The sequence below is a fragment of the Oryx dammah genome, unplaced genomic scaffold, assembly GCF_014754425.2.
Source record: "Oryx dammah isolate SB20612 unplaced genomic scaffold, SCBI_Odam_1.1 HiC_scaffold_2, whole genome shotgun sequence".
In the NCBI taxonomy this organism is placed as follows: domain Eukaryota; kingdom Metazoa; phylum Chordata; class Mammalia; order Artiodactyla; family Bovidae; genus Oryx; species Oryx dammah.
In genome coordinates, this window is record NW_024070186.1 from 10,730,388 (window position 1) to 10,874,566 (window position 144,179).

Sequence of the window (144,179 nt, forward strand, 5' to 3'; positions counted from 1 at the left end):
TTTTTTTTTTTCTTTCCCCTCAGAGAAGTAAAATTACAAAACTTGAGAAAATGTTATAGAAGCCAATGATTCTGGATTTCTCAACTAATACACATTTGTTGTGAAAATACAAGCAATACTGAAGCATATCACATAAGTAAAAAGTTTCTCTGCGGGTGTTAATTTGCTGGGCAGAGGATTCGTGAGTTTAAATTGTAATAGATACTAACACAGGGTACATCCTTGCAAATGTTCACCATCTTGACAGGGGGGAAAAGGACCTCATGTTCATGAGCAGAAAAGGGTTCTTATGTTCATTTGCATTTCCCTGATTACAGTGGAGCCCAAAACTTTGTTTTGGGGCTCCAAAATCACTGCAGATGGTGACTGCAGCCATGAAATTAAAAGATGCTTACTCCTTGGAAGAAAAGCTATGACCAACCTAAACAGCTTATTAAAAAGCGGAGACATCACTTTGCCAACGAAGGTTCGTCTAGTCAAAACTTTGGTTTTTCCAGTAGTCATGTATGGATGTGAGAGTTGGACTATAAAGAAAGCTGAGCACGGAAGAATTGATGCTTTTGAACTGTGGTGTTGGAGAAGACTCTTGAGAGTCCCTTGGACTGCAAGGAGATCCAGCCAATCCATTCTAAAAGAAATCAGTCCTGAATATTCATTGGAAGGACTGATGCTGAAGCTGAAAGTCCAATACTTTGGCCACCTGATGTGAAGAACTGACTTGTTAGAAAAGACCCTGATGCTGAGAAAGACTGAAGGCGGGAGAAGGGAACGACAAAGGATGAGATGGTTGGATGGCATCACCAAGTCAATGGACATGAATTTGAGTAAACTCCTGGAGTTGGTGATGGACAGGGAGGCCTGGCGTGCTGCAGTCCATGGGGTCGCAAAGAGTCGGACACGACTGAGGAAGTGAACTGAACTGATTACACTGGAGTTGAATATCTTTTATATTTCATTGTATGGCTCCTTTATGAGACAGAAAGTAAAAGTTATCCTGTATTGTACTTGGGGTTTGGGTAAGAGGCCAGAGAGCCAGGTGGGCCAGTCCTCCTCTGCCACAGGTTGGGGTTCGCTCGCCATGACTGTGACTGTAAAACGCAATACTGAGAAAAAGTAACAAGTCTAGGTTGTCATAACTGACTGTCACTAAGTCCCCTCGACTGCCCGTGAACTATACCACGTGTGGGTCATCTTACTTGCTGGTCAACGTCAGGCTCCCGGAAAGCGAGCGTCCGGCGCGCAACACAGCGGCTTCCAAGGTGGTGTAGCCAGCGAGCTGCCCGCTTTCCCCGCGGGCCTTCCGCTCCGAACGCAGACATATTCCCGTCCCTCTCCCCGCACCCGCCTGCGCCGAGCCCACCGTCTGAGGCCCATCCCGGGGCTCGGCCGCACCCTCCCCTCGGTGGCAGGTCCGCATGCCCAGTGCCTCCACCCTCTGTGGTGCCGGCTAACATTCGCGCTGTTACCCACCGGAGCTCCAGGCGGGACGCCTGCGCACCCCGGGCACCACCAGGCACCGGGGCGGGCCGACCCAGCGGGAACCCGAGCAACCACCACCTCCAGCCCCACCCACCGCGCCCGAGCCGCGGACACTGTGGTGTGCGCATGCGCACCATGCCCGCTCCGCGTCCGGTGGCTGTCGCCATGGTGACCGGAGCCCCGGCCGCCCCGCCCCCCGCGCCGCCGCCCGGCGGGCCTGGCCGCGACCCAGTTCGGGGTGAAGGGTGAGGGGTGAAGGGGTCAGCTCGGGGTGGGGATGTGTTCGGGGTGAGGAGGTATCACGGGGTGAGGGGTGAGCAGGTCGGCCGGATTGCGGGGAGCTTGGGTCAAGGGGGGAGCGGAGAGGGTCCGAGATGAGTAGGGGCTAGGTGACGGGAGCTTGGGTGAGGGGCGAGGGGTGAGAGGGTCGGTTTGGGTGGGCGGCCTGCGGAAAGGACCTCGTGGGATTATGTTAGGAGGTGAGGACCTCTCAGAGGAGGAGGAGCCTCTGGGGGTGGGGGTCGGTCGGGAGCAGGGCCTGGCCGGGGGTGGGGCGGTGGTGACCTGAGAGGGGCGGCGAGCAGGGGAAGTGAAGGCCCGGGGGTGTGGCCCGGGTCTGGAGGTGGGCCCGGGCCCGGACGGACGCCGGGTCTGGTTGGGTGAGGGGACCGAGCCCTGTCCGGGAGGGGGCGGGGTGGGCTGGGGAGGGCCCGGTCCGGGGGTGGGCCCGCCCCACAGCCCGGCCCCGCCCGGCCCCACTGGCAGCGTCCGGTCCTCCAGGAGCCGCAGCCCGGGCGTCCGTGCTGCGGGCCGGCCGAGGAGGAGCACGCACGGACACCGGCGTCCGCCTGCCCGCCCGCCTGCAGTATGTGGAAGCTGGGCCGAAGCCGGGTGCTCCTGGACGAGCCCCCCGAGGAGGAGGACGGCCTGCGAGGTGGGGCGCCGCCCGCCACCGCCCCCGCCGCCGCTCAGGTGAGGGGGCGCGGGGAGGGCGGGGCGCGGGAGGCGGGGGTCGGGGAGGGTGACGCGGGTCGGGATGCGAGCGGCTGAGGCCTGGCCGCGCAGTGGGGGAAGCGCACAGGTGGGGCGCGCAGGTGAGGCCCGCGCCGCGCGGCCCTTTAATTTCCCGACGCTGGTCCGGGCCCGGCGGCTGTGCCCCGTGGTGAACCACCCCCCCTACCCACCGCCACGTTACGAGTGACTGAACCCAGCGCCCCGCCGCCCTTCGCGCGGGTTTGGGATGGCGGGCGCAGTTCCCGGAGGTGGGAACCTCGGGCCGTGGCCTTCCAGCGGCGCGGGGGGACCTGCCTGCCGAGTGGACGCGGCCCTGGCCCCGGCCCGGGCCCATCAGTCCAGCGCCGAGTCCGGGGCCGCGCGCCGCGCTGAGCTGGACTCACCGGCGAGGCCTGGATTGGAGCGGGGCACCGGCCCGTCGGCGAGGTCGGGAGCTTCTGGGGACTGCAGCGGGCGCGCCGAGTGCGCTAAATACTTCTTCAGATAACAAACAGACCTTCACCTCTGTTTAAACCCTCCGTTGGAGGAAGAAGGCAGATGGCCTTTATTTAGACAGACACTGCCGTTACAAGTTCGGAGATATGCCTGGAATGTTTAGAATTTTTTAATTAAAAAGGACCCCAGGTGGATACTGTGCGCGTTACGTACGCTCCCCTCCACCCCACCCCCAACGCAGCGTTCCTTTTCCTGTGCAGTGAAATTAGGTCAGAAATTGAGCTTTTTATGTTAACAATGACTGTGGTCATACAGCTTGTTTGTTAAATGTTTGGAAACCCTCTCCTGTTGCTGTTGGCGTAAGACGGAAGTTAATGGTGACCTATGTCTCTCTTCTCGGCACTTGGAAATAGTTCACGAGATTGTTTCTTTCCCAGTTGGTTCTAAATAACTTCCCTTGGAACTTAAGTTCCTTCATTTGGATATTTTTTTAGTGGGAGTTAAATACCATTGGATAAGCATTTAAATATGATCCCTGTCTGAAGGGTCTTTTAGAAACCACTTCTTGGTAGTTTTAGTGCTCACCCTTCTGTTTACTTTTTAAATCTCAAAATTTTATGGTTATTCTAAAAAACAGCTTTCTTAAATATAATGTTGAGAAGTTAAGTGCAGTTTAAATGTGGTTACAGAAAATTTAATTCTGTAAATAACTATTATTGGTCAAAGATAAGCAGTATTGTTTCTGAATGAACTTAAAATTTTATGATCTGTTTTATAATCTGTTCTTCTATGTTCCGCTTCTATTTCTCCTAATGAATCCAAAAACACGTTTTTTCCCCTTCTAAGTTAAATTCAGTTCAGTTCAGTTGGTCTGTCGTGTCCCACTCTTTGCGACCCCATGAACTGCAGCACACCAGGCCTCCCTGTCCATCACCAACTCCCAGAGTTTACTCAAACTCATGGCCACTGAGTTGGTGACGTCATCCAACCAACTCATCCTCTGTCCTCCCCTTCTCCTCCTGCCCTCAATCTTTCCCAGCATCAGGGTCTTTTCAAATGAGTCAACTCTTCCCATCAGGTGGCCAAGTATTGGAGTTTTAGCTTCAACATCAGTTCCTCCAATGAACACCCAGGACTAATTTCCTTGGGATGGACTGGTTGGATCTCCTTGCAGTCCAAGGGACTCTCAAGAGTCTTCTCCAACACTGCAGTTCAAAGGCATAAATTCTTCTGTGTTCAGCTTTCTTTATAGTCCAACTCTCACATCCATACATGACTACTGGAAAAACTATAGCCTTGACTAGACAGACCTTTGTTGGCAAAGTAATGTCTCTGCTTTTTAATATGCTCTCTAGGTTGGTCATAACTTTCCTTCCAAGGAGTAAGCGTCTTTTAATTTCATGGCTGCAATCACCATCTGCAGTGATTTTGGAGCCCAGAAGAATAAAGTCAGCCACTGTTTCCACTGTTTCCCCATCCATTTGCCATGAAGTGATGGGACCAGATGCCATGATCTTCGTTTTCTGAATGTTGAGCTTTAAGCCAACTTTTTCACTCTCCTCTTTCACTTTCATCAAGAGGCTCTTTAGTTCTTCTTCACTTTCTGCCATAAAGGTGGTGTCATCTGCATATCTGAGGTTATTGATATTTGTCGCGGCAATCTTGATTCCAGCTTGTGCTTCTTCCAGCCCAGCATTTCTCTTGTACTCTGCATAGAAGTTAAATAAGCAGGGTGACAGTATACAGCCTTGACGTACTCCTTTTCCTATTTGGAACCAGTCTGTTGTTCCATGTCCAGTTCTGACTGTTGCTTCCTGACCTGTATACAGGTTTCTCAAGAGGCAGGTCAGGTGGTCTGGTATTCCCATCTCTTTCAGAATGCTCCACAGTTTATTGTGATCCACACAGTCAAAGGCTTTGGCATAGTCAATAAAGCAGAAATAGATGTTTTTCTGGAACTCTCTTGCTTTTTCCATGATCCAGTGGATGTTGACAATTTGATCTCTGGTTCCTCTGCCTTTTTCTAAAACCGGCTTGACCATCTGGAGGTTCACAGTTCACATATTGCTGAAGCCTGGCTTGGAGAATTTTGAGCATTACTTAACTAGCGTGTGAGATGAGTGCGATTGTGCAGTAGTTTGAGCATTCTTTGGCATTGCCTTTCTTTGGGATTGAAATGAAAACTGACCTTTTCCAGTCCTGTGGTCACTGCTGAGTTTTCCAAATTTGCTGACATATTGAGTGCAGCACTTTCACAGCATCATCTTTTAGAATTTGAAATAGCTCAACTGGAATTCCATCGCCTCCTCGAGCTTTGTTCATAGTGATGCTTCCTAAGGCCCACCTGACTTCACATTCCAGGATGTCTGGCTCTAGATGAGTGGTCACACCATCATGATTATCTGGGTCGTGAAGATGTTTTTTGTACAGTTCTGCTGTGTATTCTTGCCACTGCTTCTTAATATCTTCTGCTTCTGTTAGGTCCATACTATTTCTGTCCTTTAACAGAGAAAAGTTGGAAGGATAGGAGATTAAGCACCCACGTATATACTACCTAGACATAACCATTGTTGTTTAGTCACTGAATCCTTTCCAACTCTTTGCTACCCCATGTACTCCAGTCTCCTCTGTCCATGGGATTTTCCAGGCAAGAATACTAGAGTAGGATACCGTCTTTCTCCAGGGCATCTTCCTGACCCAGGGATCGAACCTGTGTCTCTTCAAGTTTATAAAATTACAGTCTATACCGTTTTTTTTTTTTTTTCCTCTGTGTGTAGTTGTATGTGTGTTTTAATAGACTCTCTTTTTTTTTTAGGTACACAACAAAACTCAGTGGAAAACAGAGTTCCCATATACTCTCTGTCCCCACACATGTACAGCCTCCCCCATACTAGCAAAATCCCATTTGGTACAGCCAAGGAACCTCCACTGACACATCGTTATTGCCCAGAATCCACAGTTTACATTAAGGTTCCGTCTTGGTATTGTCTCTTCTGTGGATTAGACAAGTGTATAGTGACATGACTTCACCATTATAGTGCCATGTAGTATAGTTTCAGTGCCCTAAAAATCCCCTCTGCTCTGCCTATTCATCCCTCCCCTGCCCCCCGCAACCACTGATCTTTTTGCTGTCTCCATAGTTTTGCTTTTCCAGAATGTCAGAGTTAAATCATAAGATATGCAGCTTTTACAGATTGACTTCTCTTACTGGCTGAGCAGTGTGCATTTAAGGATCCTCCGTGTCTTTTCATGGCTTGATAGCTCATTTCTTTTTAATGCTGAATAATATCCCATTGTCTGGATGTACCAGTTTACCAGTTCACTGCAGAGTGGCATCTTGGTTGCTTCCAGGTTTTAGCAATTATAAATGAAGCTTCTATAAAACATCATATGCAGGGTTTTGTGTGGATGTTAGTTTTTAACTCGTTTGGATAGATACCAAGGACTGTGTGATTCCTGGATCATAGAGTAAGAGTATATTCTGTTTGTCAGAACCAGACTGTCTCCACAGTGGCTGCACCAATTTGCATGCCCACCAGCAATGAGTGAGACTTCCTGTTGCTTCCTGCGCTTGCCAGCATGTGATGTCAGTGTTCTGGATGTTGGTCATTCTGATAGATGTGTACTGGCATCTCACTGTTGCTTAATTTGCATTTCCCTGATAACATTTGATGCAGAGCATCTCTTCATCTTGATCATTTGCCATCCATACAGGCCACCCACTCCAGTATCCTTGGGCTTCTCTTGGCTCATCTGGTAAAAAATCCGCCTGCAATGCAGGAGACCTGGGTTTGAATCCTGGGTTGGGAAGATCCCTTGGAGAAGGGAAAGGCTACCCACTCCAGTATTCTGGCCTGGAGAATTCCATGAATTGTATAGTCCATGGGGTCACAAAGAGTCGGACACAACTGAGTGACTTTCACTCACTCCTGTCTCTTTCAGTGAGATGACTGTTCAGATTTTCTTGCCCCATTTTTTAATTGAGTTGCTTTTTTCCCCTTATTGTTGAGTTTTAAGAATTCTTTGTGTATTTTGGATAGCAGTCATTTATGAGACGGAGAAGGCAATGGCAACCCACTCCAGTACTCTTGCCTGGAAAATCCCATGGATGGAGGAGCCTGGTGGGCTGCCGTCTATGGGGTCGCACAGAGTCAGACACAACTGAAGCGACTTAGCAGCAGCAGCAGCAGGTTATCAGTTACCTCTTTCAGAGATTATGTCTTTGGTGGTGTTTCCCCAAAGGCGTCTGCATTTTATCCTGGGTTACCTTCTAGGAGTGAGATTTGACTGCAGTTTCTATCTTACTATATCAAGTGTATCTATAGTTTGATGTGTTGAAAAAACTTTGCTATAGAAAAACAAACACTTTTTGTGGCAAGTTAGTCATACTCTAAATTTAGTTCATTTCATCAGGTAGATTGATATTTATCCCAAAGCCAGCTTCTCTTAGAATTAAATTATAAAATTTATGACAAGTCTACCATAAAACTTCTGCCTACAAAATTTTATTTTAAAGTTGAAAGAAGTAGGAGTTAATACAGAAGGATTTAATGGATCTGTTAAATTGTGTCTCATTAGAAAGACATTCTCATTCCACTTCATTTTCAGTCTATACCTTCCCCCCACTCCTCCCTGTCCCCTCAAAAAAGTCAGTTCATATTAAAACATGTAGGCTGGGAGTGCCCTTTGTCTTATTCCAGAAAAGCATTTAATTTGTGTTCAAATCTGGTCAGTCGACTTACTTGAAAATCAGGTCACACAGCTATAATCTGTGTCATTTTTTAAAAAAAGAAAAAATAGCTTAATGTTAGGTTCTAGTAAGTTTGAAATGTGAGGCATTCAGTCATTCCTTGGATTTAAGGAACACTTAACTGTTACTAAAATAGCTTTAACATTATAGAAAGCAAATTTATCTGAGTCTCTCTGTAGGCGATTACCCTTTTTTGTCATGAATATTCATCTATTTTGTATTAAAGTATAACAGGTTTTTAAGGTGAAACATTTATTGTAATCATTTAAAAAAGAGAGATTTAGAAGTTTTAATGAATCTAATGTTTGTTTAAACAACATCTGCTATGCATATAGTAAAACATTTCTGGATGTTCAATATTGGGTCTTCCTCTTTCCAGTAGGAAGTACCATTACTTTTTTTAATATAGCTATCCATGAAGCATTTATGTACATACATAAATGTATGTTTAAAATCACATATTTGCTTTTCCACCGCAAACATTTTTGTGTACTTGGAATGGTTCCCTCAATAAATAATATATGTATCACGGGGCACTTCCTGTCTCAGGCCTACAGCTGGGAAAAAAACCATCCTTAAGGCTGGGTATTATTAAATGCTAGAATTTATCTGGTTGGGTGATGGATGTGGAGGCGGCTGTCTTTAGGCGCTGCTGCTGGGAGCTGTGTGAGTGGGGGAAAAGTTGGTCTGAGATGATCCGCATGAGGGAGGGTTCAGCTGGTTTTCACTTGCTTCAAGCTGCCCTGAACAGGGTCCTGAGTGTTATTTGCTCAGTCATGCCCAGCTCTTTGCAGCCCACCAGGCTCCTCTGTCCATGGAATTTTCCAGGCAAGAATACTGGAGTGGGTTGCCATTGCCTTCTCCACCTGCAGTTGAATGTCTTCAGAAACAAAACTCAGGGCATTTGGGGCATATTTTCATTTAAATATGAAAAAACTTTATTTAAAAATTTAAAAGACTTTATTTAAAAGTTTAAAAGGCTTAGACATACTCTGTAGGCATTCCACAAAAAGTCAGAGAACGTTTCAGGTGTTTTTTACTCTGCTTTGAGGATAGGAAAAACCAAGAGTCTTAGTTGAGATAACACAGAATCTTTCTTGTGTGGTGCTGGGAGGGGTCTGTTGAAGTCTGTTATGGTGAGTTAGTGTGTTGCCTATGAGGTCAACATTAATAACTATGCAGTATATGTTAAATAAAGTTTTATATACTTCCCAGGTGGCTCAGTGGGAAAGACTCTGCCTGCCATTGCAGGAGACCTCAGTCTCTTGAATTGAGAAGATCCCCTGCAGGAGAAAACGGCAACACACCCCAGTGTTCTTACCTGGGAAATCCTGTGGACAGAGGAACCTGGCGGGCTACAGTCCGTGGGGTCTCAAAAGTGTCAGACACGAATTAGCGACTAAACAGCAACAACAACGAGGTTTTATGCCGAAACATGCACAAAACAAGGATATATATTGAATGATTGAAAAAAATGTGACCAGAGGCTCACAGGAACTTGACTCCGTATTTCCTGTAAGAACAGCAATTCAGTATTTGCTGATTCATAGCTGTCTTGAATATTGAAAATCGACTGTATTTTACATTTGAGTAACTTAAGGAAGCTAAAGAACTTGTATAGTTATGTAGCTACAAACAGGAATTTGAATCCAGGTTTCACATTTTATATTTAAAGTACTAGGGCTTCAGTAATTAGTGCCTTAAAAAGCATTGATAAAATTATGTCTTGGCTCAAATTTCACTATAACAAACATCCTAATATACTTTTATTTTTTTTGCTGTGCTTAAGTATTGTAATAATGAGTATATTTAAGAAGTCTTACTGTGGAAGGTAACGGCTCTCTGGTGAATTAGCAGGTGAAATACAGAACTGTTGTGCACACACCCTTTTCTTTATGCACCTCCCTTTTAACTTCATTATTTGAAGAAGAGCAGGTAGAATTTAAGCTGATTCTTGAAGAAAGATAGGGAGGGAGGGAGGAAATGGCATAGCTTTGGACCCCAAATAGCTTGGGGAATAGAAAACAAACCAGTTTAATTGGTATAGAAGGTTTGTACAGGGAAACTGGGAAACTCCACTGAGGGGTTTAGACTTCACCTTGGAGGTAAATATTGAAGGCCTTTGAGTCATAGCTTCCTGCCACTTCACAGGGAATTCTTGTCTGGGGAGGAGGGCTTAGAGGCAAGGTGCAGGTGACACAGGTAGGATCCTGGTATCGGAGTTCAGGCTGAAATAAGAGCCTGAATTCTAGAGGGATTAGGTTCAGGACAAGCGGGAGGAAGCAAACTTGCCAAGCCAATGGAAAAGAGAGCTGGTGCCTTTTGAAGTGAAGGTCAGAGGCTGAAGGGCACCTGGAGTGATGAGGAAGATGGTGTTACCTCTGAGCAGCAGGGAATCCTGGGCGTGTTGACTGTGGACATGTGACTTAGAGGCAGCTTCTGCCAGACGCCCGCATGGCTGAGCCGCACAGGTAGAGTGCTGGGTAGGACCCAGAGGACTCATCATTTGTGAGAAACTGCAAGAGCTGGCTCACCGTTGATGAATGAACTGAGACCACTGGAAAGGGAGCTGGTAGCCTGGCGTCAGCAGACAGTCCTGGTTCCCCGCCCCCTCTCAGCAGTTGTGAGACCTGGGGCCAGTGAATGCATTATTCACTCTGCAGAGCCCCTGTTCTAAGCCAGAGGGTTAGAGCAGAAGTGGAGAAGCTGACTGTAAAGGGCCACAGGTGTCCGTCACAGATGCGCAACTCTGCGGCTGTCGTGTGCAGACAGCTGTGACCTGTGTTGGTGAACAAGCGTGGCTGTGCTCCAGTAAAACTGTATTTACACAGGCAGGGCTGGGCCATTCTTTGCTGACCCTGGTTTAGAATAAAGGATCTTTGAAGTCTATACTAATTATGAGGCAACCTAATTCATTAGAGTTTTGCAGTGTGGAATTTGTTGTGATTTAGGGTACAAGTAGGAAGTCTTAGTTGCTAAACTTGGAAATTAATGGCAGATGCTGGAGTTCATTTATATTCTTCCTGGGCTTTCATTTTGTTAATTGGCCAGTGAACATTTCTGTATCTTTCTGTGCTTTCACATAAATTGTCAACTACGGTCCTTTACTTCCCATTCCATGATGAATGAGTCATGCTTTATAGTCAAGGAGACAACATTAAAAACAGCACAGTGATCTTCTGCATCATCTCAACCCAAACAGCACGTGGAGGCTTAGGGAACCGGGACGTGTTTTGTCGACAATTAAGAACTGTATGGTGGTGCTCATCTTCATTCTGCAGAGCCTAGGGACTGGCAGGTGCCCTTCTGGGAGAGACTGCTGACTTCCCACTAACAGCACGTGTTCATCGTGTGTACAGCCCCCCAACTGGAGACTTCACTCCCAGCATGCCTTGCACCAGCAAGAGCTCTGTGTCCAGGTCTGGGCAGTCACGTGGGAGGAACCAAGTGTGCTTGCCCTCCTGCTTCCCATTCCCTGGGCATTTTGGTCAGTGATGGTGGGGTTGTCCTCTGCCCCCGAGGGGGTTGGGTAACGTGGGGTATGCTGTTGGTGTAGTGTTCTGTTCTGTTGTGCTGTATTCTTGCAGCAAATTTTATTATAACTAGAGGCTTTATGACATACATCTACCCAGTTCAGTTCAGTGACTCTTTTCCACCTTACGGACTGAAGCACACCAGGCTTCCCTGTCCATCACCAAATACCGGAGTTTTCTCAAACTCATGTCCATTGAGTTGGTGATAACATCCAACCATCTCATCCTCTGTCATCCCCTTCTCCTCCTGCCCTGAATCTTTCCCAGCATCAGGCTCTTTTTTAATGAGTCAGCTCTTCACATCAGGTGGCCAGAGTATTGGAGTTTCAGCTTCAGCATCAGTCCTTCCAGTGAATATTCAGGACTGATTTCCTTTAGGATGGACTGGTTGGATCTGCTTGCAGTCCACGGGACTCTCAAGAGTCTTCTGCAACATCACAGTTCAAAAGCATCAATTCTTTGGCACTCAGCTTTCTTTATGGTCTGACTCTTACATCCATACGTGACTACTGGAAAAACCATAGCTTTGACGAGTGGACCTTTGTTGCAAAGTAATCTCTCTGCAAAGTAATGTCTTTTAAACATGTTGTCTAGGTTGGTCATAACTTTTCTATCAAGAAGCAAGCGTTTTTTAATTTCATAGCTGCAGTTACCATCTGCAATGACTTTGGAGCTCAAAAAAACAAATCTGTCACTATTTCCACTGTTTCCCCATCTATTTGCCATGAAGTGATGGGACCGGATGCCATGATCTTAGTTTTCTGAATGTTGAGCTTTAAGCCAACTTTTTCGCTCTCCTCTTTCACTTTCATCAAGAGGCTTTTTAGTCCCTCTTCACTCTTTGCCATAAGGGTGGTGTCATCTGCATATCTGAGGTTATTGATATTTCTCCCTGCAGTCTTGATTCCAGCTTGTGCTTCTTCCAGCCCAGCATTTCTCATGATATACTCTGCATATAAGTTAAATAAGCAGGGTGACAGTGTACAGCCCTGATGTACTCCTTTCCTGTTTGGAACCAGTCTGTTGTTCCATGTCCAGTTCTAACTGTTGCTTCTTGAGCTGCATACAGGTTTCTCAGGAGGTAGGTCAGGTGGTCTGGTATTCCCATCTCTTTCAGAATTTCCCACAGTTTGTTGTGATCCACACAGTCAAAGGCTTTGGCATAGTCAATAAAGCAAAAGGAGATGTTTCTCTGGAACTCTCTTGCTTTTTCAATGATCCAACGGATGTTGGCAATTTGATCTCTGGTTTCTCTGCCTTTTCTGAATCCAGCTTCAACATTCACGTTTCACGTAATGTTGAAGCCTGGCTTGGAGAATTTTGAGCATTACTTTGCTAGCGTGTGAGATGAGTGCAATTCTGCGGTAGTTTGAACATTCTTTGGCATTGCCTTTCTTAGGGATTGGAATGAAAACTGACTTTTTCCAGTCCTATGGTTACTGCTGAGTTTTCCAAATTTGCTGGCATATTGAGTGCAGCACTTTTACAGCATCATCTTTTAGGATTTGAAATAGCTCATCTGGAATTGCATCACTTCCACTAGCTTTGTTGGTAGTGATGCTTCCTAAGGCCCACTTGACTTCGCATTCCAGGATGTCTGGCTCTAGGTGCGGGATCACACCATTGTGGTTATCTGGGTCATGAAGACCTTTTTTGTGTAATTCTGTGCATTCTTGCCATCTCTTCTTATATCTTCTGCTTCTGTTAGGTCCATGCCATTTCTGTCCTTTATTGTATCCATCTTTGCATGAAATGTTTCCTTGGTACCTTTGATTTTCTTGACGAGATCTCTAGTCTTTCCCATTCTGTTGTGTTCCTCTATTTCTTTGCATCTACCCAGTGGCCTGCTCTATGTCATGTACCAGTTACTCCATTCTCCCTCTTCTGTATCTATGAAACTTTAAAATAAAACTTTAGTATTTCCTTGCAACTATTATATCTCATTTTAGATTTTCTTTGCTAGGTATTTAGCTGTAGCTCATAGTAAGTTTATTGACTGAAGATAAATAATACTTCTTTAAAAGAAAGTTGTTTTATAGTGGTATTTTACACAATAAATGGAAAAGTTTTGTCCTAAGGTGTAATTATAGACATTGGTTGATGTGGGAAGAAAGTGTGCTAAGAAATTTTACAGAGAAAAAACAGTGTATAATTATACTTAAGAGTGGTCATCTTCATACATTTCCATTTTTATCATAAGAAGTATGTATATCCCCATGTTGTTTTTTTTCCTGATGCCAAGCAGTTCTCCAGTCCTCTGACACCAACTGGGTGTCATCCGATTCAGTTGCGTTCTGACACAGCCTCCAGTTAGCACAGACCCTCCAGGTTACGGGCTCAGTCACATACAACTGCCCTCACATCAGAAGTCAGCCGCTAGCAGGTGGCCAGGCAAACCTGAGAGGAGCGAAGGCAGCATGATGGTGCAAAGGGAACCCCAGATCTGTTAACCCGCAGACGCATTGCCGTAACAATCAATGGTCCAGAAAAGCTCTTATGACTCCAGTAACCAGTTAAGAAGTTGCAGTCACCCAGGCCAGCACAAAGCCAAGAGCAGCTGCACTGAAGTGGTGACAGGCTGCTTCACTTCCCTCACTCACAAGAGCCACGTCCACAAGTGCCCCTCAGCAGGACTCTCAGTGAACAGCTTCCTGGTTACATGCACAAGAGAAGCTCCTCACAGGTCGATTTCTCTCACCTGACTGGCATGATTGGCACCCCTGGGGCCACTGAGAACAAGGAGAGTTTAGCTGCTTGCGGCCAGAGAACCTGCAGCCCCACAGATGGATGCTGGAGGGAGAAGCAGCTTACAGCTCTGGGCAGTGAGAGGTGGAGAGAAGACACGTCCCCAGAGAAGGTTTGGAGGCTCCAGGATCTAGCCAGGCTGATTGGTGAAAGTCTTTCCCTGTATGAAGCCAGTTCAGAAAGACTGGGAGAGGTGGCAGTTTTTACAAATGCCCAAATCCCAGCCAAGAATAACGAGGCAGATGAAGAAACAGGGAAATGTAGCCCAATCATAGGATCAAAATACATATCCGGAAACTGACCCTAAAGAAGCTAAGGTGTGTGAATTAACGACGAATTCAAAATAATAGTCTTAAACTGTAGTATGTTACAAGAGAGCATAGTGAACTAACTGCAGTTGTGAAAATGAACAAAATGTAAATATCAACAGAAGAAAGAAAGAAAAGAAAATGTAGTCACTTAGTCATGTCCAGCTCTTTGTGACCCCATGGACTGTGTAGTCCACCAGGCTCCTCTGTCCATGGAATTGTCCTGGCAAGAATATTGGAGCGGGTTGCCATTCCCTTCTCCAGGGGATTTTCCCAATCCAGGGATCAAACCCAGTCTCCTGCATTGCAGGTGATTCTTTACAGTCTGAGCCACCAGGGAAGCAAATATCAAGAAAGAGAAAGTGTGAAAAAGAACCAAACAAATTCTGGAGCTGAAGAATACAATAACTAAATTGAAAAATTCTCTAGAGTGTTCAACAGCAGAATTAACCAAGCAGAAGAAAGAATCAGAATTTGAAGACAAGTCACTTGAAATTATCAAGTCAGGAGCAAAAAGGAAAAATGATGGAGAGTGTGGGAAGCCTCAGAGGCTTATGGCACACAAACAAGTAGACCAGTATGTGTCACGGGGGAGACCTAGGAGGAAGGTCATGAAGCTTCTGAAACTCACGGCAGGATATGGACGTCCGAATTCAAGATGCCCAAAAGAGGCCTGGACCAAAACACATTGTAATAAAACCCACAAGGCCGAGGCAAAGAGAGAATCTTGAAAACAGCAAGAAAAAGTGAGTTGTCACAGGGGAGCTCCCATAAGGTTCTCAGAGGTGTTTCAGCAGTGACATTATAGGCCAAGAGGGAGTGGGGCGATGTATTCAAAGTGCAAGAATAAAAGAAGAGTGCCAACCAAGGAAACTGGATCTGGCAAAACTGTCCTTCAAAGTGAAGGAGAAATAAGACTTCGCAAGAGAAGTAAAAGCTGAAGGAGTGCACATCACTAGACTTGCTTTGCCAGAAATGCTAATGACAGGGTGCAAGGTGTGACGTGAAAGTGCACGAAAACATAACACTCTGTTAAAGGTGGATATACAGACAGGTGTGGGTCATGCCCAGTTCTTCGCCACCTCATGAATTGCAGCCCATCAGGCTCCTCTGTCCACAGGATTTTCCAGGCAGGAATACTGATGTGGGTTGCCATTTCTGCCTCCAGGGGATCTTCCCAACCCAGGGATCGAACCCACATTTCCTGGGGCTCCTTTGTTGGCAAGCAGATTCTTTACCACTGAGCTACCTGGAAAGCCCATATGGAAAGGTCCAAAATCTGTAATACTGTCATGGTGGTACATAAATTAAAAAATAAAAACCGGTAACTACAGTAACTATAAAATATAAAGAGATGTAATTTGTGATGTTTATAACATAAGTGGGGGGAGATGTACAGGAGTAGAATTTTTTTATGTGATTCAAATTAAGCAGTAATTAGTTTAAAAGATTGTTGTAACTATAAAATGTGTTATGTAACCTCCCCACAAAGAAAATACCCATAGGATATAAATGGAAGATGAGAAAGGAATCAAAGCATGCCACTGCAGAACACCAAGGAAGCATGAAGGCAGGAAGCAAAAACAGAAAAGAGGAGCAAATAAACTGTAAGACAAAAAACAGTCAACAAAATGTAAGTAGTAAGTGCTTCCCTGGTGGCTCAAATGGAAAAGAATCTGCCTGCAATGCAAGAGATCTGGGTTCAATCCCTGGGTCAAGAAGAACCCCTGCAGAAGGGCATGGCAACCCACTCTGGTATTCTTGCCTGGAGAATCCCATGGACGGAGTAGCCAGATGGGTCATAAAGAGTCAAACACAACTGAGTGACTAACATTTTCACTTTCACTATCAGTAATTACTTTCAGTGTAAACGTCTTAAACTCCTCAATCAAAAGATACAGAGTAGCTGAATAAGTGTAAAAAATAAGTATGCAGGTACATCAAACAAAAATTTGAGTCAAAGATTCTCACAAGAGACAAAGAGGGACATCATATGATTATACATATTACATATATATGTATACACACACACACACATATATCCTATAAAGCTTTCAGTTTTCCAGCACTGAGCAGGAGAGGTTAAATGACTGGTCGGCCATCACTCACTGAGTCAGTTTAGCCCCCCCTCAGCCATCAGGGGAGGCATGGCGGTGGGACTGAAGGAGAATTGTGACTGTAGGAGTTGCTTTTCTGGTGGCCAGCCACCCCACCCCACCCCACCCCACCCCACCCCAGTCCTGAAGTTCTGAGGCCCCCAAGACCCCTGTGTCATCATATTAGCATTCAAAAGACTACAAATTCCCAGACTTTGGTGACTTTGTGCCAGGAAACAAAGATCAAGTATTATTTTTACTGTACTAGATCCCCAATATTTGATTTATTGTAAATGTATGTGGATTTTAAGTTAAACTTTTTATTAAAATATGTAAATGTTTTCTTAAAAATCTTTAAAAAAAAGATGAAGTCTCAATTTTTTCCTGTGTTTTTTTCCTGTTGCTTTTATGCTGAGAAAGGCATTTCCTTCCTTGAGATCAGATTCTCCTTAGTTCCTTTATGGCTTCAGTTAAAAGGAACAGCTCTTTCATCTGTGTGGAATTTATTTTCTGTGAAAATAAGGAATTAAGTTTTTCCTCTCAAAATAGATAACCAATTGTTGTAAGTCTGTTTTGTTTTTCTTTAAATAATTTTTCTTTTACCCTCTTTGTCACATCACTGTTACTAAAATTCTTCTCTGTTAGGCTTTGTAGGGTTTTCCCTTCTCTTCTCTTGAACTCTGTGTATTCTTGTTCCATTTCCACAGTTTACTTACTGAAGTTTTATAATGTATTTAATAACTGGTGGCACAAATTGTGTTTTCTTAGCCTTTTAAAAATGTTTTTGTGAATTAAAAACATTGCATGCCACATGGTTAAGAAACAGATTTTTGGAGCCATCAAACCACTACAGCTGCCCAGTGGTGAGCCCAGAGGGCACTCAGGCTGGCAAAGCACAGGATTCTGGCCCCAAAGAGTGAGATGCACAGCAGAGGCACGATTTCAGTGAGCCCAGACTCTTGCATCTTGCCATGCATAGAGAAGCACTAAATTCCTTAACTTGGTTTTCTTTGATTATCAGGAATCTTTGGATGTTCCCCTACCTGGTCTGTGTTGCAATATTCCTGTAGACCCAGCTACTGCTCTCTCACCCTTCAGAGCAGTCCCTCAGGGCTACCCGGGAGCTGCCCCTGGCTTGCGCCCTCAGGAAGCTCTTCAGATGAAACTCTTGTCAACTTTTAGGTTGTGTTTTTTTTCTCCCAGTTGACACTTTCCTGCTTACTTTTTGTATGTATGTGTCTTACTGAGCTAGATTATTATCTTCTTTTTTGTTTTTAATGCACCTTTTATTTCATTTAGAGCAGTTTTAGATTCACAGCAAAACTGAGGGTAAGGCACACACGACTGGGTAAACCCCAGTCCTCCACCTCCTGCCTCCACACATGCACAGCCTCCCTCTCTGTCACCATCCCCGCCAGATGGGACGTTTGTTACAATCAGATATATTGTCATCTCCCAGAGGCCATGGTTTACATCAGGGTTCACTCCTGGCCCATGTTGTGGGTTTGGACAAACATGAAGCAACACATATCCACCATTATGGTGTCACACAGAGGGGTTCATAACCCAAAGATCTCTGTGCTCCGCCTGTTCTTCCTCCTCCAAGTGAAGTCAAGTCACTCAGTCGTGTCCGACTCTTTGCAACCCCATGAACACCAGGCTCCTCCATCCATGGGATTTTCTAGGCAAGAGTACTGGAGTGGGTTGCCATTTCCTTCTCCAGGGAATCTTCCCGACCCAGGGATCGAACCCCAGTCTCCCACGTTGTAGACAGACGCTTTACCGTCTGAGCCACCAGGGAAGTTTCCCTCCTCCAAACCCTGGTGTTATTACCATCTCCACAGTTTTGCCTTTTCCACAGTGTCACACAGTTGGAATGTATAGTATGTGGTCTTTTTATATTGGCTTCTTTCACTCAATATGCATTTAACTTTCCTCCATGCCATGTCTTTTCATGCCTTGGTAGCTCATTTCTTTTCAGCTGAATAATGTCCCAGTTTCTGGAAATACTAAGTTTATTTATCCATTCACTTGCTGAAGGACGTCTTGGTTGCTTCCATGTTTTAGAAGTTAAGAATGAAGCTTCTGTAAACATCCATGTGCAGGTTTATGTGTGATCATAAGTTTTTGATTCCTTTAGTTAAGTACTAAAGCATGTGATTGCTGGACCTTACAGTTTGTTGTTGTTCAGTTGCTAAGTTGTGTCTGACTCTTTGCAACCACATGGACTGCAGCATGCCAGGCTTCTCTGTCCTTCACTGTCTCTTGGAGTTTGCTCAAATTCATGTCCATTGAGTCAGAAATGCCATCTAACCATCTCATCCTCTGTTGCCTCCTTCTTTTTCCTCAATCTTTTCCAGCATCAGGTTCTTTTCTGGTGAGCTGGCTCTTCACATCAGGTGGCCAAAGTATTGGAGCTCTAGCATTAGTCCGTACAATGAATATGCAGGGTTGATTTCCTTTATGATTGACTGGTTTGATCTCCTTGTGGTCCAAGGGACTCAAGAGTCTTCTCCAGCACCACAGTTCAAAGTATCAATTCGTGACACTCAGCCTTCTTTATGGTCCAGCTCTCACATCCATACATGACTAGCAGAAAAACATAGCCTTGACTGTATGGACCTTTGTCAGCAAAGTGATGTCTTTACTTTTTAATATTCTGTCTAGGTTTATCATAGCTTTTCTTCCAAGGAGCAGATATCTTTTAGTTTCATGGCTGCAGTCACCATCCACAGTGATGCCCAAGAAAATAAAATCTGTCACTGCTTTCGCTTTTTCCCCATCTGTTTGCCATGAAGTGATGGGTCCAGATACCATGGTCTTAGTTTTCCTTTTTTTTTAATGTTTTATTTTATTTATTTATTAGACATGCAGCATGTGAGATCTTGGTTCCCCAACCAGGGATCGAACCCATGCCCCATCCATTGGGTGGGCAAAGAATCTTAACCACTGAGAACCACTGAATCTCAGAATCTTAACCACTGGACCACCAGGGAAGTCCCAATCTTAGTTTTTTGAATGTTGAGTTTTAAGCCAACTTTTTCACTTTCCTCTTTCACTTTCATCAATAGGCTCTTTAGTTCCTCTTTGTTTTCTGCCATTAAAGTGGTTCCATCTGTATATCCATGGTTGTTACTTCTCTGGGCACTCTTGATTCCAGCTCGTGATTCATTCAGCCCAGCATTCCCCATGATATATATTCTGCATAGAAGTTAAATAAACGCGGTGACAGCATACAGCTTTGTTGTACTCCTTTCCCAATTTTGAACCAGTCAGTTGTTCTATGTCTGGTTCTGTTGCTTCTTTATCTGCATACAGGTTTCTCAGGAGACAGGTAAGGTGGTCTGGTATTCCCATCTATTTAGGAATTTTCCACAGTTTGTTGTGATCCAGACAGTCAAAGGCTTTAGTGTAGTCAATGAAGCAGAAGAACATGTTTTTCTGGAATATTCTTGCTTTTTCTCTGATCCAGTGGATGTTGGCAATTTGATCTCTGGTTCCTCTACCTTTTCTAAACCCAGCTTGTATATCTGCAAGTTCTCAGTTCACGTAATGCTAAAGTCTAGCTTGAAGGATTTTGAGTATAACCTTACTGGCATGCAGAATGAGTCCAATTTTACAGTAGTTTGTACCTTCTTTGGTACTGCCTTCTTTGTAATTGGAATGAAAATTCACCTTTTCCAGTCCTGTGGCCACTGCTGAGTTTTGCAAATTTGCTAACATACTGAGTACAGCACAGTAACAGCCTCATCTTTCAGGATTTTGAGTAGCTCAACTGGAATTCTATCACCTCCACTAGCCTTGTTTGTAGTAATGCCTCCCAAGGCCCACTTGACTTCAGATTCCAGGATGTCAGGCTCTAGGTGAGTAACCACACCATTGTGGCTATCCAGGACATTTTTTATATAGCTCTTCTGTGTATTCTTGCTGCCTCTTTTTAATCTCTTCTACTTCTGTTAGGTCCTTACAATTTCTGTCCTTTATCGTGCTGATCCTTGCATGAAATGTTCCCTTGATATCTCCAGTTTTCTTGAAGAGATGTCTAGTTTTTCTCATTCTGTTGTTTTGTACTTCCTTGAACTGTTCTTTGAAGAAGACCTTCTTATCCTTGCTATTCTCTATTACTGCATTCAATAGGGAATATCTTTCCCTTTTTCCTTTTCCTTTTGCTTCTCTTCTTTCCTCAGCTGTTTGTAAAGCCTTCTCAGACAACGCTTTTGCCTTCTTGCATTTCTTTTTCACTGGTTTTTGTCACTGACTGCTGTGTCGTGTTACAAACCCTCAATCCATAGTTCTTTGGGCATTCTCTCTTCCAGATCTGGTCCTTTGAGTCTGTTAGACTTCTCCACTATATTATAATCATAAGGGATTTGAGTTAGGTCATACCTGAATTGCCTAGTGGTTTTCCCTGCTTTCTTCTATTTAAGCATAAGTAGGATAAGGAGCTGATGATCTGAGCCAAAGTCAGCTCCTGGTCTTGTTTTTGCTGACTATATAGAGTTTCTCCATCTTCAGCTGCAAACAATATAACGAGTCTGATTTTGGTATTGACTATCTGGTGAGTCCATATGTAAAGTCATCTCTTCTATTGTTGAAAGAGGGTGTTTGCTATGACCAGTGCATTCTCTTAGCAAAACTCTGTTAGTGTTTGCCCTACTTCATTTTGTACTCCAAAGCCAAACTTTCTTGTTACTCCAGCTATCTCTTGACATCCTACTTTTGCATTCTAATCCTCTATGATGAAAAGGTATTACTTCTAGAAGGTCTTGCAGGTCTTTATAGAACCAGTCACCTTCAGCTTCTTTGGCTTCAGTGGTTGGACATAGACTTGGAATACTATGATGTTGAATGATTTGCCTGGGAAACGAACCAAGATCATTCTGTTGTTTTTGATATTGCACTCAAGTACTGCATTTTGGACTCTTGTTGACTATGAGGGCTATTCCATTTTTTCTAAGGGATTTTTGCCCACAGTAGTAGATATAATGGTCATCTGAATTAAATTCACCCATTCCCATTCCTAAGATCTCAGTGTTCACTCTTGACAACTGCTGCTTGAGCATGTCCTACTTACCTTGATTCATGGACCTAACTTTGCAGGTTCCTATGCAGTATTGTTCTATATAGCATCGGACTTTACTTTTACCACCAGACACATCCACAACTCAGCATTGTTTCTGCTTTGGCCCAGCCACTTCATTTTTTCTGGAGCTATTTCTCTGGTCTTCCCCAGTAGCATACTAGACACCTTCCGACCCACAGGGCTCATCTTCCAGTGTCATATATTTTTGCCTTATCATGGGGTTCTTTGCGGCAAGAATACGTTAGTGGTTTGCCATTCCCTCTTTCAGTGGACCATATTTTGTCAGAACTCTTAACTATAACCCATCCATCTAGGGTGGCCCTGCACAGCATGGCTCATAGCTTCATTGAGTTATGCAAGACCCTGTGCCATGACAAGGCTGTATGTGAGCCATGAAGGGGGACTTTATAGTTAGAGTATATTTATTTGAATAAGAAACTGCCATACTCTTCCAAAGTGACTTTTCCAGGCTTCCCTGGTGGCTCAGAGGTTAAAGCGTCTGCCTCCAATGCCGGAGACCTGGGTTCTATCCCTGGGTCAGGAAGATCCCCTGGAGAAGGAAATGGCAACCCACTCCAGTATTCTTGCCTGGAGAATCCCATGGATGGAGGTGCCTGGTAGGCTACAGTCCACAGGGTTGCAAAGAGTCGGACATGACTGAGCAACTTCACCTCACCTCACCAGCAGTGAATGAGAGTCATTTGGTGGTGTCAGTATTTTGTGTGTTTTAGACAGTATCTTAAGACCTGATAGGTGTGTCTTTTGCAGATGTTTTCTTCAAGTCTGGATTTTCTTCTCTCTAGAATTTTCACTGTTTTCGTTGTACTCCACACTCCTGAGGGCTGTAATGTGGTGCCAGTGGGGGCAGCGGCTCACTGCCTGAAGGGACTCGGAGAAGCCCAGGGCTTAGACTTTCTTCTCTGACTCTGCCCTGCCTCATGTGGAAAGCACACTACCAGACCTGTATCTGAGAAGAAATTAATATTCCCTAATATTTATTCTTGCCATTTAGGTAATTCTTTTTTAGGTAATGATTTTTTTTATTTTCATTTATTCAAGTTTTTAAATATAATCTGTCAAGGTAACATGTAAAAGTTTTTTCTGGACATTTTAAATGTTCTCTTGAGAACAGCATTTTTTCTATTGTCTTTAATTGCAATAAAGCTATTTAGTTTTGTACATTTATTTTATATTTAGCCATTTCATTAGGTCTAATGGTTCTTCATTTGATGCTTTTTCCATCTTCTAGTTATATGATCTTTGCCTAAATAATAGTAATTGTACTTTCCTTCCCAGTAGTTCTAACTCTTTTCTGTTTTATGCCTTGTACTGATTAGAACTTACAGAATAATACTGAGTAATAATGTGGAAGGGCGGCCATATCTTTTTTCTGACTTTACTGGGTTATGCCAGGTAGAATATCATTTATTTTGAAAGTACCGTAAGCATTCTTATACATTGTTTTGAATGCCTGTATTTGTAAGTTTAATGAGAGGTAGGTTTCATAGATACAGTTTTTTGGCTGGCCAAGAGATTGATTAGTGAGCATTTAAAAATCATCAAAAATGTAGATCAGCAACTATATTTAAAGTGAGGGTGGAGGAGGGACCTAAGATCCAGTCCCATGGCTATCTCTTCAGGCGGAGGTCAGCATTTGCCAAGTTTAATGAGTTTTTGGCTGAGTAGGTGCTGCTTTTCTGGTAAACTGCAGATATACGCGGGGCCCTGACCTGATCTGCATTCCCAGTATTTATGATATCTTTATTCAGAAATATTAGCTGAAGGGTAGGAAAATCTGAATTGCAAAATGTTTCCCTTCCTAGATTTTTTTTTCAGGATTGAGTCCATCAAGATCTAGTTCCTCTGATTTGTGAGATGAGGATCTTTATTTTAGGTGGCCCTTCAAGAGCAGAAACAAATACTCTTAGCCTGCTGGTGGCAGCCTCTGGTGGGGGTGGGGGACAAGGGTGGTGGCCCATGAGAGCTGCCAGTGGTCTCTCCCCGTGGTCTCGTGGGACTCCTGACCCTGGAGCAGGAAAACTGAGTTTGCCATTTCCCAGTGCCTGTGAGCCCTGCCCATCCCTGCAGCCACTTAAAGAGAACCACCCATGTGCTGATATGGAGCTTCTAGTCCAGACGCCATCCTGTGTCAACATGTGTGAGCTGAGGAGTCAGCAGGGTCGGCAGAGGCTTGCTGGCCACTGGGTTTCTGCTGAGCATGTTGGTCTAGGGGAGCTTAATGTGACTGTGGCCGGTGTGTCCCTTGCAGGCCCGCTCTGGTCCAGTTTCCTGGGGGTCATTCGTGCAGGCTTTGTGTGGAGTCCCATCCCTCAGTCTTCATGCCGTTGGACATATTTTTCTGTTAAATTTATGTGTGTGTGAAACGGTGGCTGCTGTTAGTCGTCTGTGCCAGGATTCAGGCATGTCAAGAGCATCACGGCCGTTGGAATCGTGTCCAGGCATCTTCAGAGGAGCGAGAAGGCCAGTGTGTGCCATGCTTTTGTTGTGCACTGCTGCACCTGTGAACCTGCTGCTAAGAGTTTTGCAATGTGACCAGATGTTCCAGCATCTTCCTCTGTTGCTGGCCAAGGCTGGTGGAGGTGTGGGAAGAAGCTTTCTGACTTCTGGGTGTATCCCGCACGCCTTCCACAGCATGTAAAGTACAACCATCTTACTTAATCCATTCACTCAAATGGTACCACTAAACGATTCTTGGTGTAGTCACAGATATGTGGCTACAACCTACCAAGTTAGGACACTTTCAGGACCTCAAGAAGAAGCCCTGTGGCTCTTCCCCCACCGTTTCCCTTCCCCAGGCAGCTGCTGGCCCAGCTGCGTCACTGCATCTGCACTGCCCTGGACGTTTATTTGAACAGAAGATCGTGACGTATGCACTGTTGTGACTGACCACTTTCACTGAGCATAGTGTTTTAAAAGGTTCATCCATGCTATAGCTTATGTCAGTACTTAGTTACTTATTTTGACTGGATCATGCTCCATTTTATGAATTTATCACAAATGTTTGGTTGTTTCCATTTTTTGGCTATTATGAATAATGTTGCTATAAACATTTGTGTAAAATATTTTGTGGGGCTGTGGCCTTGTTTTCATTTCTGATGGGTATATATCTAGGAGTGGAATTTCTAGCTGCCTCAGACTGACTGTTTATTCTCCCAGATTCATATGTTAAATCCTACCCCATGTGATGGGGGCTAAGCAGTGGGACCTTTCGGAGGTAATTAGGTGATGTGCCAGAACCCTTGTGAACGGGACCCCCGAGAGCTCCCTGCCTCTCCCACCACATGGAAACACACCAAGCGTAGCCAGCTGTGAGGCAAGAAGAGTGCCTCACCACTCAGCCTCTGGTGGCACCTCATCTTGGACTGCCTACCCTCTGGACTGTAAGGAGTACACTTCCATTGCTTATAAGCCACCCAGTCCATGGGCTTCTGTTAACAGCGGCTCAGATGGACTTGGACACTGGGTCACATGGTTTCTCTGCATGTAATCATTTTAGAGACCTGCTGGCTGTTTCCTCCACGTGATGGCATCGTTTTTCATTCGCCCAGTAGTGTGTTAGGGTGTGATTTCTCCACTTCCTCACATATGTATTGCTCTGACTTCCTGATTCTAGCTATCCTCATGGGTGTAAAGTAGTATTTCACTGTGGTTTGACTTGTATTTCTCCGATGACACATGTATTGAACATCTTTTTGTGTACTTCCTGGCTGTTTGTATAACTTCCTGGAGAAGTGTCTATTCTGATGCCTTGTTCATGTAAAAAATTTTAGTTATCTCTTTATTATTGAGTTGTAAAGTTCCTATGTGTGTTCTAGATACATATAAGAACTTTATCAGATATATGATAAAGTTTCAGTTCAGTTCAGTGGCTCAGTCGTGTCTGACTCTTTCCGACCCCATGAACCGCAACACGCCAGGCCTCCCTGTCCATCACCAACTCTCGGAGTCCGCCCAAACCCATGTCCATCGTGTCTATGATGCCATCCAACCATCTCATCCTCTGTCTTCCCCTTCTCCTCCTGCCCCCAATCCCTCCCAGCATCAGGGTCTTTTCAAATGAGTCAACTCTTCACATCAGGTGGCCAAAGTATTGGAGTTTCAGCTTCCACATCAGTCCTACTGATGAACACCCAGGACTGATCTCCATTAGGATGGACTGCTTGCATCTCCTTGCAGTCCAAGGGGCTCCCAAGAGTCTTCTCCAACACCACAGTTCAAAAGCATCAATTCTTCAGTGCTCAGCTTTCTGTATAGTCCAACTCTCACATCCATACATGACCACTGGAAAAACCATAGCCTTGACTAGACGGACCTTTGTTGGCAAAGTAACGTCTCTGCTTTTTAATATGCTGTCTAGGTTGGTCATAACTTTCTCCTTCCAAGGAGCAAGCACCTCTTAATTTCATGGCTGCAATCACCATCTGCAGTGATTTTTGGAGCCCCCCAAAATAAAGTCAGCCACTGTTTCCACTGTGTCCCCATCTATTTCCCATGAAGTGATGGGACCGGATGCCATGATCTTCGTTTTCTGAATGTTGAGCTTTGAGCCAACTTTTTCACTCTTCTCTTTCATTTTCGTCAAGAGGCTCTTTAGTTCCTCTTCACTTTCTGCCATAAGGGTGGTGTCATCTGCATATCTTAGGTTATTGATATTTGTCCCGGCAATCTTGATTCCAGCTTGTGCTTCCTCCAGCCCAGTATTTCTCATGATGTACTCTGCATAGAAGTTAAATAAGCAGGATGACAATATACAGCCTTGACATACTCCTTTTCCTATTTGAAACCAGTCTGTTGTTCCATGTCCAGTTCTAACTGTTGCTTCCTGACCTGCATACAGGTTTCTCAAGAGGTAAGTCAGGTGGTCTGGTATTCCCATCTCTTTCAGAATTTTCCACAGTTTATTGTGATCCACACAGTCAAAGGCTTTGGCATAGTCAATAAAGCAGAAATAGATGTTTTTCTGGACCTCTTGCTTTTTCAGTGATCAGTGGATGTTGGCAATTTGATCTCTGGTTCCTCTGCCTTTTCTAAAACCAGCTTGAACATCTGGAAGTTCACGGTTCACGTATTGCTGAAGCCTGGCTTAGAGAATTTTAAGCATTACTCTACTAGCATGTGAGATGAGTGCAATTGTGTGGTAGTGTGAACATTCTTTGGCATTGCCTTTCTTTGGGATTGGAATGAAAACTGACCTTTTCCAGTCCTGTGGCCACTGCTGAGTTTTCCAAATTTGCTGGTATATTGAGTGCAGCACTTTCACAGCATCATCTTTTAGGATTTGAAATAGCTTCACTGGAGTTCCATCACCTCCACTAGCTTTGTTCAGAGTGATGCTTTCTAAGACCCACTTGACTTCATATTCCAGGGTGTCTGGCTCTTGATTATCTGGGTCGTGAAGATCTTTTTTGTACAATTCTTCTGTGTATTCTTGCCACTTCTTAATAGCTTCTGCTTCTCTTGGCTGTGAAAATAGCTGTGAAAAGAAGGGAAGTGAAAAGCAAAGGTGAAAAGGAAAGATATACCCATTTGAATGCAGAGTTTCAAAGAATAGCAAAGAGAGATAAGAAAGCCTTCCTCAGTGATCAATGCAAAGAAATAGAGGAAAACAATAGAATGGGAAAGAAGTAGAGATCTCTTCAAGAAAATTAGAGATACCAAGGGAACATTTCATACAAAGATGATAAAGTATATATTTGTAAATTCTTTCATTCTGTGGATTGTCTTCACTTTTTTGCTAGTGTCCTTTGAAGCACGAAAGTTTTAAATTTTGATTATATTCAGTTTATTTTTTCCTTTGTTGCTCATGGTTTTAGCATTTTATCTAAGAATATCCAAATCTAAAGTCATAAAGATTACCCCTGTGTTTTCTTTAAAAGTTTTATAATTTTAGCTCTTCTCTTTAGTTTGTTTTCTTTTTTTTTTTGATCTGTTTTGTGTTAGTATTTGTATATGATGTGAGATAACGGTCCAGTTTTGTTCTTTTACCTATTTTTTCCCAGTTGTCACAGTGCCACTTATTGAAAAGGTGATTCTTTTTCTATTTGTCTTGGCACCTTTTCAAGAAAATTAGTTGACCTTGGAGGTACGGGTTTGTTTCTGGATTCACAGTTGTGTTTCATTGATCTGTTTATTTTTCCATTTGCCAGTAGTATCTTGATTACTGTTGCTTGGTAGAATGTTCTGAAATGGTAAGAGTGAGTTCTTTTTCAAGATCATTTTGACTATTTGAGTCTCTTGTGAGTCCATATGAATTTTAGAGTCAGCTTAATTTCTACAAAGAAGTCAGATAGAATTGCCGTGCATTGAATCTGTAGATCTGTTTAGGGGAGAATTGCTGTCTTAATAGTGTTATGTTTTCTGTTCCATGAACATTGTATGATTTTCTCATTTATTCAGACCTTTTAAAAGTTTATTTCAGTAATATTTTGTAGTTTTCAGGAAAAAAACTTTGAACTTTTGTAAGCTGTATTCCTAAGTATTCTTTTTGATGTGTTTGTAAATGGCACTTTTCTTCCTTTGATTGCTCATTGTTGGCATATACTGACAACTGATTTTTGTATATTGATCATGTATCCTGTCACCTCATTGAACTGGTTAATTCTAGTAGGTTTTTAGGGGTTTCCTTAGGATTTTCTCTGTAAAATATGTCATCTACAAATAGAAGTGTTGTACTTTTTCCTTTCCAGTCTGGATCTTTTTTATTTCTTTTTCCTTTGTCTCATTCCTCATTAGGGGGAAAGCTTTCAGTATTTTACCATACAGTCCGATGTTAGCTGTGAGTTTTTCATAGATGTTCATTATCAGATTGAGGGAGCTCTCTTAAAAAAAATACTAATTGATTTTTTAAAATAGCATAACAAGCAAAAGAAACACTGAAAACTTATTGCTGCCATAAGTAGCACATATACTGACAGTTTTATTATAACTATGCAATGTGTGTAAGCTACAGTTACAACTTGAATGTTTGTGTCTTTACTTTGATTCATTTCAAACTATTTCTCATTTCCTTTTTGAGTTCTTGTTTGACTCCTTGTTTAGTTAGGCATGCATTGTTTAACTTCCACCTAGTTGTGAGTTCTTCCTGCTACTGATGTTTCATTCCTCGGTGTCAGAGGAATGATCTGAGAACTATGAACAGTTTCATCCTATTAAAAGTATCAAATGCTTACTTTATGGACTAGCATTGGTCTGTGTTCCATGTGCACTGAGAAGAATGTGTGTTCTGCTGTTGGACGGAGTGTTTGTTCATACCTGTTAGGTCTCCTTAGCTTGCAGTGGTTTTCATGTCCTCTGCCGTTTATTTCTGTCTAGTTCTAGCCAGTGTTGATACTGAAGTCTCTTCTGTTGTTGGGTTGTCTAGTTCGCTTTTAATTTCTCCACATTTTTCTTTTCTGTATTTTTTCTGTTATTATATGCCTATATGTTTTGTTATATATTTCTGATGGTAAGATATAACAGTTTCTGTTTATCCAAATTTCCATTCCTTCCATTTATCATTATGAAATAATCTCTATCTTTAGTAACTTCAAAAATTCTAACGTCTATCTTATTGATATAGCCACTTCAGCTTTTATTGTGATTGCTGTTTGATTGATTTAACTTTTCCCTTCCTTTTACATTTACTCTTTTTTATCCCTGAATCTCAATTAGTCTCCTGTAGGCAACATTTAGTTGGATCAGTTTTGAAACACAGTATGACAATCTCTGCCTTTGATTGGATTGTTTGATCAGTTTACATTTAGTAGTAGTATTGCTTGGTTGAAGTCATATTGCCATATTTTGTTTTCTGTATGTCTCGTGTCCTTTTTGTCCATTGATTCCTCCTTTAGTGCTTTCTTCTGTATTAAATGTGTATTTTCTAATATAGGACTTTGCTGGTGGCTCAGATGGTAAAGAATCCACCTGTGGTGCAGAAGACCTGGGCTCGATCTCTGGTTGGGAAGATTTCTAATGTAACATCTTAATATCTCATTGTTTTACCATCTGTAGTCCAATATTCCCACCCGCCTCTTCTATGCTGTTATTGGCAAATATATTACACCTCTGTTACATAGGCCCAGCATTACGTTAAAAATATATTAGTGTATATGCCTCTTTAAGTTAGTTATAAGAAGTAAAAACCGTGCATTTTTACTGTGTTTTATGTTGCTAATTACATAATTACTTTTACCAGTGGTCTTTGTTTTCTCATGTGGGTTTGAATTACTGTTTGGAGATACTTGCTTCAGTCTAGACCATTATTTAGTGTTTCTTATAAGACAGATCTGCTAGCCACAAATTCTTTCAGATATGCTTATTTGGGGAAGCCTTTATTTCATCTTCTTTCTGAGAGATGGCTTTGTTGGGCTCAGGATTCTTGTTTCTCAGTGTTTTCATGCAGTGCTTTGAGTATGTTGTCTTATTCCCTTCTGGCCTTCATTAGTTTTCTGAGAGTCAGCTCTTACTCTGACTGCAGCTTCCTTGGTAAGTGACCAGATGTTTTCCTCTTGTAGTTTTCAAGACTTTCTCTTTGTATGCTGTGGTAAAGAAGATGTCTGGTCTTCTCTCCAACCCCCATCCCTAGCACAGAGGTTCTAAACCCTTGGGATTCCTGAGGTTCAGGAGTCATTGTTATGCCAGGGATGTGACTCCCGTGCCCCTCCATTAGCATAAGGATGGGGCTTGGTTCTGGTACCAAAGACTAGGCATAAGAATAGAGGTTTGGGGTTTTCAGCCATGTCACCCCCAGGGAATAGAGAGGGCTAGAGACGTAGTTCTTTCACATAGTCAATGATTAATCAATCACCAAATAAAGACTCAGTAGAGCTTTATGGTTGGTGAACATGTTGATGTGTGTGTGAAAGAGAAAGGCAGACAAGCTGACTCTGAGTTCACAGGGAGACTGCAGGAAGCTTCGCATTCCCCACCCTCTGAATTTATATCCCTTTGATCAGAAGTGCAGGTTAAGTGAGCCCCTGAATTGAGGCTGGTGACTTTCGTAAAGACAGTCTTGAGGAGGACTGAGCCTTGAACCTGCTGAGTCCGAGACAGACTCCAGGTGGTTAGCCTCAGGATTGATGATGACTCTGACTTTGCTTTACAGCAGTCTGTGTGTTTGTGGGTCTCAGGATTGGTGCTGGCTCTGACTGTTACTACAGTGTGTATGCTTGTGGGTCTCTGTTTATCCTACTTGGAGTTTCTTGAGCTTCCTGTTGTATGGATTTTTGGTTTTCAATAAATTTGGTAATGTTCTGTTATTTCTTTGATTTTTTTTTTTTTTTACTAATTTCTCTCTTCTTCTGGTACTCTATTTTGCATATGTTGATACGCTTAATGGTATGATGCATTTTTCTGAAGCTTTTCATCTTTTTCATTTTTTCTCTCTGGTTTTTGGCTTCAAGTTCAATAATTCTTCATTCTCCAAATTAAGACCTACTTTTGAGCTCCTGTAGTGAATTTGTAATTTTGTTTGTTGTACTTTTTGCCCTCAGAATTTCTGCCTGGTTCTCTCTGGTTGCTTCTGCCTCTGCCCTTTTTTTATTGGGTGCTGCAGTGCTGGCCTGCCTTCTTTTGCTTCTTTAACAGCACTTCCTTCTGTCCTGTGAATGTGTTTATGATAGCTATTTTGTCAAATCAAACATCTGGTTTGCTCTCAGAGTCCGTTTGTTTGTCCACTTTCTTTTTGGTCTATGGGTCTTCCTTTCCTCCTTTTTTGGCTGCTTCAGAATTTTTCATTAGAAAATGGACATTTTATTCTATTTAAATTTTTTAAAACTAAGGTATAACTAGGATATAGCAGGATATTAGTTTCAGGTGTACAGCATAAAGATTCGATATGTGTACTGCAAAATGAGCGCTACAGTAAGTCTAGTTAATATCCATCACCGTACACAGGTAAAAGCTTTCTCTTGTGATGCTAACTTACACGTGTATCATTAGCTGAGTCACCACACTGCACGTTACAGCACCATGCCCATGACTTACATACTTTATAACTGGAAGTTTGTGCCTTTTCCTCTTCTGCCTCTGACAGCCGTGGTCTGCTCTGTCTCTGTGAGTACTGTGTGTACATGCTAAGTTGCTTCAACTCTTTGTGGGGACTGTAGCCCACCAGGCTCCTCTATCCATGGGATTCTCCAGTACTGGAGTGGGTTGCTGTGTCCTCCCTCCAAGGGATATTTCTAACCGTTTCTCGAGTCTCCTGCACTGTTGGGCAGGTTCCTTACCACTAGCACCACCTGGGAAGCCGTGTGTGCCGGGTTCTCTTTTGTTTTGCTTTGTTTTTGATTCCACATATAAGTGAGATCACACGGTATTTGTCCTTATCTGTCTGACTTATTTCACTGAACATAATGTCCCCAAGGTCCATCCATGGTGCAAACAGCAAGATTTCGTTTTTTATGGCTGTATAATAAACCGTGTGTGTGTGCACGTCACATTATCTTTATTCATTCACCTGTTGATGGACATTTAGGTTGTTTCCATGTCTTGGCTATTGTAAAGCACTGCAATGAACATGATGTACATATATCTTTTCCAGTTAGTGTTTTCATTTCCTTTGGATCAATACACAGAAGGAGAATTGCTAGGTCATTCTATGTTTAATTTTTTGTGAAATCCCAATGCTGTTTTTCATAGTGTCTGCACCAATTTACATTCCCGCCAGCCATGCACAGGGTTCCCTTCTCTTCACATCCTTACCAATACTTGTTATTTTTTGTCTTTTTGATAAGAGCCGTTCTCATAGGTGTGAGGTGATTTCTTGTGATTTTTAATTTGCATTTCCCTGAGGACTAGTGATGTTGAGTATCTTTTCACATACTTGTTGGCCAGCTGTATGTTGTCTTTGAAAACATGCTGAGATCCTCTGCCCATTTCTTACTCAGGTTGTTGCTCAGTTATTTTCAGTGGTAGTCGGGGGAGGGGTGGGAACTGCTCTGGAGCTGTGTCTACTCTGACTGGCTCCTTTGAGGGAGGCATGCCTGAGGCTTGACCTCAGGGGCGCCCCTTGGCTTCTCTTTGCTGGGTCTCCTGCAGTCTCACTGCTCAGTTTGGCTGCATCTCAGGTCCCTACCACCTCCTGCTCTGGACAGCTCCTCTGTGCTGTTACAGCAAGGTGGGTGCCTGTGGGAGGTCTCTGGTCCATGGGTCCAGAAGCTCCTGCAGGCTCACTGTGTCTCGTGTCCTGCTCTTCCTGAAGGGCCTCTGAGCCAGGCTCTGGAGCGGGTGTAGAGGCCATGACAGGCTTCTCTCTGAGGGGCATCCACTCTTGGAGCCAAGAGCTTGCTAGAGGTGAGCAGCAGCCTGGGGTCTCCTGGTGCACTCGGGCTGCCACTACATGAGCCAGGCCAGGTGAGCCTCTGTCCCTTGAGGGGGGCTGGATGGAAGGAAGGAGCCCCCTCTGGGGCCCATTCCTGGGGAGCCTCAGGATGAGAAGTGCAGAAGCCCAGCCCCTCACCAGGAGCCTGGGGGAGACTGGATTCTGAGCTACAGCCAGCCAGGGGCCTGGGGGCTGTGGTTGAGTTCAGGTGCAACCAGGGCTTGCTTGCCTTTTGTACATTTTCTTAATTTTGAGTTCATGCATTTCATTTCTCAAAATGATGATGGAGGGGGTGGGAGTGCATGAGATAGAAGTCTTGTGTTAATTCCGCTGTTCCTGGCAATCATCTGACTGTGTGGAGAGAGGACACCCCTCTGCCACACTGTGATTGCGGGCGCAGCTCTGCTCCGAGGTCAGACTCTCATTTATCATTGCTGGAATCAACTGTTTAAAATCAGCATTTAGAATCGATGCTACTGAGTGTATCTTTCTGTCTCCAGTAACTTTCAAAGGGAACAAGGGATTAAGATGTGAGTTTATTTTATTTATTGATTGTTATTTCCAGCTCTTACATATACCCATCAATCTTTTTAAGTTTATTTTTGCAGTAGTAACTTAGAATACTGTCGTGACCTGTAATCACTGGCTTCCTTTGGCCTGAGTTTTATATGTTTGTTTTGTCTTATATGTCTGTTTATGCAATTTGGAATTCCTCTGTTTTGACACTTAGAACAAATTAGGTTAGGTTCTTACTACTATTTTCAGTTGTATCATTGCAGATACTTAAAATTTTAGTATTGCTCATGAGTATATGGTTGTTATATACAGTTAACGATCAGCTTGTCATCTCACTGTGGGAGTGGAGAATGGAACCTAAATTTCTGGTAGGATTGTGGACTGTTCTGAGGGGCACCTGGTGGGCACTCCACCAGCTTCCCTTCCTGCTCTACCCACTGCCGCCGGCTCACTGGCACCCCTTCTGCCTGTGAGAGCTCAGCGGCTTGCCTTTGAGGCCACAGCCGAGCTGGCCTTTTCTTGGGACAGAGGCCCGTGGTGGTGCTGTTGGTGCCATTGGCTCAAGAGGGAGGTGCAAACAGCCCAGGACCCAGTGCAAAGGCGGGGCTCCAGCCCTACCCCTTCGGCAGGGCCCCAGAACTGCCCCCTGCTCACAAGAAGCAGGAAGGCCAGCTGGAGGAGAGCAGGATCCAGCACCCCAGGTGCCCTCGGGCCCAGGGCCCACCTGGCTGTACTGCTCCCTGGCAGCCACTTCCTTCTAGGGCTGCCCCCCGGAGGGCATACACTGCACCGCATGAAGTCTGGGCTCTGAGAAGAGCTGTTTTTGCTCTCTCTACCTAAGCCTCGTTGATGTATTGGTTATCTGATAATGTTGGGTTTTGTCAGCTTTTTATTCCCATTGCTGTGACTGCAGAGGGTATTCAGAAGCTGCAGGAAGTAGGGGGAGCAGATGGAATTTTCCTTTGGCTTCTCGCAACAGGTTAAGTTCATCTGTCTAAAATATTTCTAGCAAAAAACCCACATATTTTGGATTTTGGTTGGCAAAGTGAAGGCCTGTGTTTCTTCATCAGGATTGCTTTTTCTAGTTTCTTTGTGGCACCTTTGTGTTCATGGGATCAGGCTGCTGTAACATAACACCAGGGACAGGGGTTCAAAGGGCTCTGGTGAGACCAGCAGGACACTTCCTGCTGGGCTGCATCCCATCCCATCGCCAGGCTCCACCTGCAGGGCTGATCAACCCCCCGCACCCCCACATACCATCACGTCCCGGGTTAGGATTTCAGCAGGGGAATTCTAGGGAGAGACATCCATTTAGACCATTGCTTTCGATGAGCCAAAGACCAACGTTTCTCCCTTTGGCAGGCCCTCTGGCCCCAGAGTTTACCTGTTATTAAAGCCATCAAGCATTCAGAGGCCAATGTGCATTCACATGGACAGTTAACCCTCCTGCTGGATGGGTCCTTTCCAGCACTTGGCAGACCTGCTACCCCATTTGCATTGAGGAAGGTTGTAGTGGGCAGTGTGTAGAGGTTCTGATTTTCAGTTCCATAAGTATGCCACATGTATAAATGATGTTTGTTTTCATCAGGCCTACAAGATTATGTGAAGGTTGTAATTTATACTAGTTACATAAATTAAGTCATCATTTAAGGTTAATTTTTATTTCGGCTAAACAGTTTGTTAAAAAATTTGGTGTGGAAAGGAAAAATTTGCTTTTCCCCGCTATAATCCTACTCTGAATAAGTAACTGCCACAATTAATTACCACTACAGTTAGCCACTTAGTTTTCAAATCGCTCTTAAAAGGACATAAAGTGGAAGTTTTTTAATGCAGTTTAAAAACTCTGAATTAATGTATTAGTTTGGTTCCCCAATGTGCAAAGCAGAGGACAAGTTGTTTTGTTTTACGTCTCATCACTGTCTCTGAATAGCTTCTGGTGTGTTCGATTCTAAATGCACCAAGATCTCTGTGTTCACTTCCTGAGACAGTGAAGCACGAAGAAGTTGGGGACCTGGAGTGTAGGTGGGCAGTGCTTGCAGTGAACTGGGAATATAGAGGACCGAGTGCTTGTGGGAGACTGGGAGTGTAGACAGCCAAGTGCTCCCGAGGAACCGGGAGTGTAGAGGGCTGAATGCTCACAGGGAACCGAGCGTGCAGGCGGCTGAGTGCTCACGGGGCAGCCAAGCACTGGCCTTCTCCCCCCTGAGGTGCTGGGTGCTGACAAGGTGGTGCCCAAGCAGGTGCAGAGACCCACCCACCTCTCTGGGGACAGTGCCTGCTGCTACCCTGTTCCTTCTGGAAATCTCAGTTCACACCTCATGTGGTAAATAGATCTGTTGGGGACTTTTTACCAGCTTCAAGACTCTTAATAACACTTCCTGACTGCACCCTGACTGCTAAACAAGAGAAAGAAAACCAAAGGAAAAAAGGGCATGTTACCGAGCAGACAGTGTCCTAGGCAGCAGGGCGTGCAGAGCTGCTGGGTGCTGTCTGTGACAGAAGATCCAAGTCCTTTCAGGCCCAGAGCCCACCCTTCTCTCTGGTCCAGAACCAGAAGGCTCGCCTGACAGGGTCTCCTCCTGAGACACCCGGGCTGAAGACCTAGTCACATGACTGGCTTCTCCCACATACTCGGAGAGCCTTCCCAAGTCAAAAGGTTCTGTTTTGTTTTGCCCATTTTCCCACTAGGTCGTTTGATTTTTTTTTTAATTGTTCTATAAAACTCTTTATATTGAAGACATTAGTTTTTTATCATTATACATTGCAATCTTTGCTAGCAAAGTAGCTTGTCTTTTTGTTTTTCAAATTCAGGAAGAACTGTGAAGTTTATAATTAAAAGAAGAGTACCCATTTCTCCCCTCCCCACCATGAATTCTCTCAGAAGTTACCACTGTTAATGTTGAAGCTCTTTCTCAAGATACCTGCGAGCAGGTTTGCAAGCTCAGTGCCTGTCTCACGTTGCAGTGGGACCCTGTGGAAAGTGGTCTCCCTAGAGACTGAGCCCGGTGCATGTGAACTGTTTGCTCTTTGCTACTGTGTTTCAGAGGAGGGTGCTATTCAGAGCAGGCTTTTCCCTTGCATCAGAGAGATGTTTCCCAGGGGGCAGGGTGAGGTGTATTTTATTAGACTTGTTAGATTTCTGGGTACACACTTGCCTGCCCTCAGACCCTGGAAGACGCCACTCGTCACAGCCTCTGTTGCAGGTCAGACATCTGCTAACATCTGAGGCTGCATTGCTGGACATGTCCCTCTCTGCATTGTCCAGGCGGGCACTGTCCTCCAGTGGCTGAGAGCTGTGGTTCCCACAGTGGGGAGCTTTGTTCTGAACTGGGGGCTGCTTCTCGTGGCCACTGCGCATCTGCCTTTTATTGATTTTCCTCACGAAACTCCTCTTAACTGCATTTATATCTTGAGTGTCTTAGCTCTGCCCTGCATCAGTTTCTGTCTGGTGATTTTCCCTGTTCTCCTCCTCCCAGAAAACTCAGTATCTGCCTGGCAACACCTCATGCTCTTTCTGCCCACCATCTGTCATTTAGTTTCCTGGGGCCGCCTCCTCCCATGGCCAGTCCACCACTCCAGGATGCCCTGTTTCCTGCTCCTTCCGGCAGGGACACGTGATCTAAGACTGAAAATGGACTGCAGGGGATGTGGTGGGTCTCATCTCTGCCTGCCACCCAGTTCTCCAGTTCACAGCTCTTGCTCCTCCCTCCAGAGGTCCTGTCTGCATATAATGTATGAACACAGGACATGTCAATATGCACACATGTACACAGATGTCACATGTACCAAAAGTGAGCGTGTGAGTCCCCAGATATGCACAGAGAGCTGGTAGCACGTTGGCGTCTAGCTGGTGGGCTTGGGTTAGTCCCCACAGCCCCTTCTGCCTGCCTAAAGAGGCCTCAGCTGACAGACGTTCAGGCCACCCCCTCAGGATTCCACAGTGCATTTTACTGCTCATGCTTTTGGCACAAAGATGCACTTGGCTTTGAATCAGGAACCTCTCTCTTCTCTTCTAATAGCATGAATAATTGAGTTGACTGTCAACTGATTTGCGTATTGAAAAGATACAAACATTGTTGCACAAGTGACCAAACAAACCAAGAACTCAAAGTTTAATTGGTGGATCAGGAACATTTTTCACATTTCAGGACTACTACATGTGTTTGTTACTATTAGCAAACGCAGTTGTAGCATCACACACTCTACAACAACTGCCTGTCTTCTTGTGCTCTGCTGGTGAGTCACTTTGATCTGTGCATTTCCACTGAGGAGCAGGTCCACAGCAGACCATTGTACAGTACATAGTTTTCAGAGCAAGTCATGTGAAGCCTTAGCTGTTTCTCTACTTAGTCTAAGGAGTTTCTGTAGAGTTTACTGCTGAGTGTCATCCTAACAGATTAAAAGGGTCAGCCAGATGAATGCAGAGCCCCCATCTGGGGAGCAGGGTGATAATCAATTGTAATCTCACAGTAACTTCTAATGATCCTTATATTTACATGGTATCAATTGTAATGTTTCTTTCTTTTAGAATTTTGTTGAGTTGGTTCTTTGTTTTCCTTGGTGAGTCTAGCTAAAGGTTTCTCAATTTTATGTTTTCAAAGAACCAACTCTTTTATAAATCTTTTCTGTCATTTCCTTGTTCTCTATTTCTCCTCTTTGTCACTATTTTACTAACTTTGCGCTCAGTTTGTTCTTTTTCTCATCGCTTAAGGCATAGAATTATGTTATTCAGGATCATTATTTTGTCTTCTGAACTTCTTTCTTAGAACTGCTTTTGTTGCATCCTGTAAGTTTTAGTATGTTGTGTTTTTTTTTATTTGTTTTTTGTCTGTCTCAAGATACAGTTTTATTTCCTCTTTGATGTTGTTCAGGAGAGTATTGTTTAGTTTGCATGTATTCATGCAGTTTCCACTTTTCCTCCTCTGATGGTATATGTTGCAGTCAAAAAAGATACTATGCTTACAGTCTCCTAAATTTGCTCAGACTTGTTTTGTGGCCTAATATATAGTCTATCACAGAAAAGGTTCCATGTGTGCTTAAAAGAATGTGTATTTTGCAGTCACGTTATAGAATATTCTGTATGTGTTTGTGAGGTTCATTTCATCTGTAATGTTGTTCAGACTGTTTCCATATTGATTCTCTGTCTGATCTGTATCCATTGTTGAGAGTGTGGTATTAAATTCCCTAGCTATTATTGTACTGCAGTTTCTCTTTTTAGCTGTTAGTAGTAGTTGTTTTGGCTGCACCATGCAGTTTGTGGGATCTTAGTTCCCCAACGAGGAATCATACCCAGGCCCTCAGCAGTGAAAAGGCTAGGTCCTAACCACTGGACCACCAGGGAATTCTGTTAATTTCTGCTTTATACATTTATGTGTTCCAGTGTTGGGTGCATAAATATTTAATAACTGGATCTTCTTGATAGAACTGACCCCTTTATCATTATATAGTGACCTTCTTTGTCCCTCTTCACCATTTTTAAAGTCTGTTTTGTGTTACATAAGTATAGCCATCCCTGCTGTTTTTGGGTCACCATTTGCTTGAAGTTAGTTTTACATCCATTCACTCAGGCTATGTGTGTCTTTAAAGCTAAAGTGAGTCTCTTTGTAGGAAGCCTATAGTTGGGTCTTGTTAACCCATTACAGTTTACATATATTTTTGTGTATCCAAGGACAGATTACTGTAGTTGGAATTATTTTTAGTACTTTTTTCCTACTTTTAAATTAGAATTATAAGTGATTTGTGCACCACTATTACTGTATTACACTCTTGAGTATAAATTTGCCTGTACTAGTGAGTTTTACTCTAGCTTCTTGTTTATTTTCACTCACAGAACTCCTTTAAGCATTTTTTGTTAGGCAGGTCTAGTGCTGACAAACTCCCTCCACTTTTGTTTGCTTAGGAGAGTCTTTATCTCCCCTCATTTCTGAAGAACAGTTTTGCTGATATAGAAATCTTGGTTGATAGGGTTTTTTTCTTTTGTTATAATATCCTATGGTAATTATAATTCAGTAAGTAAATTAAGAAAATGTTTAGTAGTTTAAAAACGGCACCCCACTCCAGTACTCTTGCCTGGAAAATCCCATGGGCCAAGGAGCCTGGCAGGCTGCAGTCCATGGGGTCGTGAAGAGTCGGACACAACTGAGCAACTTCCCTTTCACTTTTCACTTTCAAGCATTGGAGAAGGAAATGGCAACCCAGTCCAGTGTTCTTGCCTGGAGAATCCCAGGGACGGGGGAGCCTGGTGGGCTGCCATCTATGGGGTCACACAGAGTTGGACACAACTGAAGTGACTTAGTAGTAGTAGTAGTATATCATCTCATCCTCTCCTGGCCTGACGAGTTTCTCTTGAGAAATCTCTCCATATTGGGGTGAAGGGTTCCTTTGTATGTAACTAGTCTCTCTCACTACTTTCAAAATTTTTGTCTTTGAACAATTTAATTATGTGTCTCGGTGTCGATCTACTTGGGTTCGACTTATCTGGGGTCCTTTGGTCTCATGGATCTGGATATCCATTTCTCCCCCCAGGTTTGAGACATTTTCAGCCCTTATTGTTTTAAGTATACTTTCTGTCCCTTTCTCTTTTATTCTGTAATTCCAGCAGTGTAGATACTGTTTCTCCCGATTGTGCTCCACAAGTCCCTGTGACTGTCTTCATTCTTTCTCTGTTTTTCCTTCTTCTCTTACTGGATAATTTCAGATGTCTTTGTGTCTGTGCATTGTCAAGGCTAGTTTTGACCCTCTCTATTAAAATTTTTGTTTTGTGATTATGTTTTTAAGATTTTTTCTTTATGGTTCCTATTTGTTTGTTCCATGTGTTGTTTTCCTAATTTCATTTAGTTATCTTTGTGTTGTTGTGGTTCACTAAACTTCAGTAGGGTTATTTTGAATTCTCTGATAGTTCATAGGTACCACATTTCTTTAAGGTCAGTTATTGAAGTTTTATTAGCTCCCTTAGGTGCCATGAAATTAAAAGAAGTTTACTCCTTGGAAGAAAAGTTATGACCAAGCTAGACAGCATATTAAAAAGCACGGACATTACTTTGCCAACTAAGGTCCATCTAGTCAAGGCTGTGGTTTTTCCAGTGGTCATGTATGGATGTGAGAGTTGGACTATAAAGAAAGCTGAGCACAGAAGAACTGATGCTTTTGAACTGTGGTGCTGGAGAAGACTCTTGAGAGTCCCTTGGACTGCAAGGAGATCCAACCAGTCCATCCTAATGGAGATCAGTCCTGGGTGTTCATCAGTAGGACTGATGTGGAAGCTGAAACTCCAATACTTTGGCCACCTGATGCAAAGAACTGACTCACTTGAAAAGACCCTGATGCTGGGAGGGATTGGGGGCAGGAGGAGAAGGGGACAACAGAGGATGAGATGGCTGGATGTCATCACCGACTCGATGGACATGAGTTTGGGTGAACTCTGGAGTTGGTGATGGACAGGGAGGCCTGGTGTGCTGCATTCCATGGGGTCTCCAAGAGTCAGATACAACTGAGCCACTGAACTAGGTGGTATCACATTTGCCTGCTGTTTTGTGATTTCAGGCTCCAGAGCCATCAGAGTGACTCCAGGAAAAGGCATTTGACAGGAGAGCCCTGCAGATGCACTTCCTTTTCTCCATCCCTTATTACTCTATTTCTTTGAATCTAAGGTGCCAGGCGTTAATTATATCCTGATTTCAGAAATGAAAAAGTAACAAAATCATTTCTAAGAATCTACAAAATGTGTGGTGGTGCAGCCTCCCTACCCCTCAGCACCCCTCCACCCTCGGCTGGGAGCCCCTTCAACCTGACATGGTTTGGCTGAAGTCACTAAACGCGGTGACTGTCTGCAGCCACATGGAGACTGCCCGCAGCTAACGGGAGAGCTCCCTGTGCAGACACAGATGAGGCAGTGCGGACCAGCTTCTCCGCTGAAGTGTCAGTGTTACGACCACTGGGTGACTCGACTGTGACCCGAGTATGCACTGCATCAGGTCTGATCTCCTCTTAACCTCTCATTAGGTTCCAGGAGCGAGTTTCCGAGGCTGGAAAGAAGTGACTTCTCTATTTAACAAGGATGACGAGCAGCAGCTGCTGGAAGGGCGAAAATCCCCCAAGTCCAGAGCGTGAGTAGCCGCTGTCAGGGGAGCAGGCATTCCAGAGACAGAGGGCAGGGCCATGAGAGGGGACAAGAGGGGCTTCCTCCCCTGTGAGGAGATGGAAATGAGTTGTTCTAAGTATAAGCACTTTGAAAGACTATGGAAAAATGGAAAAAATTTTTTTAAGTTTCTCAGACCAGCTCTTGAACTTCCAGCTGTAAACTGAACTTACAAACCTTAAAGCAGATGGTAGCCACATGTTTTAGGTGGACAGGTAGCAGTTGTTCTAGAGAATCAAGGAAAAACCCAGTTAAAAATGCAAAGATTGCCTGTAAACTGTACTTACGTGCTGACAATGCTGCTAGTTAAATATTTTGAATTTAAAAAATATATATTTAGGGAATTCCCTGGTAGTCCAGTGGTTAAAACTTGGTGCTTTCACTGCTGTGGGCCTGGGTTTGATCCCTGGAGGGTGAACTAACATCTCACAAGCCATGTGACATGGCCAACAAAAAAAATGTACTTAAAGATGAAAATATAAATTTAAATTTGAAAATATAAATGGTGTTGCCAACAGCAGGTGAATCCTGTGGAATCTGACCATAGAGAGGCTTCTCCTCTGTGGACAGGGCACCTTGGCAGCGCTCAGGACCCATCAGAGCCATGCAGTCCTCCCCCTCCTCTGACCACGTGGTCGTGACCTCCCCACCCCCTCTTTGAGGACGGTGTCAGTCAGTCCTCTGGGCTGTCTGGGTGGCAGCTAACAGGCCAGCATCTCCTGGGGGCCTTGAACCTGTGTGTGTTCTGCCCCTCAGTCCAGTTAAACAGGACTTGGAAGGTTGGGCCTATGTTCTGGGGATGCTCTCTGCAGCCAGGCCAGGGGACCCACGGCCAGGGTGCTGTGTCGTTTGTGGGGACCCACTTCCAGTTGGCTACATTTTCCTCAGGGCACACAGTGCTCTGAGCTCGGAACATCTGAGGCTGCAGCTGAATAAGCCTGTGGCAAACCGACTTGGTACAGGGAATAATCTCTGTTTCTGAATCTGGGATCTGGGGCTTCTTTTCTCACATATCTTCAGAGACAAGCTCGGCCTTCTATGTGCCTTGAGACAGCTTGCTTTTCTGTCTTCTACCTGAGGCTGACTTTGCTTGAGTTTTTGCCAAGTGGTGGTACTTAAATATGGCATTCACAAATTTTGTTAATCACATGTACTGACTGATTTTTCCACATTAATATTCAGGTTTTACATATCTATCTGAGTTTATTTATAAAATAAATACAGCTTGACATCCTAGGATGACTGATCACCAACACTTAACTCTTTCATCTCCTGTAGCACTAACTTACGATTAAAAGAAGAGTTGAAGACAGAGAAGAAGTCTGGATTTTGGGACAATTTGGTTTTGAAACAGAACATACAGTCTAAGAAACCAGATGAGATTGAAGGTTGGGAACCTCCGAAACTTGCCCTGGAAGATGTGGCAGCAGACTCGGGCGGCCCTGCGAGTGACCGTGAGTCTCGGCCGGGCTGGCCGGAGGACACCAAGGGCTCCACCAAGTACACCAGCCTGGCCGTCGCAGGGAGCAGCTCGCGCTGGAGCCTCAGGTCGGCCGGAAAGCTGGTCAGCATCCGCCGGCAGAGCAGAGGCCACCTGACGGATGACTGGGAGGAGCTGGAGTGACCGCCCAGCCCCCACATGTCCTCACACCAAAATCTGCCTGATCGTGCACCTTTGAATCTCATCTCCTTCGCATTCCTAGAGTCTGCGGTATCGTGGTGTTTATTAGTATAGTGTCCCGTCTGGTCTTTCCCAGATGAAAATCACAGAGGATCTGCTCTGTGCTGTTTCATTTGGCTTTCCTCTTCAAATGCCAAGTGAGGAAATTCCAGGCGTCCTGTGAGTTCTCAGTGGACACGCACAGGGTCCACCTGTCATCCGTGTGCCGCTGACCTTAGATGGGAAGTTCACCACGGTGGGGATTTGCTTTTTGCCAGAAAACTGTCTTTCTGTGTCCTGAGTTGCGGTTCTGTGTTCTGCGACTTGATCCCTGTCTCTGCATGTAGCACACACCTGTACTCTATGACACAAGAATGTAGCGGCCACACACTTCTTTTCTGTTGTCAGAAACCTGCAATCCAGGTGTAACGTGAATCTTCCAAAGGTCACATCAGTCACATTGTGCTAGCTCGTTTGTATTAAACCGTAAAATATGCAAGCAAATTAAACGCTGGAGAAGTGAAGGCTGTATCTGATCCCCAGAAATACACTGCAAACACAGCTTCACCTCCCACAAGCATATTAGATGGTGACAGTGTTCCCATCTTGAGGTTCCTGAAGTTTTAAATACTGATGTTTCTTTTCTTCTAAAGTTTGTTCTCTTATTTTGATTGCAGACTAAAGAATGCTATAAAGCATGGATCAGTTTTAATAACTTGACACTTAAATTTGTTTGGAAAATATTAACTTGCTTGTTAAGAGTTGAAATTGTAGGTAAAATGCTGAAAGTGCCTCTTTTCTGTAACACCCAGGGTTTTGTTTTTTCCAAATGAGACTGTTGGACCCTGAGAAGCTGTGTGTTGTGGCTGGTTCAGGAGCGTCACTGAACATCTCTTGTGTCTCTGAACTTGCTCGTTGTCTCCTTGACAGGTGGGCCCCAGGTCAGGTACGCAGCACACATGTCCTTAGCAAGACAGACCCAACCCACAGGAGGACCACGTGTCTCTGAGGTCAGAACAGGTGTAGGGGGTATTGGTTAAAAAGAAAAACCTCCACTTACCCGGTGCATTCCTCTCTTGTGAAAGCCACTGTCTTCAAGGTATTCAGTGAGCAGTTCTGTGCTGTTCCACACAAGGGGTGTCCTTTAGCGTTTCTGTGGACTCCAAGGGGTGAAGGGGGTGACAGAGTGTCTGCCTGTCACCTGCCATTTCTCGGTCGATCAGTCTGTGCACACTCTGTCATCTAACTACCAGCCGTCTAGCCACAATCGACATGTCACCTAACCATCTGTGTCTGTCATCTGTGTAGCGTCTGTCAAAATCACCGATGTCCTTCTCTTTCTAATAGACAAGTTTACTTCACCGAGCCTTGAAAGGGGGACATGTGAGTGGTGGTAAAATCCTGTTTGTGTTAGAACCTTGAAGTGGTTAATAGCGGAGTTGAAAACCGTGTTTCCTCAGGTAAACAGTTCAGCTCATTGACTGGAGGCCTTCTCCCTAGAGACACTTGCTGTGACTGAGATGAGCTATCTGAAGCAGGAGTTTCGGGCTCATCTTGGGCTAATCCTGTGATGAGGTGCAGGGAAGGGACTTGTGTGTTTGAGGTTCTGGGCAGAGTGCTCGGGGTGGGGGGCAGGTGGGACAGCCTCCAGCTCGGGGAGCCTGTGCCGGTGTGCTGTGATGCTAAGTGCCTGTGACCCCCTTGGGGACACACGTGATGCACAGCCGGCAGAACGGCCCCTCATACCCCTCATTCCTCACAACCGAATGCAAGCCAGAGGGGGGTTGGATTGTGCACGTGAATAATACTTTTCTTATCTACAAACATTAATGTAAAAATGAATTTTTCTTCTGTTGTATCTGATTAAAATAACTGTGGATTTTAATATAAATATTTATTGGTGTGCTTTGGGGGAAAGATATTTTTTTCTTGATGGAATTTACCAAAGCAACTTTATTTTGTTCACTGGCTGATGAGAGAGCGGGTCTGTCTAAATTCTGTAAACTGCACAGCTTCTCTGAAGAGTGACGTGTCTGCTCTTTTGCCTGTTGTTTTGTCATTAACAGGAAATTGATTGGTTTTAAAGGAAGTTGAATTCATCCGTAATGCTGAAGTTTTTTAAAATAAAAACATGGTTTATATCCTGTTAGTTTGCACGGTTATTGACATCTGCCTCTGACGACTTAGAGCTGATGACATCGTCTCACCGCTTTCAGTGTCTTTCAAGATGCCAATGAAATATGTAGATTCATGGATAAATGACCAACTTCAACCTCAGTCATCACGATGTAGCTTTTACATATGAACAGCCTTCGGACGCTGTTTGGAGTAATAGGCACTGCCAGCTATGGGGTCGCACAGAGTCAGACACGACTGAAGCGAGTTAGCAGCAGCAGCAGCAGAGCCCCATGTCTGAGCCACCCGCCCTGGGCCCTGCTTTTTTCCAGTTACTTGAAGGGGAGCCTGAAGCAAGCCTCCCCTTCAGCCGCCAGCCTGAGTAGGTTCTTTAATCATCTTTTAACGTTTCAAGTCTTCTTTCCAAACAGTGGCCTCTTGGCGAGAAACCCTGACTCCCGTTAGGACCTGGGTAGCACCTGCGGTGCCGTCTCGAGCCGGGTGGTGAGCGTGCATCCCACCAGCCTCCTTCCCAGTGGTGTGTGTCCCGGGCAGCCTTGTCCTTGCCAGCCTCGTGGCCTGTGCCCTCCCCCAAGTCCTGCTCCGCACCCTCCCCTGGGGGCCTGCGCCTCTATGGTAGCCTCAGACGCCGACCCTCGGGTTCTCACTCACTTCACCAGATGCTCCGACTCTTGTGCAGGCAAAGGGCCTTCTCTTCTCTCTGCCCAGTTTACTTCTAGCCATTTAGCTTCTTTCCAGATTTTATGGTTAAGTCTCAATTGATACTTGACTGAACAAAAGATAGGCAGGACACTATTTATAGTAAGCTTTAAGATAGGAACTGGCTAAAATTTTTGTAACTGATAAAATAGCCCACAGAGGGTGCAGATGGTGCTGAGTGACTGACCAAGGCAGTGGCTGCCACTTGCTGTCTGGCAGAAGTGTGCTTCTGGTGGTGGGTGTGAGGCAAGGAACCCTCTGAGGGGCTTCCATGGCACCATGCCCCAAAGACAGATACCGCCACTTCCTGTAGTTGCTGCTTCACCATGAGTGTCTGAGGGGCCTGCATGTGATGCTGGTGTGGTGAGTGCACGTCCCCACAGCTGTGTTCTATAGTTTGTAATTGTGTTGCATCCCATCCTGGCCTAGCCCAGCCCAGTCCAGTTGGTGCTGGCCAGCTGCCAGACTGTTCAGCCAGCTGAATGCACTTAAGTTTTCAGAAAAAGCACTACTCTAACCTAAATGTCTTTCAGTTCATATTGTGAAGAGTCTGTGCCCCCAAAGGACACAATCAATAGGGTGAAAAAGGCAACCTAGGGAATCAGAACATTTTTAAGTCATCTAGCTGATAAGGGCTTAAGTGTCCAGAGCTGTAGTAGTTCCTTCTACATTCAACAACAAAACCACATACAACTCAATTAAAAGGCAGGCAAGTTCTTGAACAAGCATAGGAAAAGATGCTCAACATCACTCCACGACAGAGAAATGCAAATCAAAGCCACAATGAAATAACCACCTCCCACCCATTTAGATGACAACTATCGAACCAAAAACTCAACCCCATAACCTAACAAGTGTTGGCGAGGACAAGGATGGTGAGAAATGGAACTACTCCACACTATCAGAGGCAGCACCATTTTACATTCCCACCATTGAAAATAGTATGGTGGTTCTTCAGAATATTAAACGTGTATTTACCATACGGTCCTGCAATTCCACTTGTGGGTATATCTCCAAAGAGAGATTTGTATAGCGTGTTCACAGCAGCTCCAATTAGGGAGCACCTCCACACCAGCAGGTGATGAAGAAGCAGAATGTGGAGGACAGGGAAGCCCACAAGGGAGGGAAAGCCTAAGCCACGCTACAACGTGGAGACAGATACTAAAAGATGCCTGTTATGCAGCATGTCTTCAGCAGTCCAGTCCAGAGAAACCAACTAAAACCACCAAGTGCAAGGCTGGTTCAGCCAACAAGTCGACACGTGACCACCTCTGTGGATGCAGAAAGGGAACTTAACAAAACCCAACACCCTTTCATGTAAAATGCCCTCAACAACATGGGGCTGGAAGGGAACACCTCACCCTGAGGCACCCAGAGACGCCCAGCTTGCAGCACACCCACAGGCGAAGGACAGACAGCCCTCAGGGACCACTGTCCTCACCCATGGGGGTCTGGCGGGAAAGCTGGCAAGGAAGGAAAAAAGGGTATCCCGCTGAAAGGAGGTGATAAGCCCCGTTCACGTGCAGACCTCAACAATGTACATCCACATCCCAGGGAGTCTACAAACTACCACTAGATCTTTTTAGTGATTTCAGCAAAGTTCAGTTTACTCAGTCGTGTCTGACTCTTTGCGACCCCATGAACCACAGCACGCCAGGCCTCCAACTCCAACATCAACAACTCCCGGAGTCCACCCAGGGATGGGTGACTGCATGGGTGGACTCAGTGATGCCATTGAATCATTGAATTCAATGATTCAATTCATCCATTGAATCAGTGATGCCATCCAACCATCTTGTCCTCTGTCGTCCCCTTCTCCTGCTTTCAGTCTTTCCCAGCATCAGGGTCTTTTCAAATGAGTCAGCTCTTCGCATCAGGTGGCCAAAGTATTGGAGTTTCAGCTTCAAAAGCAGCAAAGTTAAGAGGACTTCCCTGGTGGCTCAGACAGTAAAGCGTCTGGCTACCATGTGAGAGATGTGGGTTCAATCCCTGAGTAGGGAAGATCTCCTAGAGAAGGAAATGGCAACCCACTCCAGTACTCTTGCCTGGAAAATCCCATGGACGGAGGAGCCTGGTAGGCTACAGTCCACGGGGTCACAAAGAGTCAGACACGACTGAGTGACTTTCTTTCTTTCTTAAGAGGATACAGAATCAGTGTACAAACACCTTACATCTTGTTTGTGTATGATTCTAAAAGTGGCATTTACAGCAAAACTAACTCCAAACCCTTCAATACTGTCCCAAAAGGAGACATGGTTCTCTGTGGACAGCCCTGACCACGCACAGCCGACCATGTGAAGCCCCGAAAGCAGCTCCTGTGTCGACCCACAAGTGGCTCCTCCCGACCCACAAGTCACAACCCGGGTCAGAAAATGTACCTCAATGCCAAGGCGGACACCATGGATGTGCTGATGGTGCTTCCTGGGGGCGAGGCTTCCCACAGGGGTGCTGCGGGTCCCCTGCAGCTGTCCAGCAAGCACAGAGGGCATGCAGGTCCCACAGCACGGGCAGGGAACGACGCTCAGGAATGCCACAAAAAGCTGCGGCCCAGGACAGCCCCCCTCTTCCTGATCTGTGCCATTCGATCATGGGGAAACGACGGGTCAGGGCCCAGGGACAGTGTGCATGGTCTCTCTGCCCCTCCCCAACTGTACCCCAGTCACATCCCCGCCCCGCACAACTGCTGGAAGTCCTGCATGTAGGTTCCGGTCCAAGCATATCTACTGCCTGTGGAGATGGGCTGATTAATGGGGAACAGCTACACACGTCTCCCAAGACTTTTCATGTTGTTGAGGGGGAAGAACTCACTTTAGGAGGTTAATGTCTTCTTAAGAAATTAACACAAAAAAGACCAACACCCCAAAAGTAAACACACATTAGGTAATTTGCCAAAAGTAAAACAGAACAGAGATAAAAGCGACCAGCAAGCTTTCAGGAGAAACGCCCCCTCCACAGCCTCTTCACACATCCGTCTTCAGGGGAGAAAGATGCCACCACCCACTCTCGCCACTGCTCTGGGAATGTCCCTGCAGATTTCTGACTTGCTTCCCGGGCTCTGCTGCTTATCTGACCTGAGGAGAGCATCATCTGTGCAGTGTTGCTGATCACAGAGTGATTCTTTCCAGCTGCATGGTACCGTGTCACCAATAAAAACCGTATTTCCACAAATTCTTGTGAAGAAAGAGCTGGCTGTAAAATGGAAACAATCTATATGCCGTTGATGGTTTTATGAAAAGCTTCCACCTGATTCACACACAGGGAAACTATCATCTGACAGCCAAGCTTAGTTTTGGCTGCACCAGTAACAGAATGTGTGCAGAAAGCATAGACTCTTCATTTACAAATACGCAAGACCGCACGTGTCCACCTGCTAAGAAGAAGGAAGCAGAAGTGACGGCTCGGGTCCCTGACCCTGTTCGTTGCTCCCCTGCGTCTGCCAGGGCCATTCCAACGTGCTTTCTGGCAAGCACAGATATTCTGGGTGCCATGGATATGCACCAGTTTTATCCTCTTATAAACCTTTATTTTCAAAATTTTCTAAAACATACATGCAATATTTTTAAAATAAAATGATCTTTGAGAGGTTTCAATAAACGATTATCAAAATCATTGACACTACTTTTTTCAGTAAGATGCAAAATTGACAAAGTTAAAATAGGTAAACAAACATGATTTATTACTCTGCTAGAAGAGGATTCCAAGCAGTGTGGTGCAGGCCACACCAGGCTCCCCCAGGTCAGGGTCCTGCCTGTCAGCGTTGGGCACGAGCCCAGGACCACAGCCCCAGACGCAGGCCCTTGTGGGTCTCAGCCATCTGCACAATTCACAACCCACTGCTGAGCATCCAGGAGACAGGCACCTACTTCCCTGGATCCTTCTGTATCTGAGAAGACTCGTGCAGACACAACCAAAACAGTTAATATACATCTTAAGAAAAATAAATATTCTGTACAATGTCATTACAAGGATCAGTGATCTACCCTCACCCCAATCACTACAAAATCGGAAAACCATCATTTGCGTTAAGAGGCATAGTCTTCTTGGCTGTTGGTGTCAGTTCAGCACAGGATGTGGTGCTGAAAACACTCTTTTTGAACCATATTTACAAATACACAAAGTTCCAAATTTTAATGTGCTTAGAAGAATTTTTTAAAGAGAGAAGCAGAAATGATTTTGCGGGGGTTCCTTGACCCTATTTCAAAGGTGGATTTTGTTGGGGTTCCCTGACCCAGCTTCAGAGGTGGAAGCCACAGGCGCCCCTGCCCACCGGCCCTTTTCACGTTGTCTCCAACGCAGGCTCCAGGTTACGGTGGGCCTGGCCAGGCCCTCAGTACTTGAAAAGGTCGATGAAGTGCTGCGGGGACACAGGCATGAAGCAGCTGTCCGGGTCGGCGGCCGTGCAGGGGTGGCCGGAGTCCTGTGGGAGGGGCAGGGCGTTACTGCACATGCCGGGAGGGAAGACAGCTCAGAAGTCACCAGGCATTCACTTAAATGCACCTGGACCCCACTGCACAGGTATGTGGACAGCAAGCGAGAATTAGGAACATGTGGCTGCTCAGCGGGGAGAGTTTCTATGCCAGTGCATGGGGCACAGGCAGCCCTGAGTCAGGGGGCCAGGAGGAGCCCGCACTTCCCTCCTCCCCACCCCCACCCCGCCCTGGTCATCCTGCCCCCTCCCCCAGCGGTGGATCAGGATCCACTCTGGAACTGCTCTGGGCACCACCCACCCATGTTCACCCGAGGGCCCAGCACCATGAACCACAGCAGAAACACCCAGGGCTCGCTTGTGTCAGCAGACAGAACAGCCTCAGGACCTGGGGGTGAGTTAGGCCAGTGTCTGGAGATGGGACTGCTCCCCCCAGCCAAGCCTACACCCCTGGTCTAAAGGCAGCTCGTGAGACCCCGATGGTGGACAAGTAGGAAGGCCAGTCACACGTCAGCAGAGGCTGCGGCCTCATCGGCCCAGCCCCAGACAGGGGACGCGCACAGACGCAGGCAGAGAGGAGGTACCTCGAGTAATAAAGCAAGGCGGCAGTCCTGGAGGCGGCGGAGGAGGAGAGCAGTGGAGGGAGGAAAAAGGGAAAACAGGATTAGGGAGAGCCAGGCCACACCAAGACTCAGGCTGAACATGCATCATTTATGAAAACGACCAACATGACTGGGCAGTGAGATCGAGGGGAGAGCTGCCCCCGAGGCCCCACGCAGCAGCCAGAAGCCATAGGACCCACAGGCTTCTGGGACCGACCTGGCTTCCACCTCCTCCAGTCTTGGGCCCACAGCTGGTGAGACAGCAGAGCTAAGTGACCGTCACGACTTCACTGAGAACATGCAGAGCAGCGGGTCACACTGGGAACGTTTCTAGCAGGTTTCCCTGAAGCCCCACTCACTCCCTCTTTACAGTCTGAGTCAGTGGAATTATGTGAACAATGTAGGTGCCATGGGAGCCAGCTCCTTCCTGCTCACCCACGGTTTTCAACTCGAGGTCAGCAGCAACTTGGCCCTCTCGCCACCGGCTGGCTGCCCCCCCCCCCCAGCCCTCACCACAGCCCAGGGGTCCGCGGGCTAGCTGTCGGCACAGGGCGGGACCAGCGGCCTCCCAGCCCCCGCTGCACACTGCAGTGTGGGCCTGGCAGTGGACACACTCCCGATCCCCGCCGTTGACTGCATTCACTCTGTCTGGCTTCCAGCCCACTCCACACCTGGCTTTAGCTGAAGTTCCTGAAAATCAGCTAGAAGACGGGGTGAGCACAGTGGCCTCACATGAAGGCCACCCCGTGGAAGGCAGAAAGACCTGAGCTGAGCCTGTGTGCAACTCCAAGACCTCCTTTTACCTTGCCAACGTTCCCCCAAAGGCAAAGCAGAAAAACTGACAGTGTCCAGAGAGTGAAGCCAGGTCAGACAGGATGGCTTGGGGCAGCTGGGGCGGCGGCGTGAGCTCGCAGCAGAGCCCCAGCCTATGTGTGTGGAAGAAGACAGGTCCGGTGGGACGCGGGCAGCACGGCCACAGTGGGGTATCGCCCCACTTGCGGCTGAGCACCATGAAGCCTGCACGCAGCAGGCCTGCCCTCACAGAGGCACCACGAAACTGGGCTGAGGCCTGCGGGGGCCAAGCTGTGTGTGTGGGTGCGGTGGCCAGCCGGGGGACTTGCTCAGGAGCTGACACAGGCAGCAGGGTCCACCGCAAATTCCAGACACTCGTCTTTTCTTTAAATTTCCACCCATAGACTCAGAAGAAAGTGGAATGGCCTCTGGGAGAAAAAGCTGCCATGTGACCCCACAGATGGACAGAGATAGTCCCCAAGGCTGCACAGAGGTCAAGGCGCTCGGCCTTCAAGGCAAGACTGTGAACAACATTTCAGAGCCCAAAGGCCAGCAAGACACTCGTTCTGAATTTTCATAAACAAAAGAATCTGTAGGCAAATTCTGGAAACCCAAAAAATTACCTCTCAATTTTTAAAAATCCAGAACACCCCTACTTCTTGATACTTCACCTGAACATTCTGTAAGTCAACACACAAAGTAGCAAGGGAGTTTTCCTGTTCACTACGTCAGAGACAGTGTTCTCAGATGGTCTGCTACATGCAAAGATGGGGACACACCACTGCTCCCAGTGTCTCTGGAATAAGCCTTCGGCTCGGGGGAAGCATCATACAGAGCAGTGACCAGATCGTCTCATCCGCTGACTCGGCCCTGAAGCTGCCACATGTCTGGGACCACCCTCTGTGTGCTGTGGCAGACTGGTTCACCTGTGTCCCGCTAGCACCCTGGCAAGACTGAGCGTGAGGTGCCCCTGGCCTGGAAGAACAGGTTCCACAGAACCACCACTGCAGCCGTGCAACACCTTTCCTCTTGTCAACTGTGCAACACAAGCCATGCCAGACTCCAAAACAAGTCAGAAATAAAGTGGTCTCCGGCTGGCCCCCTGCAGCACCAGCAGTAAAGCCTTGTTAACACAGGGACTTCCACCGTACAACCACAGGGGTACAGGTAAAAAAAAAACCCACGTTATCATGTATATAACCTGAAATGAAAACAATTTAAAGTAGTCATTTGTTTTTTAGCAGTTTAGAGTTTACCTCATAATCCAGCCAACAAATTACAGATAAACAAAAAACAGAAAACAGCCATGGTGCTTCAGACCAGGCAGAAGGCACGTGGCCCCGTGGCCCCATGGGAGGACCCCGAGCAGCAGCAGACGGTCTGTCACCCTTCTCCCCAGTGAAATTTCACAACGTTAACAAGTTCAGACTCAAGGCAAACTACGGAAATGGTCTTTCTAAGAGGAGGTGAACAGAAGCACCCATACCTCCCCCAGAAAACTGTTTTTATCAGAGACTGGACAGGAGAGGAAGAGGATGGGCCTGACAACTGCGGACACAGCTCAGTCTCCACAAGAACCAGACATGCTAAGCTCGGCTCAAAAAAACAGGAGGAGCCTGGGCGCTTTCATGGGCCTCTCCTCTGCTCCAGGGCTGTGCTGTGAGGAAAGCCCCTAGAGGCACCATTGCTGGAGGTCCTGACATTGGAGCAGAGGCCAAGTGTGGAAAATGGGGGTTGGGGATGGCCTCCCTTGACTTCCAGAAGAGGCGGGGATCCCGACCCTCCTCTCAGGCTGAGCCATGAGAACGGGGGAAGCAGCCCGCCAGGACTCGGGCCGCAGCACAGTCAGCGTGCTCATGGCCAGGGACCAGATCATGCCCTACTATCCTGCGCTAGATGAGGTTTGGTGGCCCCAATTTCGGGTCCAACCACAGTTCTGATCTGGTGAACCTGCCCCTGGCCCCAGTCCCTGGTGAGACGCCATCATGTCATCACACTCTACCCTCGGGTGGACAGTCCCTTTGAGACACCATCGTGTCATCACACTCTACGCTCAGGTGGACAGTCCCTACTGAGGCACCATCGTGCCATCACTCACTGCCCCTCACTGGACAGTGTGTCTCTCCAGGAGCACCGGCGCCGCCCTTACCTTCCAGAAGAGGATGCTGCAGTGCCGGCAGAAGTGCAAGGTGTCTCCGTACTGCTCCTTGGTGGGGTAGTGCTTCTGAAGCGCAAAATACATCAGCTTCCACTCCACATGGCCTTTTTCTGAAAGGATCAAGTGTCTACAAAACTAGACAAACAGACTTCTGTTCAGAAGCAGATGACTTTCATAGCAACGTCATGTGCACAACAACTTTAAAAGGCCACACACTGCAGGAAACATTCAATTATCTGAAATTAAATTTGAGCTGAATCTATACAATGGAATACCATGCAGCTGTTCAACAGACTTAAAGGTTTTTATCTGGAGCATGTCCATGATGTCTATTAAGTTAAAAATAAGTTACATGTTATCAAGTGTGACAGGGACTGGTAACCAGAATACAGAAAGTATCCAAATACAAAATGGGCAAAGGATTTGGAGACACACACAAGCAGGCAGCAAGCATATGAAAAGATGCTCGGTGTCTTGGGCCCCAGAGATGGCACCTCACACCCTCCGGGGCAGCAACCACACCCTCAGAGAAACAGGCATGGATGGGATGCTGAGCAGGCGGGCTTGGGCGTGGCCAGGGGCTGCCCGATGCAGCAGCGTCTTCACGGTTCCTCACAATGTTACCCTCCACTCGTGAGCCCCGTGCCCCCAGGAGAAGGCGACCATGGTGGCCCTGCAGCCTGGCTGTGCCCGACCCTCACCCTCTGATTCAGCCGGGAACCTGCTTGCTGCCTCCACCTCCTGACTTTCTCCTGGATAGGTACGTGACCCCTCAGGTCTGCGAGCCTGTGTCTGAGGAGACACATGACATCTGGCCCTCCCTGGGGCCTCCCTGGGGCAAGACTGTCTGCTTTGGCCCTGCATGCTGCTGTGTGTGTCATGGGCACCCAGCTGGCAGTGCTGTGCTCCAGAAACCACACAGCGCGGGGGTGGCAGGGAGGGGCAGCGATAAGTGGGAGACACACAGCATCCACCAGAACCCAAGGCTGGCCCCATCCTGGGAGGGCAAGGTGCAGGGAGCAGGTGCCTACCTGTGAGTCTCCAAGGGGACACGCTGCCTCCAGTTACCGGAAAGACTAATGGCCCATCCTTGACAGGAAGAAACTGCCCGGTTCTGCTGCTCTGTTCTGGGTCATTTTTAAAATTATGGCTTTCTCCACATGAAAAGCAGGCTTTCCCGTAGTGATTCTAGTCCACTCCCTGAAGCGGCCAGGCTCAGCCATCAGGGCCACAACCTCCACTCACCTGCTTCTCCCCAAAGTGGTACTGGCAGAGCTTCTTCCACAGCTGCCGGTCCTCGCTGAGCGCGGACAGTGTCGGGGTCACCTGACCCAAGGTGACGATGTCCCACCCATCCGAGAACCTGTACAGGATGTTGCTGAGCATGTGCACAGGAAGGTCGCTGAGTGTCAGGCCACTATCCACCTGCTGGGAGGGCCCGCACACTTACTCCAGCGGGAATGCAGGAGCACATCGGTCACAGTGACGTCTCCCTCCTCCCCACTCCTGCCAGATGACCCGCTGCAGCGACCCTGGCTGGGCCTGGGGTCCCGGACACTGACACCCGCGTCCCAGAGTTCACCGGGTGACACGGCGTCAGTGCACACCAGGGGCTCGGGGACAGTGGCACCTGGGGCACATGGCCTGCTCACGGTCTGGAAAGCAGACACCCCACATGGAAGTGTCTTACAGGCCAGTGGCCCTCTCAGCACAAGCCCCCGAGCACAGGAATGAGGCTGCCTGGACATGGGATGTCAGATCACCCCTGCTAACTGCAGGGCCTTAGCAAGGGAATCATCACTCCCTATAAATCTCGCATTTACATGACAAATACATGGCCCAAGGTCACCTCTGAACCCAACCAGAGATAAACCAAACACAATCCAAGACACGTTCGTGAATGGGGTCAATATTTCTCTTGGTGAAACCAACTATCAGAATAAACACAAAACATCGAAGACAGCAAGAAATGGAGATGAAAACACCAACCCCAAGAAGCAACAGCAGGTGAACAGAGTCACCACTATACGGTGCAGTCTTAATTTACCCAGTGTTATTCTAGTCTAAAATATCTAATCTGCTGTCAAGGTAAATTAATTTACCCCCTCATCACCCATAGGACCAGCTGTTTTTAATAATTACCATCCCCACTGTCTTTCCAACGACACCTATAAGCCATTAAAGAGTCTTTTGGCCTGAATCCATCTTACAACAGTTTAATATGTATTCAGGAAATGCAAAGAGAAAAAAACCTTTGGAAAAGCTGTGATAATCTTCCACATACACTTAGAAGTAGCAATGGCTTCTGTGATGTAACAGCAGAGACTACTCACTTGCAGGCCAGAAAGCACATACCTCCGTCATCTGAAGATTCTGCAGCTGCTGCTGCCAGCGGAGAACGGTCTCTAATCGGCAAATCCAGATGTTGATGTTTCCCACCAGCACAGACTTCCCTACTCCTCGGATCAGAATGCACAGGGTGGAGCTGAGGTCTTGGAGAAGATCCTTGATCAGGCGAGGATTTTGGTGGTCACCGAGAACTGGAATAAGCAAAAACGAAACAATGCAACCGTACAGTCAGCCCCCATTGTCAAAAATGACCTGCTTCTGGGCTTCCCTGGGGGCTCAGTGAAGGCTCCATCTGCCAATGCAGGAGAGCCACGGGTTTGCTCCTAGATCCGGGAAGGTTCCACATGCCTCAGAGCAACTAAGCCTGTGAGCCACAACTATTCAGCCCGGGCTCCAGAGCCTGGGAGCCGCAGCTACTGAGCCCATGGGCTGCAGCTATCAAGGCCTGAGAGCTCTAGAGCCTGTGCTCGACAACAAGAGAAGCTGCCATGACAAGAAGCCCTAGCACCACGACTAGAGAGGAGCACCCCCCTCCCTCCACAACCAGAGAAAAGCCCATGCAGCAACAGGGCCCGGCGCAGCCAAAAGTAAAGGAGCAAAAGGACTTTCAAATGGCCTGCTTCCACACCCAAGGGCCTCTCAACAGACACCACAGGTAAACAGACTGTGGCTTATACACACAGTGCAGTATCACTCAGCCTCAAACAGGGCAGAAATGCTGACACGCGTCACATGAAACCCAAAGACCCTATGATAAGAACCAGTCACAAATGGACAAGTGTTGTTTGATGCTCCTGATATGAGGTCCTTGGAATAGTCAAATTCACAGAGCACGTAGATGGTGGGTGCTGGGGAGGCAGGATTAGTGTGTATGAGGACAGTGTGTCAGTTCTGCGGACAGCGTGTCACCGCTGTGGAGGCCACAGCCGCATTGATGTGACTATGCTCAGTGCCACCGAGCTGTGCACTCAAGGTACACAGGGAAGATGGTATTTTACGTATATTTCACCACAAAAAGAAAATAATGATCTAATTTCACTGCCTATCCAAAGTGGCATCATTTTTGAGGTATCACAAGTATGATGAGATTCGAAAACTTCCAAATGCTGTCTGATAGTGTATTTATGGTTGAGTCTACAATTTTGTCTTTAAAACCATCTCTACTTTCTTTTATACTGAATCATAAAGAGCACTGATAGTTAAAATGGCACATATATGCATAAACTCTTAAAGTTCCATTTATTATTGGCCATTAACTAATCAAGACAAACATTAAGTTAAAAAGAAAATTACAGGCTTATCTGATGCATAAGAACTAAGTCACAACCTTGCTAACTACAGAATCACTATATAGCAAAACTGAGCTATGACTAGTTAACCATGAAGGAGTACGTGTCCGTTTAAAACTCAGGGATTACTTTCTCAGGGACTTCCCTGCCAGCCCAGTGGGTAAGACTGCACTTCCACTGCAGGAAGCATGGGTTCAATCCCTGGTGGGGGAACTAAGATCCCACATGCCTCAAGGTATGCCCCCCAACCTGTCTTTCTCATTACAATATATTCTTCTGTGTCCAAAAGCATCTTTTAAGGAACACCACCAAGAATATCAAGTACCAAGCAGCCAACCTGAGCACATCACATTATCTGACACCATCAATACTGGGGGTAAATGAAAGAAAAATCCAATCTCCTTGTACTAAGTTTCTAACTAAGACTGAGATCAGTGAAAACGCCAGTGCTCGCCTTACCCTTCTGAACGATCTTATCCAGGATGTTGAAGTAGTTCTTCTGGGCCACACCACTCAGCGAGGTCAGCTGGGACTTTGCAATCAGCTGCAACAGCTTGGGGCGGGGGTGGGGGTGTGGGGGGCGGGTTATAGGTGAGGATCACCTCTGAAAGGAAGCCCACCTCCCCACCCCAGTAACCCAAGAAGAAAGCAAAGGGTGCAGGTAGGGCTGCTGCTCAGCCTCCACCCTCCAGTCCCAGCCGGTGTCCCGGCCACCCCTGCTGCACTCTGTGCCCCCTCTGACTGCCCCAGCCTCACATGAGCCAGGCCTTCCCTGATGGCCCCCAAGCACATCTGTCCCTCTGTCTGTCCCTCCAGTTTCCTTGCCAGTGCTGCCCTCCCACTGCTCCTGCGGGTCCATCCGGCCCCAATGTCCACCTGCCTCCCAGGCCCCTCCTCCATCAGAGGCTGGCTGCTCTCAGCACATGGAAGCCGTTGCATTCCTCCTCGGCTCTGCAGGAGGAGTGGTCCTGGTGGCCGGCAGGGAGATCAGCGGGGAGGACCCGGAGGGACGCGGCAGCAGGGCCAGCTTCTCGGTCTCAGAGCTGCCCCTCCCCTCTGCACGTCAGGGACACCGGTCATCACAAACACCGCTCATCTGTAGGAGTCTCCAGTGACCCATGCCCAGCTCTGTGCCCCGCATCAGGAGCCCCAGGTCAGCCCCTCCCGCCCCCTCACATCCTGTGGCTGCTGCCCTCACTGTGGCCACGCCTGTCTGTGGTGCTGGGCAGACCCGCACCTGCACACTCGTTTACTGCGACCCGTACTGTTCCTGAGCAATCTGAGCCCCTCTGGGTGAGCCGCAAACACATTCCAGAACCCAGATCACATCTGCTCCTGTGTCTCTGAAAAAGGATTCTTCATCCCTCCTCTCCAGCCCTCCCTGCTGCCTCTGTCAGTTGCAGAGGGAGCAGAGAAAGGGCCAACTGACACACACTTACACACTCTCACACACACTCACACTACTGTGTTGACTGTGGAGCCCAAAACGACAAACATGAGAATCACACGGTAACTTCTGGGGAGGATCACGCTGCTCCTTCTAGTGTCTCCACACACATGCGCCCTGTGCTGCAGTGATCACAGAAACCGCACCCCAGGCCCGGCGGGAGGCCACGCCACCAGCCAGCACTCTGTCCTTACAGGAGCATTCCTACAGGCCGAGTACGTACCACAGCCTCGTGGTACTATTAAAAATCCCAATTAACAGTTTCACGACTCATCACTTACTCTTGGCCTAGGACAGTCAGGTGAATAAACTTGCAAATAAAAACAAACAATAAATGGAATATATAGTGAGATCCCTTATTTTCTAAATTCAGGAAAAGGTAAAAATTTCTTCTAAAAATGTATCCTTAACACAATAAGACTTCTATGCAGCTCTGTACTGTATCAATTCCCTTCTCTCCACTAGCTTGCTCCCCTCTATCGAGCAGGGCTCATGCTCTGGGAAAAACACAAAGTAGAAAATGCATATGAAACCACCGGGCAAGAAACCCTGAGAGAAACTCCCGCTTCTCCTTCCGTCTCCAACGTGACATGTGAGGTGGGCTGGAGGGAGCTTCAATCCTCCTCCTCCTGACCCCCACCCCCCATCCCATGGTTTTCCACCAGGAACAACCACAGCTTTACACAGCTGCCAAAAGCATCTTAAACATGTGACATGATAATCTTCAGGGTGCAACCACTCCACGTGTCCTCTGGTGGCTCTGAGATGAATACTCACCCTGACCACATAATTGAACCTTCGGATGTCCTGAATCGCACTCGAGAAGTCTAAGCGATTAAAAGCTTCTCCCAAAGTACAGTAGCCGTGTCTCTGGAAAAACAGACACAAGTTACAATACATCAGATCAGCCAATCAGGCAAAATGAATGGACAGCTAACGGGAATTAGTCTGTGCAACTTTTTTTTTTTAATTTTCGCAAAGGATATTCATTTTTACTATGATTTATTCCATATTTAGATTTAATTTTAGAGTAAAATTAAAGCCATTCCAAATCTGTCATTTATGTATAATCAATTATGTATATGCATTTACACTTTACACCACTGTAGATACAAAGATAAACAGATTCAGTCCAGTTCACTTCAGTCGTTCAGTCATGTCCATCTCTTTGCAACCCCATGAATCGCAGCATGCCAGGCCTCCCTGTCCATCACCTACTCCCAGAGTTCACTCAGACTCACGTCCATCAAGTCAGTGATGCCATCCAGCCATCTCATCCTCTGTCGTCCCCGTCTCCTCCTGCCCCCAAACCCTCCCAGCATCAGAGTCTTTTCCAATGAGTCAACTCTTAGCATGAGATGGCCAGAGTACTGGAGTTTCAGCTTTAGCATCATTCCCTCCAAAGAAATCCCAGGGCTGATCTCCTTTAGAATGGACTGGTTGGATCTCCTTGCAGTCCAAGGGTCTCTCAAGAGTCTTCTCCAACACCACAGTTCAAAAGCATCAGTTCTTCAGCGCTCAGCCTTCTTCACAGTCCAACTCTCACATCCATACATGACCACTGGAAAACCAATAGCCTTGACTAGACGGACCTTAGTCAGCAAAGTAATGTCTCTGCTTTATACTTGTCAATTTCTTTTGTTGACATGCACCTGGGGAGGCCCAAATTAAGCCTAAAATTACAAAATAACCAGATGTATTCTAGGCTATGCAACTACAAATACATAAATCATGCGTGGCCACTATAAAAAGGCCTCTTCTATGAACACACATGTTGCCATTCAATTCCTCTGCAGGCAGTCCTGTGTTCGTCCAGCCACTCAGGGTCAAGGCCAAGACGCACCTGAGTGGGGCAGGAGGTTTGAATACCAGTGTTTAGGTGGAAAGGGCTGGAGGCAATGGGACGTGACAACGGGCAGTGTTCAGGCTGGGAACAGGGGGCCGAGCACCCCAAAACCCAAGCATGTGGTAATAAGGCTCACGGGTTCAAGAGTCAAAGACCATGAAGGAAACGTGACTTTTCTTTCATTACCAGAAACACTGCTATTTCAGATGTTTTTCCTTAATGATATGCCCCATGTTCTATATTAAGTGCTGTACAGATTTGAACCCTAGGCTTCAGAAGACACTTTAAACTCTATCTCTGTTTTTGAACATTTAGAACACAAAGAGGTTTTCAGTTCAGCATTGTGACAATAAAGCGTGGGAATAATCACAGAAAACACGAGGAGACAGACACACCTCATGTTTCAAACAGAGACAGGAGCAGCCCCAGCAGGGCGGGCGGCGCAGTGGACACCTTGTCTCCCACACGAGACACACCTCCAAACCGCAGCAGCCTCGAGGTGCACAGAAGTCAGCAAGACACACTCATCACAAATGCTCACACCACTAGCTGCAGAATGTTTCCCTGGGAGCTGTGGAGGGAGCGTCAATCATAACATGAAACCCATCACAGCCGGTAACGTTTCTCTTTCTCAGTGAACAGCATCCAGACATTGGTGTGGCAGACTCCTCCCGGGCAGCCACCCATCTCACAACAGGGCTGGGAGTCGCACGTGTGAAACACACAAGCAGCAGACACTTGGTGGGCCCAGAGGAGAAGCTCAAAAATGCAATGCTACGTGGAGGGGAGGCCTTCTCGACGCCTGCCTGTGCCCCTGCCCCGCGGACCCAGCACCGTCTGAAGCCTCGCGGCCCCTCCCCTGCTGCCTCGTGTGCACCAAAGCAGGACCCTGCTCTGTCTCGGAGTCTTTCATGAGCTCATACAGGTTCTCCCAGCGGCACATCCATTTAACAATAGCGACTACTGCCAAACAGCTCAGATTAACTCCTTGTCTTAGGAACTAACCCTTAAGCTTCTAGGAAATGTGGCTGGCTTCAGAACATCCACTACCAACACTGCCAAAACACTTCACTCACGCTAACCTAGTCTAAACACATGCTAAACGACTCCTCCCAAATCATTTCCCCCAATTGTCACAAAATAAGGCAAAAGCAAAAGGGTCTTTCAGGTTACAGATGGAAGCAAGCTTCCCCAGATACCAAGCAGAGAAAAAGGAAACAGACAGCTGAGGTGAACAGACCAGACCTTCCGCCAAGAAAGGGGGATGGCAGGGCCTGAACTGCTCTTTGCAGATTCCAACTTAACTACCAACACCACCTTCACTACTCTACAAATAAACGAGGGTTTACAAGCTGTTCCCACCCTCCCAGAACACACAGGGGCCAAGACACAGCCCCACCAGCAACAGCAGCTTACTGTGAACAGCTCAGGGAGGGTGGGGAGAAAATACCAAAGCACCTGTGGGCCCAAACTTGTTCTGAAACAGCCCTCAGATGAATAAGATCTGTACAGGGCACTGACATGCACCACTCACACCACACACACACACACACACACACACACACACACACACACAGAGGCACATACACCACACACACACTCACGACACACACACACAGGCACATATAGCACACAGGCGCACACACACACACTCATGCACATGCAAAGACTGTCTGAAAGACCCTCAGAAAGCTTTCACCTGTCAGAATTTGGACACTGATCTGATATTGCAAAAGAATTTACTTAATGTGACATCACACAACCAACAGAAACAATACAAAATATACTCTTATTTACAACAGAATACTTACTTCTCTCGTGCTTTCTTTATGGACATAGATCCAGTTTTCACGATAAAAACCTAGGATAAAAAATTGTTTTTAACATCTCGTGACTCATTACCAAATGAAGATTTTGAGGAGCTTCAAAAGCTGCACGTGTAACAACACTGATGCCATGTGGACAGGAGACCCCCTGACTCGGCCACGTTGCTTCGCTTCCCAACATCAGTTTACAAAGTGCTGAAACGTCTTCGTGTGAAAGATGTCATGGCACGGCCACGTCTTGGTGACTTAGAAGAAAACAGTGTCACCAGTGACTTCAGCCATCTCCAAACATAAATGGCTATAAATGTGCATTTTGTATATACCCTAATAAAAATTCTCTTCCTCTTTCACTGTCCCTATATGGTATTCCATTTAAATACGCTTTCCAGGTAACTCCTGTCCCAGAGCTTTACGGATTGAGACTACACTGTCCATCGGAGCCTCCAGGGGGCGCACGACTGATCACACTAACAGGCCCTCAGTGACTCAGGGCTGAGCACACGCACAGGCGCCCTCTCAGAGCTGCCCCATCTCCAGGCCCTCGCCCACCCTGCCTACAGGCTCCACCTCTGACCACGACTATTTCCTGTTCTGAACCAGCAGTGTCTCCTGCACCAAAGCAGGGTCAAGGCCTCTAAAGGTCAGTTTCACTGCTTGGGAGTGAACAGACCTGAATTCAGGACCGCTACTGTGACTCAGTGGTAAAAAAAAAAACCCACCTGAAATGCAGGAGACACATTCAGGGGTCAGTCCCTGGGTTGGGAAGATCCCTGCAGGAGGAAACGGCAACCTGCTCCAGTATTATTGCCTGGAGAATTCCATGGGCGGAAGAGCCTGGGCAGCTCGCAAGGAGTAGGGCATAGCAACTAAACACACATAAGTCAACATTCAGACAGGCTGTTCTGTGGGTTTTCCTGTCTTTTATTTCTTGCTGTAAATCTTACTGATATCTTAGTCAAGCAAACGGCAGAGCTGCAAGACTCTGACCACCAAGTCTGACCTCTGGACACACTATTGCTTATGTAACTGGATCAGCATTTCTGCCCTAGAAAAGCACTGTCAACACAATCCAATTTATCAAAACAGTCAACAAGCAAACATCATGAGATTATTAATGAAAATGATCTTACACTGAGTATTTGTGTCATTTCTAAAATGGTCCTTTTTCCTTTTTTTGGATGCATATTCATGCTCTTCATTACTGAATATTTCTTCATCTTCACTATTTAAGATACTGAAACAAAGATACATTAAAAATTTTTACAAGGATTCCTTCATTTGGATTTTCTTTTGTAAAATAAATAAATAAATTTTGGTTTATTTGGACAATAAATACTTTTACAATTCAGGAGCCCAAAATAAAAATCATGTTAAAATCTGAAGGCAATCATTTAATTTTCAAAGCAATAAATCACATGTTTGAAATTACAAGGCTAATATCTAAGTTTTTTGTTTGTTCTGAGAAATCTGAGGTTTATCCTGGTTCTTATCAGAAAGTTTTATCAGGAAGTGATGTACACGTTTTAGAATCTCCTAAGGATTTTGACATGCTCAACCAAGGTCATTTCAGACTTTAAAACTTTATAAAAATATTTAAAATCTATACACTGGGAAAAAGTACCTGATACTAATGATCTGCTGTCTCTGATCCAATGCTGAGGAAACACCCAACATTTCTGCTTGTCCCCACGTTTCCAAAGACTCAACTAAACTATTACTGCACTGGCACGTATTCTTACGAAGCATCAATCAAATAATGCTGCCTATTAAGGCCTTTAACTGAAGCCAGATGAGGTAAAACATGTCTTTTATCCACTGAAATACATGTAATTTAAAGCTTTCCCATTTTTTTTTCTTTTGGATGAAACAAGATAATAAAATCATAAGGTGATACCTAAACAATTTGAAAACACTTTCTTTAGGGGAAAAAAAAAAATCTTCCTTGTAGTTAAAAACAAAAAAAGACTAGGCAAAACGCAGCCCACCCACTTCAAAAGTGAAGATGCATGCAGTGTTTGTTCTCAGCACACTGACCCTGGACAGCTTTCCAGCTGGTGGCAAAGAGGGGCTCCCTGGAGATTCTGGCCAGCAGAGGTCCAAGCACCAATGCTCAAAACCAAGGAGGTCACACCACTGGCTTCCTTGCCACCACTCTCTGACAAGAAAATTGTACACAGGCACCATCCACTAACCCGAATTCACTTTTAATAAGAACAGCTGAATTTGCCAAATGAATGCATTCATCACTGTCAGAACAGACTTAAACAACATTGGCAACAACTGTAAATCATCAAGACAGGCAAAAGAGCACTTACCTGAAACAAACACCTTAACATTCAGTGACAGGTGCTAAGTACCAATTCATAGAAATTGGATGATCCTGTCTGTATCTCATACCTAGTCACACACTAGTTTGCTGTCACTGATTCAAGCACTAAAGGCAGAAGCTCTCAAATCTGAACAGCTTTGCTAATGACAATCACAAAGGCATCCAGGAGGAGCGGAACCACACTGCTCCCCAGAAAGACATCAGAGAAGTGGAACCCAGCGCAGGGGATGAGGGAGCTGCCCGGCACCCCCCCACCCCACGCCCCGCCCCAGGAAAGGCAGGCTCAGACACACGTCTGGCTGTGCGAGAGCAGTGAGGGGCACTGGGGAGACATGCCCACGTGTGCTCTGCCAAACTCTGCCCCGGACAGGCCAGGCCGCCAGACTGCCCCTCATCTGAAGGGAGGGAACGGTCCGGGACAAATGTCCAGGAGAAAGCATAGACACCTGTGCACTTAAGCTGTCTGGCTCACGCTGTCCGTTCAAAATACAGTTGAGAATTAGGTCAATGTGAGATAAAAATATGCAGTATGATCCACGGCAAGACCCATGACTCGGAGGAAGAGGTCCCCAGACCTCCCACTCCCCAAACGCTGCAGGACACTTGTGACACGGACGGTGAGTGACACGCCATGGCCCGCCAGCCTGCTCCTGCGTCTGCAATCACCCACTTCCATCTGGGGAGGACCACGGCCCCCAGCGTCCCCTGTCGCTCACACACCAGCTCATGAGGTGGGGACGGGCGTCTCCCTCCTCCCTTCTCTCACCAGGAGGAAGGCAGCCCTGGGGTGCAGCTGCACCCTGAACTGCACAGGGACCCACAGAGCAACAAGACACGTCACTTCAGCCCCGAGCAAAGTCACAGCGCCATTCAGGCCTCCAAGAGAAACCTCTCCCGTCTGGTGCAAGCCATTATGGGCCTCGGACGTAAGCCACCAGCACCGCGTCTTTCCATTTCTTCTCCTTCCTCAGCTATGCATGCATGTTTAATCGCTTCAGTCGTGTCCGATTCTTTGTGACCCCATGGACTGTAGCCTGCCAGGCTCCTCTGTCCGTGGGGTTTTCCAGGCAAGAATACTGGAGTGGGTCGCCATTCCCTTCCCCATCCTCAGCCATAATCGGAAGTTAATAATAACAACACCTAACTCTCAGAAAGCTGTAAGGAGTAAACGCTTAAAATAAAAAGAAGATAGCAGCATCTGTGTGTGGGCAGCAGGCATTCCACCAGGCTGAGACTCTGGCTAATAACCTGTCTCCCCGACCAGCCAGTCTGGGGCCGATTCTCAGCCAACTGGTAAGTGCTGGGGCTTCAGCAGACGCGACATCAATGTTGGACGGGACACGCCGGGGCTCTGCTGAGCTAGACTCACATGCCGGGGCCAATGTCACACTGGCTGTTCTCTCCCTCCAGTTCTTGGCTCCACGCATCACATCTTTTCCAGCCGTCTTCGGTTTTCATCCAACTCCATCCCGGAGATCTCCAGTCCTGGCCCAAAAATGGCATAGTTTGCCTATAAAACATGGGTTACTTTATGTTTAAAAGGTGTAACTGATATGGTTCTTTTCATTTAGAACATGTCTTCATTAATTTTAATGAGTACAATGCTATTTAAATGTCTGTATATGCCTTACATGCCGGCTACGCACAAAGATAAGACAGTGAAGATTACACAGTACCTCAGTTGTCCTAACAGGGTCAGACAGATAAGGACTGGTGGATTTACTAGCTCAATCCTGCATGTGTCATGAAAGGTATCCCAGGGCTGACATCCCAGCTCACGCCTGAAGAACAAGCAGTCAGAGAGTGAGGAAGAAAGTGGGAAATGACACTAAACAGAAAATCCACTCAGAAGTTAGAAGCAAAGGCATGAGACACTGATGCTCAGCCCTATACACAGTCGAGTTTGGTGAAGCTGACCACATAAGGGGAGGAGCGGGCAGTGGCTGGCATGAGAACGCAGAGGCCACCTCTGCAGACGACTCAAAGGAGCTGGACTGCACTCTGAGGACACAGAGTGGCCAACAAAGGGACCTCTGCAGGGAGGCGACTCAACCAGATCTGAGCTTCACAAAGACCTCAGGCTACTCAGTCTCTCTGCCAGCACCTCGTGTCTTCCCAGCAATAAGTGTCCTCTGAAATTACAGGGCTGCTGCCCGCCTTCCTCAAGAAGATACCATGTCTTGTTCAACTCTGTATCCCAATACCTGGAATGATTCCAGGCACAAAGGGAGCTCACCGATCACGGCATGAATGGAAGAATGAATGAAACACAAGCAGATCCATGACTCAGAGGAGAGGGTGAGCCAAGAGAGTAAGGTAGGAAAACCATCAGCATCCAGACAGTATGACCACAGGAACTGCGTCTCAGACAGAGACCAAACAGAGTGGGGCAAGGAGAGAGTCAAGGCACAAGCGCTAAGACTCACCGACATGTAAGGGACCGGCAGATGAAGATGAGCCAAGAAAGGGCACCAAAAAGAAAGAGCCACAGATGCAGCGGAAGTGGGGAGGCAAGGCAAGGACGGATTCAAGAAAGAAACGATCAACCAGGAAGCAAGTGTGATCAAGAAGCCAGCATGGCAAGAACTTAAAAGTATACACTGAATTCAGCTGTACAAAAAGGTACTTCATAATCCAACAGAAAGTTTCAACAGAGTAACTGTGTCATATTAACCTCATGTCCAAAGTAAACCTGGGGTATTTCCCTAATATCACACATCATATTACAGAGTACACAGGAGATTAAAGGGTTTCAATACCGTCTCCCAAATATATTTAATATAACTCACAAAAAATGAGCTATTAAATAGGCATTCATACGGGCTTTAAAAAGACAAAACAATTTCAGAGAGAAATTATAAGCCTTCAACAATATTCCTGAGTTAACTGCAAGTGCCCAACATGAAATGTATGAAGTAATTTTCCGCCATACCGAGAGGATCTCAAAACCTTGTTAAACTAATTAATAATCAGAATACATCTTTTTTTAGTCATATATTATTTAAATTCTTGCTTTAGAAAATAATTAAAAACAATTCCTTAAATCTCAACAGTACATAAATAAAGCTCATATTATACTCTTGTTTCACAACTACAGATCACCCTGAAAAGCAAAAGCCACCACCCCTGTCCAGTCAATCCAGATAAAACACAAACAAGAGAAAAATGTCTGTTAGGACCACTCTTACAATTGCCAAAGTATCTTTCAATATCATATTTAAACTGCATTTTAGAAGAATCAAATGGCAACTGTACAGAATATTGCCAATAGGTCCAAGATACAATTTCTTCAATGACAAATATATAAACACAGACTAAATGTGTTGTTCCAATCCCAAAGAAAGGCAATGCCAAAGAATGCTCAAACTGCTGAACAACTGCACTCATCTCACATGCTATCAAAGAAATGTTCAAAATTCTCCAAGCCAGGCTTCAACAGTACGTGAACCGTGAACTTCCAGATGTTCAAGCTGGAAAAGGCAGAGAAACCAAATTGCCAACATCCACTGGATCATTGAAAATGCAAGAGACTTCCAGAAAAACATCTACTTCTGCTTTATTGACTATGCCAAAACCTTGACTGTGTGGATCACAACAAACTGTGGAAAATTCTTCGAGATGGGACTACCAGACCACCTGATCTGCCTCCTGAGAAATCTGTAAGCAGGTCAAGAAGCAACAGTTAGAACTGGACCCGGAACAACAGACTGGTTTCAAATCAGGAAAGGAGTATGTCAAGGCTGTATATTGTCACCCTGCTTATTTAACTTATATGCAGAGTACATCAAGAGAAATGCTGGTCTGGATGAAGCACAAGCTAGAATCAAGATTGCCAGGAGAAATATCAATAACCTCAGATATGCAGATGACACCACTCTTACGGCAGAAAGCAAAGAAGAACTAAAGAGCCTCTTGATGAACGTGAAAGAGGAGAGTGAAAAAGTTGAGTTAAAACTCAACATTCAAAAAACTAAGATCATGGCATCCGATCCCATCACTTCAGGGCAAATAGATGGGGAAACACTGGAAACAGTGACAGACTTTTATTTTTTTGAGCTCCAAAATCACTGCAGATGGTGATTGCAGCCATGAAATTAAAAGACACTTGCTCCTTGGGACAAAAGTTATGACCAACCTAGAAAGCTTATTAAAAAGCAGAAACATTACTTTGCCAAAGCTATGGTTTTTTCAGTGGTCATGATGGATGTGAGAGTTGGACTATAAAGAAAGCTGAGTGCCGAAGAACTGATGCTTTTGAACTGTGGTGTTGGAGAAGACTCTTGAGAGTCCCTTGGATACCAGGGAGATCCAGCCAGTCCATCCTAAAGGAAATCAGTCCTGAATATTCATTGAATGCTGAAGCTGAAAGTCCAATACTTTGGCCACCTGATGTGAAGAGCTAACTCATTAGAAAAGACCCTGATGCTGGGAAAGATTGAAGGCAGGAAGAGAAGGGGACAACAGAGGATGAGATGGTTGGATGGCATCACCGACTCAATGGACATGAGTTTGAACAAGCTCAGGGAGCTGGTGATTGACAGAGAGGCCTGGTGCGCTGCAGTCCATGGGGTCGCAAAAACTCGGACATGACTGAGAGACTGAACTGAACTGGTTGTTACATTATGCATCCCTTCCCTAAAGGTATACCAGTATACTCCTTTGACGAAATAAAAAAAACAAATGAGAGCCCCCTCTACATACAATATATGTAAATACATTTAAACATAATTGCAGATGAAGGTAGTCAAAATGCACAAACTTACAGTTATAGAATAAACAGGTACAATGGATGTAGTGTACAACAAGCTAGTTAAAGCTGCTGTACATTATATATGAATGTTATAAAAACAGTGAATCTTGTGACTTCTCATCATGAGGAAAAATGCTGTTTTTCCTATTTCTTTTCTGTTGTATCTATATGAGATAATAGATGTTCACTAAACCTACTGTGGTACTCATTTCGTGATGTATATAAACCAGATCATCATGCTCTACATATAACATTTGGTTTAAAAAAGGGAAAAGAAAGCTACCATATGATTCTGCAATCCTAGTCCTGGGCATATATTTGGAGAAAAACATGGTCTGAAAAAACACATGCACCCCAATGTTTGCTGCAGCAGTGCTTACAATAGCCAAGACATGGAAACAATGGACAGAGGCCTGATAAAGAAGACGTGGTACATATACACAATGGAATACTACTCAGCCCCTAGGAAGAATGAAATAATTCCATTTGCAGCAACATGGGTGGACGGAGAGATTGTCATACTGAGTGAAGTTAAGCCAGAGAAGGAGAAGTATCGTATGACATCCCTGATGTGTGGAATCTAAAAAGAGATGATACACACAGTAAGACTCACAGACTAAGAAAACAAACTTATGGTTGGAGAGGGTGGGGGGAGGGTGAAGGGAAGACACAGTTTTGGAGTTTGGGATGGACATGTACACTCTGCTGTATTTAAAATGGACAACTAACACTGATGTCCTGTACAGCACATGGAACTCTGCTCAATGTTATGTGCCAGCCCGGATGGGAAGGGGGGTTGGGAAAGAATGGATACATGTATACGTATGGCTCAGTTCACCTGATACTTTCACTGTTCACTGGATACTATCACAACATTGTGAATCAACTATACCCAATACAAAATAAAAACATTTAAAAACTTATATACAGTGCTATCAGTTCAGTTGCTCAGTTGTGTCCAACTCTTTGCGACCCCACGGACTGTAGCACACCAGGCTTCCTTGTCCATCACCAACTCCCGGAGCTGGTTCAAACTCATGTCCATCGAGTTGGTGATGCCATCCAACCATCTCATCCTCTGTTGTCCCCTTCTTTTCCTGCCTTCAGTCTTTCCCAGCATCAAGGTCTTTTCAAATGACTCAGTTCTTCTCATCAGGTAGCTGAAATATTGGAGCTTCTGCTTCAGCAGCAGTCCTTACAATGAATATTCAGGACTGATTTCCTTTACAACTGACTTTGCAGCCCAAGGGACTCTCGAGTCTTCTCCTACGTCACAGTTGAAAAGCATCAATTCTTCAGCACTTAGCTTTCTTTATGGTCCAACTCTCATATCCATACATGACTAATGGAAAAATCATAGCTTTGACTATACGGACCTTTGTCAGCAAAGTAATATCTGCTTTTTATATGCTGTCTAGCTTGGCCATAGCTTTTCTTCCAAAGAGCAAGCATCTTTTAATGTCATGGCTGCAGTCACCATCTGCAGTGATTTTGGAGCCCCCCAAAATAAAGTCTGTCACTGTTTCCATTGTTTCCCCATCTATCTGCCATGAAGTGATGGGACCAGATGAAATGATCTTCGTTTTCTGAATGTTGAGCTTTAAGTCAGCTTTTTCACTCTCCTCTTTCACTTTCATCAAGAGGCTCTTTTAGTTCCTCTTCACTTTCTGCCATAAGAGTGGTGTCATCTGCATATCTGAGGTTCTTAATATTTCTCCCAGCAATCCTGATTCCAGCTTGTGCTTCCTCCAGCCCAGTGTTTCACATGATGTACTCGGCATATAAGTTAAATAAGCAGGGTGACAAAACACAGACTTGTCTCCTTTCCCAACTTGGAACCAGTCTGTTGTTCCATGTCCAATCCTAACTGCTGCTTCTTGAACTCCATACAGATTTCTCAGGAGGCAGGTCAGGTGCTCTGATATTCCTATCTCTTGAAGAATTTTCCAGTTTGTTGTGATCCAAATAGTCAAGGCTTTGGCGTAGTCAATAAAGCAGAAGTAGACATTCTTCTGAAATTCTCTTGCTTTTTCTATGATATAATGGATGTTGGCAATTTGATCTCTGGTTCCTCTGCCTTTTCTAAATTCAGCTTGAACATCTAGAAGTTCTCGGTTCCTGGACTGCTGAAGCCTGGCTTGGAGAATTTTGACCATTACTTTGCTAGCGTGTGAGATGAGTGCAATTGTGTGGTAGTTTGAACATTCTTTGGCATTGCCTTTCTTTGGGATTGAAATGAAAACTGACCTTTTCCAGTCCTGTGGGAGTTTTCCAAATTTGCTAGCATACTGAGTGCAGCACTTTCACAGCACTTTCATATGTCACTAATATATGTCACTAGTATCTCAGTAAAACTGGGAGGGGAGATGTTATGTAAAAAAATGTCCCTTGAAGAATTCTCTTTAACAGGAACAAACTGTAACAATTAAAAACAATTAAAATATCTAAAAGAGGCTTTGTTTAATATATGTTATTACACCAGGGGTGTAAGTGACTGTAAATAATAATTTGTGTGACTATTTATTATCATAAAAAGATATTCATAGTATATTAAGTGGAAGAAGTTTTAGGAAAATATATGATACTTCTGTGTATTTCTACATGTGAGCACAAGTTTATACATGTGTGCACAGAAAAAAGTCTAAAAGCAGATAAAATGTAAACAGTGATACCTCTGCATGTTTGAATTTCAAGTGATTTCATGTTTGAATTTCAAGTACATTATTTTTTCTTGAGACATTTTTAATATTTATTTTCTTAGGTAAACATGTATTAACCATGTGACAATTTTTAGAGAACACAATTTGCTGATGTGAAAGACAGAAATGGTGACATTGTTAACCTATATTATTTGATTCCTGATGTAGTTGAAGAATTATCCTCAGTATTTGTTTCTTTTTTCTTTTATGATTTGTAAGCTCACAGGTTTAATAAATTTATTATTTTAGTTTTTTCCTTTCTTGTAAAATTTAGAAGTTTTTGTATAGTTAAATTAATAAACTTGGTTTCTCATTAAAAAAAATTTTATATGTATACATGTACTCTTGTAATATGAATACTGAGTGAGTGAAGAGAGAATGATTAAAAGAAATTCTGAGTAAAAAGCAAACCATCTGGGAAACACCCGAAGAAAAATGAGGACATGAGCTTAGCCCTGGAGCATGGTTAGACCTTAAGTGAATGGAGAAGAAAGAAAAAATACCAATCACAGAAACGATGGGTGAGAAAAATATGAAGACAGGAATACATGTGACATGATTGAGAATAAGTAGAACAGGCTGGCTGAAATAGAGAAATCTACAGCAAGGCTGGCAGGTATGTTGAAAAGGAGACCAGGAGAATGTTGAATATCAGAGATATTGGACTGTATTCTCTAAGTAATTAAAAGTTTTGAGCAATCCAGCAATGTGAGCAGTGTTATTTTGAGAATCATTTGCCAGTGTCTGAAAGATAAACTGAAGGGGAGAACAGAAGCAGAAAGAACAACTACTTAAGCAGTAGAAACCTCTTGTCAACACCTCAGCTAACAAAATATTTTAAGACTTTATGACACACGTTGTACTTGCCTATGTGAACACCATGCCCACTCACCGCTTAATGCATTTATATTCGGACCTCACAAGCAATCCCTATAACACTTACACCAAGTTTCTACTGTAAAGTTAAGAGTCATCTTGGGGTTTCCAGTAAGATAATCGATTCCTTTACAACTACCAAAACTTGACAGATAATCACAGTGACTTCAACAACTCTGTGAGAAACAAATTTGGCCTTAATTTTTCAGCTGCTAGGCAGTGAAATGCAGCTAAATGGGCCATGGAAATAATAATAGTACATTTCCAAGGGTTTTATTTTCAACACGAGTAAAAGATTTGTTTCAAAACAAATGTGTGTATTTCATCCTATAAATGTGAATAATCTTCATACTTATGCTTTATACTTGCATATAACCTTTTTTCAAAAATTGATGTATAGTTGATTTACAATGTTGTGTTAGCTGCAGGTGTATAGCTAAGTAATTCAGTCATACACATATTTTTTATATTCTTTTCCATCATAGATTATTATAATATATAACCTTATATAATACTCAAATGTAATCTTTATGCTTTAGTTCATAAACTAAAGCAGAGATCTGGAAGCACAGTGATCACAAGCAGTAAACCACCCCGCCTCCCCAAAAAAAAGCCATCAGGGAAAAGAAAAAAAAGAAAAAACATGACTTGCAATATGAAAGACTTGGCTCTGAAATTTTCAAAAATGTTCCCAGTGTGAGACATCTAACAAATCTGCATATTGAAAAACAGTATTGCTAAACTTTTGGAATGATGACAACCCATCATCTTGTATGGAAATATATCTATCTGTTCTACTAAAAGATCTGAACTGCAAGCATTTTACAAATTTACTTAAAATTACTTTTTAATAATTTCCAAATACAAAAATAAAAACTAGAAATTACTCCTGAAAAGTATTAAATGTGTAAGAGTAACAACTCAAAGTGTGGCTACTCTTGTGAAATAGCTGGTTCAATCTGCAATATTATGCACATTTTACCAACTAATGTCAGAGAGCATATGGGGCTCTCCATTGTAAACCTTCCCTTGATGTCTGTTCTATACAGCAGGACATGGAGGTGAAGCACTGCAACAGAACAAGACTTCATGAACTTCATTTACCAGCTCAAACTCCTGCACAAGCAAATCAGAAGTAACCAAAAAATGTCTTTCCTTCAAAAAGTTAACTTTCTGTTAACTAATGATAACAGCAGCAAACATTTACTAGATCTCAGTATGGGGTAGGCATTACTCTAGACAATTTACCTCTACTATCTCATTTAGTCCTTACACTACCCTAAAAGGCAGGAAATGTTACAATCCCCTTTTAAGAGTTTAAATCTCTATTTTACAGCTGAAGGAACTGAGGCACCAATTTTGGTGGAGCTGGGATTTACAGTCATGGAATCTCAATCTATGATCCATCCCTAGCACAACACTGTTATGACAGCAATTCCTCGATACCACCATCCATCTCTATCACAACACTTTTATAACAGCAATTCCAGGACACTATATAAAAACAGATGTCATAAAACTGCAGGGTTTTTTTCCCTTATATTTTTTGGCTTATATGTCATACATGAGATATGATCTAAAGTAATGCCATAAACTTATAGCAGAAAGCAAAGAAGAACTAAAGAGCCTCTTGATGAAAGTGAAAGTGGAAAGTGAAAAAGTTGGCTTAAAACTCAACATTCAGAAAACTAAGATCATGGCATCCAGTCCCATCACTTCATGGCAAATAGATGGGGAAACACTGGAAACAGTGGCTGACCTTATTTTGGGGGGCTCCAAAATCACTGCAGATGGTGACTGCAGCCATGAAATTAAAAGACGCTTGCTCCTTGGAAGAAAAGTAATGACCAACCTAGAAAGTTTATTAAAAAGCAGAGACATTACTTTGCCAACAAAAGTCTGTCTAGTCAAAGCTTTGGTTTTTCCAGTAGTCATGTATGGATATGAGAGTTGGACTATAAAGAAAGCTGAGTGCCGAAGAATTGATGCTTTTGAACTGTGGTGTTGGAGAAGACTCTTGAGAGTCCCTTGGACAGCAAGGAGATCCAGCCAGTCCATTCTAAAGGAAATCAGTCCTGAATAGTCATTGGAAGGACTGACGCTGAAGCTGAAAGTCCAATACTTTGGCCACCTGATGCGAAGAACTGACTCATTAGAAAAGACCCTGATACTGAGAAAGACTGAAGACTGGAGAAGGGAACGACAGAGGATGAGGTGGTTGGACGGCATCAATGACTCAGTGGACATGAGTTTGAGTAAACTTCGGGAGTTGATGATGGACAGGGAGGCCTGGTGTGCTGCAGTCCAAGGGGTCGCAGAGTCGGATACCACTGAGCAACTGAACTGAAAGTAATGGTTGATCTAAATATAAAACACAAGACAAGGAAAACATATGAAAGGAAACAGAGCTAATACGTCTTAAAAGGCTACATATACCTTGCTTTTTTAAAGTCAGACAGAAAGGAAATGGAATAACAGTACTTATCTCAATCACTAAACTGATTTTCAAAACAATAAAAACTATAACTGTAGAGCAAGAGCTATTGCTATATATACTAGAAACAAGAACAAGTTACGACGAAAATAAAAGGCAGTTTCGTATTTACACAAAAAGCTGGCAAAGAGATTCTTCTCCAGTATTTATCTTTCATCATCAATTTTGAGAAAATAATTTCCATTGTTCTGAAATAAGAATGCCTGATTCTTCATTTGATAAGCATTTGACTTTTTCTGTTGCTTTCTTTTCCTTACAAGACTTCCAAATAATGTTGACAGATAAAACATGAATATGGCTTCTAAGTGTGGAAGAATCTTATCCAGCGAGATCAAACAGGGGTGAATCGAGGGCTGGAAATCAGAAATGGGCTTTACCATAAGAAAGCCTGAGAGATAATCACAGATGCCATAAGGAAACGGAAAAACAGTCCCGAAAGAGGGGAAGTGGAATAGGAAAGAAAAGAGAACGCGAGTTATCTCTGATTAGGGCTGTAAGGAAGGGTCTGCGAGAGGCAGGAAAGGAAGGCTCCTCAGGACTCCTTTCAGATGAGTCTTAGCAGGCCAGGGCTGGGAGAATGGGCAAAGCGGAGCTTACCGCGAAGAGAAGGATGCAAAATGCAGAGGCGTCAGCTCAAGAAAAACAAGGAAGGCAACCGCAGAGGGGCCGGAGCCGAGCGAGGGCAGACGACTGACGCCGGGAGGACGGATCTGGCCTGGGGAGGGCGGAGCCGGAGGGCGGACTCACAAGACGCCCGGCCGAGGGACGGGGATGTCGGAGACGGCGGACGGGGGGCGGTGGGCAAGGGGGCCGACCTGGCGGCGGCGGGAGGCGGTTAAGGACTGGCGGGGGGAGGGGGGGGTCGTGAAGGAAGCTGGACGGCGTGTCGCGGAGGGTGGGCGCGGGGTTGAGGCCGGAAGGCTGCCTCGGTCCCCACCTGACGCGCGAACGCCTACAGTCCCCACCTGGCGCGCGCAGCATCGCACTCCTTACCTAGCGCGCCGACGATCCCGACCCCACCTGGCGCTCAGAAGCCCACAGCCCGCACCTGACGGCGGAGCGTCAGGCTTTATTGCCGGAAGTTGCCCGCCGCCTACCCGGGAGCGCCACGGGAAAGCCCCGCCCCCGGCCGCGCTGATTGGCCGGCGCGGCTCCTCGAGGCCGTGTTGCTACCCTGATCCAGGAGCCGGCGGTGCGCGCGTGCGCAGTGGGCGTTGCCTGCCCTAACTGACTGAGCTGTTGACTGCCAGTTCGCAGTGGGTGCGGCCCGGACCGGAGTGTACCGGCGCTGCGGGGTCCTAGGTACCCTAAAGGTTGTGATTACCTGGGTCCTGACTGCCGTGTGGACTGCAGATCGGATCACCCCCACCTGCTCAACTTTCCAACCCAACCGCTGCCCGGAAACCATCTGAAATTCCTGATTGTAGCGGGCTGCCGTCTACGGGGTCGCACAGAGTCGACACGACTGAAGCGACTTAGCAGCAGCAGCAGCAGCAGCAGCAGCTTCACTTTACGGCCAATTACCCTGTGCACCTAATTACCTTGTATATTGAGTTTAATATTAATATATCAAGATCGCACTGAATATTCACTGAAAGTACTGATGCGAAGAGCTGATTCATTGGAAAAGACCCTGATGCTGGGAAAGATTGAGGGCAGGAGGAGAAGGGGGCGACAGAGAAGGAGATGGTTGGATGGCATCAACTACTCAATGAACATGAGTTTGAACAAGCTCCTGGAGATAGTGAAGTAAGGGAAGCGTGGCATGCTGCAGTCTATGGGGTTGCAAAGAGTCGGACAAGACTTAGCGACTGAGCAAGGACAACTACTGAGCTTAAGGCCCAAGTCATTTGTGTTTATAAACAGTTTAGAGTACTGCTCATTTTTTGGAGGTGGAAGTGTCAGCCTGTGGCATTTTGCCAGTAAGGAGACAAGAATGTGGGGTATTGGGGGCAGGGGAGGAGCAGGGCCCTGGTTGTGACCAGTCTCCCCCATCTGTGGAGCAGGACCAGAGGCAGGAGGCTGGGGATTGACTGAGGCCAGAACCTCTCTCTGCTTCGCTTTCTCCACATGTAAAATGGAGCCGGTAGAGGCACTTACCTCACGGATCTTGATAAGAAGTGAGTTAACATGCTCAAAACATTCAGGACAGTGCCTGGTGTACAGTAAACAGTATGGTACATGCTCCTTGTGGCCATGTTTTCATTTATCTTTGATAAATACTGAGGGTGGACTCTGCTGGGGCATGTGTAGGCAGATAAACATATCTGCAAGTGGAGTTAGAGATAGCCTTGCTGCTCAAAGGTAATGTGTGTATCCTCCGACTGGGAACCAGGACCCTGCTTCAAAGATATATTATTGTTCTTCTAACAGTACCTCTCTTGTCTCCGCATCCACTCCCTTCCCTAATTAACAGCTGCTTGAACCTGTCTGTTGGAACTTGGAGAAGGTCATGGAGGCTGAATGCAGCCTATTTCCAAGGATTCTGTGCCCAGGAGCCTCATGGGGTCCTGCTTGGTATCAAGGCATGTACAATAATGCTCATAGTGGTTTATTGGTTGGAACAACCTAGATAGCTGTCTGCAAGGAAGTGGACTAACAGATGGGAATATTCAAGCCATGGACCACTACCCAGTGGAGGAGAATGAGCCTCTGATACATGCGACAATGTAGATGCTTATTAGGGATAGTATGTTAGTGAAGGAATGCAGACACAGAAGCGTATGCCATGTGACTCCATTCATGTGAAATTCTAGAACAGACAGAGCTAACGTAATAGAATGACACCTGTGGTGGCTTTGTGGTGCCAGAGGAGAGACAGGGCAACTTTCTGGGGTGGTTTGGAATGAGAATATGAATTTGTTAAATATCACGGAGCATGTCACTGGAAGTATGTTAAACCTCAATAAACCAATACATATTTCTCATTGGCAAAAACATTTCTATCTGACTTTTCCTGATCAAATTTTATGCAACATGTTGAATTTAAAAAAGCAAACAACCAGCAAATATGTTGAGTGCTTACCCCACACCCAGAATCATATTAAGAATTGTGGGAAGTGCAGAGACACATGGAAACAACTAGGAGTTTGTGCTCTATAATCGAGGCAGGAAATATAACAACAATTGAGGCAGGAAATGCATGTTAGAGAGCAATCAAAAATTTAAATAAAAATTCAAAAGAACCCAAGGAAGGGCCAAAATAGTCGCACGAATGACTAGTAAACTTTGATGAGGGGATCATCAATGCAGAGAAATCACTTTAGCCTGAGCAGTGAAAGAAGATACTGAAATACAGTTTGGCAGGTGAGGAGGGAAAGCGTAGTCTCCTAACTTAGCAGGGAATCTGTCGGGCACATGTGTTCGGCAGCATCTCTTAGAGCCGTGCTCCCTTTCCTCAAATGTAAAGCCCAGATAGCAGGTACTCCAATCTCGAAACAAAAAATGCCAGGTCTCTAAGTCTCTCCCAGTCCTGGATCTTGAAATTCCATCCACAAGTTCAAGGGAGCATCTGTCCACACAATCCTGAACCTCAAGGCTCACACCAACCTTCTCCTTATACGGTGATGACAGCGACCGTTCTGATCATGACAATGCTGACGTGAGTGGCTGACCTTTACCTCCCGCTCACTGCACCCCGGGCTTTGTGCCAGATGCTGTGCTTGCCTTATGTCCAAGATTACCCTAGAAGGTCAGTCCTATATTACTATGTCTTGAAGATGAAGCCCGAGGCTTCCAGAAAGCTCGGCGACCTTGTTGGAAGCCCACAAGTAGGCTGACTCCAGGGTATGACTTGGTTAGTCTGACACCGTCACTGTGTGTCCATCCTCCCTGGGAGGCACCCCACTGGGCAGGGGCTCCTTCCCCTAGCCCTCCAGTGCTTGTAGTCTTTACTAGTCACTAGAAAACCACAAAGGCTTCCCAGATAGCTCAGTGGTGAAGATTCCTCCTGGCCAATGCAAGAGACTGGGGTTCGATCCCTAGGTCGAGAAGATCCCCAGGAGTAGGAAATGGCAACCTACTCCAGTATTCTTGCCTGGAGAATCCCATGGACAGAGGAGCCTGACAGGCTACAGTCCATGAGGTCACAAAGAAATGAACAAGATTAGCAGCTACACAACAAAAGACAACTGCAGTTTCTGGTAAATTCTTTCAGTCTCTTAAATCCCAGCCCTGCCCTGCCCCGAGCTTTGCGTGAAGACTGTAAGCTCTCTGAAGGCAGGGACTAGGGTCTGATTCTTTACAGAGCCCTGAAAGCCGAATTCTCCATGGAGAAGGCAGACAGAGGCTAGCTACCCATCCAGCCAACGCCATTGGATCTCACAACACGAGGACCAGGAACAAGTCCGCCTTCAGAGTCACCTCATATACGGTACTGAGAGCTGGCTTGGCATCTGCCTGCTTGGGGCTTCTCTGGTGGTTCAGATGGTAAAGATTCTGCCTTTCAATGCAAGAGACCCAGGTTTGATCCCTGGGTCAGGAAGATCCCCTGGAGAAGGGAATGGCGACCCATTCTGGTATTTGTGCCTGGAAAGTTCCATGGACAGAGGAGCCTGGCGGGCTACAGTCTATAGGGTCGCAATGAGTCAGACATGACTGAGTGATTAACACTTTCACTTTCTGCATGGTTAGTTCCATGCTAGCATGTGCTTCTTTTATTTCTATGTTGCTTTGTATGAGATCCAAGCCATAGATTAAACTTCCATAGATCTTTAGAACCAAGAGAGAACTGTGCCTGGAGGCTAATCTTGTAGATAAGGCCCCATTTTCATGACTCAGCTGGTCCACCAGAGCAGCAGAGCTGGGCCCAACCTCCCACTGCAAACATGGCAGATGGGTTTCTGTGTCTGCTGTCCTCCGAGCCTGGAATTCTTGATTCTTTGCTCTACATCCATCAAATGGGAGACCACCATGGGTTGGGTGCGGTTGGCAAGGTGTCTGCAGCCTTTATCAGTAGCATTGCTGAGTGGCCCTCTGACTGGCTCACACTTCACCAATGGTCACCCTGGTCTCCTGTCCCTCTGCTGAGTAGGAGGACAACTGACCGTATCCTCCTGGAAGGAGCACAGAGGCACAGCCTCCGGAAGATGAGCAAAGTCTACTAAGGGGATCCTTCTTTGTGAGGAAATGCATGAGCGGGGCCTCTCCTCTCCAGTCGTGAGAATTTTCCGAGTTTCTGATCAAGTCACTAATTGTACAAATGAAGGCAACTGTACAGATGCCCTGTCACCTGGGCTATGGTAAAAACCTGTAAATGAAAACAGCAACATTGCCTGTTAAACAGCTGGGTTTTTCCAAGCAATTTTGCCAGCAGAAGTTTACTGCTTTTTGATAGAATTGAAAATAAACAGAAACAATAGAAAGGCAGTATTTTACATGCATCTGGGTTTTAGTAAATCTTTATAGTAATGTGCCACATAATTTTGGAAAATTAATTCTGGTTTGATTATGAGCAATAAAATGATAAAATGGTTAATGAGCTGCATTAATCATTCTTCCAATGTCTGGGAGAAAATGAAGTTAAAGCAAATCCAAATAATTTAGAAAAGCAAGGGGAAATGAATGGGTGAAAACGTCGACAGAAATGAGCCTCATCTTTTGGAGACAAGTATCTAATGCACATATGGAAATATACAACCAGAACACAGAAATTTAGCTTCTCCGTTCACGTGGAAATCTCATCTTCCTCTGAAGTGCTGAGAATGGCAGGATGAGAAGGGGGTGAATTTGTGTCATCAAGGAGTCTGGATCAGTTGGATGAAGGCGACTGCAGCCAGGGGAGGGGATGTGTACAAGGGCAAAGTTTGTTTCTGTGCACACCAAAGCTCATGCTCACAGGGACATGTAAGCAGGGGAAGTACTTCCTGGCCCCATGACGGCTCACCTTTCCTCCACATACTGACCCACAGAGCATCATTCCAGGTGTCTTCACCCAACCCCAAGGTCAGGGGAAGTGAAGGACAGCAAAAATACAAAAATTCTGCTCAGTCTTTCAACAAACACTTTTTTCTTTTACTACAGCCTGAAACCTGGGACAATGTAAGTGACCTGAGCCTCTGGCAGGTATAGTGTCACTGAAAGGACTGCGTAGAGTACAGCACGTACTGCCTGCAGCGTCTCTGCTCAAGTCATTCTTCCTGGAGAACTTCTCTGACCTGTCTGAGTGGAAAGAAGCAAGGAGAAGCAAATGCCGATGCTAGGAACATGCTTAGACAGGGAGCCCGACTCCAGATGCCTAGTTTATAGATATCCTGCCGAAACCTTGAGACACAACCAAACCGGGAGGGAACTTCCACTTGTCCTATGTCCTGGGTTGCAATAAGAGTGGGTCCCCAGTGTAGCCTCTCAGTTGGGACTCAGTGAGGTTTTGTGCACAGTCAGTGTCCCATCGCCATGATCCATGAGTCTGACACATAGGCAACTGTTGATGGAAATTCCAGGGATTGATTTGGCTGCTCTGCTTAAGTGACTCAATCAAGTTGCCCCAATGATATAGCAAAACCTGGGAACAGTAGCCTAGCTCCTGTTTGTTGGCCCTACTGACTCAGGTTGGCGAGTTGCAATAAAATAAATCAAACATCTTCCCTTCCTTCTGCTTCTCATTCCAGCTCCAAAACTCCTACTTCTTTTCAAGGCAACGTAGATGTTCTAACTCATGCAAAGTCATGTACAAGGGAGTCGATAAAAGAAAGTCATGGAGATTAATATTTCAAGATACTGTCCTTACCAGCCAGGAGAATACGTGCAGTGGTAGGAAATATTCGTCCAGCATTCTGTTTGCCAGACAGCCTCAGAGTCCCATAGAAATAGTATGTATTTTAAAGAAAGATCTGGAGAGGAAAATAAATACGCAATTTATACAGACATGTCTCCTTCGAACAAGGATAATTGTGCAGTCTACAGTAGTTGTTAGAGTGATGAGACCTTAAAAGGGCACTTATAAGAAGGAAGCACAGCTTTGCCGTGATCCCTGCTGTCAGAAGTGAAGGGCCCCGTGCTCTGCCTTTTATTATCCCAGTATGGAAGAGACTAAGCTTTAGACTGTGTGGATCACAATAAACTGTGGAAAATTCAAAAAGAGCTGGGAATACCAGACCACCTGACCTGCCTCTTGAGAAATCTGTATGCAGGTCAGAAAGCAACAGTTAGAACTGGACATGGAACAACAGACTGATTCCAAATAGGAAAAGGAGTATGTCAAGACTGTATATTGTCACCCTACCTATTTAACTTATTTACAGAGTACATCATGAGAAACACTGGGCTGGATGAAGCACAAGCTGGAATCAAGTCTGCTGGGAGAAATATCAATAACCTAAGATATGCAGATGGCACCACCCTTATGGCAGAAAGTGAAGAGGAACTAAAGAGCCTCTTGATGAAAGTGAAAGAGGAGAGTGAAAAAGTTGGCTTAAAGCTCAACATTCAGAAAACTAAGATCATGGCATCCGATCCCATCACTTCATGGGAAATAGATGGGGAAACAGTGGAAACAGTGGCTGACTTTATTTTGGGGGGCTCCAAAATCACTGCAGATGGTGATTGCAGCCATGAAATTAAAAGGCGCTAACTCCTTGGAAGAAAAGTTATGACCAACCTAGACATCATATTAAAAAGCAGAGACATTGCTTTACCAACAAAGGTCTGTCTAGTCAAAGCTATGGTTTTTCCTGTGGTCATGTATGGATGTGAGAGTTGGACTATAAAGAAAGCTGAGTGCCAAAGAATTGATGCTTTTGAACTGTGGTGTTGGATAAGACTCTTGAGAGTCCCTAGGAATGCAAGGAGATCCAACCAGTCCATCCTAAAGGAGATCAGTCCTGGATGTTCTTTGGAAGGAGTGATGTTGAAGCTGAAACTCCAATACTTTGGCCACCTGATGCGAAGAGCTGACTCATTGGAAAAGACCCTGATGCTGGGAAAGATTGATGGGAGGAGGAAAAGGGGACGACAGAGGATAAGATGGTTGGATGGCATCACTGACTCAATGGACATGGGTTTGGGTGGACTCCAGGAGTTGGTGATGGACAAGGAGGCCTGGCGTGCTGTGGTCCATGGGGTTGCAAAGAGTCGGACACGACTGAGCGACTGAATTGAACTGAACTGATGGAAGGGAAATTGCCTGGTAGACAGTGTCCGCACAGGGTCTTGTGGATGCTGGGCCTTCAGGTGGCCCGCACATCATAGGTTTGCAAACGATGACTTCCTGCCTTAGCAAGGCTCTGTTCCCAAGTCACCTTCTCGCTAGACCTACCTGCAGTGTTTCAGTTAAAATTGTAACTGCCTTCAGGCACTCAGAAACCCCTTCACACTGGTCTATTTTTCATCTTTATTAATTAATTTATTAATTACAACCCAGGATAGGGCTTCCCAGGTGGGACTAGTGGTAAAGAACCCTCCTGCCAATGCTGTAGACATAGGAAACCCTGGTTCGATCCCTGGGTTGGGAAGATCCCCCAGAGGAGAGCATGCCAACACACTCCAGTATTCTTGCCTAGAGAATCCCATCGACAGAGGAGCCTGATGGGCTACAGCCCATGGGGTCACAAAGAGTCGGACATGATTGAAGCGACTGAGCAGGCACCCCCGGGATGTAAGCTTCACCAAAGCAAAAAAATTTTTCTCTTATTCACCAATGTACCCCAGCTTCCAAAACAATACCTGATCTGTACTAGACATGTAACAGATACTTGCTGAATAAGTAAATGAGCAAATGAATGATACATATCCTTCATATGAAAAATGTTCAATATACATGTTCTTGTTCTAGACCAGAAGATTCTATTGAACCCAATTGAAAGACTATACCAGGAGGATTGGTAAATTGAGATATTTCCAGACTATGTTGCTGATTTACTTGATGAAGTTTGATGTCACTGTGGCCCGAATTAAAACGTGATTGGTCCTGCTCTGTAAACACTACGTGCGTGGAAAACATTTGCTCAACCTCCTATGTGACGTTGGTCCCTTAGAGCAAGTGGGGACTTTTCCAGTGAATGGTGTCAAGAGCAGAGAACCACAATTTCTGAAACGAAACTAAATGTTAAATTACCTCAGCTGACTTAACTCAGTGTCAGTTCCCCAGCAGGACTTTTCACAGTGGCAACAGGAAAATGGTAACAGTATTTCAGACAGCACTCTGGTTAAGAAAAGTGCAAAAGTAAAAAGAAAATAGCATTCTAGGCAGGTGGGGGGGTGGTGGAAAAAAAAAATAGCGTTCTATTGCACATAGCTGCCTGCTGCTGCTGCTGCTGCTAAGTCGCTTCAGTCTTGTCCGACTCTGTGCGACCCCACAAATGGCAGCCCACCAGGCTCCTCTGTCCCTGGGATTCTCCAGGCAAGAACACTGGAGTGAGTTGCCATTTCCTTCTCCAAAGCATGAAAGTGAAAAGTGAAAGTGAAGTCGCTCAGTCATGTCCGACTCTTAGCGACCCCATGGACTGCAGCCTACCAGGCTCCTCCATCCATGGGATTTTCCAGGCAAGAGTACTGGAGTGGGGTGCCATTGCCTTCTCCTTAGATAGCTGCCTAGAGTGCAACAAATACAACTCTGTGGCTCTTCCAGCTTCTGAGGGTTTATTTTGAGCTGTCCTCTGATGTCCTGTCTACCTGCAGCCTCCCCAGAGGAAGGGGGATGACTCGATGAAATGTCACACATTTACACCGTCTGGGGTAAGTTACAGAACACAATATGCTTTTTCTCAAAACTACAGGCATTTATTTTGCCAAAGCAAGTGGAAAGAGGTCTGTATTACCTAGTAGGCCCCGGGCTCCATCCTCAGGTGTAACAGGAGCCCTGCGGGGAAGGATGGAACCTTCACACAGGGGTAGCTGAAGGAGGGTTTAACACAGGGACTATGTACACACGTGTGGGCAGGGTTTTGGACACCCAGGAAAATAGTGCAGTGCCCCGGGGCTGGGGAACGTGTTGTCCCCTGTCGTCCTTGGGTGAGCAGAGTCAATGCCCAGGACAAAGGCTGCAGAGACCGGGCCATCTGAAGGAAGACCTCCTGATAACCCAGGACAAGAGGTTTATGGTTATGGAAACAGAGCAACTTTTCCTTATTGCTGTTTAGTAGCCAACATGATGCTGTTCCGGTGGATCCGCACGTGGACTTTGGTTCTTTTTCTGGCTCCTGTGAGGTGGTTTGTTACATGTGTAACTGAACAAGTTAGTGTTTAGAAGTGAGGAGAGGCAGGTCCCCGTCAACAAGGGCTGAGATGTGCAGTGTTTTCCACAGGAATCCCCTGTTGTTTGGAACCCTGTTGATGGGCCGTGGCGGGGGGCGGGAGGAGGCAGGGAATGTGGATGTGGGGAACGGGGGTGTGGGTGTGGGTGTGGGTGGGGCAGGAGGTGGACAGGGTCCAAGCTGAGCAGCTGGAGTTTGTCCCCTGTGGACAGAGACTCACAGATGAAGGTGATGGCAGAAGGGAGGAGGAGCTGAGCCCTGCCCAGATAGGAGCCAAGGAGATCACATGTTCCTCCTTCTCAACGTCAAGGAGACCTTCCTAAGTACACATGTGCAGAAAGACTCCTTGAAGGTCAAATAGAGGTGGCCCCACCCCACAGCAGGTGATGTCAACCTGCCCACAGGCCTCTGTGCTGGAATCTGTCTTGGCTAAGAGACGCGCATGTACACAAGGAAGGACCCCAAGATACTTCAGACACGAACTCAGAGTCAGACAGAGCCAGGTGATTGGCCAGAGGAAACCGGAAGAAATGCCTGCATAATCGATTCAGACCACCCCGAGGGCGTGACTCCCTCTCTGAGCCCACTGGGGGTCTGTCTGTTGCTGCTGCTGCTAAGTCACTTCAGTCGTGTCGTACTCTGTGTGACCCCATAGACAGCAGCCCACCAGGCTCCCCCGTCCCTGGGATTCTCCAGGCAAGAACAATAGAGTGAATTGCCATTTCCTTCTCCAATGCATGAAAGTGAAAAGTGAAAGTGAAGTCGCTTAGTCGTGTCCAACTCTTTGCAACCCCATGGACTGCAGCCTACCAGGCTCCTCCCTCCATGGGGTTTTCCAGGCAAGAGTACTGGAGTGGGTTGCTGTCGCCTTCTCCATGGGGTTTATCTACACGTACTCTTTTTCCTCCTAGTATACTTTACTCCTTTCACTCCTTCTGTCTCTTTGTGGAATTTCACTTTCACAAAGCTGACAGGCCAGGGCCTTGTCACTGTCCCCGGTGGTCTAGCGGCCAGGATTCAGCACTCTCACCACCGTGGCCCGACCTCAGTCTCTGGCTGGGAGCTGAATCCTGCAGCAGGCCGAGGCCCACTGAGGCCACGGTGACGTGGGTGTCAGGAGTGGAGGCTGGGCCTGCATCTCAGGCTTGAGGGCGCCTGTGCCTGGGATATGACCTTCACAAAAGCCTCCTCCCCACCGCAGGTGAGACCTTGGGTTTGCCCTGTGATCGCAGTTCTCTTGCAGATCTAAGAAGCACTGTTGGTTTTCAACTTGTTGGCTTCTTAAACTTGTTGCAAAACCACAGGGTTGGTAACATCCAGGCTCTTTGAGTGCCAACTGGGAGCCTGGAGGCTGGAAGGCCACCTTATGAGCTCAAGGCTCTCAGCTCTTGCCCCAGGAACCTTCCAGACAGCACAGGAGCTATACTCAATATTCTGTGATAACCTATATGGGAATAGAATTTGAAAAGCAATATATATTCAGTTATATGCCTATAACTGAATCACTGTACTGTACAACTGAAACTAACATGGCATTGTAAATCAACTGTACTTACTTCAATAAAAAATACATTCATAGGGACTTCTCTGGTGGTCCAGTGGCTAAGATTCCACACTTCCAACACAAGGGGCCTGGGTTCGATCCCTGGTCAGGGAACTAGATCCCACACGTCATAACTAAGAGTTTGCATGCTGCAGTGAAGATTGAAGACCCCACGTGCCACAACTAAGACCCAGCACAGCCAAACAAGTAAATAAAGCTCTCATTCCAGAGGACACTCAAAGCTGAGGGCTTGTATACCAGGCTCGGCAGTAAAATGCATTTTGGACACTGCAGGCTTGGCTGGGGGTCTTGGGACCCTTGGCAGCGTGTGTCACAGGGACCCTCTACTCAGCGTGGTCCAAAAAGCAAACATCTTTTGCCGTGGCTCCTTGTGTATGTATGTACTTAATGTTAGGTAAAAGAGGACCAGGTACACCAAAAAAAAATCTCTGACAGGCTTTAATGGCGGAGTGCTCCCGGGCGGGGTTCCCGGACCGGAACGGGGCAGGTCGAGGGAATCCGCGCCAAACCGCGCTGGGAGTTTGTTTATATATGCACTTGGCAGGGATGGCTGGGCTAGAGGATAGGAGTTTGGATAGGCTGCTGGTTCGCCGCGTCGCGAGCTGATAGGTTTCTCTATGCGGCTGGGGCGGGGTGGCTTATGCAGCTGAGGCAGCGCGGTTCATGCAGCTGAGGCGGGGCGGCTTTAGCTGGCGGAGTGTGCTGTCCTTGGTCCCTGGCATCTGGGAGGCTCCCTCCGTTAGGGACTTCCCCCGCCGGCAGGGGAGAGGAGGGGCGGCCCATCATGGCCTCCAGGGTCCGACCTTACACTTAGATGTGTTTCTGATTAATAACACACTTATTTGTTAAATGTTACTGAACAAATAGTACCCTTTTGTCATTATACTCTTTCCCAATAAACAAAAATTCTGAGTACAATAATACCAAGTGTGTGTTCATGAGCAACTGGGAGGTAGAGTTGGGTTTTCATACCTTCATTTGGGAACCTCGAGGGAGGCAGCCAGCAGACTGGACAGCCAGCCAGTCTGGTGTGGCCACTGCTTCCAGAAGGAGCCCCAGCCAAGTGGGAAGGCCGAGGGCCCAGGAGGAACTCCTGGGAGGCGCCTCCTCCAGCGCCTTCAGGCGAGACTGGTTAGGTCTATTCACTTGGCAGACATCTCACCCACGAGAGCTTGGAGCTCACTCAGAAAAGAGGGAGTTGCTGTTGTTGTTCAGTCGCTAAGTCGTGTCTAATTCTGTGACCCCACGGACTGCAGCACGCCAAGTTTCCCTGTCCTCCACTGTCTCCCAGAGTTTGTTCAAACTCATGTCCACTGAGTATGTGATGCCATCCAACCATCTCATCCTCTGTCACCCCCTTCTCCTCCAGCCCTCAATCTTTCTGAGCAACAGAGTCTTTTCCAATGAGTCGGCTCTTTCCATCAGGTGGCCAGAGTATTGGAGCTTCAGCATGAGTCCTTGCAATTCAGGGTTGATTTCCTTTAGGATCGACTGGTTTCATCTTGCTGTCCAAGGGACTCTCAAGAGTCTTCTCCAGCACTACAACTTGAAGGCATCAGCTCTTCGGTGCTCAGCCTTCTTTTAAAGCAAGTCAATATCATTTATATAATGTCACTTTGCCACCTCGTGGACTGTAGCTTACCAGGCTCCTCCGTCCATGGGATTTTCCAGGCAAGAATACTGGAGTGGGTTGCCATTTCCTTCTCCGGGGGATCTTCCCAACCCAGGGAATGAACCCAGGTCTCCTGCATTGCAGGTAGACGCTTTACCCTCTGAGACACCAGGGAAGCCCATAACGTCAATTAACTCTTCAAAAAATGACCTAATGCCAGGAATCTGAATTGACCTCTAGTGGTCACTATTGAGCAAAAGGAAACTAGAGGACATGGTACCTGATTAGTCTTTGCTCCTCCACCTCACTTTGCTCACCAGTGACCATTAGAGGTTTAGGAACCCTTCACCCTGACTCAAGGTCCACTTCAATAGTAGTAATAAGTTGTCAAGAGCAAACAATCTATTACTTCAAGAGAGGCCTTAGCAAATGTCCTGAGTGGAAATCAATCAGTCCTGGGGGCATAATGGTCTGCCCAGGGCCAGGAGAGCAGCAGCCACAGGGCTGTCTGTGCCCTGTGGCAGGTCACAGGGGCCTTGGGCGGGAGTAGCAAAGAACTCCATTCTACTGGAAAAGCATCAGACGAAGTGGGCTTCCCAGGAGACACTGTGGTAAAAATTCCACCTGCAACACAGAAGTCACAAAAGACACAGGTTCAACCCCTATGTTGGGAAGATCCCCTGGAGAAGGGCATGGCAACCCACTCCAGTATTCTTGCCTGGAGAATCCCATGGACAAAGAAGCCGGGTGGGCTGCAGTCCATGGGTTCGCACAGAGTCAGACACGACTGAACACACACGTACTCACATATGAGATGAACTGGTTCTAGTTACTAATAGAAAAGAACAAAATGTTGAGGGCCCAACATGCTACAAGATACTGCATGTAGGCTAATTCTTTGAAGAATTCACCGTTGAAGCAGGCAGGGCTGCTGCCACAGTAATCATCTCTGACTTTAATTGGAGAATGACCCTTTGGAAGCAGAGCTCAGAGAAGAGAAACAATTTGAAGAAAACATCAAAAGAGATTTAATCATATGTCTTCCTGTTTGAAAATGTTAGCTGCCACTGTGCAGCCATGTAATCGTTAATCTACCAGGTGAAAGATAGAAAACTTGGCCCACCCACTAAATCTTCTTTTTTAAAAATATGTTTTCTCTGATTGCTTGTTTTCTGACTGAGAAGCATTCTGCTTACACAGTGGCTTATTTCCTGCCGCTAAACTATTCGATGTCCAAATGTCCTGAGGTGAACTATGGAAAAACAGGCTCTTGGGTCTTCCTCAACTTGACCTTACAGAAGGCTGGAAGTAGAGCTTCATTTTGTAGTCTTGGGAATCAGGTGCAGAAGGGGAGGGAGCAAAGAAAGCCTGAGTGCCCAGGGCCTCCTGCCCCCACTCATCTTCACATCCTGTCCCTGACACACCCAAGGCACAGAACAGAGCCAGGGAGAGAAAGCAGTGGGGTCTCGAGGACACATTAGGGTGGAGGCGCTCGGCCACTGGGGGTACTTCCCCATTCGACCTGCTTCTGGAGCTTAGCTATATCCCAGAGGTGGGGGTGCAGGAGAATTCCCAGATTGATGGGCCTGAGACGGGGGAACTGAGACCCATCTCCAAGGCAGGAGGTAAAACTGAAGGCCAGGGCCTTCCCTGGCTGCTCAGTGGTAAAGAATCTGCCTACTGATGTAGGACACACAGGTTTGATCCCTGGTCTGGGGAGATCCCACCTGCTGTGGAGCAACTGAGCCTGTGCACCACAACTATTGAGCCTGTGCCCCAGAGCCCTCAGGCTGCAACTACTGAAGCTGGCGTGCACTAGAGCCTGTACACCACAAGAGAAGCCACCACAACAAGAAGCCTGAGCACCACAACCAGAGAGTAGCCCCTGCTTGCCACAACTAGCGAAATGCCCGCACAGCAACAAAGACCCAGTGCAGCCAAAATTAAACAAATAAAATTATTTAAAAACAAAAACCGAAGGCCAGCCTGCACAGGAGCTCTACTGCCCACAAGTCAGCCTTTTAGCTGGGGAAGTTAGCCAAGGGGAGGTGGCAGGGCGGGGGTGGTGGGGGAATGAGGTGGTGGGGCGGGGGGGCGGAGTGTGGGAGGGGTGTGGCGGGGGGCAGCAGTCGCTCAGTGTGATTCAGGGGCACCTGGAGGGATGACAGCAAGCCCAGGTGGCAGTCACAGTCTCTCTGCAGCTCAGCCCATCCCTCCCTCTGTGGGCCTTCAGGACCAGGCTGGCTCAGCCCATCCACTGCCCCAAAGATGAATGACAACCGCTCAGAGTCAGCCTGGGGCTGGGTTGAGACCTGGAAACAAATCAAACAGCTGGGCAGGAAGAAGACTGTAGGCGGATGGGAAACCTTCGTGACCCACGGATGTGAGGGCCAAACTCAGGCGAGTTAGCACTCCCTTCTCAACCATGCGTTGGAGCAACAAGCCTTTGCAGCAAAATGAAAAATAGAAACAATGAGTGTTCAGGAATAGTTAAGAGCAAAATGATCATTTCCTTGCAGATGATATGACTGTCTGTGTATAAAATCCAATAAAATATCCTGATTAATAAAAGTTCAGTAAGATTTGCAGAGAACAAGAGAAATGTACGAAGTTTATAGTATTTCTTTACAACAGCAATAACAAGTGGGAATTATAAAACACTCACAGCCACAGTAAAATCAATGACATTCATAGTTGTGGCAAAAGCTAACAAGTATGCAAGCTCTTGACAGAGAAAACAACAAATGGGTTATTGAAAAATATAAAGAAAGCATTCAATATATGGGGAGAAGAGCCAATTTCATAGATAGAAAGATTCAATTGTGCAAGCAAGCTCTCCAAAATCTTTAAATTCAATGATAATTCAATCAAAGCTCCATCAAAGTTGTGGAGCACTTAAAAAGCTGATTTTAAAGAATGTGTGTAAAGAAATAGCTTAAGAAATGCTTGGAATGATACAGTACCTGGTTGGGGGATCGGGGGGAGACATAGATGAAACATATTGGGTAGGAATTGATTATCACTGAAGCTGGAATGGGTTACACTACTGGGCCTAACTCTTGAGAGTCCCTTGGATAGAAAGGAGATCAAACCAGTCAATCCTAAAAGAAATCAATTCTGAATATTCATTGGAAGGACTGATGCTGAAGCTAAAGCTCCAAATACTTTGGCCACATAATGTGAAGAGACAACTCACTGGAAAAAAAGATTGAAGGCAAGAGGAGAAAAAGGGCAACAGAGGATGGGATGGGTGGATAGCATCACTGACTCAGTGGACATGAGTTTGAGCAAACTCCAGGAGATAGTGAAGGACAGGGAAGACTGGTGTGCTGCAATCCATGGAGTTGCAAAGAGTTGGATAAGACTTAGCCTCTGAACAATAACAACTACTTTTGCATGTTTAAAATTTATAATTTTGATGTACTCTGCATATAAGTTAAATAAGCAGGGTGACAACATACAGCCTTGATGTACTCCTTTTCCTATTTGGAACCAGTCTGTTGTTCCATGTCCAGTTCTAACTGTTGCTTCCTGATCTGCATACAGGTTTCTCAAGAGGCAGGTCAGATGGCTGGTATTCCCATCCCTTTCAGAATTTTCCACAGTTTATTGTGATCCACACAGTCAAAGGCTTTGGCATAGTCAAGAAAGCAGAAATATATGTTTTTCTGGAACTCTCTTGCTTTTTCGATGATGGCAATTTGATCTCTGGTTCCTCTGCCTTTTCTAAAACCGGCTTGAACATCTGAAAGTTCACGGTTCACGTATTACTGAAGCCTGGTTTGGGGAATTTTGAGCATTACTTTATTAGTATGTGAGATGAGTGCAATTGTGTGGTAGTTTGAGCATTCTTTGGCATTGCCTTTCTTTAGGATTGGAATGAAACTGACCTTTTTCCAGTCCTGTGGCCACTGCTGAGTTTCCAAATTTGCTGGCATATTGAGTGCAGCACTTTCACAGCATCATCTTTCAGGATTTGAAAGAGATCAGCTGGAAATCCATCACCTCCACTAGCTTTGTTTGTAGTGATGCTTCCTAAGGCCCACTTGACTTCTCATTCTAGGATGTCTGGCTCTAGGTGAGTGATCACACCATCGTGATTATCTGGGTTGTGACGATCTTTTTTGTACAGTTTTTCTGTGTATTCTTGCCACCTCTTCTTAATATCTTCTGCTTCTGTTAGCTCCATACCATTTCTGTCCTTTATTGAGTCCATCTTTGCATGAAATGTTCCCTTGGTATGTCTAATTTTCTTGAAGAGATCTCTAGTCTTTCCCATTCTGTTGTTTTCCTCTATTTCTTTGCATTGATCACTGAGGAAGGCTTTCTTATCTCTCCTTGTCATTCTTTGGAACTCTGAATTCAAACAGATATATGTTTCCTTTTCTCCTTTGCTTTTTACTTCTCTTCTTTTCATAGCTATTTGTAAGGCCTCTTCAGACAGCCATTTTGTTTTTTGCATTTCTTTTTCTTGAGGATGGTCTTGATCCCTGTCTCCTGTACAATGTCACAAACCTCCATCCATAGTTCATCAGGCACTCTATCAGATCTAGGCCCTTAAATCTATTTCTCATTTCCACTGTATAGCCATAAGGGATTTGATTTAGGTCATACCTGAATAGTCTAGTGGTTTTCCCTACTTTCTTCAATTTACTTCTGAATTTGGCAATAAGGAGTTCATGATCTGAGCCGCAGTCAGCTCCCGGTCTTGTTTTTGCTGACTCTATAGAGCTTCTCCATCTTTGGCTGCAAAGAATATAATCAATCTGATTTCAATGTTGGCCATCTGGTGATGTCCATGTGTAGAGTCTTCTCTTGTGTTGTTGGAAGAGGGTGTTTGCTATGACCAGTGTGTTCTCTTGGCAAAATTCTATTAGCTTTTCCCTGCTTCATTCTGTATTACAAGGCCAAATTTGCCTGTTACTCCAAATGTTTCTTAACTTCCTACTTTTGCATTCCAGTCCCCTATAATGAAAAGGACATCTTTTTGGGGTGTTAGTTTTAAAAGGTCTTGTAGGTTTTCATAGAACTGTTCAGCTTTAGCTTCTTCAGCGTTACTGGTCGGGGCATAGACTTGGATTACCGTGATATTGAATGGTTTGCCTTGGAAATGAAGAGAGATCATTCTGTCGTTTTTGAGATTGCATCCAATTACTGCATTTCGGACTCTCTTGTTGACTATGATGGCTATGTACTATTAAGACTATGTACAGATGTAAATGTTTTTAAAGTAATATAATAATACAAACCACCAAACTGTTTACCAGTGGATCAGTGAGAACAGGCCTGTGTGTTGTTTGTAAAGGATTCCTAAGCTGTATCTTTTATGTTTTTTTTAAAGGGATTAGAAACAGATATGACAAAATAAATTTTGCTAAATTTGGGTTATAGGAACACCATGTGTTTTGTAAAATTTCTCTGTACTTTTCCTGTATCTTTAAATTTTTTTCAAAATCGCAAAAAAGCAAAGAAATAAGAAATAACAATATCAGTGAACAAAATGAGAGCCTAGACAAGCTCTCTTAGGAAAAGAGAAGAAGGAAGAGGTATAAGGACTCAAGGAGAGCTCTGTCCTGGGCACAGGGAGTAAACCTAGAGTCACTCAGGACGCCAGGTGTGCGTATGCAAAGCCATTAAGAGACTCGGAGGCCGAGGGTGGAAGCCATGGGAAATAACCTGTGTATAATTGGTGCTCTTAAAGATAAAAACAGAAGAAATAAAGGGGGAAATTCAAGATGTGAGTGCATAAACATATCTCTTAAGAAATGAAAACTTTTTATCTGTTGGTCGTGTGTTCCAGGAATAAAAGATGATACAAGAGGATGGATATAAAACACCTCGATTAAGTAAGTCAGACTTCAAGGATAGAGAAAGCCCCCTGGGGTCTAGAAGGAAAAGTATGAGAGGCAGGAAGAGGCTCAGACACCAGGACCAGAGGAGGGGCCGGATCATCAGGCAGCTGGAGGGCTGTCTCCCAGCCTGCGGTGGCTCCCACACGGCGTATGTCATATGCTGTACACGTGGCGCTCCCCTGCCTCCCCTGGTCTCCCCTGCCCCTGACAAGTAAATGCCAGGCCCTAGTCCTTGGAATGTGTGAGTGCCATCTTGTGTCTGTCCTGGGACGGCTTGTGTCCCTGAGTGTGCGTCCTCCAGACTCATCCATTCTGTCGCACACTGAGAATTCCCTTCTTTTCCAGCAGCCTCGGCACGTGACGAAACCTCCCCACTCCCCACTTATCACCAGTGTAGCTTCTTGCTTGGTTGTATCGATCAAACATGTGTCTTCGACTCTGCTACCTTAAATGGTGCTGAGCATGACCATGAGCACTGGGCGGGGGACTCAGAAAGAGCTGCTGGGTCCAGAGGGCATGGTGTGGGGAGAGTCAGCTGTCTGCCCTCCTCACCTTCAGCAGCAGGGCTCCAGGGCTGACGGTCTCACGGCAGTTCCACCTTCCAGACTCCAGTGTGGTAACTGACTGGAAGCTGCTGAGTGAGGAAATTTCCTGACTGTGTAACTTTGTGGACACGCAGAAGGCCCTGCAGAGTCACTTGAAGTGAACATATGGGCTGTGACATCTCATTTATGAATTTTGTCAGCAGAAAACACACGGCTTCATTAATGACACGGCATTTGATTAAGTTTAATCATGTAAGGTTATTACCACCATTAGGCCAGACAAAGTCGCCAGTAAGTGCTTTATTGAATTCATTAGCAGATGTGAAAAGTCGCTGGGGAACATGTCATCTTGAAAGCTCAGCAAATTGGCAAATAAAATGACAGAGACTCTCACACTCGGGTGGCTCTTCAAAAGCCAAAATGCACCTTGTCCTCTGGGACAGGCTCCCCTGCAGACCCGAAACCCCGCTGTTCCGTGGGCAGGTGGTGGATCCAAACTCCTGCCTGGGTGTGTCCAGCCCTGCAGACCACGAGACCCCCAAGATCCAGAGCCCTGCAGCCCAAACAAGACGAGCCCGTGGGGAGGCAAGGAAAGTCATTCCTCCTGCCCATCACTGAGACTTCCCCCTGGCTCAGTCTAGCTGGTCTTGATTCATGCCCCCATCTCTCGTTCCAAGAAGTAAGACCAATTTCTTGTGACATTGCCTGTCTGACCTCCGTGTGCATTTCAGCAGCATGTGAGAAGCAGTGACCATCTCAGGCTCTGGTCACTCATACCCCAGCCAGCTGCTCCCCAGCCTCTGTGCCAAGGCCTCGGCTGATTGCCCCCAGTCAGGTATGTTTTGAGGGCTGGGCCTTTGCACCGTCTAGGCAAAGATAAGGGCAGCGTGGTCTTGGCAATGATGTTCCAGGCAGTGATGGCAGAGCCCCAGGATCTCTGAACAGCTGAGGGTTGGCATCATTTCCAGAAGAAATTGGAACCCTGGTCCTGCACTGCCAAGACCTAGGGTTGGCCACTCCCTTTCGAGGGCATCAGCTCCCCTGGACCTGGAAGACCCATGACCAAGGAGGGGTCAGAACTCTTCAGATGAGAACCTACCTGCACTTGTCTCAGGAAAGCAAAGAGGCCCCAGGAAATGTTGGGCAAGCCCAGAGGGGAGCCCGCCTCTCACTGGCCCTGCATCAGGCAAATGGTCTGGGAGGGGGGGCACTGTGGTGCTGGGGCCCCCTTCCCCTGCTGGTACTTGAACCATCCAGACCTTGGTGTCCATCCTCTTTGATCCTCCTGTCCCTGGGTGTCCATATCCCCAGGGGGAGGCCAGAGTGGCTTCAGGGCATCACTCTTCCCTTGGCTGAGCTTCTCCCGGTAAATGGTTACCAGCGCTCCTCTGCTTGGTTTATAAGCACGCTGACCACACTGTGGAGGAAGGAAGTATTATATTGAAACAAACCCAAGAAACACTCCAGAGCCAATGGTCATTCAGTCACAGCAGTGCCAGCTCCCCCTTGTCAGGCTTCTGCAGGAATGTTGTCCCAGGGAACTGATTTCCGAGGTGCCCACACCTTGTCCATTTGAATTCTTCGTGAAGAGGCTCTCTGACCTGCCTAAGTTCAGACCCTACAGAGCCTGAGCCCTCCCCGTCCCCACCATAGACTGTCCTCAGGAACCGAAGTCCCCAGAGCCCGTCCTGATACTGCTCTCCCCAACCCCTCACTGCAGACGCCTCTCACCTCTGAGTCCTGCAGACAGCCCACTGTCTTCCAGGAAAGAGCAGGGTGCCACCTTCGCTCGCTTCCATGCCCGCTCTTCACCTTCACCTGCTCCCTGTCCTCTCTCCGGGTGCCAGGTCGAGTCTCCAGACCCAGAGCAACATGAACCACGTCTTTGTTTTGACTTCACTTAATTTCAACCTCAGTTGAAAGGCATCACCCTGACACCAGCAGGAACAGGAGCCTGTGAAACAGGTAATCCCTTCAGAGGAGAGTGTTCACGGCTAACACAGTCTTTCTGGGGAAATAAAGATAAATCTACCTGCCACAGCTACTTTGGACCTGGCACACTGAAGGAGGGGGGTTTGCTTTGCAAAGATCTGTGAGCTGACTGATAAGAAGAGTCCCCAGGTGGCTGATGAGAGGAGAGGAACGGGAAACACTATCTGGTCTTTAAGGAAGGCTGCTGCGGGAGGGCGCCCCTGCTCCACGCCCTGCTCTTCAAGGAGCAGCCCCAGCCCCTTGTCACCCTCCCATAAAGTCCCAGGCGTTTCTCCCCAGCTCCGCCCACCTCAGAAGACCCTAAACCTTAGGTTCTTGCCTCACGGTGCCAATCTGCACAGTCCACACTTTCAGACTGGGTCGGTGGCTGCTGTGATGGTCTGAGTCCCATTACCACCCCGCAGCCGGTGTCCTTGAGGGCTGGGAAGATTCTTGCTTTTGTTTTGATAACATCCCCTTACACAGTCTTTCCATTGTCCTCTCTCTGCTGTTAACCATCTTTTTGTCTCCCTGCTCTACGCTTCTAAGCCTTGTCTTCTGAACATTCCGCTGCATTGTTACCTCCAGGTTTTTTTTTTTGTTTTTTTTTTTTGGTATTTTAAGTCACCCAGTTGTGTCCGACTCTGTGCGACTCCATAGACTGCAGGATGCCAGGCCTCCCTGTCCCTCACCATCTCTGGGAGTTTGCCCAAGTTCATGTCCATTGCATCGGTGATGCCATCCAACCATCTCATCCTCTGTTGCCCCCTTTTCCTCTTGCTCTCAGTTTTCCCCAGCATCAGGGACTTTTTTAATGAGTTAGCTGTTCTCATCATGTGGCCAAAGTATTGGAACTTCAGCATCAGTCCTTCCAGTGAGCATTCAGGGTTGATTTCCCTTAAGATTCACTGATTTGATCTTCTTACTGTCCAAGAGACTCTAGGAGTCCTCTCTAGCACCATAGTTTGAAGGCATCAATTATTTGGTGTTCTGCCTTCTTTACGGTCCAGTTCTCACAACCACACGTGACCACTGGGAAGACTATAGCCTTGACTATAGGGACTTGTATTGGCACAGTGATGCCTCTGCTTTTCAACACACTGTCTAGGTTTGTCATAGCTTTCCTGCCAGGAAGCAATTGTCTTCTGATTTCATGACTGCAGTCACCATCCACAGTGATTTTAGAGCCCAAGAAGAGGAAATCTGTCACTACTTCCACCTTTTCCCCTTCTATTTTCCATGACATAAAGGGGAAGGATGTCACGATCTTAGATTTTTTTTTAATATTTAGTTTTAAGCTGGCTTTTTACTCTCCTCCTTCATCCTCATCAAGAAGTTTTTAAGTTCCTCTTCACTTTCTACGATTAGAGTTGTTGATGTTTCTCCCACCTATCTTGATTCCAGCTTGTAACTCATCCAGCCCAGCATTTCTCATGATGTGTTCAGCGTATAGATTAAATAAACAGGGTGACAGCAGACAGCCCTGTGGTACTCTCTCCATCCTGAGCCAATCAGTTGTTCCAGACAGGGTTTCAACTGTTGCTTCTTGACCTATATACAGGTTTCTCAGGAGACAGGTAAGATGGTTTGGTATTCCCATCTCTTTAAGAGCTTTCCACAGTTTATCATGATGCACACAGTCAAAGGCTTTAGTGTAGCTGATGAAACAGAGGTAGATGCTTTTCTGGCATTCCTTTGCTTTCTCTCTGATCCATTCCCACTAAAGCATGGCTACTATATGTGGCCTGCTACCCCCACATCCTCTGGTCAGGGACCCGACTGTCAGGCATCCGACTGTCAGCCCGGGCCTCACCCACAACCACACTCATCAATGGATGCTGCAGGTGGATGGACCGGGTCTCAGAGCCTGGGCGCAACTCAGAAAAGCTCCTGCACGCTCTTTGGAAAATCAGAAGGAGGACAGTGATAATTTTATCCTCCTGCTCCTCATCTTGTGGATATTTAAAATTGCTGCCCAGAGCATGAAAATTAACTCAAAATGGATTGAGGACCTGAACGTAAGACCTAAACCCACAAACTTCCGGAAAGAAAACATAGGCTGGGGACATCTGGCAAGTGCTCCTTTGCCCACCGAACTCCAGCACTGAGCCCCCGCTCTGGCCAGAAGCCCCACACCTCGCTCCTCTGCCCAGGCCTTTTCTTGGGTCCGAATTTCACCTGCAACCTGCTGGTGGCTGAGGAGGCAGGAAGGCCAGAACCAGAGGAAGAGGATGTGAGAGTGGAAGCAGAGTCCAGAAAAGAAGCTGTTCTTAGGCCTGGAGGGCAGAGGAGGGGCAGAGCCTCAAAGGCAGGGGGAGGGAAGGAGCTTCAGCTGTGAGAAGGTAGAGGAATATCGACCACGTTTTCTTGGTGGCCGAGAAAATTATTTCATAACCTCGAGAGATGCATACAGACCAGAACCTTTGGAGACAACCTTCTAGAGGAAGCACACCAAATTTGAATTTCAGTGAATGATTATATTGTCCACAAGAATAATGATGTATTCTTTTCTATCAACCCTGTTCTGAGTTTCACTGGAGAGTTGAAAGCCCAGTTAAGAAGGAGTCTGGGAAGATGGTGGCAATTTACTGTTTTTGTATTTTCTCCAAATGCTCCCAGCTATAGACATACACTAGATTTGAAAAGCAAAACTAGCAACCTAATCGTTCAGTTCAGTTCAGTCCCTCAGTCGTATCTGACTCTTTGCAACCCCATGGACCACAGCACATCAGGCTTCCCTGTCCTTCACCAACTCCCAGAACTTGCTAAAACTCATGTCCATCGAGTTGGTGATGCCATCCAACCACCTCATCCTCTGTTGTCCCCTTCTCCCGCCTTCAATCTTTCCCAGCATCAGGGTCTTTTCCAATAGGTCAGTTCTTCTCATCAGGTGGCCAAAGTATTGGAGCTTCAGTATCAGTCCTTCCAATGAATATTTAGAACTGATTTCCTTTAGGATGGACTGGCTGGATCTCCTTGCAGTTCAGGGGACTCAAAGAGTCTTCTCCAACACCACAGTTCAAAAGCATCAATTCTTTGGTGCTCAGCTTTCTTTATAGTCCCACTCTCACATCCATACATGACTACTAGAAAAACCATAGCTTTGACTATATGGACCTTTGTCAGTAAAGTATGTCTCTGCTTTTTAATATGCTGTCTATGTTGGTCATAGCTTTTCTAAGGAGCAAGTTCCTTTTAATTTCATGTCTACAGTCACCATCTGCAGTGATTTTGGAGCCCAAGAAAATAAACTCTGTCACTATTTCCATTGCTTCCCCATCTATTTGCCATGAAGTGATGGGACCAGATGCCATGACCTTCGTTTTTTTCACACTGAGTTTTAAGCCAGCTTTTTCACTTCTCCTCTTTCACTTTCATCAAGAGGCTCTTTAGTTCCTCTTTGCTTTCTACCATAAGGGTGGTGTCATCTGCATATCTGAGGTTGTTGATATTTCTCTGGGCAATCTTGATTCCAGCTTGTGCTTCATCCAGTCTGGCATTTCACATGATGTACTCTGTATATAAGTTAAATAAGCAAGGTAACAATATACAGCTTTGACATACTTCTTTTCCAATTTGGAACCAGTCTGATGTTCTATGTCCAGTTCTAACTTTTGCTTCTTGACCTGCATACAGATTTCTCAGGAGGTAGGTCAGGTGGTCTGGTATTCATTTCCATCTCTTTAAGTATTTTCCATAGTTTGTGGTGATCCACACAGTCAAAAGCTTTGGCACAGTCAATGAAGCAGAAGTAGATTTTTTTCTGGAATTCTCTTGCTTTTTCTATGATTCAGTGGGTATTGGCAATTTGATCTCTGGTTTCTCTTCTTTTCTAAATCCAGCTTGAACATCTGGAAGTTCTCAGTTCATGGACTGTTGAAGCCTCACTTGGAGAATTTTGAGCATTACTTTACTAGCATGTGAGATGAGTGCAACTGTGCAGTAGAATTTGAACATTCTTTGGCATTGCCTTTTTTTGGAGTTGGAATGAAAACTGACTTTTCCAGTCCTGTGGCCACTGCTGAGCTTTCCGAATTTGCTGGCATATTGAGTGCAGCACTTTCACAGCATCATCTTTCAGGATTTGAAATAGCTCAGCTGGAATTCCATCACCTCCACTAGCTTTGTTGGTAATGATGCTTCCAAAGGCCCACTTGACTTCACACTCCAGAATGTCTGGTTCTAGGTGAGTGATCACACCATCATGGTTATCTGGGTCATTAAGATGTTTTCTATATAGTTCTGTGTATTCTTGCCACCCTTCTTAATATCTTCTGTTTCTGTTAGGTCCATACCATTTCTGTCCTTTATTGTGCCCATCTTAATATCTACCCAATACCCAACAATCACACAGTTCTGGAACAATCTGAACCCTATAAACTCAAAACTAACAGAGCTCCCCCAGCACCCAGATTCCTTCTCTCAGGAGAAACGCCTTAGTCCGACCAAATCGAGCAGATCACACAGTAGGGGCACGGGGAGAAGAGTAGAGGGGGGTTGATTTCTTAACATCCCGGGCCAGACTGACTGTTCATCGCTTTGTGAAAACAGCAAAAGAGGAGGCACTGGGGCTATGAAGTTAAAGCGCTATGCCCGCCCACTGCTGCTTCCTAGATTCAGGAGAAGCCTTCATTTGTCTTATTTTTTACAATAAGCAACCGTGGACAGTCACAGGGGGAATCTACACAAGCATCGTCAAATCCCTGCCTACAATATCTGTGTGCAGGGAAAATGCAGGCCTTCCTGCATATCGAAACACTCCCATAATGGCAAAACCATCACAACACTAACAGGAGGAAACCACGAGTCCTGGGAGTATGGGCATGGGCACTGTTTTTCTGAGTCTAATGTTTTTATGTTGCGGTCAGATTGAATGAGTCAATACTCTGTTATCATCGAGAATCAATTGTTGAAAGGAGATGTTTATACGATGGGTGAGGTTAAGTAAAAACACTGTATTCCTAAATTCAAATGGTATAAATACAAAATGACGAGCTTTGTACAGAAAAGGACTGAAAACAGTGCCCAAACCCGATCAGTAGTCACCCCCAAGCGAGCAGATTTCTCATTAAAACCATCTGCGGCTTTTGGAAGAAATGGAAGGTTTCATGTCTGAGTCAGGAAATGAACAATCTAAAACACTGTGTCCAACAGAAAGCAAGAAAGCCACCATGGGTCACCAGGTCCATGTCAAAAACATTCGCTGAGGAGGCCCCCTCTGACTAAAGACGTGAGAATTATCACATTGAAACACTGAGCTTCCCTGCTGCTCAGTGATAAAGAATCTGTCTGCCAGTGCAGAAGACATGGGTTTGACCCCTGGTCCAGCAGCTAAGCCTGTGTGCCACAACTGACCCCGTGGTCCAGATTCTGGGAGCTGCAACTTCTGAAGCCTGTGTGCCTAGAGCCTGTGCTCCGCATCAAGAGAAGCCACCACAATGAGAAGCTGGTGCACCACAGCACAGAGCAGACCTTGCTCACTGCAACTAGAGAAAAGCTCGAGCAGCAACCATGACCCAGCACAACTGAAAACAACTAAACAAAAATTTATTCCCCGTGAAGACAGACGGTCGTCTGGGGAAATCAGGTGGTCACGTCCACGCTCAGAAGACTCCAGACTTGCAGAGCCGACCCAAGTCCAGCCCAGCCTTTTCTCTCCGAACTTGGGCCCCTCCATCACGATCTCGTGGCTCTAGCGTGGGGCTTCTGTCTGAGCTGCAGGGGGCAGGGTCCATTCCGTCCCCCTAGAGACCCTTACCCTTGCCGTGCCCTCTGCCTGCACCGTCCCGCTAGCCCATCGTCATGTCTCTGTGTGGCCGCGATTCGGATCTGTGCACTGACACGTCTTCATCCCCCGACGTGATCACAGACCAGCGCTCCATGCTTTCTTACCTGTGCTTCAGCAAGGCCCCAGCGGGGCCGTACATCCTCGCCCTTCACCTCTGTGCCAGTGCTGGGCCCAGAGTAAGGGCTCACTCAGTGAAGGCGTTTCTGCCCCTTGGCCTCAATTCTGATCGCCATCCCCCGCAAAGCAAGTTTTGTTAATCCCCCTCCTAACATGTTATTCCATTTCTTGGAAGGGAGGAAATGGGTTCTGATCCTCCCTAAGTGGAGGCCTTGCTGGGACTCCTCGCAGGTGTGGCCACAGTAGTGCACCTGGGGCCAGCCAGCCTTCCCTGAGCTCTGGGCCATGCTCCTGGATGGGGCAGCGGAGTGGAGAGGGGAAGCAGAGACAGGGCCCTATGGCTCCGTGGAGCAGATGCCCAGATCCCTAGGGGTCATTTCAGTCCTAGGCACTGCCACCCCCAGGCATCACGATGTCCTGGGCAGGTTGGACCCAGAAGAAGCCTCATTTGGGAAGGGTTTGTCTGGGTTCCCAGGAGTCAAGCTCTTCTCCTATAGAACACCCCACCTCCAGCAGGCCCTTCAGCTGCCCCTCCAGTTTAGTTACAAAGAAGACAAGTGCTCACTGGCTCAGTGCCTGCTATTCCGAGACCTAGTGGTCTTGCTAGGAAGAGGCAGCCACGGGCCAACTCCCAGTGTGACTGCAGGCCACGCAGGGCCAGGCTCCAGCTGCATCTTAGCTCTGACCCGGACCCAGGCTGTTGCAGGAGTGCTGTCTCCTGCCCTGAAGATCTGGACAGACAGGAGCCCCTCTGGACTGAATAATCCTATAAAGTGCTCAGTGGCCTGGAAAGAATGTTTTTTCCAGCTTGATCTGTTATGATACATTATTTGATAATGTGATTCGTGGTGTGAACCAGGAACAGACTGACCGCCCCCACTGGCCCGACATCCCTGTCTCAGCCGACAGGGTCTCTTCAGAGCCATCCTCCGGCCCCATCATGCAGGCCGTGAACAATGTGAAAAGTGAATTCATTCAATCCCTAGTAACCAGGGGAGCGTGCCACTGGAGCTCTGGCACCAGTCTCTGTAAACGAAGGAAGCACAGATGCCCACATTCTCCAGCAATTGAGTTAATCCAAACCCTTTAGTCCTTTCTGAGAACCTGTCTCCCCTGTTTGGATCACACCACTGGAGGGCAAGCATCAGGGTCGCTCCCACAGCCACCTGGCGCGTCCTCCTCTCTGTCCAGCAGGCCCTGCGCTCAGCCCTGTGGTCACAGGCCCGGCCTGGAGGAGGGAGTGCAAGGCCACCCACCTCTGGACACGTGCTCTGGGGAAGGCCACAGCCTTAGGGGACACGTGAGATGGAGGGACCCCCAACCCATCTTCGAGATCCGTGGGGCAGGGTTTCAGGGTTGTGGAAGGAACACGGGCTTGTGTGAAGAGAGCCTGGGTTTTTGTGTGATCATGCCTGTCACTCGGGCCTTCCAGACTACACACTCAGTTCCCGCACAGGGACGTGGGAGGGAGCTGAGGGTGTACCCAGTCTGCTGGGCAGGCGCTGGTCACAGCGGGCCCTGCTACACTCTGCCTTATGCGTGCACCACATCCTGCCCTCTGCTAGGGAGGAAACTCCACCACCTCCTGGGTGGGCTTCAGGCACTGAACTCCTGGGAGTGGTGGGGTGCTGGGACCCTTCCTACCAGCCTGGTGCCTCCTGCCTCACACGCTCCCGGCTGCAGGGAGAACTGTGGCCCTCACTATACAGGGCTCTGCCCACACGGCACTGTCCCCCAAACGAGACACACAGGCCAGTCTGTCCTGGGAGCACGAATTGTCCTCGCCCTTCGGACCAGGAAGGGCCGGCAGCGAGCTCACCGCACGTGGGCACGGGAGGCTCCTCCAAGCCAGTGGGGCCTTGGCAATTGGGAGAGAGGGGAGCTACCGCCATCTAGTGGCTTGTTCCTCCGTTACCTGGTTTTAATTGAGCGTTTAAAGATCAGTCCTGGGTGTTCATTGGAGGGACTAATGTTGAAGCTGAAACTCCAATACTTTGGGCCACCTGATGCGGAGAGCTGACTCATTTGAAAAGACCCTGATGGAAAGATTGAGGGAAAGATTGAGGGCAGGAAGAGAAGGGGACGACAGAGGATAAGATGGTTGGATGACATCACCGACACAATGGACATGGGTTTGGGTGGACTCCGGGACTTGGTGATGGACAGGGAGGCCTGGCCTGCTGTGGTTCATGGGGTCGCAAAGAGTCGGACACGACTGAGCGACTGAACTGAACTGAACCGAATGTATATAAGGCCTTGCTTTGTTCTCATCGTATCAATTTAATCAACAATACTCTTTTTAAAAAAAAAAAAAAAAACCATGTGGGTAACTTTACTGGCTTACTCAGCCTTAAGCTTTGTAGGCTTTTCTTTGGTTTTCATGCAAACCAAATGCCAGGCAAGAGAATGGAGGAAGAGAGTTCTGAGTAGAGACCTGATGTTCCTCTGAAGGCCCTCCAGTGAGACTTGTAGGCAGCTGGCAATCTGTCTGGGAAGTTTATGTGTTGTGGGTGATCCATTTGTCCCCTGAGTCCAGGAGTCTGTGGGTGTAGTTTCATAGGGTAGGGGGAGGGGGAATGGATGACCACTTCCTCTCTGACCTCAATTTGATCTTCTGAGATTCAAACATGAGTGGTCAACCAAAGGCTTGTGGTTTTGCTAGAAGTCCATTTGCATGAAAAACTAAGGACACTTCCTGGGCAGAGCTGGTTTACTTTGGGTGTAGTAAAAAAAAATAAAACAAGAGCAAGCAAACAACTTTGGTTATAAAAGGGCAGAGGTGCTTCTGAATACAGCACAGATACTATATTTGTACTTGACTTTCAGCCCATGCCCTGAGTGTCTAAGTACAACTCGTGGAAGGAGGGCTCCAGAGTCTGCCCTTTCCCTGCAACATGTTTTCAAATAAAAAGGGGTCCGGGGAAGGAGAGATCCATTCAATCTGGCAACTTTGATCCCCACCCCAAGTAAGGTCACTTAAAAACACATATATGGGGGGCAAGGGTGGGTGGGTGCGATGAATTTGGAGCAATGATACTCTTAAAAGATGTTAATCGCTGCCCTTGAGTTTGCAGCAGACACTTACAACTAATCGGAGTCTTCTTTCAGGGACACCACCCCACTCTGTGGGCAGTGCAGGCACATCCTGGCAGAATATAGGTTTCTCCACTATCCACTGTCTCATTTGTTAGCAAGGAAAAACTGGACTTTGAAACAAATTATTTATATTGCTGCTGCTGCTAAGTCGCTTCAGTCGTGTCCAACTCTGTGTGACCCCATAGACGGCAGCCCACCAGGCTCCCCCGTCCCTGCGATTCTCCAGGCAAGAACACTGGAGTGGGTTGCCATTTCCCCTAACTTTAATGCTTCAAGTCATCATAAAGCTACAGTGATCAAAACACTGTGGTATTAAGGAAAGACTAGACAGGTATTCAATGGAACAGAGCAGAGAGCACAGAAAGAGTCATGCGAATATACCCAACTCTCTGGCAAAAGCACTGAGGGAATTCAATGAGCAAACAATAGCCTTTTGAACAAATGGTGTTGGAACAACTGGACATTTAGCCATAAGCAAAATAATGAATTTAGATGCAGATCGTACACCCTTCACAAAAATTGAAAGTGCGTTGCAGAATTAAATGTAAAATATAAAGCTGTAAAACTCCTAGAAAATAAAAGAAAATCTGGATGACTAGGTTTGGAGGTGACATTTTAGATTAAGTGCCAAAGGCAAGATGCATGTCAGAAAAAAATAGATAAATTGGACTTCACTAAAATTTTAGAAGTTCAACCCAGTTAAAAAGGATCTTACTTATCTGTGGAATCTAAGAAACCAAATTGACACAGGTGGTGGTTGGAGCTGGGAACAAAGTGGGTGAAGAGGGTTAGAAGTAGAAACTTGCAGCTATAAAATATTCCTGTGGTTGAAATGTACAGCAAAGTGACGATAATTAATACTACTTTATATACTTGAAAGATGGTGAGAGAGTACATCTTAAAAGCTCTCATCACAAGGAAGAACATCCTAACTATTTGCCTTATTTAATTTAGTTAATTTGTATAATTTATTTTTTTGCCGCACTGCATGGCTTGTGGGATCTTAGTTGCCCTGCCAGGTATCAACCCCATGCCCTCAGCAATGAAAACATGTAGTCCTAACCACTGGACTGGCAGGGAATTCCCTGAGTTTGCCTTTTAAATTTGTTTACTTCCTAAATGGGTATGCCTCTATCTTTGAAGTATTGACCAAATATTTTCCTACTTGTCCTGTGTGCCACTGGCAGTTTGCCACATTTTTTTGTTATAATGAGTCGTGTTCCCCATCCCCCCCACCCAAACCCCCTACTGCCATGAAGATATAAGAAGTAACACTCTGAAAGGAGTGGAGGAGTTGAAAGTTTGTAGCCATCATGGTATGGACTGGGTTGAACAAGAAGCCCCAGTTCAGTTCAGTCTCTCAGTCGTGTCCAACTCTTTGCGACCCCATGAATCGCAGCATGCCAGGCCTCCCGTCCATCACCAACTCCCGGAGTTCACTCAGACTCACGTCCATCGAGTCCATGATGCCACCCAGCCATCTCAGCCTCTGTCGTCCCCTTCTCCTCCTGCCCCCAGTCCCTCCCAGCATCAGAGTCTTTTCCAATGAGTCAGCTCTTCGCATGAGGTGGCCAAGGTACTGGAGTTTCAGCTTTAGCATCATTCCCTCCAAAGAAATCCCAGGGCTGATCGCCTTCAGAATGGACTGGTTGGATCTCCTTGCAGTCCAAGAGACTCTCAAGAGTCTTCTCCAACACCACAGTTCAAAAGGATCAGTTATTCAGCACTCAGCTTTCTTCACAGTCCAACTCTCACATCCATACATGACCACTGGAAAAACCATAGCCTTGACTAGATGGACCTTTGTTGGCCAAGTAATGTCTCTGCTTTTAAATATGCTATCTAGGTTGGTCATAGAAGCCCCAGTAGATGTTAAACCTGGAGAGGAAGTGGTTGGAGAGCAGGATATTTCCATGGTCTCCACCGATGGCTCATTAGTGATAGGGATGGAATACAGGGACAAGATAGGTGATTAAATAGTTCATCCCTGGAGGAGAAAATGGCATCCCGCTCCAGCACGCCTGGAAAGCCCTATGGACAAAGGAGCCTGGGGGACTACAGTCCATGGGGTCGCAAAGAGTTGGACACGACTGAGCGACTAAACCACCACCTCCTTCTTAAACCGCCCTCCCGCCTCCCATCCCATCCCACCCCTCTAGGTTGTCACAGAGCATTGGGTTGAGCGTCACAGAGCATTGGGTTGAGCATCACAGAGCATTGGGTTGAGTGCCTCACATCATACAGCACATTCCCACTGGCTATCTGTTTTACGTGTGGTAATGTATATGTTTGACTGCTACTCTCAATCTGCCCCACCCTCTCCTTCCCACGCTGTGCGCACAGATCTGTTCTCTATGTCTGCACCTCAACTGCCGCACTACAGAGAGCTTCATCAGTTCATCAGTACCATCTTTCTAGATCCCCTATATATACACTAATATACTATATTTGTTTTTCTCTTCCCGGCTTACTTCACTCTGTATAATAGGCTCTAGGTTCACCGATCTCACTAGAACTAACTCAAGTTTGTTCCTTTTATGGCTGTGTAATGGCTTATTGTATATATGTATCACAACTTCTTTAACTATTCGTCTGTTGATGACATCTAGGTTGCTTCCATGTCCTGGCTAATGTAAATAGTGCTAGAATGAACATTGGCGGTACCTGTCTTTTAGAATTGTGGTTTTCTCAGGATAGATGCTTAGCAGTGGGATTTCTGGGTCATATCGTAGTTTTACTCCTAGTTTTTAAAGAAATCTCCAAACTGTTCTCCATAGTGGTTGTATCAATTTACATTCCTGCCAGCAGTGCAAGAAAGCTCCCTTTTTTTCCACGTCCTCTCCAGCATTTATTGTTTGTAGATTTTTTTGATGATGGCCATTCTGACCAGTGTGAGGTGATACCTCATTGTAGTTTTGATTTGCATTTCTCTAATAATTTAGCAGTGTTTAGCATTTTTGTGTGGTAATTAACCATGTAATACAACTGATTAGAGGATTGTATGTATGTTGACTTTTGAATGGTATCTACAACAATGTGTATTTATATTGTGTTCTTCCTGTAACTAAGGATACATCTTCACAAAAGAATAAAGGTTAATTTCAGGAAAAATAAATCCTGTTTAAAAGTTGGGTTATAAACTAGTTTACTTTGTAACATTAAATGTACTTTGATCAAGAATCCATGGCTGATTCATGTGAGTGTATGGCAAAAACCACTACAATATTGTAAATAGCCTCCAATTAAAATAAATAGATTTTTTTTAAAAAGAAAAACAAACCAAAAAACAGAACGAAATTATTTGTTTCATACTTCATTATACTCCTTGTTTTGTTTCTATAATAAAATTCTTAGAATTAAAAAAAGAAGAAATATTTCACCCCACTAAGGGATCGTAAGTAGAAAAATGTGGGAGACCCCTGTAAGTTAATGATCACTGGAGGAAGCAGTCTTGCTGAACCACAAAGCCATGTGACAGAAGCACGAGGCGCGCCCCAAACAATAAAACAGCGGTGACGTGAGACCAGCATCCTGCCTGGTGAGCTCAATAAGTTAGCGATCCCTAGGACACGCTCTCTTCACACATGAAGAACAGTAATCTGTGGACCTTGCTTGACCATGTAGGGACAAGAAAATTCCCCTGCTCAATTTGGAGGGAGAGCTGATGATGGGAGAATGATGCCTACTCAAGAAAGACAAAGAAGGTCTCCTCCCTCTCCCCATTTTTCCTCTGATTGTGAAACTGTAGCCAGTAAATTCTCAGGGCACATTCTATTCTAATAAATCACCTCTTAACTACCACTTTGCTCTAGCTGAATTCTTCTCTTCACTGAGACATAAAGGACTATGTACCAGAGCTCTTCAGAGCCCTCCAGAAATGACACCAATCGATTTCATTGTGTGTTAGTCGTTCAGTCATGCCCGACTCTTTGCCACCCCTGGTGGACTGCAGCCCACCAGGCTCCTCTGTTCATGAGATTTTCCAGGCAAGGATACTGGAGTGGGTTGCCATTTCCTTCTCCAGGGGATCTTCCCAACCCAGAGATTGAACCTAGGTCTCCTGTACTGCAGGCAGATTCTTTACCGACTGAATTACCAAGTACCAGGTCATAAATCCGGAGAAGGCAATGGCACCCCACTCCAGTACTCTTGCCTGGAAAATCCCATGGATGGAGGAGCCTGGTGGGCTGCATTCCATGGGGTCACTAAGAGTCAGGCACGACTGAGCGACTTCACTTTCACTTTTCACTTTCATGCATTGGAGAAGGAAGTGGCAACCCACTCCAGTGTTCTTGCCTGGAGAATCCCAGGGACAGAGGAGCCTGGTGGGCTGCCATTTGTGGGGTCGCACAGAGTTGGACACAACTGAAGTGACTTAGCATAGCATAGCATAGGTCATAAATCTAGTATTATGTTTTATTATTTCCAAATTAGTACTATCAAAATTCCCAAAGAACAGACTTGTCTTACATTTATTCTCATAAGGGAGAAAACATATACGCCACTACCAGTACTGAAAAAAAAAGAAAAACTTCTCACTATAATTCAAAATACCCTCCATCCCTTCCCAAAAAAGACTTAATAAATTAGCTTGGCAATGTATCTTATCCACACACATAAAAGCCCTTATATTTTCTAAAAAAGTTAGCCAATGTTCAGTCCATACAATTTAGTTCACAGAAAATTTTAAACAACTATGTCACTGTGAATAAAAAAGGCCATATGCCTGCTGATACAATTCTTGGTTTTAAGAATTTCAGGCACTTTTTGATCATTGGCTTTTCTGGAAATCTATGATAATTTCCTTGACTTAGAGTCAGGTTTTATGACTAAAGCATATCAGTGAGGCACTTTTGCATCAATATCAGTTTTTATACTAAATAACAATGTCATTCACATGTCAATCAAACTTTGATTACAAAATCCTTAGTAAGAGTACTTAGGCATAAGATGGTATCTAGTATGTGATTTAAACATCAGCTATAAAGCCACAAGGCAAAATTCAGTATCGATAAGGAACCATAAGCTCCCAAAGAAATACAGATTCAAGTAAGGAGCTTTCACTTTTAAAGACTAAACGCAGTTAAGTTTTTTCAGAGCTCTGGGAAGTTACCTACAGGTTTTTAAAACACAGATAAGAGTGACAGTTTTGCTTCCCGATACACATTTATGTAATTCTCTTAAATGTCATGTAAAAAAAAATCCATTAAAAAAAGTATATCTCATACACGTATCTATATATACAACTATACAAACAAAATCTGTGTTTATAGCACATACCAGGACACACCACTTAACATTCACAATTTATACTCTTATCAGCAGTCATTAGCAAACTACACAAATAAAACTATTAACAAGATATAAAGATATCTGCCACTAGAGGATCCTTACAATCAGGTTTTCAACAGTCTTTTGGTTGCAGTTGACAGTTCACAATTGCGGCCATTCTTGAGTTCCTGGAACGTGGCCTACAGAGTTCAGAATTTCAGTGAAATAAGCACACATCTAGTGTGTTCTGAAGGCAGGGAGGAGAGTCAGAGTCCTACTCTGCTTCTGGACTTTGCATCCCAAGGATCTGAATTTGCAGCCGCCTGACTCAGCCTCTGCGATGTGAATCCCTACCTGAGGGGCTGTAGGGGTCTGAGGCCCTAGAGCTGCTTTCTGTTCTTTTGTCGCACAGCAAGTGGGGGTTTACGGAGTGGGGGCTGTGCTTCCTGGGCCTTAGTGCCCCAGCAGCAAAGTGTAGGCCTCGAAGGAGGTTCCCCTGCCCCATATGACACTTCTCAATCTAACACCCTCCTTTTCTCCTTACGGGGAGCTGGGGAGACACATGGTTGGCTAAGGAGCTTGTAAGCGGCTGCAAGGTTTTGAAAATCCCACCAGGCTGATTCTCTGCAAGGCAGTGTTAATGTCCTGGGGTGTTATTGATGTAGCTGATTGTGAGTGATTGAACCTGTTCAAGAGACCTGCCTGGATGGTGTCAACTTCAAAATTGTCACAACCTTAAAGTTGAGAGTTATGTTGTATTCAGTGGGAATTTTTAGGACTTCAAGACAGGGAGATAGCATCTCAAGCTGCCCTGAGAGAACTGCTCCGAGGAAGCGAGGAGAGGAGCCAGGTTATATACAAATTTGCAACTAAGGGCAGGTAGTCTGAATATCAAAAGTATTTTTGTGAATTAAAGAAAATCAGATATCCCATGTTAAGGAATTTAGTGCTTTTCTATATATTGGAAGATGCAAGACTCTGGGCTGACTGACATTTCCTTCCTGTGCATCTCAGTTATCTAGGCCAGTATCTGGTGTGTTTTTGTTGCAGAAACGAGTAATCGAGAAAACAACCGCCATAATCGGAGAGTTGGAGAATTCAGGTTCATTACGCCAGCGGGCCCAGAGGAGCTAACACTCCAAGCTCTGAGCCTCGAACAAAGGGATTACAGAGTTTTTATAGACAGACCATAGTTGGCAATGTTAGCTTTCAATAGACTGGTTTAAACTAAGGGGTTTCGTTTGTGCATGCATGCGTGTGTGCACAGGAACAGCAGTCAAGATGGGGAGGGGGATGCCTGACTTTTACACAGACAGGCATGATTAAGCAGGTTTGCAGGGGCCGGGCAATTGCAAAGAGCAGGACAAGGGCGAGTGAGATAAGCTTCAGTTCCTAGTATTGTTAAGTCCCCTACTTTCTGAGACTACATGACCTACGTGATCCAGACTTTGCAAGGAGCAAGCTGAGTGACAGAGGCAGAAGGATTTTAACTTTTCCTCTTCATTTTCACAGCCTGAGCTCCTCAGGGCTCACCGTGGGGGATGGCTGCAGTCTGATGGCTACCAGATTGTGCAGGTATTATTCTCCCTCCTGGGTGTCCTTAAGGTTCAGTTGCTCACATTGGAGGGCTGGAACCACCAATGGCTGCGACGTCCTCATTTCCTGATACAGCAGGAAACCATTTCTCAACAGTCAGTGGGGTGTTGTGGGGGGCAGGGAGGCCTCAGGAGCACACTCTGGATCAGGAAGGGCCATCTCCTCCCTTGGGAAGGTGACTTCGGTGGTCCACATCCCCACCGTGCATCGGGACCATCTTTCCAGGTACCTAGGGAGGAGGCTGGGTGGAAGTGTAGGTGCCATGGGTGGTGAGGGTAGCAGGTCCAGAGACACAGGGCTGCTTGACTGCATCACACAAGGGCCACACCCAGAGCTTTCTGTTCCCAGAGGCTCTTCGTAAAGCGCAACAGATGAGAGGGCAGGGCAGCTGGTGACAGATCTCTGAGAGGTCCTTGAAGGCTGAGGAAGGTGTTTAAATTAAGTAATAGGTGTCAAGACATTTTGTTGAAGAAAGTGCTACTCAAATGTAAAGCATTGATTATTTCTGCTGTAATAACCATGAGGCTTCCCTGATCTCTATCTTCTTTGAGGACCCAAATAATCCATGAGGAAGCGAGATCCAGAGTTATGTCTCATCCCACAAACACCCACTTATTAACTATTCGGCAGACTTCAGTTGGGAGCCATCAGTGACACACTGAGGGGAAGAAGCTGCTGGGCAGGCAGACCCCCTACCCCACCCCACCCCATGTCTGGGGACTTTCCTAGACTCCCAGAACCTGCAACCCTGTGGAGTGTTTCACTGCACCTACCCATGTTTTCGGAGGAGTCTGTCTTTTAAAACACTCTCCTGGCGTTTAATGAGTCCGTGATTATTTTATAAATGAAATTTTAGACAAAACTGACCCCCTAGGTATGGAGAAAATCACTCACTGACTGACTTTGGAGGAGTTTTCAGAGAAGCAACAAAGCAGAGAGGTACCCTCTGGAGACAGATTCCTCTTGTTCACTCTCAGCTCTGGTTGGTTGGCCTCATGGAGAAAATGTCCCACACACATGGACCAAGATGTCCTAGGGGGTCCCTACGCCCTTGGAGGGGCACACACACGCCAGTCACTCACATGCCCTCTGTTTTCACAGAGTCAGGGGCCAGCACAGAGTAAGGAAAAAATTGAGGTGGTGGAGTGGTAGAGGTTGTGGCAGGCACCTTCCCAGGGTCTGCGAGGTTCATCTCAGCTAGAACAGAGGGTGAAAGGAGCAAAGCTGAGGAAGGACAGAGACGCCACGAGACCCCAACTGTCCAGATTCCAGACCATGCCTCATAAAGCCCAGTCCTTCCGCAGGCCGTGGCCCCAGTCATTGGGAACACACAGTGTGCTGAGAGAAAGACGGGGAGGGCTTTCCTTTCCCACGGTCATAAGTAAGAAGACTATGACTATTCAGGTCAGTTCAGCCGCTCAGTCGTATCCAACTCTGTGACCCCAGGGACTGCAGCACGCCAGGCCTCCCTGTCCTTCACCATCTCCCGGAGCTTGTTGAAACTCATGTCCATCAAGTCAGTGATGCCATCCAACCATCATATAAGCATCTGAATGCAGAGTTCCAAACAATAGCAAGAAGAGATAAGAAAGCCTTCTTGGGTGATCAATGCAAAGAAATAGAGGAAAACAACAGAATGGGAAAGACTAGAGATCTCTTCAAGAAAATTAGACATACCAAGGGAACATTTCATGCAAGGATGGGCTCGATAAAGGACAGAAATGGTATGGACCTAACAGAAGCAGAAGTTATTAAGAAGAGGTGGCAAGAATACACAGAACAACTGTACAAAAAAGATCTTCACAACCCGAATAATCATGATGGTGTGATCACTCATCTAGAGCCAGACATCCTGGAATGTGAAGTCAAATGGGCCTTAGAAAGCATCACTATGAACAAAGCTAGTGGAGGTGATGGAATTCCAGTTGAGCTATTTCAAATCCTGAAAGACGATGGTATGAAAGCGCTGCATTCAATATGACAGCAAATTTGGAAACCTCAGCAGTGGCTACAGGACTGGAAAAGTTCAGTTTTCATTTCAATTCCAAAGAAAGGCAATGCCAAAGAATGCTCAAACTACTGCACAATTGCACTCATCTCACATGCTAGTAAAGTAATGCTCAAAATTCTCCAAGCCAGGCTTCAGCAATACGTGAATCGTGAACTTCCTGATGTTCAAGCTGCTTTTAGGAAAGGCAGAGGAACCAGAGACCAAATCGCCAACATCCGCGGGATCATGGAAAAAGCAAGAGAGTTCCAGAAAAACATCTATTTCTGCTTTCTTAACTATGCCAAAGCCTTTGACTGTGTGGATCACAATAAACGGTGGAAAACTCTGAAAGAGATGGGAATACCAGACCACCTGACCTGCCTCTTGAGAAACCTGTATGCAGGTCAGGAAGCAACAGTTAGAACTGGACATGGAACAACAGACTGGTTCCAAATAGGAAAAGGAGTACATCAAGGCTGTATATTGTCACCCTGCTTATTTAACTACTATGCAGAGTACATCATGAGAAATGCTGGACTGGAAGAAACACAAGCTGGAATCAAGATTGCCAGGAGAAATATCAATAACCTCGGATATGCAGATGATAACACCCTTATGGCAGAAAGTGAAGAGGAACTAAAAAGCCTCTTGATGAAAGTGAAAGAGGAGAGCGAAAAACTTGACTTAAAGCTCAACATTCAGAAAAAGAAGATCATGGCATCCAGTCCCATCACTTCATGGGAAATAGATGGGGAAACAGTGGAAACAGTGTCAGACTTTATTTTTTTTTTTGGCTCCAAAATCACTGCAGATGGTGACTGCAGCCATGAAATTAAAAAATGCTTACTTCTTGGAAGAAAAGTTATGACTAACCTAGACAGCATATTGAAAAGCAGAGACATTACTTTGCCGACTAAGGTTCGTCTAGTCAAGGATATGGTTTTTCCTGTGGTCATGTATGGATGTGAGAGTTGGACTGTGAAGAAGGCTGAGCGCTGAAGAATTGATGCTTTTGAACTGTGGTGTTGGAGAAGACTCTTGAGGGTCCCTTGGACTGCAAGGAGATCCAACCAGTCCATTCTGAAGGAGATCAGCCCTGGGATTTCTGTGGAAGTAATGATACTGAAGCTGAAACGCCAGTATTTGGCCATCGCATGTGAAGTGTTGACTCATTGGAAAAGACTCTGATGCTGGGAGGGATTGGGGGCAGGAGGAGAAGAGGACGACCGAGGATGAGATGGCTGGATGGCATCACGGACTCGATGGACGTGAGTCTGAGTGAACTCCAGGAGTTGGTGATGGACAGGGAGGCCTGGCGTGCTGCGATTCATGGGGTCGCAGAGTCGGACACGACTAAGCGACTAAACTGAACTGAACTGATAGTGTGTTGTTGAGTGTGTCAGTGGAGGATTACATATTGGAGGACAGTAGTTGGAGTAAGTCAAGAAAGGTTAGGTCTGATGCTAGAGCCTGCCCAAAGAAATGAGGGCTATCATGAAAGCCTTATTGGAAGATTGTTCATGTCAGCTTTTGGGAGCCATGATTGTCTGGATTAGTCCAGGTAAAGGCAAAGAGATCTTGAGAGTCTGGGTATAAAGGAATGGTAAAGAAGACATCTTTGATGTCTAGAACAGTGAAGTGGGTAGTGGAAGAGGGAATGAGAGAAAGAAGAGAATAGGAATTTGGAACTATTGGGTGTATGGGGATAACAGCTGCATTGATAAGTCTCAGGTCCTGGACCAGGCGATGGGAGCCATTTGGCTTTTTGATGGGTAGGATGGGGTGTTATAGGGAGAGCAAGTTGGGTGCAAGAGGCCCTGACATAGGAGTTTAGTGATGATAGGCTTTAACCCTTGTTGATGTTTTGGGGAGATGGGGTATTGTGGTTGATTGGGAAATTTAGAGGGGTCTTTGAGATGGATATGAGTTGGAGCATGGTGAGAGGCAACAGATGGGTTATTTGTATCCCAAACTATGGGGTTTACAGACAAGGAGGGCAATAGGGTGGGGGCGAGGAGGTGGGGTTGAGGAGCAGTAGCCAGGCTAGATCAGAGGGTGGGCTTGGGATAGTAATTGAGGCTTTGAATTTTGAGAGAAGGTCTCTCCCAAGAATTGGAGTGGGACGTGTGGGGACTATGAGAAAAGAATGGGAAAATGGGGTATCTTGAAGTGTGCAAATTAGAGGCTTGGTTATTCATAGTGTAGACATTAAACCATCAACCCCCATAACAAAGACCTGAGAGACCTTGGTTTTCCTGGAGTAGGCAGGCATAGTAGAGTAAGTGACCCGTGTCAATGAGAAAGGAGATCAGCTTACCTGCCACTGTCAGAGTTACTCCGGACTCCATAGAGGTGATGAGAGTTGGGGCCTGGGGCCCTGGGCATCTTTAGTCCTCAGTGGCGAGTCCAAAGAGGCTGGGCAGAGCTGGGTCAGAAGACTCCTGCTCGGGACCAGGAGGGGATATCCGGATCCTTAGAGGGGGATTGGAGCAGTGGACTTTCCAATGTCCTGCTATGCCGCAGCTGGGACACGGAACTGGAGGGGGCCTTGGTTTAGGCATGAGCAGCCCAGTGACCTTCTTTGCTGCATTTGAAGCAGGGCCCGGGGGCTTCCTTCTTTGTTGGTTGATGGAAATGTGGAGCCATGTAGGGCAGTGGCTCAAAGGTGGTATTTAACCTGATCTCCCTGGGCCTTCTCTACATTTGCCTGCTCTTCCTGGTCACTGAAAACTTTAAAGGCCTCATTGAAGGTCTCATTGAGGGGTTTGAGGGCCATCTTCTGCCTTCTTTAGTTTCTTTCAGATATCGGGGACAATTGGAAGACAAAATGGGTGTTAAGGACAGTGGTGTCCTCTGCTGAAGTGGGCTCTAACCTTGTATATTTTTGTAGGGCTTCCGTCAACCTGGCTAGAAACTATGTGCAGCTTCTGTCTAGCCCTTGAGTTATTAGCCAAAGCTTATCAGAGTTGTTGGCTTTACGTCCTGCCTCTTGAAGGCCCACGATGAGGCAAGCAACCATGTGACTATGGGCTGTTCGTCCAGGTCTCCCGGCCTGATAACCCAGTTGGCATCATCTCGGGGGACAGCCATGTCCCCTTCGGGCTCAGTGTCCTCTGTCCCGTGTACCTCATCAGCATGCGCCTGAGAGGCTTGCCACACTCGTTCCTTCTCTTCTGGGAGAAGAGTGCAGGAAAGTGTGATGTAAATATGCCAGGTTAAGTCGTAAGACTGGGTACGAGACTTGAATTCTTTTAGGTAATTATCAAGATCTGAAGAGAAAGAGTCAAGCTGCTTTTCAATGTGAGATAAATCGGTGAGGGATAATGGCACACGAACCTGGACATTGCCTCCTGCTCCAGCTGCTTCCCCTAAAGGGAGGATGGAGCAGGGAAAGGAGCGGGCTCCTGCTGTCAAGTTTCCTGTTTTAAAGTTGTTCAGGATCGGGTATGGGGAGGGGATATAGGGAGGTTCGGGTAAAGCCTTGGGACCCTCAGGGTAGAGGGTAAGGCTGAGGTCTCAGAGCTTGCCTCTGGAACAGGCAGCGGAGTGGGGTTGGGAGCTGAGGCGGTGGCCTGTGGTTGAGAAGGAGGGAGGGAGGAGGGGACACAAGGTGGAGGTTGTGGAACTGGGTCTGGAGCGGCTGCAAGGGGATTGGGAGTCACAGGCGGTGGGCTGTGGACGGAAGGGTCGAAGGAAGAAGAAGAAACGTCTGAACAGGGATTGGGAGACATTGTATCAGGAGGATGTTGCTCAGAGTGGGCTAAGAGTATCCGAGAAGTAGAGCAGGATTCACAAGGAGAGGGTCGAGAGCAAAGAGCGAAGAAAGCCTGCACAGGAGGGATCTCTGACCACTTGCTGTTGCAGTGGCAGAAGTTGTAACAGCAGGGAAAGGGGCAGCGCACAACTTTTGAAAGAAAGACATAGCCCAAGGCCACAGCATAAACCGATCTGAATCAAATGGGACCAGGTGGCAGATGAGACTAGACCTTGATCCTGATCAGCAAGTGAAAATACACACCCAGAGGTGCCATGACAGTTCCAAGGCACTGCTAAAAGACCAAGGAGTGGGTGGTGGCCAAATCCAGGAACTCTCCACCCCTTCCCCAAAATAGTTGGAACAGTCCTCCCACTCATTAGCATATGAAATTACCCAGCCTATAAAAACTAACCATGCCACATTTCACGGCCACCACATTCACCCTCGGTGATGGCCCACACTCTGTGGAGTGTGCTTCTCTCTGTATCTGAATAAATCCACTTCTTACCTATCACTTTGTCTCTTACTGAATTCTTTCTGCGATGAGTCATCAAGAACCTGAGCTTCATTAGGTCCCGAAACCAGGTACTGTGGGTTCGAGTCCCAGCCATGTGGGTTCGAGTTCCTATCTGAGGTAAACAGTTTCAATGATAGTAATAATCATAGCAATAATAGTAACAATAGTCCGCTTTGAAATGGGCATCCCCTATTTCAAAGTCAGATGGGGCACAAGGCTGAGGAGGGCCTGGGGGCCATGGGGATCCTCCCACCTAGCGCTAGGACTTGGAAACGAGGCAAGAGAGAAGACCCAAGAGGATGGGATTTCACTCACCCTTGTAATCGATGAATGAAATGTGGGCCGGTGTGTGGATATCAGTCCAGCAAGGCAAGTGGAGAGTCCTGTCCGGAGCTCATCTCAGTTTGGCAAGGTCCAAGGGAGGGGACCACAGGAGGTGGTCTCATGAAAAGGGCCAACCCAGCTGGGGTGGATCTTCCCTCCCAGGTTTCAGCACCAGAATGTAAGGCAAGTGCAGAGAAAAGAGTGAGCGAGCCAGGCGGTCAGGCAAGAAAAGGAAATTTATCAGAGGGAAATGAGAGGGTGACTGGCCCTTAAGGAGAACCAGTGTCCTCCCTTTCAGACGGGGTCTTTCTTATACCCCGCCAATAAAAAAATTCTTTGAAAAGATGGTTAATTTTTAGCCTGTAGCTGAGTCCTGTGGTCACGTAGCTGGAGGTCTGGAATTCAGTAGTTTCATAGCCTTGAGAAGGTAGGCGCCCAGGGGAAAATAGAATGTTGTTTGGGCAATTTGGTCAGTCTCAAGGGTCACTGTGATTTTATTCTTTGCGAGCCATAATGAGCCATTTCTACCATGAACCCCCATGTAGGCCTAATCAGCTCCCGGGGGAAATTTCCTTGTTTAGTGTTGTTTTGATGTGACCGAGCGAGAGTCCATCATACCTACGGAGCACACCGTGTTGAAGCTTTAATCTTTTGGTGAGGGTTTTGCTGTTTATGAGTGTTGCCTCTTGTAAGTGGTGCTGCAGCGTTCGTTGGGGTGCGTGTGTCTTTTGAATGATGGATTTCTCAGGATCTAGGACCAGACGGGAGAATGTTAGAACCTAGGCTTAGCCTCTCTCCATAGTTTATTTTCAGGCATTCGGAGATAGTCACTTATGTTTCGTGTTGCCCGTCTACCTTCCCACCGACTGTGTAAGGGGTTCTTTTAACTCCAAGCTCTCTCCTGCTTTTATTGTCTGTAGATTCGTGAGGATGCCCAACTTGAAGGGTGGGGTTTGATTTCTGGTTGTCATTTTTGATTTGCATTCCTGCAGTAATTAGGGATGCAAAGCATCTTGGACTAGGTGGAGATTGCGGTTTTGTATTGTTTTGTTTATTCCTTAAGGGGTGTATGGAAAATTTCCCTTTGCTATTGGCTTCCTGAAAGTCCGGGGTGTATGGAAAATTTCCCTTTGCTATTGGCTTCCTGAAAGTCCGTTGTGTTTGGAATTTCTTTCTGCAAAGCCCACCCCAGTAAATGACCTGAGAGTAACTGTCATTAACAATCCCCAGGATATTTGAATGTTGGCTTAAAACTCAACATTCAAAAAACGAAGATCATGGCACCTGGTCCCACCACTTCCTGGTAAATAGATGGGGAAATAGTGGAAACAGTGACAGATTTTATTTTCTTGGGCTCCAAAATCACTGCAGATGGTGAGTGCAGCCATGAAATTAAAAGACACTTGCTCCTTGGAAGAAAAGCTATGACAAACCTAAATCGCATATTAAAAAGCAGAGATGTTACTTTACTGACAAAGGCCCATCCAGTCAAAGCTATGGTTTTTCCAGTAGTCATGTATGGATGTGAGAGTTGGACCAAAAAAAGGCTGAGTGCCAAAGAATTGATGCTTTTTAACTGTGGTGCTGGAGAAGACTCTTAAGAGTCCTGTAGACAGCAAGATCAAACCAGTCTATCCTAAAGGAAATCAGTCCTGAATATTCATTGGAAGGACTGATGCTGAAGCTGAAGCTCCAATACTTTGGCCACCTGATGCAAAGAACTGACTCATTGGAAAAGTCCCTGATGCTGCAGAAGATTGAAGGCAGGAGGAGAAGGACAAGAGGGGATGAGATGGCTGGATGGCATCACTGACTCAATGGACATGAGTTTGAGCAAGCTCCGGGAGATGAAGGACAGAGAAGCCTGGCATACTGCAGTCCTTGGGGTCGCAAATAGTTGGACAGGACTGAGTGAGTGAACAACAAGGACATTGGAAGAAGTGCCAGTAAGCACAGGGGGTGCTGTTGTCATTACAGGAAGTCTCCACAAGGTGGCAGCAACACTTTTTCCCTACCTGTCTCTGGTTCCTCAGACAACCAGAGCCTTAGGGAAAGTGGGGTTCCTGTGCTGTGAATTGGAGTGGAATGTGCCAGAGCAAAACACCTGCAGCCTTGTGTCTCACTGCTTCTTCCCCCTAAAGTTTCACACACCTGACCCCCAGACTAATCCCAGCTGGGGCCACAGCACCCAGCTAAGGGTACTTAGGTGCTAGAAGGCTGCACTCTCAGGAAGGAGGCTTAAGCTGGGAACCCCAGCACCAGGAGACGCTCAGGCTAGGTGACTATTGCCTCCACGAGCCTCCAGGCTTTGATCCCACTTGGGACTCTGGTCCCAGCCGAGACAAGCACACAGTCGTGATTTTCAAATGGGCTCAGAAATAATAATAACTAAAAAGCGGCTCAATGAAGGGCACCCTGCCAGGCTGTCTGGACGCCACCCCAGTCCAGCCTTGGGACTCGAGCCTACTTAGGCTCCTGGGATGCCACAGAAGCCCAAATGAGGGAGGTTGGAAGGGATAAAGTTGGCACTGATTTTCTCTCCTTTCCTTTGACTTCATGCCGATGCTGTGTAGTCAGTCGGCTACGCTGTGCCTGTCAGCGTAATGTCGGCTGATTCAGGTATCACGTATCTGTGGAGTATAGCTGGTCTTTTGGGGGTTCTTTTGCCATAGAGTTCATTGCAGAAGGCTGAGCAACGTGCTAAGCATCTGGTCCTTGTGGGTTATCTACCTCACATACAGGGTTCTGTGAAAATAGCCTATGTGGATTATCTCTTAGAGATGCATGTTTCTGTGTATAGGTGAGAGACAGATTTCTGTGTGTATGTGAAAAGAGGAAGGAAGGAAGCTGATAATGCTTGTGGATTATTATTACAGACACACATTTCTGTGTCTATATTAGTTCCAACCTCCTAATTCATCCCAGGCCCTTCACTTTTTTCTTGAACTCTTGGCTTGAATTTGAATCCTCAGAGTCTGTCTTCAGGTTGGGAATTCTCTGTTTTGTTTCATTTTTAAAAAATTTTGTCTAGAAGGGACATCTTTTGTTATTGCCTTCCTTTGTCCAACTGAGTTCCTTTAGGGAATGATCCTTCTTTCCCTGTGGCTACCAGTGGCATAACTCTCTTACTTCCGTTTTGGTTTTTATGGCTAACAGTCCCTCACATATATGTAGCACATTCTGTTTAAGCTTAAGCCATTGGTGAAGATTTTGCTGTCTCTCTGTGTTGGCTGTTGTGAATAGTGCTGCAGGGCTAGTTGGGATGCACGTGCCTTTTTGAGTGTTGATTCCTCGGGATCTAGGCCCGGATGTGGGAATGTCAGATCCGAGACTTAGCCTCTCGTGGTAGTGTATTTCCAGGCGTTCAGAGACTGTCGATCACCCTGGGTGTGGTCAGTGTGCCTCCCCACCTTCTGTGGGGCGTTCCCGTTCCTCAGGCTCTCCTGCCTTCAGTGTCTGTAGCCTCCTGAGGATGCTCTGATGGCACTGGTGGGACTGGGTTTCTTGCTTTCATTTTGATTGGCATTCCTGCAGTAATTAGGGACGCTGAGCATCTTGTCCTGGGGGTGGAGGTTTGGGTCTTTGTTTTTTCTGTGAAAGCTGTGAAAAAAATTTACCTGTCGCAGTTGGCTTCCAGAAAGCCGGTTGTGTTTGGAATTTATTTCTGCAGTTCAGGCCCCAAGACATGTCCTGAGAACAGCTGTCATTAACAGACGCCAACGCTTGAGAAAGAGAGGTGCCAGTAAGCGCCAGAGGTGAAATTGTAGTTACAGAAAGTGTCCACAAGGTGACAGCACTTTCCTCTGACCACCTCTGGCTCCTTGGACAACCAGAGCCTTAGGGCAACTTGGCTTCCTGGGCTGTGAATTGGGGTAGAATGTGCCTGAGCAACAATTTCAGGGATTGGATCTCACTTCTTACCTCTAAAGCTTCACCCTTCCCCTCCAGACTCATTCCAACCCGGGGCCACGGCACCCTGCTGAGGGGTGTACTCTCAAGAAGGAAGCTTGAGCTGGGCACCCCAGCACCAGAGGTCCTGGGGTCTCGGTAACATTTCCAAGGTCCTGGAAGATAGAGGGGTTGGATCCACATCTTTGGAAGTACTAGGGACTCTGGTCTCAGTCAGGGAGACCAGAAAGAAGGGGTTTAAGAGGGGGTCTCAATTAAGGGTTCATTGCTTAGCTGTCAACTCCACCCTAATCCAGCAATGGGACCCAAGCCTGCTCAGGCTCCAGGGATAGAATTTCAGTGCAAGTCAGGAAGGTTGGAGGGAATAAGCAAGGCAATGCCCTTATTTTCTTTAATTTCATGCCTATGCTATGTTGGAGTATATTAATTTTGCGGTTTTCTGTTTGTCATCAGCGTACAGCTGCCTGATTCACTTATGACATATACATACAGCATATCTGCTCTATTTGTATTCTTTTGCCATAGAGGTTTTTTCAGAAGGTCAGCATAGTTCCCTGTGCTGATCAGCAGGTCCTTGTGGAGTATCCAGTATAGACACAAATTTCTGTGCATGTGTTATTCCCAACCTCCTAATTAATCCTTGGCCTTTCCTTTTTTATTTTTAAAAATTCTTGTGTTTGAATTCTCAAAGTCAGTTTTTGTCTTGTAATTTAGTCCCCTTGTATCTCTTTTTACATTTTGTCTAGAAGAGACATCAAATGCTCTTGTCTTCCTCTGTCCGGCTGATTTCACTTAGTATGTGATCCTCCAGCATTCATTTCTATGGCTACAAGTGGAATAATTTCATAATTTCAGTTCCACTTTTTCGTTGCTGAATAATAGTCCATGGTCTATAAGTACGAGGTCTTTTTTAAGCTTTAATCTGTCAGTGGACATGCTGTGTGGTCTGTGTCTTGGCTTTTGTAAGTAGTGTTGAAGTGACTGTTGGGGTGCCTGTGACTTTTTGAATAATGGGTTTCTCAGGATATGGGCTGAGATGTGGGCATGTCAGATCCTAGGGTTAGCTATATTGATTTTTTTCCTGCTGTGCAGAGGCTGTCAGTTCTAGTGGCTGTTGCCAGTTTTCCTTCCGCTGACCATGTCGGGGGTTCTCACACATATATTGACTTGTGAGAATGGCCATTCTGTGGCTGCTATCAAAAAGTCTACAAGCAATACATGCTGCAGAGGGTGTAGAGAAAAGGGAACCCTCTTACATTGTTGGTGGGAATGCAAACTAGTACAGCCACTATGGAGAACAGTGTGGAGATTCCTTTAAAAACTGGAAATAGAACTGCCATACGACCCAGCAATCCCACTGCTGGGCATACACACCGAGGAAACCAGAATTGAAAGAGACACGTGCACCCCAATGTTCATCACAGCACTGTTTATAATAGCCAGGACATGGAAGCAACCTAGATGTCCATCAGCAGACAAATGGATAAGAAAGCTGTGGTACATATACACAATGGAATATTACTCAGCTATTAAAAAGAATGCATTTGAGTCAGTTCTAATGAGGTGGATGAAACTGGAGCCGATTATACAGACCAAAGTAAGCTAGAAAGAAAAACACCAATACAGTATATTAATGCAGATATATGAAACTTGGAAAGATGGTAACAATGACCCTATATGTGAGACAGCAAAAGAGACACAGATGTAAAGAACAGACTTTTGGACTCAGTGAGAGAAGGCGAGGGTGGGATGATTTAAGAATAGCATTGAAACATGTATATTACCATATGTGAAACAGATCACCAGTCCAGATTCAATGCATGAGACAGGGTGCTCAGGGCTGGTGCACTGGGGTGACCCAGAGGGATGGGATGGGGAGGGAAGTGGGAGGGGGGTCAGGATGGGGAACACATGTACAGCCATGGCTGATTCATGTGAATGTATGGCAAAAACCACCACAATATTGTAAAGTAATTAGCCTCCAATTAAAATAAATTCTAAAAAAAAAAAAGAAATTTTAAATATTCCGTTTTCTTCCTTTAACTTGCCAATGTAATATGCTTTATCACTAGTTTTCTAGTCAAATCATCCATATATCCCCAAAGTAAAATTAATTTGGTCTTGGTAAAATATTCTGATTTACTGCCAAACTTAGTATTTAGAATAAACAAAGTGAGTTTGTTCTTTCTTCTCTGTATTTATTTTATTGTGTTACATACATATAACTGAATCACTTTCCTATATGCCTGAAACTAATACATTATAAATCAATTATATTTCAATAAAATATTTTTGAAAAGTGAAAAAAAAGAATGGTCAATCTGACTGGTGGAATTTGATTTCTTGTTGTCGTTTTGATTAGCATTCCTCGTGCAACAATTAAGAATGCTGATCATCTTGTCTTATGGTGGTTAGAGTATTTTTTCTTTCATGAATGTGTGGAAATTTTATGTTTCAATTGGCATCTTGCAAGTTGGGTGTGTGTGTAATTTATTTCTCTAGTATTTACCCCAGGATCTTTCTTGAAGCAAGCTGTCATTGACAGCACACCTGCCCCTTGCGAATTGGAGGTGCCTTTGGTCAAGTTGTAGTTACAGAAAATGTCCACACGGTGGCAGCACTTGGGGCAAACAGCATAGGGAAAGTTGGCTTCCTGGGTTGTGAAATAGAGTGGAATGTACCAGAGCGAACATTTCAAGGCTTATGTCTACTTATTCCCCTTAAAGCATCACACACATACACACACAATGGCTTCCAGACTAATCCCAACCAGGAGCCACAGCACCTTGCTGGCTGTGCTTCAGGGCCTAGGAGTTTGCACTCTCAGGAAGGAGGCTTGAGTTGGGAACTCCAGCACCTGGGGACGTGGAGGTTAGGTGACTATTGCCCCCAGGGTCTTTGAGGACTTGATCCCACTCGAGTCTCTGGTCCCAACCAGAGCACAGCGGACTGTATAGGCTTAAAAAGGGCTCAACAAACACCCTGCCAGGCTGTCTCAGAGACATAGTCTAGCCTTGAGACCCAAGTCTGCACAGACTCCAGGATGGATCACATCCCAAGTCAGGGAGATGGGAGGGAATAAAGCAGGCATTGCTTTTCTTTTTCTTTGACATATTACCATGCTGTGTTGGAGAACAGTGGATTTGCAATATTGTGCTTGGCCTCAGCGTACAGCCGCCCAATGCAGGTGTAACATATCCATGGTGTATCTCTTTTGCATTTTTGAATGTTTTACCATAGAAGGTCAAGAAGAGTGCCAAGCATCAGGTCCTTGTGAATTATAGATCTCAGATACACTTTTCTGTGTACATAAATAAGGAAGATAAGAGATAATTTTTGTGAATTATCTCTTAGAGATACAGATTTCTGTCTTTAGAGATACAGATTGCTGTCTATATATGGAAGGTAGAAAGGAAGGGGATAATCACTGTAGATTATGTATTACATTACGGATTTCTTGTGTATGTAGGCAGGGACATTCTAATTCATACCTGGGCTGTCACTTACATTTCCCTGGAACCCTTCATTAGACTTTGAATTCTCAGAGTCTCTTTTGGGGTTGTGAGCTTGTTGCCTTGTGTGTCTACTTTTATTTTGCCTGGAAGGCACCTCGTATACCATGGTCTTCCTTTCCCTGACGGACTTACTTTAGCGTCTGACCCTTCAAGGACCATCCCTGTGGCTACTACTGTCATAATTACCTAACTTCAGGGATGGTGTTTGATGAGTGAGAAATAGTCTACTGTATGTATGTACCACACCTTGTTTCAGCTTTAACCCCTCGTTGGAGATTTTGGGGCAGTGTGTCACGGCTATTGGAAGCAGTGCTGAAGCTTTGTTGGGGAGTCAGTGCCTTTTGAACAATGGTTTCCTCAGGATATAGGCTAAGGTGTGGGAATGTCAGATCCTAGCTTTAATTTCTCTGAGAGTTTTTTTTTTTCAGGCATTCAGAAGCTGTCCATTATATTGACTGTTGCCAATGTATATTCCCAGAGACAGCCTAAGGGGGTTCTTTTTCCTCCAGGCTCTCTCCCATGTTTATTGGTTGTAGATTGGTGATGATGTTAGGACCAACCTAGACAGCATATTAAAAAGCAGAGATATTACTTTGCCAACAAAGGTCCATCTAGTCAAAGCTATGGTTTTTCCAGTGGTCAGGTGTGGATGTGAGAGTTGGACTATAAAGAAAGCTGAGCACTGAAGAATTGATGCTTTTGAACTGTGGTGTTGGAGAAGACTCTTGAGAGTCCCTTGGACTGCAAGGAGATCCAACCAATCCATCCTAAAGGAGATCAGTCCTGGGTGTTCATTGGAAGGACTGATGCTGAAGCTGAAACTCCAGTACTTTGGCCACTTGATGCAAAGAGCTGACTCATTGGAAAAGACCCTGATGCTGGGAAAGATTGAGGGCAGGAGGAGAAGGGGAGGACAGAGGATGAGATGATTGGATGGCATCACTGACTCAATGGACATGAGTTTGCATAAACTCCAGGAGTTGGTGATCGATAGGGAGGCCTGTCGTGCTGCTGTTCATGGGGTCATAAAGAGTCAGACACGACTGAGTGACTGAACTGAACTTTTACCTCCATCAAGAGGCTCTTTAGTTCCTCTTCACTTTCTGCCATAAAGGCGGTGTCATCTGCATATCTGAGGTTATAGATATTTCTCCCAGAAATCTTGATTCCACTTTGTGCTTCATCCAGCCTGGCATTTCACATGATGTACCCTGCATATAAGTTAAATAAGCAGGGTGACAATATACAACCTTGATGTACTCTTTGACGTACTCCTTTCCCAATTTAGAACCAGTCCATTGTTTCATGTCCAGTTGTAACTATTGCTTCTTGACCTGCATGCTGGTTCCTCAGGATGCAGGTAATATGGCATTTTGGGCTCTTGTTGATTATGAGGGCTACTCCATTTCTTCTAAGGGATTCTTGCCCACAGTAGTAGATATAATCTTCTTCTGAATTAAATTCACCCATTCTGACCATTTTAGTTCACTGATTCCTAAAATATCTATGTTCACTCTTGCCATCTCCTGTTTGACCACTTCCAGTTGTTGACTAAAAAAGATGTACAGCTTGAGAGTTGCAAGTTAAGTTTTATTTTGGGCAAAATGAGGACTACAGCCCAGGAAGCAGCATCTCAGATAGCTCCAAGAAACTGCTCCAAATTGGCAGTGGGGATGGTCAATATATGTTTTGGTGAAGGGGGAGTACAATACCATGAAGCACTCATTTTACAAAAGATTTTTTATGAGTCGTGAGGATCTGATGTCACCATGAAGGGATTTAGTGCTTCTTTAGTTATGAGGAGATGCAAGGATGAATATCATAAAATCTGTTCCTAAAAAACATCCAACTATCTGAAGACTTGTCCCACCAGATTCCCTGGAGCACAGGATGCCTCACTCCACCCTGAACTCCCTCCAGGGCTGTTGAGGTCAACAGTTATAGCAGCATGGGGTTCAATCCCCATAGAGGCAGATGGCAAGTGCCTTTGTTATTCACTCTTGGCAGTGCTCTTAGGAAGTGCCTACTTGTAGTTGACACAGTTTATCTTGATTCGTGGACCTAACATTCCAGGTTCCTATGCAATATTGCTCTTTACAGTATGGTATTTTACTTCTACCACCAGACACATGGAATATCACCAAATGGCCAATACCGAAATCAAATTGACTACATTCTTTGTAGCCAAAATGGAGAAGCTATATACAGTCAGGAAAAACAAGACTTGGAGCTGACTGTGACTCAGATAATCAGCTTCTCATAGCAGAATTTAGGCTTAAACTAAAGAAATTGAGGAAAACCACTAGGCCAGCCAGGTATGACTTAAACTGAATCCCCTATGAACATGCAGTTCAGTTCAGTTCAGTTCAGTCGCTGAGTCATGTCTGACTCTGCGACCCCATGAATCGCAGAAGGCCAGGCCTCCCTGTCCATCACCAACTCCTGGAGTTCACTCAAACTCATGTCCATCGAGTTGGTGATGCCATCCAGCCATCTCATCCTCTGTCATCCCATTCTCCTCCTGCCCCCAATCCCTCCCAGCATCAGAGTCTTTTCCAATGAATCAACTCTTTGCATGAGGTGGCCAAAGTATTGGAGTTTCAGCTTCAACATCAGTCCTTCCAATGAACATAAAGGACTGATCTCCTTTAGAACAGACTGGTTGGATCTCCTTGCAGTCCAAGGGACTCGCAAGAGTCTTCTCCAATACCACAGTTCAAAAGCATCAATTTTTCGGCACTCAGCTTTCTTCACAGTCCAACTCTCACATCCATACATGACCACTGGAAAAACCATAACCTTGACTAGATGGACCTTTGTTGGCAAAGTAATGTCTCTCTGCTTTTTAATATGCTGTCTAGGTTGGTCATAACTTTTCTTCCAAAGAGTAAGTGTCTTTTAATTTCATGGCTGCAGTCACCATCTGCAGTGATTTTGGAGCCCCCAAAAATAAAATCTGACACTGTTTCCACTGTTTCCCCATCTATTTCCCATGAAGTGATGGGACCAGATGCCATGATCTTCATTTTCTGAATGTTGAGCTTTAAGCCAACTTTTTCACTCTCAACTTTCACTTTCATCAAGAGGCTTTTTAGTTCCTCTTCACTTTCTGCCATAAGGGTGGTGTTATCTGCATATCTGAGGTTATTGATATTTCTCCTGGCAATCTTAATTCCAACTTGTGCTTCTTCCAGCCCAGCGTTTCTCAGGATGTACTCTGCATGCTGCTGCTAAGTCGCTTCAGTTGTGTCCGACTCTGTGGGACCCCATAGATGGCAGCCCACCAGGCTCCACCGTCCCTGGGATTCTCCAGGCAAGAACACTGGAGTGGATTGCCATTTTCTTCTCCAATAGAAGTTAAATAAGCAGGGTGATAATATACAGCCTTGACATACTCCTTTTTCTATTTGGAACCAGTCTGTTGTTTCATGTCCAGTTCTAACTGTTGCTTCCTGACCTGCATATAGGTTTCTCAAGAGGCAGGTCAGGTGGTCTGGTATTCTCATCTCTTTCAGAATTTTCCACAGTTTATTGTGATCCACACAGTCAAAGGCTTTGGAATAGTCAATAAAGCAGAAACAGATGTTTTTCTGGAACTCTCCTGTTTTTTGATGATCCAACAAATGTTGGCAATTTGATCTCTGGTTTCTCTGCCTTTTCTAAAACCAGCTTGAACATCTGGAAGTTCACAGTTCACATATTGCTGAAGCCTGGCTTGGAGAATTTTGAGCATCACTTTACTAGTGTGTGAGATGAGTGCAATTGTACGGTAGTTTGAGCATTCTTTGGCATTGCCTTTCTTAGATATTGGAATGAAAACTGACCTTTTCCAGTCCGGTGGCCACTGCTGAGTTTTCCAAATTTGTTGGCATAATGAGTGCAGCACTTTCACACCATCATCTTTCAGGATTTGAAATAGCTCAACTGGAATTCCATCACCTCCACTAGCTTTGTTCGTAGTGATGCTTTCTAAGGCCCACTTGACTTCACATTCCAGGATGTCTGGCTCTAGGTGAGTGATCACACCATCGTGGATAACTGGGTCATGAAGATGTTTTTTGTACAGTTGTTCTGTGTATTCTTGCCACCTCTTCTTAATAGCTTCTGCTTCTGTGAGGTCCATACCATTTCTGTCCTTTATCGAGCCCATCTTTGCATGAAATGTTCCCTTGGTATGTCTAATTTTCTTGAAGAGATCTCTAGTCTTTCCCATTCTGTTGTTTTCCTCTATTTCTTTGCATTGATCACTGAGGAAGGCTTTCTTATCTCTCCTTGCTATTCTACCAATAGCTAAAGATGGCAGAGAAGGCAATGGCACCCCACTCCAGTACTCTTGCCTGGAAAATCCATGGATGGAGGAGCCTGGTAGGCTGCAGTCCATGGGGTCGCTAAGAGTCAGACACGACTGAGTGATTTCACTTTCACTTTTCTTTTTCATGCATTGGAGAAGGAAATGGCAACCTACTCCAGTATTCTTGCCTGGAGAATCCCAGGGACAGTGGAGCCTGGTGGGCTGCCATCTATGGGGTTGCACAGAGTCAGACTGAAGTGACTTAGCAGTAGCAGCAGCTAAAGATGGAAGAGAAGCAAAAAGCAAAAGGAAAGTTTTATCCAACTAAATGCAGATTTCCAAAGAACAGCACAGAGATACAAGAAAGCCTTCTTCGATGAACAGTGTATAAAACTAGAAGAAAACAACAGAAGCAGAAAGACCAGAGACCTCTTCAGGAAAATTGGAGATATCTAGGGAACATTTTTCCCAAGATGGGCACAATAAAGGACATAAATAATAGAGACCTAGTAGATGCAGATGAGATCAAGAGTAGATGGAGTGAATACACAGAAAAACTGTATAAAAAAGATCAAAATGAACCACATGGTGTGGTCCACCACACAGAGCCAGACATTCTGGAGACTGAAGTCAAAGGGCCTTAGGAAGCACTACTGCCAAAAAAGCTAGTGGATGTGATGGAATTCCAGTAGAACAATTCAAAACCCTAAAGAATGATGCCATCAAGGTGTTGCATTCAATCTGTCAGCAAATCTGGAAGATCCATCAATGGCCACAGGACTGGAAAAGGTCAATCCTCATCCCAAATCCCAAGAAGGGTAGTACTAAAGAATGTGCTAACCATCGGACAATTGCACGCATCTCCCATGCTAGTATGGTCATGCTTTAAATCTTGCATACTAGGCTTCAGCATTATGCAAACCAAGAACTTCTAGATGTCTAAGCTGGACTTAGAAAAGGATCAGAAACCAGAGATCAAATTGCAAACATTCACTGAATTATGGAGAAAGCTAGGGAATTTCAGAAAAACATTACCTTTGTTTCATCAACTACACCAAAGCTTTTGACTGTGTGAACCATAATAAACTGTGGAAAGCTCTTAAAGAGATGGGAATGCCAGACCGTCTTACCTGTCTCCTGAGAAACCTAGATGCAGTGATTCAAGAAGCAACAGTTAGAAACCTGTATGGAACAAATGATTGGTTCAAGATTGAGAAGGAGTACAACAGGGCTGTCTGCTGTCACCCTGTTTGTTTAATCTATATGCTGAGCACATCGTGAGAAATTCCTGACTGGATGAGTTACAACCTGGAATCAAGATAGGTGGGAGAAATATTAACAATGTTAGCTATGCGAATGATGCCTCTCTAATGGGCTTCCCTGGTGGTGCAGAGGTTAAAGCATTTGCCTGCAATGTGGGAGACCTGGGTTCGATCCCTGGGTTGGGAAGATCTCCTGGAGAAGGAAATGGCAACACACTCCAGTATTCTTGCCTGGAGAATCCCATGGACAGAGGAGCTTGGTGGGCTACAGTCCACGGGTCGCAAAGAGTCGGACACGACTGTGCGACTTCACTTCACTTCACTAAGAGGAACTAAAGAGCCTCTTGATGAGGATGAAGGAGGAGATTGAGAAAGCCTGCTTAAAACTAATTATTTAAAAAAAACTAAGATAACGGTGAAAACAATATCCAGTTTCGGATGTGACTGGTGATGGAAGTAAGTTCAGTTCAGTTCAGTTCAGTCACTCAATCGTGTCCGACTTTTTGCGACCCCATGAATCGCAGCACGCCAGGCCTCCCTGTCCATCACCAACTCCCGGAGTTCACTCAGACTCACGTCCATTGAGACGGTGATACCATCCAGCCATCTCATCCTGGGTCGTCCCCTTCTCCTCTTGCCCCCAATCTCTACCAGCATCAGAGTCTTTTCCAATGAGTCAACTCTTCGCATGAGGTGTCCAAAGTACTGGAGCTTCAGCTTTAGCATCATTCCTTCCAAAGAAATCCCAAGGTTATCTCCTTCAGAATGGACTGGTTGGATCTCCTTGAAGTCCGAGGGACCCTCAAGAGTCTTCTCCAACACCACAGTTCAAAAGCATCAATTCTTCAGTGCTCAGCCTTCTTCACAGTCCAACTCTCACATCCATACATGACCACAGGAAAAACCATAGCCTTGACTAGACGGACCTTAGTCGGCAAAGTAATGTCCCTGCTTTTGAATATGCTATCTAGGTTGGTCATGACTTTTCTTCCAAAGAGTAAGCGTCTTTTAATTTCATGGCTGCAGTCACCATCTGCAGTGATTTTGGAGCCCCCAAAAATAAAGTCTGACACTGTTTCTACTGTTTCCCCATCTATTTCCCATGAAGTGATGGGACCAGATGCCATGATCTTCGTTTTCTGAATGTTGAGCTTTAAGCCAACTTTTTCACTCTCCTCTTTCACTTTCATCAAGAGGCTTTTTAGCTCCTCTTCACTTTCTGCCATAAGGGTGGTGTCGTCTGCATATCTGAGGTTATTGATATTTCCCCCGGCAATCTTGATTCCAGCTTGTGTTTCTTCCAGTCCAGTGTTTCTCATGATGTACTCTGCATAGAAGTTAAATAAGCAGGGTGACAATATACAGCCTTGACATACTCCTTTTCCTATTTGGAACCAGTCTGTCGTTCCATGTCCGGTTCTAACTGTTGCTTCCTGACCTGCATACAGGTTTCTCAAGAGGCAGGTCAGGTGGTCTGGTATTCCCATCTCTTTCAGAGTTTTCCACCATTTATTGTGATCCACACAGTCAAAGGCTTTGGCATAGTCAAGAAAGCAGAAATAGATGTTTTTCTGGAACTCTCTTGCTTTTTCCATGATCCAGTGGATGTTGGCAATTCGATCTCTGGTTCCTCTGCCTTTTCTAAAACCAGCTTGAACATCAGGGAGTTCACGGTTCACGTATTGCTGAAGCCTGGCTTGGAGAATTTTGAGCATTACTTTACTAGCGTGTGAGATGAGTGCAATTGTGTGGTAGTTTGAGCATTCTTTGACATTGCCTTTCTTTGGAATTGGAATGAAAACTGACCTTTTCCAGTCCTGTGGCCACTGCTGAGTTTCCAAACTTGCTGGTATATTGAGTGCAGCACTTTCACAGCATCATCTTTCAGGATTTGAAACAGCTCAACTTCTTTGCTATAAAGAACAATACTGCATAGGAACCTGGATTGTTAGGTCCATGAATCAAGGTAAATTGAAAGTGATCAAACAGGAGATGGCAAGAGTAGACACCAACATTTTAGGAATCAGTGAACTAAAATGGACCGGAATGGGAAATTTTAATTCAGATAACCATTATATCTACTACTGTGGGCAAGAATCCCTTAGAAGAAATGGAGTAACCCTCATAGTCAACAAGAGTCCAAAATACAGTACTTGGGTGCACTCTCAAAAATGACAGAATGATCTCTGTTTGTTTCCAAGGAAAACCATTCAGTATCACAGTAATCCAAATCTATGCCCCAACCAATAATGCCAAAGAAGCTGAAGTTGAGAACCTTGTAGAACTAACATCAAAAAACAATGCCCTTTTCATCATAGGGGGCTGGATTTAAAAAGTAGAAAGTCAAGACACCTGGAGTGACAGGCAAGTTTGGCCTTAGAGTACAAAATGAAGCACAGCAAAGGCTAACAGAGTTTTGCCAAGAGAATGCACTGATCATAGCAAACACCCTCTTCCAACAACGCAAGAGACAATTATACATGTGGACATTCCAGATGGTCAACACCGAAATCAGATTGATTATATTCTTTACAGCTGAAGATGGAGAAGTTCTATGTAGTCAGCAAAAACAAGCCTGGAGCTGACTGTGGCTCAGACCATGAATTCCTTATTGCCAAATTCAGACTTAAATTGAAGAAAGTAGGGAAAACCCACCAGACCATTCAAGTATGACCTAAATAAAATCCCTAGCAATTATACAGTGGAAGTGACAAACAGATTCAAGGGATTAGATCTGATAGACAGAGTGCCTGAAGATCTATGGATGGAGGTTCATGACATTGTACAGGAGGCACTGATCAAGACCATGCCCAAGAAAAAGAAATGCAAAAAGGCAAAATGGTTGTCTGAGGAGGCCTTACAAACAGCTGAGAAAAAAGAGAAGCTAAAGGCAAAGGAGAAAGGGACAGATATACCCATCTAAATGCATAGTTCCAAAGAAGAGCAAGGAGAGATAAGAAAGCCTTCCTCAGTGATCAGTGCAAAGAAACAGAGGAAAACAGAATGGGAAAGGCTAGAGACCTCTTCAAGAAAATTAGAGATCCCAAGGGAACATTTCATGCAAACATGGGCACAATAAAGGACAGAAATGGTATGGGCCTATAAGAAGCAGAAGATATTAAGAAGAGATGGAAAGAATACACAGAAGAACTACACAAGAAATATCCTAATGACCAGATAACCATGATGATGTGATCATTCACCTAGAGCCAGACATCCTGGAGTGTGAAGTCAGAGGGCTTTAGGAAGCATCACTATGAACAAAACTAGTGAAGGTGATGAGAGCCCAGATGAGCTATTTCAGGTCCTAAAGATGATGCTTTGAAAGTACTGCATTCATATGCCAGCAAATTTGGGAAGCTCAGCAGTGGCCACAGAACTGGAAAAGATCAGTTTTTATTCCAATCCCAAAGAAAGGCAATGCCAAAGAATGTTCAAACTACCACACAATTGCAGTCATCTCACAGGTTAGCAAAATAATGCTCAAAATTCCTCAAGTCAGGCTTCAACAGTACATGAACTGAGAAATTCTGGATGTTCAAGCTGGATTTAGAAAAGGCGGAGGAACTAGAAATCAAATTGCCAGCATCCGTTGGATCATAGGAAAAGCATGAAAGTTCCAGAAAAGCATCTATTTCTGCTTTATTGACTATGCCAAAGACTGACTGTGTGGATCACAATAAACTGTGGAAAATTCTTAAAGAGATGGGAATACCGACCATCTTACCTGCCTCTGGAGAAATCTGTATGCAGATCAAGAAGCAACAGTTAGAACTGGCCATGAAAAAAGGGACTGGTTCCAAATTGGGAAAGGTTGTATATTACCATCCTGCTTATTTAACTTCTATGCAGAGTACATCATGCAAAATGCTGAGCTGGATGAACCACGAGCTGGAATCAAGATTGCTGGGAGAAATATCAATAACCTCAGATATGCATATGACAGCAGATAGAATGGTGGAAAGTGAAGAGGAACTAAAAAGACTCTTAATGAAAATGAAAGTGGAGGGTGAAAAAGCTGGCTTAAACCTCAACATTCAAAAAACAAAGGTCATGGCATCCAGTCCCATCACATCATGACAAATAGATGGGGAAAATATAGAAACAGTGAGAGACTTTATTTTCTTGGGCTCCAAAATCACTGCAGATGGTGATTGCAGCCATGAAATTAAAAGATGTTACTCCTTGGAAGAAAACCTATGACAAACCTAGACAGCATATTAAAAAGCAGAGACATTCATTTGCTGACAAACGGCCATCTAGTCAAAGTTGTGGTTTTTCCAGTAGTCATGTATGGACGTGAGAGTTGGATCATAAGAGAGGTGAAAGAGGAAGTACTGATGCTTTTGAACTGTGGTGTTGGAGAAGACTCTTGAGAGTCCCTTGGACTTCAAGGAGATCAAACCAGTCCATCCTAAAAGAAATCAGTCCTGAATATTCTTTGGATGGACTGATTGCCAGGGTCCAGCCCCGGTGGATCCAGGGAAATTCGAAGCGTGGACGGCATAGGCGAGGAAAACTTATTTGTTTATTAATATAAGAATATAAGATTAGATTAGGGAGAAATAGTGTAGTAGGAAAATTAAGTGGAGAAAGAAAGCTGAATAACTTGGTTTATATGGGAAGCCAATAAAGTTCCAGACAAGGAGCTTGCACCATCTACGTTAGGCCACCGGCGTCCTCTTGAATATCGGGGGGGTGCCCCGCCTTGGGCTCCCCCTCACGTGGATCTTAAAAGCCAGGACAAGTAAGTAGACATGGTGAGCCTCCACGACCCAGATGGGAATTCAGCCAGAAATTAGAGAGGAGACACGGGGGAAACCAGTCCAGCGACTGGCCTGTCCTCTATTGTTCAGAAGGCCTTTTATACTTTTTGATTATACATAGAGATCAATGGGTAACACAAAGTTATGCAGCGTTAGCAGCCCAGACTCTTATCAAAATCAGGCTTTTCTCTCTGCATACCTAGTTGTATACACAAGTCTTAGGTAATTTACATCATCTTCCGGCCAAAAGGGCCAATTAACATTTTACAGCCTTTTTTCTGATAAGGGTTTGTCAACCAGAAGACTTATTTGTGTTGATCTTCCCAAACTCTGGTGCCACTCTCAGAAAGCACTAAATAAAGTTACATTCTTACATAGCAAAGATACAGCAATTTATAACAAGTAAAAGGGTACAGTGATTTACAACAAAAGAAAAGTAATTAACTCAAAAGTCTAATGTTGCTAACATCAAAACTACTATATATCTTTTTCTACATCCCGATTACATTGATTAACATCCTCCCAGGTGCCTAAAAGATAAAGAATATGGAGGTCTGGCAGCAATCATTGAATCAACAGTGAAAACCCATCACCAATATGATTTTTAACTCTCTAGAAAAGGCTCTGTATCTTTAAGATGCTTTTAAGCTTTGTGCCTCTCGCGGTTGGGGGGCTGTAAGCAATTCACAAGCTGTAAGAGGTCCAGGGAACCTGTTAGGCAAGCTAGAGAGCTATCAGAGGGGGTTTCACTGAAACATCCCTTTCAAATGCAGAAGACTAAAGCCCTGATTTGACTTTTTCCAGAGAATATCAGAAAAGCAGAGTACAAAAGCTGGCAGATTTTTGGTTTTGGGGGTACATGCTCAGGAAATTTCAGGGGGAACCCCTGAAGCCTAATCATGTCCTTGCATTTTGTCAGGCTTCCTTCCTCATGACCTTGTCACAGGCGGGATTCCTCACGCTGGCTCCCGGCAACTGATGTTGAAGCTGAAGCTCCAATACTTTGGCCACCTAATGTGAAGAACTGAATCATTGGAAAAAACCCTGATCCTGGGAAAGATTGAGGGCAGGAGGAGAAGGGGAAGTCAGAGGATGAGATGGTTGGATGGCATCATCGACTCAATGGAGACGAGTTTGAGCAAGCTCTGGGAGTTGATGATGGACAGGGGTGACTGTTATGCTTCAGTCCAGGCTATCCAAAAGAGTTGGACATGTATTTTTAGTAGAAGGTGTGAGGAATAAAATAATACTGGAAAGTTATGCATGATCAGGATGTCTCAAGACTTGGATTTGCCTTTTTCCTTTCTGTTCAGAGAAAAGTTTTCTTGGAATGCATTTTTGATAACAGATTATATGGGCTTATTTGTTTTAAGTGATTTATATTTGCTTTTGAGGTCTCTGGTTACTTTGATTAAGGAATAAGCATTATGCAAGTCCCTTTGTCAACAGATCAGATTTTTAACTGTGACTTTGAAGTCTTTTGTCATTTGTAGATACTTTTGTACTCTGATGCTGTACAAAAAAAAGCCTTCATTATCAAGGAGATTCACAGGAAGGCTGTGGAAGCAGTTGCAGCAGTTCCACATCAACATGACGACTGTGTGAGGATTCCAGCCCATGCAGATTAAAACAAGACTGTCCTGCCCCTGGAGCTCTAATCACCTATCCTGACATTTTTGCTCCCTGACAGGCAGGGTCATTGCCCCACTCAGCCTTAAAGCAGTTTTAGAAGGAAGACCTTCACCTCTGCTCCCAATAAGAATGAGGTGAGGTGAGGTGAGGTGAAGTCGCTCAGTCGTGTCCGACTCTTTGCGACTCTGTGGACTGTGACCTACTAGGCTTCTCCGTCCATGGGATTCTCCAGGCAAGAATACTGGAGTGGATTGCCATTTCCTTCTCCAGGGGATCTTCCCGACCCAGGGATCGAATCCGGGTCTCCCGCATTGGAGGCAGACGCTTTAACCTCTGAGCCACTAGGGAAGCATATCTGAGGGGGGAAATGAAACAGAAAGAAAGGGGGCAGGGCACCATCTTTGAAAGAATAACATAATCCAAGGACATGATGCAGGCTGAATATAAGCAAATATAAGTCCAACATAAGTCCAGGTGGGTGGACTAGCCAATTTACACTAGACCTTGAGCCTCAATATACGCTCAGTGTAACACATCAGCAAGCTAAGTCATATACCCACAAGTGGGTGGAGGCCGAATTAAATGTAAAGAAATTTTTAGAAATATGTTTTAGGATCTCTCCAGATATTCTACAACTTGAAAGTTAAACTTATGCTGAAATAAGTTAACTGTTGAGAGGTTTGTGGAAAATGGACCCCAGAAAGGGATTTGTATATGATCAGTCAGGATTGACTAAGACGACTGCAGCCATGAAATTAAAAGACGCTTACTCCTTGGAAGAAAAGTTACGGTCAACCTAGATATCATATTCAAAAGCAGGGACATTACTTTGCTGACTAAGGTCCGTCTAGTCAAGGCTATGGTTTTTCCTGTGGTCATGTATGGATGTGAGAGTTGGACTGTGAAGAAGGCTGAGCACTGAAGAATTGATGCTTTTGAACTGTGGTGTTGGAGAAGACTCTTGAGAGTCCCTTGGACTGCAAGAAGATCCAACCAGTCCATTCTGAAGGAGATCAACCCTGGGATTTCTTTGGAGGGAATGATGTTAAATCTGAAACTCCAATACTTTGGCCACCTCATGCGAAGAGTTGACTCATTGGAAAAGACTCTGATGCTAGGAGGGATTGGGGGCAGGAGGAGAAGGGGACGACCATGGATGAGATGGCTGGATGGCATCACTGACTCGATGAACGTGAGTCTGAGTGAACTCCGGGAGTTGGTGATGGACAGGGAGGCCTGGCGTGCTGTGATTCATGGGGTTGCAAAGAGTTGGACAAGACTGAGCGACTGAACTGAACTGAAAGTAATTTTAATTCAGTAAATGAACATTGAAAGTAAGCTGGGACAAAACATAAATCCGTTTTTTATCTCTGTTAAAACATACAAGTCTTCTTAAGATGCTAGACTGCCTTCGATAACAGACTTCAAGTTTATTTACCTTTTAGATAATCTGTATTTGCCTTTGAAATGTTTTTTTTTTTTTTTTCCCCACTTTGGCTAGGTTTCACAGTAACCTGTGGCCCTGCTTTATATTAATATGTTTTGGTGTTCTTTTGAAAAGGCTTCCCAAATCAAATTTTAGTAAAGTTCCTTTGAACTTTAACTAACCTTAGGGTGCTTCAAAGGGCCCCTGAGGAATCCCATAGGAATATAGTAAACTAATCAGTTTTATTTGGTATGTTAAACTTTAAGGGAAGAGTTGCCAAATAAATAATATGTCCTGATAAAATATTGTTGGTCATAACTTTAGTTATGATGGTGTTGTATGTCACAACAGTGATGAGATTTAAACTTTCTTCTTTAAGTCTTTTGTTAATTTTAGTCATGAAGGTGTTGTATGTCACAGCAATGTTGAGATATAAACTTCCTTCTTTAAGTCTTTTGTTAATATATACAGTGATGGTTTCACTCTAAAACCTTTGAAAAATGTTTCCTCTTCAAGATTTATGAAAAGGAATTTACAAGTTTCTGACTTCCAGAACATAGTACTGAACTGAGTAAAAAAAAGTTGAAAAATTATATTGTGAAACCTGAGAACTTCATAAAGCCCATTAACAGAAAGGATTAGTTACATAGAACTGAGTAAGCTGGTTAAGTATGGTTGTAATTTTATAGTTTTTATCTGAAAGAATTATTGGTTTAAATCTGTGTTTTCCAGGTGTAAGAAAAACTTTTCCTTCAATTAATTATGACTTGCAATAAATAGTTTTGTTCAGTTCAGTTCAGTTCATTTCACTCGCTCAGTCATGTCCCACTCTTTGCGACCCCATGAATCGCAGCACGCCAGGCCTCCCTGTCCATCACCATCTCCTGGAGTTCACTCAGACTCACATCCATCGAGGCTGTGATGCCATCCAGCCATCCTCATCACCTTCTCCTCCTGCCCCCAATCTCTCCCAGCATCAGAGTCTTTTCCAATGAGTCAATTCTTTGCATGAGGTGGCCAAAGTACTGGAGCTTCAGCTTTAGCATCATTCCTTCCAAAGAAATCCCAGGGTTGATCTCCTTCAGCATGGACTGGTGGGATCTCCTTGCAGTCCAAGGGACTCTCAAGAGTCTTCTCCAACACCACAGTTCAAAAGCATCAATTCTTTGGCGCTCAGCCTTCTTCACAGTCCAACTCTCACATCCATACATGACCCCTGGAAAAACCATAGCCTTGACTAGACGGACCTTAGTCGGCAAAGTAATGTCTCTGCTTTTGAATATACTATCTAGGTTGGTCATAACTTTTCTTCCAAGGAATAGGGTCTTTTAATTTCATAACTGCAGTCACCATCTGCAGTGATTTTGGAGCCCCCCAAAATAAAGTCTGACACTGTTTCTACTGTTTCCCCATCTATTTCCCAGGTAGTTAGAATAGGAAAGAAGGAGTCCAGAATGGTGGTGGCTAAAAGACAAGGAGGGGAAAAGCCTACGAAAATAGAACAAAAGAAGGTCCAAGGACCAGAGTGAGGACCTCAAGTAAAACAAACAGCACTCCTGGCTAGTCCAGTCTACATGGGGCTGGCCTAAGGGGAGGAAAAAATAATATATAAAAAGAGGAGCCAAAGGGCCGGGGATCTCTCTCTTGCTCTCTCCCTCTTCTCTTCTCTTCGTGTCTTTTGGGTCGTCATGCCCTCACACCTCGACGATGTATTTTCCTTTATTTTCTAAATAAAACTGAGCTGCAACACAGAGCTGTAACACTGATCTGTCCGAGAGCTGACACTGATCTGTCTGAGAGCTGTGACATGGTCTGTCCAAGGGCTTTAAGGCTGGCCCGTCACCTCAAATTTTTGTTGTGACAAGACAGAACTGAGAAATTACACACTCCCCTGACATCTATGGTGCTGTCACTCTGATTTAACCTGGCTGAAACAACCTTGGTGCAGCCCCCACAAGGAGGAGACCAAGCACAGCAGGAGCCCAATTCAGCAAAAGCTCCTGCAGTGGGAGCAGAACACAAAGAAAACCCAGCGCAAGGGAAGTGACAAGAAGACCAGTGTGCTAGAAACCGGGACAGTGAAAAACGAACTCAGCAGCAGCTCAGTCTCAAATTCCAGAAGACCTCTGGTTAAGGTCCTCGCTCCTATGGCTGGAGGGACATATGCCTAACAAAATCTTAATTCCTTTACAATCTCTCATTTCTTATTTCCTCAGTTCAGTTCAGTTCAGTTCAGTCGCTCAGTCGTGTCCGACTCTTTGCGACCCCATGAATCGCAGCACGCCAGGCCTCCCTGTCCATCACCAACTCCTAGAGTTCACTCAGACTCATGCCTATCGAGTCCGTGATGCCACCCAGCCATCTCATCCTCTGTCGTCCCCTTCTCCTCCTGCCCCCAATCCCTCCCAGCATCAGTCTTTTCCAATGAGTCAACTCTTCGCATGAGGTGGCCAAAGTACTGGAGTTTCAGCTTTAGCATCATTCCCTCCAAAGAAATCCCAGGGCTGATCTCCTTCAGAATGGACTGGTTAGATCTCCTTGCAGTCCAAGAGATTCTCAAGAGTCTTCTCCAACACCATGTCCTCAAACCCCCCACAAACAGGCGGGTGGCAGTGGGCACAACTGAGAGACTCCAGAGAGGCTACTCCTCAGCATGTCCCAAAAGCTCCACTATCTGCTGAGCCCCAGTAGCTGTTACCCAAGCTGGTGGGGTTCTTCTGTCCTTAATCTTCTTTGTGCCAAGGATCAAGCCAATGAAAACTGTGAGCACAGGTCAGGTATTTAGCAGATTTTCCGGCAGGTTATGAAGGGGATTCCTTGGCACATTTTTCCCACTGCTTTTTCCTTCTGTCCTCAGCTCCTCTCTCCCAGGACTTGAGCCCAGCCAAAACCCATGATGCCTAGCTTCAGGACCTAATGAAGCTCAAGCTCTGATGTTTCATTGTAAAAATTCAGTTAGAGACACAAGGATAGGTTAAGAGGTGGAGTTGTTAGGGTTCGGGGAGAAACACACTCTGCAGGGTGTTGGCCATTGCAGAGGGCAAGTGCTTCAGCCATAGAATGTTGTCTGGCTAGTTTTTTCAAGCTGGGTGAATTCATATGCTGATGAGTGGGAGGGTCATCCCAGCCATTGGAGAACCACCCACTCCTCTGTCTTTCGACAGTGTCTTGGAGCTGTCCTGCCACATCTGGGTGTGTCATTTAGCTTCAGTCAGTTCAGTTCAGTTCAGTCGCTCAGTCGTGTCCGACTCTTTGCGACCCCAGGAATTGCAGCATGCCAGGCTTCCCTGTCCATCACCAACTCCCAGAGTTCACTCAGACTCACGTCGATTGAGTTCGTGATGCCATCCAGCCATCTCATCCTCGGTTGTCCCCTTCTGCTCCTGCCCCCAAC

The 144,179-nt window shown here is 45.7% G+C and overlaps 2 protein-coding genes across 15 annotated transcripts; one reads left to right on the top strand and one right to left on the bottom strand.

Annotated features, from left to right (window-relative positions):
* The first annotated feature begins 2,256 nt into the window (after nt 1–2,256).
* LOC120880912 (testis development related protein) lies at nt 2,257–45,222 on the top strand. Its single transcript, XM_040264332.1, has 3 exons — nt 2,257–2,451; nt 41,281–41,384; nt 42,695–45,222. The coding sequence occupies exons 1-3, from the start codon at nt 2,347–2,349 to the stop codon at nt 43,038–43,040; spliced, it is 555 nt and encodes a 184-aa protein (XP_040120266.1). The 5' UTR covers nt 2,257–2,346; the 3' UTR covers nt 43,041–45,222.
* A 4,338-nt stretch (nt 45,223–49,560) lies between these two features.
* FBXO25 (F-box protein 25) lies at nt 49,561–76,924 on the bottom strand. Of its 14 annotated transcripts, none has more exons than XM_040264362.1 (11): nt 76,788–76,914; nt 66,345–66,485; nt 63,777–63,880; nt 62,632–62,681; nt 59,752–59,844; nt 57,987–58,080; nt 56,245–56,429; nt 55,135–55,314; nt 53,881–54,024; nt 50,922–50,948; nt 49,561–50,328 (listed from the first exon to the last, which is right to left on the bottom strand). In XM_040264362.1, the coding sequence occupies exons 2-11, from the start codon at nt 66,476–66,478 to the stop codon at nt 50,239–50,241; spliced, it is 1,101 nt and encodes a 366-aa protein (XP_040120296.1). In that variant the 5' UTR covers nt 66,479–66,485; nt 76,788–76,914; the 3' UTR covers nt 49,561–50,238. The 14 variants fall into 14 exon arrangements, with proteins under 14 accessions (XP_040120296.1, XP_040120277.1, XP_040120284.1 ...); XM_040264343.1 differs by having other exon boundaries at nt 55,135–55,317; XM_040264350.1 differs by having other exon boundaries at nt 55,135–55,317; nt 76,815–76,909.
* Nucleotides 76,925–144,179: the final 67,255 nt, after the last annotated feature.

What these genes read in the sequence shown, in the direction of transcription:
- FBXO25 (XM_040264343.1), bottom strand. Translation starts at nt 66,478, where the DNA reads ATGCCATTTTTGGGCCAGGACTGGAGATCTCCGGGATGGAGTTGGATG. An exon ending in ATAAAGAAAGCACGAGAGAA is followed by an intron (nt 59,845 to 62,631) that starts GTAAGTATTCTG and finishes CTGTTTTTCCAG; the next exon opens with AGACACGGCTACTGTACTTT. An exon ending in GCAGCATCCTCTTCTGGAAG is followed by an intron (nt 50,949 to 53,880) that starts GTAAGGGCGGCG and finishes CGCCGCCTCCAG; the next exon opens with GACTGCCGCCTTGCTTTATT.
- LOC120880912 (XM_040264332.1), top strand. Translation starts at nt 2,347, where the DNA reads ATGTGGAAGCTGGGCCGAAGCCGGGTGCTCCTGGACGAGCCCCCCGAG. An exon ending in CCGCCCCCGCCGCCGCTCAG is followed by an intron (nt 2,452 to 41,280) that starts GTGAGGGGGCGC and finishes ACCTCTCATTAG; the next exon opens with GTTCCAGGAGCGAGTTTCCG. An exon ending in AAATCCCCCAAGTCCAGAGC is followed by an intron (nt 41,385 to 42,694) that starts GTGAGTAGCCGC and finishes CATCTCCTGTAG; the next exon opens with CACTAACTTACGATTAAAAG.